This window comes from Vanessa cardui, chromosome 4 (genome assembly GCF_905220365.1).
Source record: "Vanessa cardui chromosome 4, ilVanCard2.1, whole genome shotgun sequence".
NCBI classification, from domain to species: Eukaryota; Metazoa; Arthropoda; class Insecta; order Lepidoptera; family Nymphalidae; genus Vanessa; species Vanessa cardui.
This window is the reverse complement of record NC_061126.1, coordinates 79,824-224,002: the sequence shown is the minus strand read 5'-3', so window position 1 is coordinate 224,002 and position 144,179 is coordinate 79,824.

Here is a 144,179-nt window from a genome sequence, read left to right as displayed (position 1 = left end):
TCCTTTTATTAGAACTCTGAGTATTTGAAGTATTAGTTGTCTCGGTAACATCTGACTGTATTCGTACTTCGTAGCACTAATTCCCGCGAAGCATTTGTCCGAAGAAGAGTTTGCCTACGCTCGATGTGATCATTTACCAATCCCATGCCTAATTTCTCTAGAAACTGTTTCCAGTCTGGATGGATGTCACAGTATAATAAATAAGCATAGAAACATGAAATACCAATCATTTTATGAAATATAACTATTGGCCACCTTCTAGTCATTCGTTTACAACTATGGGCCGAAACTATTTTATCTAGAAAGTCAACAGCACCTTTTTTTGTCCATGATTATTTTTGGTTTCTTCTGCTCTGAATCATGAATTTCTATTTTGTTGTGATTTGTGCTCAACAGAATTACATTTTTTTTTAGGAATGTACGAAACGAGAACCATTTTTGAATTGAGTGCAAAAATAGATTAAAACACAGGTTTAGGATAATTCTCCGTTTCAATAATTATTTCATCTTCAAAATTAGTCAAATTGTGAGCCATTTCAAACACTATACGTCCGATCCAAACAACAAATGAATCAAATAAAAATAATCGTCTCACGAAACTAATGTAATGTAACCGCATGCAAATGTAAACAAGTATTTTTTCTCAAATTACTTTTAACAATAACACAATCAGTGATGATTGAGGTTTGACTAATATTTATAAATTGTAACTATATCCTTAGAATGCAACAATGCATTACTGTTAACGAACACGGGCTTCTCTGACCCGAGGGTTTTTTTCATACTCGGGTATTATTGACCCGAGGAACCTAAGATGGAAAAAACTTATTCTTGCTAAGATAAGAGACTTTTCTATAATTTTACAGTACTGATATAGAGTGAATACATAATTAATAATTGTCCTGAAGTCGTAATAAATTATATTAATAATTACAACTTTTATTGCCAATTAAACATCAGATTCGGGTCAATATGACCCGAAGAACCGAGGAAGGTTAACTGACACAAAATTAGATTCTAACTCTTATATGCAATGGTGTTAGCCATATTATTTTTGTACATTTTCATTGAGTGCATAGTCACTCTCGTAGATGCGCATGATGCTTTAAGCTAAATTATCGGTGTGCATTAATATGAAGAGCGCTCGAGCTCTAAATGTCTCACTGTGGTTGAGATGACAAATGTAACAATAGAGTGCAAGAAAAAATCTAATTACATTGTAGTTTGTATCATTTTTTATATTGTTAAGGCGCCGCCAACGTTAGGAAGTTCAATTTCATTTCCCTTGTACGTACACTGGCTCACTCATAGTTTAAATTGGCACGCAATAAAAATAAATATGCACTGCTGTTGACGATAAAATATGATGAATGGGTGGTACCTATTGAGATGTGCTTGCACAACGCCTTATCAAACCTTATCTTACAAAGTGTATCTTATCTTATACATATATACACGAACTCATAGTGAGGCTGGATCTTACAATTAGATTTCAAACCAGTCCCGATCAACCCGTTGATTTCAATTTTTGGAAACCCATTTGTATTGAAAATAATAACAAACAAAAATAAATGTTTTACAATATTATTTTATCAATTTTAATGTCGTTTATAAAATATATTTTTTTAATAATGGTGATATCCTCGAGAATAATTTCGCCTTCAAGGGAGACTAGACAACTACGATATATTTTAGCGCACAGGATCTGATACACTCCATTGAACGTACGTGGATGTATGTCTCTTTTACAAGTTAAGCAGCGTACCTTACAAAGCCTTTTATATAAATATAAAATTTGTTCCAAGTTCCACGTGTGCTGAAATTTGCCTTCTGGAAACTAGAGATATATTTAGCATTTTGTATTAATTTATTATTGAATTATATACACATATATGAAGTAAAAAAGTAAAGTAAAGTAGGAAAGTAACAGCCTGTAAATTTCCCACTGCTGGGATAAGTCCTCCTCTGTCATTAAGGAGAGGGTTTGGAACATATTCCACCACGCTGTTCCAATGCGGGTTGGTGGAATGCAAATGTGGCAGAATTTCGATGAAATTACGCACATGCAGGTTTCCACACGATGTTTTTCTTCACCGCCGAGCACGAGATGAATTATAAACACAACTTAAGCACATATATATAGTGGTGCTTGCCTGGGTTTCAACCCGCAATCATCGGTTAAGATGCACGCGTTCTAACCACTCAGCTCTTGTAGACATATATACTGCTCATCATAATACTTAACCTTATTTACAACTTAATACTAATAAAATCAACTTACAACAACATTTTTGTGATAAATCGGTAGTCAAACGACTCTTGCGCCATTTTGTGTGTTAAACCTTAATTCGATGATGAAATTTAATTTCTGGATGATGAAAGAATGGATATAACAAACAAGGCTCTGCTAAATATTCGCATCACGTACTAATATAAAATGCGTCAGCGGTTCCCGTAAAAATATTAAACAGAATTTAACTAAATGGTTTTACATTATACAATATATTATTATTCTACAACGTAGTTTATTTATTTGCCATAACGATGGAAATGAGTGGGGCTCTTTATACGATCACTTTCTAATTTTTTAAATCCAGCCGTCATATTGATTTGAAGCCACACAAGTGTGTTGAATTCTGTGGTATTGAATGAATTGTAACACAAATATGGCTGCAGCCTTACACGAAAAATAAAACAGTCTTACATAATAATTATGAATAGATAAATCTAAGTAAAGTAAAAAAAAGTAAAGTAACTAACAACCTGTAAATTTCGCACTGCTGGGCTAAGGCCTCCTCTCCCATTAAGGAGAGGGTTTGGAAACTATTGCACCACGCTGTTCCAATGCGGGTTGATGGAATGCACATGTGGCACAACTTCGATGAAATAAAACACATGCAGATTTACTCACGATGTTTTCCTGTACCGCCGAGCACGAGATGAATTATAAATACGAATTAAGCAGATATATATAGTAGTGCTTGCCTGGGTTTGAACTCAAAATCATTGGTTAAATTGCACGCCTTCTAACCACTGGGCCATCCCAACTCATAGGTAAATCTATTGCATTTTATTGATTAAAGGAATTATTATTATAAATATATTATAACATTTGAAATATGACCATACAAATATTGCATATGAGTATTAAGACTATTATTGGATAAATATATACAAGCTAACAGATATTCGGTTTGGTCATAATATTTACCCAAATGATGATAATTACAAAACGACAATGTAAATGAACTGATAGCAAACGGGAACAAAACGTAACGCTGAGGATATCCTAACAGATTGAATTAAACTAAACCTATAACAAAGGTTTTATATTGTTGAAACATTTTATTGCCCGTAAATAAGTTTCGCCATAACGCCAGGTACACGTTGATTTAAAAACACCATCAAGAAGTAAAGCAATTCGTAGCGAAGTATCCAAGTTCGCAAAAGGCACACGGGCACTCTATTCCCTCACTTCCTAATTTCAAGAATACTGTTTTTACTCCACTTGAATACTATTTTTAGGTGTAGTAGTGTAATCACTGTTATCTTCCAAACTCTGGACAGTCGCTGAAACCTTTTTAAACAGACAATATAATGATGTTATGTATGGCCTGACAAAAGATTTTATCTGAGGACTTCAAGATATTATGTAGTTTATAATTTCACCACTGGACCAATTAATAGTTGAAGCAACCAATTTTAGCAAATTACTCATGGAATATATTTTATACATGTGCACAAAATGAGTTAATAATTTACAAAAACAAACAACATAAATTACAAAAACAAACAACAACAGCCTGTAAATTTACCTCTGCTGGGCTAAATCCTCCTCTCCCTTTGTGGAAAAGGTTTTAGAACATATTCCCCTACGCTGTTCCAATGCAGGTTGGTAGAATGCATGTATGGCAGAATTTCTATGAAATTAGACAAATGCAGGTTTCCTACGATGTTTTTTTTCTCCGCCGAGCACGAGAGGAATTATGAACACAAATAAAGCACATGAATATTCAGTGGTGCTTGCCTGGGTTTGAACCCGCAATTATCGGTTAAGATGCACACGTTCTAACCATTGAGTCATCTCGGCTCAATAAATTAAATAGGAAATGAATCTAAATTTTATAGTAATTTTCTTAGCCAGCGTCTACCAATTACGTCCGAGTGAACAATATTTTCAGTCGCCTTTCGTTTATTAACGAGCAAAGGAGGATATCGGAGTCCATTTACTAGGCTGCTATTCAACTTTGCCTTTAATGGACCTCTCAATTCAAATGAAACTGCGATTAATGATAATAAGCCGCCCCTACTTCTCTTGTCTGCTTAAGAATTGAAGAATAACCGTTATATCCCAAAATGTTTTATTCAAATTTTATGTAAAGCTAGCTGTACCTTCATATTTTAAATTTCCACATTTTATTAGGACTGTTACAACTAATGCTGAATCTTAAGTACACACACAATGCAAATAATATAAATAACTTTATATAATATTATATACTTTTATACTTATGAAATGTATACATGTCTCTAATGAATGGGCAATGATAAAATAGTACAATATCTTTTCTCATCTGATTGTCCGAGGTCTTTACGAGCAGTTTCTTATAAAAAAAATACGTTACAAACATGCAATATCTAATGAATATATATTAGGTTAATGTATTATTGGAAATTAAAGTATTCTGGCTTTGATTGTGAACTGTGAATGAACTGAAAAAGAAGCCCACCGCTGATGTTTGCGATTGAAAGCGACTGAGGGTGCAATAACTATCCCGAACTAAACACAAATCGTCCTTCAGTCAAGTAATCAATCAATTACGTCGGCCGTCGGGATTGGCAGATTAACGCGGTTCAGCCATTACTGCATGTCCATTAATTGTTAAGCTATCATTAATTCTAGACATCAATGCCGTTATATTACGCAGTACTTTCGAAGAACTCGCTCATCGCCACGTCAGTAGTTTGTATTGATTACGGTTGTATGAGTAAGTGTAACTACATACTTAGGAGATATGATGAGGATGACACTTTCCCCCATAATTTTCCATAACGGCCATTCAGCAACCTTCAATGAGCAATTGCGCTAAACTAAAACTAACTAAAACCTGCTTACTACTAACTAACTAAAATCTAATGGTATAAATGGCGAAAATCTGACAAAATCACACACACACACCACACTTAGGTGCTATCTGAGGCACGAGAATTTTATACCACTTTCTTTTCTCATGAGAAATGAATGTTGAAAATTTTATCCCATCAAAAACATAAATGTAAAATGAGAGCCAAGTTCAATATTATGAAATACACCTTGGTTGTTGACTTCAACGACAAAAGAAGTGAGATCTAAATGGGTGCCAAGTTCCATTATCCTTCCTAAAATGAATTATAACTTAGAATAATATATTTTAGACTAAGGTCTGACTTGGCTAGTTCTTGGCCTGACCATGATATAAGAAGCCCTTTAGACTAGCTGCTAGACCAATAAGGCAGTTAAAGTCTCATGACTCATAATATATTATTCCGGTCTATTAATCTCTAACCGAGCATTGAAATCAAATACGTTTCAAAATACGTCTAATATACAGTAAGTACGCTTCAACTCGGTACTAACTTCACGCTCTGAAATTTCACGTAATTCGAGTGTCCACAAATATAAGACACAACCGCGTCCTCGAGACGACAGTGATTTATGTTTTCACCTCGTGATTACACTCGAGTGAGATTCGCAAAATGAGCTTTTTAAAGCGACTGATAATATTTAGCGAGTGAACTAAACACACAAACGTCATACAGAATGTAACGAATTTGACCAACTGAATCCATCCTAATATATGGAATATAATATACATTTAATTTAGAAACTATATTCGTATAGTATAGGCTGACGCTCTAGCATTCCAAAAAGAAATCCTCTCTGGTCTATTACAGTTAACAAGGCTGTAAGTATTGTATCTCTTGTTCGAATTTTCGGTCAGAAAATAAAATGGTGTAGTTTTCTTCTTCTTGAGTAGAAGTCTTCAATACAGAGTGTATTTGTGTTTGCACATACTAAGATCAGTTGGCAATTGTATGTTACATATTTTAAAATTATAGTTTGTACTTTTTCGCAGAAGCGTATTTGCAATACAAATTGTAATGAAATAGTGGCGTCGCGTTTGCGTTTGAATTATACGAATGTACATTCTCGATTATTTTATTACACATGAGGCGCGGACGAGGTCTATTTGCTGTTCAGATTAATAGTGTTCTAGTTCACTGCAGATGGATATTGCTGTGCTCGAAGCAAATACTGTGTATTTTCTATACATTTAGACTCAATACACAAAGTAATTTATACTCCATAACGACAACTACATATTTCTTATAATTTTTGTAAAAATTTCAACAATTTTGTTATCTATATTAATATTATATGTTGCTCCTTTACAACCAAACCGCTGAACCGAATTTGATGAAATTTGGTAGGAAGCTTGAACCCAAGAAAGGGCATAGGGCTACTTTTTTTACCTGACACATGACAACCAACACCCTAAAATTCAAGCGAAGCCACGGGCGACTACTAGTTTTATTGCATAAATTTCAATAAAAAAAAAGTAAAAGTAACAGCCTATAAATTTCCCACTGCTGGGCTAATGGCCTCCTCTCCCATTAAGGGGAGGGTTTGGAACATATTCCACCACGCTGTTCCAATGCGGGTTGGTAGAATGCACATGTGACAGAATTTCGATGAAATTAGACACATGCAGGTTTCCTCACGATGTTTTCCTTCACCGCCGAGCACGGGATGAATTATAAACACAAATTAAGCACATACATATAGTGGTGCTTACCTGGGTTTGAACTCGAAATCATCGGTTAAGATGCACGTGTTCTAACACTGAGCCATCTCGACTCCACGGTTTCAAATTTCAATACCTACATTTGTTTTAAAAGACGCTTATATGAAAAATGAAAGATGGGTTAACATTTTCCACTTTATACAAGATAACACACTGCGAGAAAAAAAATATCTCTTTCAGGCCGATCTAAAGAAAAAATATGTTACTCCTTCGACTGCAAAAGAATTTTATTAATAAGAAAAAAGTAATCTCTTTCAGTATCTTTCACTAGAATTCAAAGGATTAAAAAGTATACCGTGCAAATAAGTACAGAGTAACAGTAAAAGTACAAGAAGCAAGTGTAGTTTGTATGTATATTGAATTCATGGCTAATTTTGACTGTAACTTCGGTGACTATTGAAAACTATATATTCATATTCTTTTATAAAACAATCTGCTGGGCCAGCTGATTTGTTTACATACGAAACCCTTTTTACGATATTTAGAATAAAAATATTGATTTTATATGTAAATGTCAAAACAAGGCAGGATCCACGATATTACGAGTATGTAGAGTTTTATAAAAAGTAATCTGTTGTTCTAATGTTTCATTAAAGCTCCACGATGCAACATAAACGAAACCGAGAAGTCTATGCCATAAAATTATATGATCATAATTATAGTACAATATTTATTAAATAATTCTGCATCTTGTATCATTTTTTTTTATGTCTTAAATTATTTATAAATGATAAGTTACTTTTATAATATCTAACATCTAAGCCTGTATCACATGTATCCGTATGACATCGACTCACTCACACATCAAGCGATACAAACACATCCATAAAAGTATACTATATCCATGAAAGTAGCGAGAACATTCGGAAAATTCAAATAAAGAATCATGCATAAATAATTAGCTCCAATTGAATAAGCCTTGTTGTCCAATTGTTAAGAGGGTTCTCGTACGTTTGAGATTCAATTCGTTGAAATTCTTGGATAAATAAAGTACTGGAAGCTAAGCACGCTTCCGATTGATGCGAATGATTATACATATATATTAAGAGAAAAGGATTTGGGTCGTATTATTGGTAATTTAATCGTTTCATGAGTACCGAAATTACAGCTAACTCAAATATGATACTTGCTTCAAGTGTCAGGTTTACCGTTAGAGGTTTTTACTTATTATAAAAAGACTATATACTTTTTAATATAATATAAAATGAATTAGATACATACATTACTCTGATCCCAATGTAAGTAGCTAAAGCACTTGCGTTATGAACAATCAGAAGTAACGAGGGTACCACAGACACCCAGACCCAAGATAACATAGAAAACTAATGATCTTTTTCTACAGCGACTTAGCCGGCATCGAACCCGCGACCTCTATCTATCTATATCGTATATCTCTTCGACTTGTTTGTAAAGGTATCATAGACTTAATATAATTATTCTTCCGCCAAATTCAGATATAAAATGTTGCTAGATTTTAATTTTAAGGGTGAATGCAATTAAAGGATTTTAGATGCCGGGGTTAGCAACGCAATGAAGACGTGCTATGCAAAAGCATATAATATATGTATACAATGAAAGTAGTGTGGGCGAAGGTTATGATAACTTGTCCATTGTCTGGTCTATCTTTCTAAAAAATGTAATAAAAATATTGTGAGGTATACGTTAATAATTTTAGGATCTAATTTGCGTATAATTACATATTGCCTACCTATAAATTCAAAACAGTCGAACCCCTTTTTAGGGGTGACTTAGGCCAACGTTATATTAAGAACTTATGTGTAAAATATCATCCTGCTAATCCCACAGGCTTAGGTTGTAACTTCACAGTCAGCTGTCAGTCACTGTCAGTCTTATTGAGTTGATATAATGTTATAACTATAAAGTCATGCTTATTTCGAGGTATATAATACATAAATTTAATTTAAATAGATATAAGATATATCAAAATATAAGATTCATCATTTTTACAGCTACTGTCTCTTCGAATGCAAAATTTTTATCAACTGGCTTCTAACTGCTTGATCTCTTAAAAATGGATGCAAAAGCTTTTTTATTATTATTTTTATTGATGCCTAGTGACGCCATTGTAATCGGAAATGTAATTTCTATGAAGTTGCGTTACTAATATGACAATGCTGGGTCGCATATACATTTGTGAATTCAATTTATCCACATTACAATAATTCAAATTAGGGGATCCGTTATTGAATCGCTATCACAACGCGTCGTTAGTACCGCAGTAACAAGTCTTTATCGCGATAGCATTAGTTTGAAACATAGCTACGTTTCAATTGAAACAACATTACGACCGCGAGCCGCTGTATCCTGTTACGTTTAGCTAATTAATTGACGTTCGTATGTTTAATATCATTATTAATAATGCGATTACTGTGCCTACAAATATTGATGAAATTATATTTAGTTTAAAGTTTAAGCCGTAACTGTGATTGTTAACGATATGATTATACCTTATTTATATGAATTTGTTATGAGTTATTTAGTACGTAATACGTTGTACGGGTGTTCTCCACTTTTTTTTCTACCGATGACGTCTACAAAACAACAACAATAACAATAAGACCTTGTAAATTTCCCAGTGCTGGGCTAAGGCCTCCTCTACCTTTGAGGGATGGTTTGGAACATATTTCATCACGCTGTTCCAATGCGGTTTGGTGGAATAAACATTTGGCAGAATTTCTATGAAATTAGGCCCAGGTTTCCTCACGACTTTTTCCTTCGCCACCGAGTTCGAGACAAATTAAAAACACAAATTAAGCACATATATATAGTGGTGCTTGCCTGGGTTTGAACCCGAAATCATTGGTTAAGATGCACGCGTTCTAACCACTGGGCCATTTCGGCTCAATTCAATATAATCTTGTAAAATTACGAGGCCTTGTCGGTGTTTTACTGTATTTTTAGTTAAATGCCTATATATTTTAGGCAAATGTTAAATGGCCAATTATAGTAATGTCACATAAAAGCAATCCTCGGAAGGTTGTTTGAATTCATAACGTTCGCTCTTGTCTCGACTGGAGTCTGCTCCGGACAGATGTGAAGCTTTGTAATATCTCCGAAAACGAAATCCCGTGTAACGCATATTATTAAATTCGTGTGTTAAATCCCTATGAGGTTATAAGGAGTGATTATATGTTAAAAATTTGTATAGACAGACACATAAGAATTATTAAATCAGATGTCATTATTTATTAACTTTAATTGCTAGTATTGAGCTTTTTGCAAAATCACCTGAGTAAAAACTGCAGCAAAACTTCGTTCCGCTTTTTGGGAGATGCAAATCCACCCAAGAGTTCAAAGTTCAAACACTCCAGGAGTGTTTCGGGGAACATGCTTGTTTTTTTTTATTTATACTCTACGCAGGTGGATATGCGATCTAGCAAAAAAGACGTAATCTTTTCAATTATATAGGTTTTTTATCCACTGACCTACCTAGGATCGGTAATGATTTTATTATTTTATGATTTTTTGTACAGATATTCAGAAGGAACTGTACATATTGAAGAACTTTGGATAAATAAAATTAAATATATTTTTTCAACTTTACAATAAAAAATTTTTGAATTGTTAATATTTGACCTGACTTGACAATTTAGGAAAATATACAGACGTTTTATTTGTTCCAACAGTAAATTATATTATTAATTTAGTATTCATAATATTTTTAAATATCTTAAATGGCAAGATTGTATTTTCCGGTATCTTATTATATACACACACACACACACACTCTACAACTATAAAAAATCTTTCATTATTCATAATATTTGAAAACATATTCTATAAAATATATTCTAGTCTTCTATTATAACCTACAGTTCATTTTGTTACCAGACAACTCAACTACATTTGATCAGAAATAAATCAATTTAGACTAAATCACTGCCGGGTTTCGCTAGTTTAATATAATTATGTATTTAATGAACTGTAAGTCGACGTGGTTCCATTATTTCGCTCGAACGCACATGTCTTCGGATTTGGAGAGATTATTGTGTAAGAAATTCGATATCGGTCGGCGAATCTGTAATCCTTACTTCTAAAACGGACTCAGATTGAGACGCTACCTAAATACTTGTTTCCTTTCATTATCATAAATATCGTATTCAAGAATATATCGTCTCCACTAAGAAGTCACAGTTCGGTATTGTATTTTGTATTTGTTTAGCTCAGTTAGAGATATAAGATAAATCCGTATTTAAAAAGAAATCTTTGTGTACAGGGCTTATAGGCAATATTTTGCGTTATTGGTCAGATGTGTAGGTTACCTTACCTTTCCTCCAATGGAGTGTAAAACTTGAATGAAAAGGGTCGGACAAAAGCCCAAGGGATCGAATCCGTGAATTTCACATCGCTAAGCAACCCGTGTACCGTTGAACTTTTGAGGCTTCCAAGTTGAAAAAAGTATAAGTTTTTGTATTATAATAAATAATGTATTTTATTTCATTCAGAAGTATCGTGTTATTTCAAGCTTAATACACGCGTAATTAACTTTATATAAAGAACATAATGTAATGAGATATTAATCGCGCAGTTGTGAAGATGAAGCTGAGTGCAATTAGCACGTTCTCGTGTGTAAAGTATGGGCGGAAGTGAGGTGAGTGAAGTGAGGTGCGAGTCTTATCTCTGCGAGTGATCGTTTATGTAACACTATACTTATGCTGAATACTAGGAGCTAATTCATACACACCAAAACATATAACGCAAATGTGTTTTTATTTGAAATGTTACATATTATACTTTTAATATTGTCAGTCGGTAAAACGTTTTTTTTAATTAAACAAAGAATTATTGATATCGGTTATTGGGCATCTACAATTGACTACAAATTGACGACATCCGTGGTCGTGTGGTGTGTACGGTTTTCATGGGTACGCCACTCCGATGTCCCGGGTTCGATTATCGACCGATTCGATGTAGATTATCATTAGTTTTTAACCGACTCAATTCGTCGGGGCCTTTTTTTATTTTTTATGTATGTTTCCGAATTACTCGAAGATGGCTGGGCCGATTTTGACAATTCTTTTTTTGTTTGTAAGCGCATGTTTTACAGGTGGTCCCATTGTCAGAAGATCAGGATCTGATGATGGGATCCTGGAGAAATTGAGGGAACTCCTCAAATTTTATAGGCACACCTATAGTGATTTCGGTTTTATTCAAAGTGCCTTGGTCATATGCTCACGAAAAGTGACGTTTGATGAAGTGGAACTGATGATGAAGACCACAACTGATAATCAGAACCAATTAGTAAGTAACTATTTTACGGGTTTAGTTCTATTTCTTTAAGATAGTCGTCAAGCAATTGATGTTAGTACACATGCCTATGATGAAGTCTAGCTGATGGTGGACTACCAAGAGAACTCCTCAATGATTAACGGCATTGCATCGGGAAAAATGGTGGTATTGTCTAATAGGCGATGAGCAGTTAACATTAGGCTATTGTAACTTAGGTAACTATTAATTTGAGTTGCAGTACACATCCTATTGAAACGGCGTTGAGTTATGTTTAGAATCGAAAGCCGAAATATACTGAATATAATAAAGTGAATGACAAACACTACCAATTGTAATTATAAATAACAAAACAACACTGAAAAGCAGTAAATAAATTTTTTGAAGTCGGTGCCAACAAAGTAAATAAATTCCTATATTGAAATCATTTAATTTGTATCGATAGTAAGGTTTGTCTAATGGTGTCATCTATACAATAAATAGATTTAGTTTTTGTATGTATGTATTATGTATATATATTAGCAATGTTGGCACTTGGCACCGACTTTGAGAGGTGATTAAAAAATCGTAAATTGGATATGGATGTAACTGATTATTTTTTTCTTTTTAGTTCATTTTTGAAGGCGGTTTTTTTTTATTTATAAAAATTTATTTACTGCTTTTCAGGGTTGTTTTCTATATTATCTTGGGTCTGGGTGTTTGTGGTACCGTCGTTACTGCTAATTTCAATAACACAAGTGCTTTAGCTACTTATATTGGGATCAGAGTAATATATGTGATGTTGTTTCATATTTAATATTTATTACAACGAAACGCTTTTGACATAGAAGAACCGTCGACAGTAACTCAGCAGGCATTCGTTCATAAGGCGAATACACTTTTAATAAACCTGCCGTATGTAATTAATTGTTACAATATTCAATCTATTGCCTAAACTAACCGAAAGCCTACAGTAATTGAAAATGAAATTCAAAAGCTTTGTACGACTCTGCGTTCGTACGCACTACCCTTTCAATAAATTGAGGACCCGTGTGGCCTCTCGTGGCCGCCACTCGTTTCAATGCAAACAACTGCTGATAAAAAATTCAACGATATTTTAGCCAAGTATTTTAGAATATATATTTGTTATTCATGACTGTAGTCATGACTATCCCGAACTTGTTTTGAGTGCACTTTAGATTTGTATGCATCTGTTACACGTGATGACCGGACTAGTCAATTCAGTCAAAAATAAACAATTCTCAGCTGAGCATTGGAGTTTGAAACTGGGCATGATAATAATAAAATTTAAAGCCGGTTATTTGATATTACAAAAAATACTGCTTGATTTATATTATTTGTTTTACGAGTGTCTTCCAGTAACTTAGTCTAAGATCAAGTTTCAGTTTGATTCGCGTGATTCGATCGTAGAAAGACAAACAAGGCTATTAGTTCCATCTAATAATATCGTGCTTAGGAACAGTCTGTTTGCAGCTGTCACTTTTGTGAAATCGAATTAAATATAATAAACAGTTACTTCTGGTTTTGAAATATAGATTACATTTAGATACGACAGCAGTATACCTACGGTGTTTTGTTTAAATTAGCCACTTATATATGACGGGGGCGTTAAGATAATTTTACTTTATTAAAGTTTGCTGTCGACGGTCAAGCATGAAGACAATGACAAATCCAACACTATCGGAAAAGCAGCTAAAGGGTCAAATCGGAAGAACGAATATAATCTATACCAATACTTACAGTCGGCTTCGCTCGCGTTTTAGGGGATTGATTTTCATGTGTTAGTATTAGCATTAGCTACTTTGCAAGCGAAGTGAAGTAAAGTGAAGCCCTTTCTTGCAGTTCAGGTTTGCTTCATACCAAATTTCATGAAATTCGTTTCAGAGGTTTGATAGCGAAAAAGTAACTCGCAGACAAACAGAGTTACTTTCAAATTTATAATATTAGTAAAGATTATAACTACGAAAGTGATTCTGTCTGTTTGTTACTCTTTCACATCAAAACCTCTAAACTGAATTTGATGAAATTATGTACGGAGTAAGCTTTATGCCCAGCATCTGTCGACCAACTCCAAAAATGTAGACGAACGGATCCGCGGACGGCAACTAGTAGGTATTATATAAAATGGATGAAGAGTACGTAAATAAAGATTCAAGCAGAGCTATCTAAATAGATGTTCGGCGCGATTGTTCGCTCGGCAGCAGACGTAACAATACGGCGACGGCGCGTCGAGCGCTCTCGCGGGAGCAGGGATGCTGGAGCGACGCAGCACTCGATCTTATTGGATGTCTCTGTACGAAGAATTGAAAATATTCTGCTACTTAACACAATTTATATGTGCCATTCAATCAATCCACTAACCCAAAATGGATCGGAAGGAATGGAATTCGGATGAAATAGGCTCTAAAACTTCTTGATGTGAAGAGAATGGAAGTAGTTGCCCAAAAGTTTGAGAGTACTGTGATGCTTGAGTATACACTAGTCTTTTAACTGGGATTATGAGTTATTACTATTCACAGTGAGTTTTAAAAGATCATCTTCAAGCCTACTTCTTCTGATATCACTACTACCTCAGTACTAAGACTGATAATCTATATCATGAGGATTTACAGAGATTTTAATTAATTTCAATATTTCACGAAAGGATTAATAAGATATTGTAAAATATTATTCCCCGACCGAAGTCGTGGTAGCAGCAGCTTACTGTGGAATATGTGGCTGATACGCACGTCAGATTATTAAATATATATTTGCATTTTATGTATTACATTTGGGTGAAACCGCGATGGCGCTCTGTCCATTTATTGTCCGATGTGTCGACGGAGTTGCACCTGTAGCAGTTGTTTGAGTTACACGCACCCAAATGAGATTATTTAATACATCTAAATTATATGCAAATATTTGTTTTGAAATAAAATTCAAGATTTTTAAAAAGTATACATATGTGGGATTGTAGTAAATGAACGTTTAAAATAGTCATTTTATTACTTCAGAAATAATCAAATTAGCACGTTTTACATTCGGGTCTGTTCTATGTAAACTGTCTCGTATAAACTACTTATAAAAAATAAATCGTCTATTAAGGAGGTGAACATATAAAAATTAAGTATCTAAATATACCACAAACATGTGATCAAAGTTACGTTTTATCTAAAACTCGAGCGTAGAACTTATTTTAATTCATCTCAAATTTTCTTTATTCGTATTTTATCAAAATATTACTTGGGATAAAAACCTATTAGTGTTAATACTATCAATATAGTTTAATGAAATCATAATATAGAATAATTACGAACGAAATCGGATTACAGAAATAAATAATGAGTGTAATTCAATTAAATAGTATCCAATCGTTAGTTCAATTAATCTGCAAACGACGTAAGCCCAACAGCAAGTTTATTTGGAACCATTAAATAGTGACGCGCGCTAATACGGTCGTTTTATTCACGATAGAATGGTTTACCACAAATGAAACTCATAAATGCTTCGTTAGTGGCGAATTTTGAGGTGCAGTTTAATTGCATCGATTAGTGATGGAGATTACTATAATAGCAGTCGATAGCTGTAACAGGGTCGTTCCGATGTTACACGATACGGTAATAGGTTGATTAGACTCGGTACACCAGATATACCGATTGTATTATTGTAACTGCAGCTGTTACTGCCCATTAATGTCCCGATGCCTAGCAAGGACCTACGAACTGGACTTCAAGGATGTTTTTAAACATAAATACGCCGAGTTCAAAACACAATCCTCGCTTCGTTCTTACCCTTAAGTCTTACCCACACAATAGTGGGTAGATTACCCGATGGTTATCGTTTTACATGTGTGTAACGTATGAATTGCTAGTTTTAAACTGAAAGGCTGAACAATATTGAAGACCGTTCTTTAATTAGTTTCCCTTTCGAACGACCTTTTTGTATTTACTTGTATTATACTCAAACCATTGTAACTTCGTGTGTCTAGATTTTGGCCTAAAGGGGCTCGTCAGGCCCATAGCTATTAGAATGAGTGAGTCCTACTGTCCAAGTAGGACTCTATAAGACGAGTATGCCAATCGCTAGCACAATTGTTATAATTAGTACCTTAAATTTAATTGTTAATGAGTCATTGTTTTTCTATTGTTTTAAGAAAAAGTTCTTAAACAATAATTATCAAAAATTTTACACTTCATACGAGGTATTTGGTAGTAGGGCTTTGTGCAAGCCCGTCTGGTTAGGTACCACCCACTCATCAGATATTTTATCGTCAAACAACAGTACTTTGTGTATCTGTGTTCCGGTTTGAAGGGCGAGTGAGCCAGTGTAACTACAGGCATAAAGGACATAACATCTTAGTTCACAAGGTTGGTGGCGCATTGGCGATGTAAGGAATGTTTAATATTTCTAGCAGTGCTAATATCTATTGGCGGTGGTGACTTAACATCAGCTGGCCCGTCATCAGTCACCTATAGCATAAAAAGGTATGAGTAAACGTGACCACTTTCCATTAGGTAGTCCAGCGGTAGTTTGTCATAAAAAGCAACATTTTAATTAGAATACTTTTTGTAATTGTAGTATTTGTATGTAAATTCAACGCCTTAAATATAATTGCAAGTCAACATGCCACATCGGTCATGAATTGAATGCAAAAAAGTCTAGCGAGCTCCAAGGGAGAATTCAAAATGACATTATAACTTTAGAACGGATCTCCTCGTCGCTATGGAATTGTTACTGCAAAATAAATTAAAAGACATTTCCAATCGTAATAGTCGACATCAATCAGAGTAAAGACGCCGGAACAAAAGATTCTTTATTTAAAAGTTGTCTTTGTTTTAGTTATGCAAGAACTTATAATTGAATTGATAAGGAACTTTAAAAGCAAGATAACGAGAACAAGATAAATGAAATTTCAATACATAAGATATTTATATATTTCGAGTTATACGTTCAGTCGTAGCCGGAAAGTTCTCTCTCAAACTCGACGCGGTGTTTCAACTTATATTCCACATGATAACTTTGTGTTTTGATAACACCGAAACATGTATAGCATTCAATGAAGAAGTTTTTATGTATTTTAATCAATGATTTGAATATATTTTTAGAACCAGAAGTAGGAAGTAGGTTAACCTCCAATACAATTATCTTTAATTTAAAATAACAATCAGTCTACCACAAAAGAAAAACATTTAGTCTACAACACAAATAACCATCAATAATTTAACACATACATAACACATTACACCGTAATAATTATAATTGCAATTCTCAATCTGTCAACTACGAATCTCCCGCCTTTTTTTTAAGGGAAGTTGTGTAACTTGACGCTTATGTTTCTTGTTTTTTCCAACAATATATATTTCAAAATTAAAACACATAATTTAAATTTACGTTATGTGTCGTTACGTTACGTTTGCTTTCGGTATTTATGATGCATCATATAACAGACACAATAATGATATGAAAACGACAAGAAATATAACTATTATTAAAATTACCGTTTAAGAAAAAATAAGTTTAAATAATGTTTAAATATTTAACCTTATAATATTAGAAAGAGGCGATTACTGTCAGCGGGTGACGATCACTGCCAGTTCACCCTAATGTGAGCCGCGTAAAAAGGACTTCGTTCCGAAAAAGTTATTTCAAACTCCATTTTTCGCAACATTGTAACATTATATTGTAATAAGATATTGCCACTTAAACTTTTTTTATTTGCCAAAAAGATATTTGTTAAGCCATGAGAATAAATCAGACAAGTGGATGATGAATTGATAACAATTAGGCTGTGTGGACACGGGCAAAGATATCACTTGGCCGTTGTTTGTTGAGACGAATTTGTTATATTTCGATAAAATAAATGAGGAACTCTTTTAATTCACACGTAGGATAATCAAAATATCCAGACTCGTATCAAATTAAATTAAATCATTTTAATATTCAAGATTAATTTTAAAACTAACAACAATTCAGAATATATTTTTGCCTCAAATAACTTATATGATCTTTTTGAAGTAAAATCTATGCATATAATAAAATCTGAGTGTCTGTTTGTAATATTAAAAAAATAACATTTTTTACAATTTTTGGCGGTCTGTCTGTCTGTCTGTTAGTTCCGGCTAATCTCTGGAACGGCGATACCACGCATCTGACTAAAATCGTTACGTCGCAATAACCATTTTTGTATATTTTAATAGAAATACCGTCAAAATTAGACTATGGTATTCAAATTACTGTTCAAATACTTATCCAAAATAAATCATACTTTTTGAATTGTTCAAATCACCTATTCCTCTATATTCTATATTATTGTGATAGTAATGGAATAAAAAATCACTCTCCCTTAAGATTATATACGTTACTTAAATATAAAAAAAAATAACAAATTCGAATCGTCAGTTTAAGTAGATAATGTGGTACTGCGTTTAAAAAGTATAAAAATAAAACAACAAAAAGTATATAAAATATGTGCAACCATGCGAAGCCAGGGCGGGCTCCTAGTTTTATAATATTATAAGACCTTGTTTGGAAATTCATAAACACATTACAACAAAGTTATATTATAATATCCACGAATTTTTCTTATACAAACAAATATTTTATTCCGGGAAGGATATATTGACTTTGTGGAGTCTGAAACTTCGCTTATCTTTAATTCTCAGAGCAGTAATGCTCACTAAATCAATCAAATTGATCCGTATTATTGTAACAATACATTTTACGTACATATGGGCCACCTGATGGTAAGTGGTCACCGCCGCCCATTAGTTTAAAAAATATTAACCATTCCTTCCATCGTCAATGCGCCACCTACATTGGGAACTAAGATGTTATGTCATTACCGTTATCATTTAAACTTAATCCAATGTCAATAAGACCGAACAGTTGGCTATCGTAGAATGAACAAGTTCAATGCATTTTATATGGCCATACTCAGGGTGGATATTAATACGAAATAATATGGAAAAAAACGAAGCTTTACTAACAGAACAGTATCAGCAATAAGCAAGTTGTGTAACTTTTCAAATCGTGTTTGAAGCCGCGTTGAGTCTTACTGTTAGTGACGATGTACAAGGACTTTACTAAAGTTTGCAGTCTTAAGCGACGAAAACCCTAAAGTAATCATATAATCTACTGATTTCATATTTTTATTATTTCATGATCAGTTTATGTCAAATGACATCCAGACATCACGTGTTGATTTATCCCTTGTTAATGCAAAAATATAAATCTCTTAACATTGTTAATAGTACGTACATATGTATATGTATGTACCGAAGCTAACGAGAAGGCGATTTAAAATATTTTTTCAAACATTTTGCACAAAAACTGAAGTATGCCCTACAATTACTGGGATCTTTTTTGTTTCCAGCTTTAAAAATATCAAGTATTAATATCACTCGCGCCGAATGCGAGCGAGTCGTTAGTATAGAATAAACAAATAATTTAAAATAACAAAATGTCGAGTAGAAGCAACGTCAAGAACCCGTCCAATGAATGTCTTGCGTATTTTGAGACTTACCTTATACTTCGATTTGTCAGCTTGATTATATACTGCAAAAATAAAAGGATATTGTGTCTATATGATAAAATAAGTAATACAGTCAGCATCAAATAATAGTTCTCAAGCTATATTGCTAAGACATGAAGGCTCTTGAAATAAAATTCTTAAGCGATTATATTTTCTGCTAATACTTCAAAGTGTCCTGAGTCATGTCATATATTTGTATTAGACTTTGGCTCTGTGACAAAATAAACAACATCTAACAGCGCCCACTACCGTTTATAATCAAAGAAGTTAATTTGTCATTTAAACCAGAATAGACTATAACTGGTAGTTTGTTGCTACCCACTCATATAGGTCTGCGCAATGCCCCTTGCCAGCATCCTCTTACTCTCCTGGATAAATGGATATTTAGGTCAATATATTCGTTCATACAAGCAAAAATCTTCATAATTTGCTCTGCGATTTTTTAAAAGTATTTGATCACAAAAAAACTCTAATAATATGCTGTAAAAGTTAGAGATCATGATCCAATGCTTCACGTTTAAGTTAATATAAAAACTTTGTTGGACATAACGGTTTAAAGTCTTCAGGATCTGTGCTAGAAATGGGTGTTCCACAGGGCTCAATGTAAGATCTGTTTCTTTTCCTTGTATTTATAAATGATCTTCCTTCCTACTTAAAGGTATTAATCATATTATACTGTTTGCTAATGATAACTTACTGATTTTTAAGGTTGTTAATAAAAAAGTAACCATGACTATATAAACAATGCATTACAATACATTATTATATAAAGTATAAAATTAAATACGAGATTGTAAAGATTTAATATGTTTTGACTTACAAACACTATTTTAAATCATAGAAAAGAGTACCTACCGAGATTATTTCCAGTTTTTCTCCGTTAAATATATAATCCAAGCCGGTGGTAGCCTTATTGACATAGTTTTATACAAAGAAGATTCAAAGGCTAACTGGAATCAAAGATATTTTGATATTTAATAATGAAAAATTTGTGAAACATTCAGTAACAATATGAAACAAGAACCCAAACTCGATGTTATAATGCCTTTTCGCTCCGAGTATTCTCTAGAGGAAACGCATTTGCCTGAGCACACTAAAGTAAATCGCTCAAGTCGTACTCTAGCCGTAAGAAAAACTTCACATGTAAGTATGAACTGTTCATATTTTAATTCCCCAACAAATATGTTTCGCGTTAGTTGAATATTATTTCCCTGCATTATTCAGTGTTAAATAATTTGTAGCTTGTACTTTGTACAAATATTTATGCAAACGTTTATTTAAATAGGTCACGAGGTACAAGCACGAATTTTGAAAACCGCGCTCCGTGGAATGTGCGGATTTTATTCGCATTCCTATTTACATTAGTATCCAACACGTTCAGTATTTATTGAATATTCGATCAATTCTAAATTGTGTACGATATCAGATACAGTTCATTAATATTTCACTGGCAGGTCAACCTCTTCTCTTTATGAAACCAATTCAAGGCTTAAAGTTTATAACACGTTGTCTAGAAGACTTTCGAACGACGAAATAATGAGAGAAAACCAGTGAAAGTGAGTGACAAGAGATTTACTGATTTATCTTCCCTCTAGCAATTTAATCAAAAGTCAACGGCGGGATGGAAATAGAGATAGCAGTAACATACAACAACAAAAACAACAACAGCCTGTAAATTCCCACTGCTGGGCTAAAGGCCTCCTCTCCCTTTGAGGAGAAGGTTTGGAACTTATTCCACCACGCTGTTCCAATGCGGGTTGGTGGAGTACACATGTGGCAGAATTTCTATGAAATTTCTCACGTGCAGGTTTCCTCACGATGTTTTCCTTCACCGCTGAGCACGAGATGAATTATAAAGACAAATTAAGCACATGAATCAGAGGTGCCTGCCTGGGTTTGAACCCGCAATCATCGGTTAAGATGCACGCGTTCTAACCACTGGGCCATCTCGACTCTTCACAGTAACATAATATAATATTTTACAATGACTTTGGTGTATAATTTTATGTAATTGTGCGTTTATATACTTATGTTACTTTTTATCGAATACAGCACGGCTTAAATAGCACGAACTGCAATTCGACTAATTTTAAATTCAATTTTGCATTTGCAAAACACATACTCCTACAGCATAAGCTTTCGACAACATATAGGGACAAGAACTTAACACACTTGTATCATACATACACATATAACATATTGTAGGTAATATCATTATGCCGTCAGTCTCAATCAGTTGAAAGCAGTTCATTCTCGGAAGGCGATAAAACTACGTAATAAATAAAATAAAAACAAAATTTAATTCTCGATAAACATGGCAACTTCATAAAAGCACACACTGGATTATTTTCCTTTCATGTTTACATAACATTATTAAGAGGTTATACTTAATAGAACGAATTTATTGGTATGCGATAATTAACAAAGTTATGTTCCCAATTTTAAAATGCACGTAACGTGGTGGCATAAAGTCAATGAATGCAGTTTATTATTATGATTATGCTTGTATTTTTATTAATTGTGCCTGCCCTACTCTGACAGATTCATTGTACTAACCAAAGCGTTTAATTCTATTAACATTATACTGCTATTTGAAAAACCATTAAATATATATTAAGCTCGAACACAATAGGTATATGTTGCGAGGTGTTCAAGTGACGTCATTGGTCAATTTATTGTGTATAATATTGTTATCTTTGTAAGCGAATATCGAGCAGTAAACAAGTCATGATCAGTCACCGTTCATAACGAATCGATCATCGTTCAGAGCAAACGTGTCTCTAACTCCAACACAGCGGTATCCTCGCATGAGACGAGCCTGATTGAGTTGTGAGCTTAGTTTGTGCTTAGTTCGGGCGAGGATGCTGAATGTACTCTGATCTGGATGCGTGGCAGAAGTTTGAAACTTGTTAGTTTTGACCGAACAAGTTTCTCCTTATTTATTCAATCGTGTTATACGAGTTTGTTTGGTTTCGTAAAAGTGATTACGTTAACAGTATACATAGTTGTGGTGATTATTTATTAGCAATATTTTGTCTGATGGATTGCGTTTTAAATACCCGCGCTTGAAGTCAATCTATATTTATATTATAAGTGTGAAAGTAACTCTGTCTATCTGTATGTCTGTCTTTCGTTCTTTCACGACCAAACCGCTGAACCGTATTTGATAGAATTTGGTACGAAGCAAACTTGAACTGCAAGAGAGGACATAGGCTACTTTTTGTGCCTAACACATGACAACCAACACCCCAATACGCGAGCGAAGCCGCGGGCTACTACTAGTTAAGTAATAAAACTAGAATAATCTGTAAACTTTTGTTGTTCTGTGAGGCATAATAACCTTGAGAAAAATAAATATATCAAATGTACGCCCATTTTAAATTCTCTCTCCCAGTCTTCTTATCGTCATCAAAAAAGTTTTTAATTTATTTCCGACAGATACGAACGAATATTAATGTTCGGACCCGACTATAAATCGTACATAATTGAAACAAGGCTTGCACGTTCCTCACACTACAAAGACAAAAGCTTGAAATTGGATTTCCGATAATCTTTGTGACCTGTGTCGTATAGACTTGAAACTTAACAGGTATGTCCCACATGGTCTGCAGACATTTGTACACGTGCTACTTGATCAAATACAATTTCTAATTTTCAACCGCAAGGCCTAGTTGGCCCAGTTGTTGATTGCGTTGGATGTTGGATGACTGCGGGTTCGAACCCAGGCAACCACGAATATTCATGTGATTAATTTGTGTTTATAAATCATCTCGGACTCGGCGGCGAAGGACAACATCGTGAGGAAACCTGCATGTGTCTAATTCCATAGAAATTCTGCCACACGTGTATTCCACCAATTTGCATTGGAACAGCGTGGTGGAATATGTTCCAAACCTTCTCCTCAAAGGGAGAGGAGTCCTTAGCCTAGCAGGGGTAAGTTTAGGTAATTTGAAAATGACAAGAATTAATTTAATTTCCCCTAAAAATTATGCCAGCTTTGCTATGACAATTTTCAAACCACTTTGATATTATTTAACTAAGTGGAAAGAAAGTTAGTTTTATTCACAAAATAAATTCTAGTGTCACTAACAATAGTATGACATAATAAATAAAATGTGATATTATAGATATAGATGATAGTGTAAAAAGAGCATACATATCCAATTTTCCAGTTAATATAGTACTTTAAAGTGGTGATGATGGAGATGGATTCCAACACGGTCGGACTGCTTCGTAATGCTTCTGGGAATTTATTGAAAATATTTTTACTGGTACCTGCACTTGACTTATTTTCCACTGAGTTTGAGGAAGTAATTTAATTTATTCTTATGCAAAAAAAACTTAAGTTAAATAACTAGTTGGGATTATTTCCGATAAAACAAAAACATCAATTAACTTTTCCAGAAATTTAAATAGAACAGATAAACTATTCGGGAAGTAGTACAAGAATCTCACTCATCCAGCACCTGACAAAGTTTGCGAGAAGTAAGACGGAGCCGCCGAGCTCAGCGCCGGCCGGCGAGGGTAAAGGATTTAAATTTAAACTATCCGTGAAGTTGAAGAATGTTACTTTGCGTATTTTTGCAGCGGATGTTTAGGGTAGCCGAGTCAGTTATTCGGCGTGTCTTTGAGATAAGAGTTCAGGGGATAAAAACAAAATGTTTTGAAGTGCTTACGTTTATGTATAAAATGACTTGAGTATTCATGGCAATAAAATACAGTTTGACTGGACAGTATTTTTTACGTATTACTTTATTTATGAACCAAATATGATGATTATATTAACTTGGTGGTAGGGCTTTGTGCAAGCCCGTCTGGGTAGGTACCACCCGCTCATCAGTTATTCTACCGCTAAATAACAGTACTCAGTATTGTTGTGTTCCGATTTGAAGGGAGAGTGAGCCAGTGTAACAACAGGCACAAGGGACATAACGTCTTAGTTCCCAAGGTTGGTGGCACATTGACGATGTAACGAAGAGTTAATATTTCTTACAGCTTTACTGCTATGGGTGATGGTGACCACTTACCATCAGGTGGCCCATATGCTCGTCCGCCAACATATAAAAAAAAAGATTATTTTTGTTTGTTAGAGCTTCCGCACTTAAACACATTACGGCGTCGTGACGTGTCCTGTTGCACGGTGCGACGACTTTAACTGCGTCAATTCACGCGGAATACCATAAATGACGTTGTGACGTGGATTTTTCATAACGCGTGACGTTGATTTTCACGTCACGACTTCGTATTTCCGTTTCACTAGTAAACGTTCAAAAATGTTACATAACATGTTTGTTTTTAATATAATAGCTACAAATAATATACTATATAAAATTTGGTAACACACGAGAATAATTCTTTTTTTTAGAATCATCATTATAGAGTTCTCTCGCGGAAGAACAGGGGATGTTGTCTCAGATGGTTTCCCTAAATTTGACTTTGGCGCTGATACTAGCAGCTCCCGTAACAATTTCATTGAGTGTAAAGTTTTCATTGTTATGTTAATTTATTTATATGTAATTAGATAAAAGGAAACAAAAAAATATATTAACCTATATCGGCTAATAATACTTTATTCGTGATCGTTCATTATTTGAATATTTTATAAAGTTTTTTAAACTGAATTAAATGAAGTAGTAAATTAACTCTACAAAAACATCGTACTCGCATTAACAATTTTCAGAGCTCTCGGCGGTAATACGGCGAGCGTATTCAATCGCTCCGGCGGGTAACGGCGCACTCTTCATTAGGCCCCCATCAGCCGCTCGTCGCTCGCGGTCGCACTCGCTCACTTTTTAATTACGTCGTAATGAGATGAACGTAATCCGCCCGGACTGCCGACGCGCCTCGCGCTGCGCTCATTGGGACGATTTACACAAGATATCTCGTTGAGTTTTTAATAACGAACTGGTGGGCGGCCTTTTAAATACATTTGTAAAGTATTTCATTTAACGGCTATACTTTATTTGACGTAAATTGGTAACAAATAATAAGGTAGCTGTGAAATGTATAGCTTTTGCTAATTACTTGTTGCAAAGGTATACGATGGTAGTTTAATTTTATTTATTCAATTAGCCTCGTTCTAGTCCCTAGGGACTAGTTTAGCTGCAACTTCCTTGGGAATGAAATTTGTTTAGAAAAGGAAAGATGGTTTCGGCACCGAATTCTTATTCCTCGGAAATCGTTATATGTTCTGCATCAGCATCAGCATACTTAATTGGTCAGAAATATTTCTTTCATTGCCTCGATTCCTTAGTGATGTTCGTCGTTTGCCTACGAGCCATACTTATTAGTATTCTAAGGCTTTTACAGCCTTCTTTCCTTTCGATAAGGCTAGGATCTTATTCCAGTGTTCTGTCAATGCAGCATAATTTATTTATAGTATAATTATACCAGAATCATGCAAATGTTCCCGAACATGGCATGGATTTTAAACACAAATTTATTATAATTATTTCGCTTGGTTATGTGGAATTGAACCAACAATCTTTGATAAGATTTACGCTATGATAAGAGTTACGTGTTCTACACGCTGGAATAGTAAATTTTGAAACTACTTTATAAATTGTAATTATTAATACCAAAATGTACGTATATTGACGTCACGCCCAACGTATTTATTTATTAAGACGATGTCAAAACATACTCGTATAATTTCATAGCAACATTGTTTCCACACCACATTTGAAAGTTTTATTGCGATCGATTTACAATTAATTACTATTTAAACTCTATACGAAGGGTAACATTTTGAAATCATTTTTCATTTTAAATATAATAGTATACCCAAATAATATTAGGTACAAATTCGAAAGTTCATTTTTATGCATTTAATTATTCAGCTGATCAATGCAAAGTTTTGCATACACCTATTTAGTAGTACACGTGACATTATACACTTAACTATCGATCCGCCCCGGCTTCGCACGGGTGCAACGCTTATACTAAATATACCTCAGAATTTGTTTATTTAAGACATCACATTAAAAATTCTAAAATTATCAGTGTTTCTTTACTATATTTTAAATGTATTATTATAAACAAAACCTTCTTCTCAAATCACTCTATCTAATAAAATATCCGCATCATAATCCGTTGAGTAATTTTAAATTATAGTATTTTAAGTATTTATAGATGAAAAATGTTATAACTTTAGACAAGTTTAATGCGTTTGACAAGAACATCATTTTCAATTATATTTATCTCTGTGAAACGTTTTTTCAACACAATGTACCAGATGGCGATGTAGCAAATATGAGTGTTGTTAATCGTCTTTTCCGATTGTGAAGTAAAAAAAATAAATAAAAATGACTTCGTTGTAATGTTTACTGTTGCAATGAAGACATCTATCGAATATTATATTAATCAATAATAATGTTTCTTGTAATGTTTGTGGTAAGTATTTTTTTTTTGTGTAACATCTTTCAATCAAATCAATCAATAAATTTGTGGAAGTGTTTTCGTAAAAAGGAAGGAAATGTGAAGCGGAAATCGAGGAAGCGGCCGCTATTTGATTTGACCAATGAGCGCGCTGCTCCGTACTAGGCTCCACTGTCGGAATATACCAGCTAGTTTTTAATTATACCATTATAAATACTGCCAATGCCGATGATTTTCACTTTTAATGACAAATTAATATGAAAAAGATTATCTATCGATATATATATTTTACGGTTTTTTGATATCTTGATTACGTTTGGAAATCATTTTATGGTCTTATCATCCATAAGTTACATAGATTTACATTTATAACGAGTTTTTACTCATAGCTCATAATTGAATTGAGTTAGATAACGATTAACGGCATAATGTTACAAATCTTATGCGACTAGTATGCTCGTTTCATTTTTGTATCTGCAATTAGAAGTTTTATGATGTAATAAATCAAAAGATAAACAAAAGGTCTATAGGCCTATAATCTGTATTAGTTGTATTAACCTAATATGGGGTAATGTAAGCAGGGTACTGTAAGCTGCACGACAGCGGTGCGTTGATCTGCCGCCGACAGACGAGCGCTGCTGATAATGACGCGCCGGCGTCGTTACGGTCCATTAGAGAGGCGATACGTCATCCGGAGTTAAGGGATCAAGTGTATTGATTACAGGATAACCTCAGGTGTCTCCGAATAACGAGCGATTTCATGAAGCACGCTTGGAATGTTCGCATTAAAGCTGTAATATACGCATAAAAATTATGTACATGTGGTTATATTAGAATAACAAATCGTACCCCTCTTCCTCTCCACCGCTACTATAAGCAGTATTATTTTTATTTTATTAACTATTAACTATATATTAAATATTTAGTGGCTTTCATTTTTTTAAATTCCGATCATAATATCGATGTTTCACGACTTCAGAGCGTCGCGAAACGGACGCATTATTTTAATGCTGCTCCGGATGAATGATGATATAAAGGTCGACTGTTTGCAAGCCCAACACAAGCACGGCACAAGCACTTCATGTCTCATCATTAGCCGCGCATTTAAGGATTGGTTTACATTTTATCATAGTGCCAGTATTCGTGCGAAGATGACAACATCCATTTTTCATCTATCTTCCTACATTATATTAAAAGAAATAATCAATTTCATTGTGTATTGTATTGTGTCTATCAATATATCCTCAAGATAAAAGTGAGCAGACATGTTCTAGAGGTAGGCAAACGTGTCTACTTACCGTCATGTAGGATTGTGGTCGAGCGTACAAATATATCATATACAATACTAATTAAAAGGATAATTTATTTTCCCACAAAAGTTGTTACAATAATGTTATTAGGTCTCAGTCGCGGCTCGTATCGGCGACCTGCGAGTTACGCGCTTAATCAGCTCTCAGCGGCTTTGAATGAGGCCGCGCTGGCTAATTGCCAGCTTACTCCGACTCCGACGCTCGTATTTGATACTTTTATTGGATGAAAGTCTTGTTCAATAAGTATTTCATTTTAATGTAAAAACACTAATAGAATTTAGTCGAGAATATTTTCAAGACTTCATTGTTAAATTGTGATTATTTTAAAGTTCGAAATTATACCTAAAATAAATAAATAATCTTATGTTGAGTTAAATATATAACTCAGAAATAACTTCGTAACGAGTGTGTAACATGGTTATTTCAAAGAGTTATTAAAGTAATAAGTCCACCGTACAATAATTACCGGCACACGCGCTGTGATCATAATTATTTAATAGTACCTACTCTATTATGACAGTATGAAATTACGTGAATAAAATAAGGATGATTATACATTAATTAACGTGATGCGCTCGTATGTGTTCAAAGTTTAATATTAGAACAATTATTATGATTAAACATACAGTATCACAACTATGAGAAACAGCTGAAATGTCAAATTATATTAATAAAATAATAAATTCTTGCTAATTTCTTAAAATCAAAAAACTACTTTTTTGATTAAATGATATAAAATGTAAAAATACTTTTAATAACTTCTTATTATTAGTATATTTTTCTAACTGTAGGAAATAATAAATGTCTGATCGCTGACACTTATCCAACTTGGAAGCCACAGCCTTGAACTGGACGAACCTTTAACGAAGGGTAAGTATGCGTGGGGTAGGCGTATAAAATGTTTTTTATTTGGATAGAATTATCTCCGAGGAGAAAGCCCTTAAAATATAACGTTTATAACAAGCCCCACAACGTCACTTCCGTAAAAAAATACAATTTAACTGAACTCTTTCATTTTATAAAAATAAAATTTGACTATGTAAGTTAAAAATAGAAATTAATTTAAATACCAAAATATATATGTATTATGTCGTTTTAATTGAATTTATCTCGCCTCACTTTGGCTTCAGTGTTTACATATTCCACATTTCGGAATAATCGGTTTTTTAAATGTAAACAGGATCACTTCAGCGGGAACGCATTCCTCAAAAAAGAATCATTAAAGCTAACTTTAGCATTCAAATTCCGCGAAGATAGCGAGATACATACAAAAAGTCTTGAGCTATTTTCAACCGACTTCCAAAAGGAGGAGGTTATCAATTCGTCTGTATTTTTTTTTTTTTTTTTTTTTTTTTTTTTTTTTTTTATGTTTGTTACCTCATAACTTTTCACTGGGTGGACCGATTTTGATAATTTTTTTTTTGTTTGAAAGGTAGTGCTTCCCGTGGGGTCCCATTTTTTTAATTTTTTTTTCCGATGATGGTATCCATGTGAAAACGACATAAGTCTTAAATTTGCATTATGTATATGCGCGACAAATAGGTGAATAACTGAAAATCACGTTAACCAATTTTGATAATTCTTTTTTTATTATAAAATATATACTTCAAGGGTAATTTGGTGAAAGTTTGGTAAGGTTCTGAGCACAGGATCCATGACAAAGTAACGGAACGGAACAATTCTGAGGAGCACGTTAGCGATACTCGGTCGAATCTTTTATTTATAGGTTATTTGGATATTTGAATCACCTTCTGTAATGTGGTTATGTTTATGTAATTATCATAGTCGAATATTATAATCAACTAGCTACCCACCCCGGCTTCGCACGGGTGCAATACTGATACTAAATATACTACAGAATTTGTTTATATACGACATCACATCGCAAACTTCTAAAATTATCAGTGTTTATTTACTATATTGTTCATGTATTATATACACAAACCTTCCCCTTGAATCACAAATTCTTTTAAAAAAAACCGCATCAAAATCCGTTGCGTAGATTTAAAGATATAGGGACAGAGAAAGCGACTTTGTTTTATACTATGTAGTGATGGAACTCCTATACGGCTCGCAGTTAGGGTGCGATATGGGGCAGAATTTCTTACTATCTTTAATCAAATTTTGTGTATGTGATGTGATGTCATATGATGTACGAAATATAGTTGGTCTTTTTCAAAGTTTTTTTGCTGAGTTCGATTACAGCTCTTTCGAGGGATCCTTGTAGTTTACGCCGCGTGACGTATTAAATCCGCATTTTCGAAAGTCTCTTTTTGCTTATTCGCAAGTTTCCTTTGAAATTGTCCTCGAAGTAGTTTCTGACTCATATAAACGGAACGCTTAATCTATCCATATTAAAAAAATTAGTTAGTCTACATCAGCTTCACTTAAAATCAAAAAATAAATAAAAATTTTAACAAAAAGAAAAACCGACTTCAAACAAAACACTATTTTAAAACAAATGAATATGCACGAAAAAGTAATAAAAATAATTGCGTATTCAACATATTTTTTAGAGTCTTCCTAAGTTAAATGAAATGAAAAATATTAGACTACTTAAAAGTCGATTAACGATTATATCATGTAGTTATAATTATTGTTATATTTGGAGTCGGTGTCAGCCAATAAAACCCTACAGTATATCTATCAAAAAACAATACGAGAATACTTTAACAAATATGTTTTTTACAAATTACCTTTTACACAATAATATACTGGATCAATCAAGGGGCTCGTATCGCTTCTTTCTTTTGATTGTTGGGGCAAGGGCACCGTGGCTGACACCGGCTCCAAATATACCAATAACTATAACTACATGATATAATCGTTAATCGACTTTTAAGTAGTCTAATATTTTTCATTTCATTTAACTTAGGAAGACTCTAAAAAATATGTTGAATACGCAATTATTTTTATTACTTTTTCGTGCATATTCATTTGTTTTAAAATAGTGTTTTGTTTGAAGTCGGTTTTTCTTTTTGTTAAAATTTTTATTAATGAGACGCCTGATAAATACGAAATTATTAAAAGAATATTTGAAGCGTTTATCCGTTTTGTTTCCGTATCGAATCTCCGCGATTTAATCCTCCATCACATGGCTTCGTCGAATCAGATTATGTAATACAGTTACCCCGTATCGTTTGTACAAACTCCGGCAAACTTTGGCGCGTGATAATGGAGCGGGCGAGTAAATACAAGGCTTTCTATACACTTTATTACTGACTTCGTTGTAAATGCAATTGTTATTGAAGAACATTCCGAATGCTAACTGGGTTAATAGAATACCTCGTGTGCACGTTCAATTGTTCCAGCGTTGTATACGGCCTCAACTTATTCTGGCTTTCGGTTGATATTGTTCTTATTTATAATGTTAAGTGCATGTTTAATATAAAATTATTGCAAATGGTTTTGAACTTTTAAAATGAAATATTTTTATGGCAAAAATGCTGTAGTTTTTTTTTTCTTTTTTTAATTTAATACGTGCTTTCAATTAACCGTAACTTTAAGTGCGAAGCACTGCCGCTAATATAATCATATCATAAAATTTCGAAACGCACTTTAAGTTCCGGTATGAGTTTTTTATACGTACAAATAATATACAAACAACAACAATAACAACAATAGCCTGAAAATGTAGTCCTCGTCTTCCTTTGAGAAGAAGGTTTGGAACATATTCCACCACGTTGTTCTAATGCGGGTTGGTGGAATGTACATGTGGCAGAATTTCGATGAAATTAGACACATGCAGGTTTCCTCGCGATGTTTTTCTTCACCGCTGAGCACGAGATGAATTATAAACACAAATTAAGCACATGAATCAGTGGTGCTTTCCTGGGTTTGAACCCGCAATGATCGATTAAGATACACGAATTCTACGTAACATTAGGGATAACGTGTTTAAACGTCTTCTCATATATTAGTAAGATAGTCATTAAATCACGCTGTGTACCTACATAAAAATAAAGGAAGCTCCAATGAATAGTAATATACTAAACGGTATGGAAGCTACACATTTTTTACATCAACTTTCCAGCAGCAAAGTCAGAAAGTATTGTAGCTTCCATTAGACGATTACGAGAAGGGTTAATCGCAGTCTGCGAACCGTTCTACAAGTTCCGATTTCGTTCTTTGCAAAGGGCAAAGCAAAGTTAATTAACAAGAAATATTACGATTTTTTAGATTGTAGGAAAGATATATTATTTAATTTTATTTTTGGTCTTTTATGTATTAAACGCGTAAAATATTATTTTGTCTAAGTATTGCCATTCCATAATCAGCGATCTTGTGATTAAATTTTTGTTAATACACAATTACTGTTTGAAACGTTAGTTAAAAGCAGCTACCACATGATACCTGCTAAATTGAGAATTTCAAGCATTAGCTTCAATGAAAATAAATGTCTGGATCAGACCTTCGATTTCGATTGGTTTTGAATTTGTCGTCTTTCAAGAATTGCTTTACATTTGTTCAGTTCCAAAAAAAATTTTTGTTCATAATTATTTGCATGTCTCGACGTGCGACTATGATAATATATAGTTATCAATCTGCAACGTGTCATGTTCATAAAATTATTTTTCACGGTGCACTTATTTAAAGACAGCTTAAGCGGATCGGTTGGACGACGGCTTGAATGATAATAATTTAACTTTGAAATCAAATATCGTTTACAGAGATATACATACATAAATAGTTAAAAGCTTACATTTGATTTCTAATTTCCAATGGAATTCATATACAAATTCAATATACCAATGAGTCTTACTTTCAATTAATTCATAATTGATACGTAGGATGACCTTTTATGAAATATCTTCTCAAGGTGCTGAATGGAATCGTAAGTGCTTTCAGCCAACCGCAGCTTGATATACGACGATTATCCAGGTCTCAGGTGAGCTGGGCCATCTGGAAACGAGGGACTAATTACCTATAATTGACTCCGCTCAATTAGCTGAAAGCAGCCTGTCTCCACCCAACACTTAATTGCTTTAAATTGAAATCTAATTGTTTGAGACGCAGACAAGATACAGTGTCCCATTGCTAGTTCTGAATCAATTTAAACTTTCGTTAATTTACAGCGAGTTACAATGTAAACTATTTAATTAAGTACATTAGAGAATCATCTTGTATTTAAAGATCAATGAATAATGAAACTTTACAGCAAACAATGAATTAAAACAGCACAAGAAACCTGTGGCACGGCGGTTAATAATCGGCGATCGGATAGTCGTACCGATTCGATTACCTCCGAAATGAACTGTCTGTTATTTAAATATTAATGGCAACAGAATGCAAATTCAAAGCTATGAACTCTGTTAATAGATCCATATTGGTAAATTCTGTATGCAAATTATTTACCTTAAAAGCAAACTAATATAGTATATGTTATAATTTTGCTATATGGGTTTCTGCTGTCGTCTGTTTATTATCTGCTACGTACGTATATACATGTATATATACTACTACCTATCTAATTGATGCACAAATCAGGTCATTGATTGTCTCGAACTGTATATCCATTTCTTTGTCTTGTAAGCAAGTAATATAGTAGCTGTTAAATAATTATGTCAACTGCTTCGATGTGAAATATTAATTTAAAATGCAAATTGAGTGTCAAGATTCCGTTTCAACTCGAGCTACACGAAGTTCGTCCAATAAATTAACTTCGCAGAATGGTAACTGAACTAACGACTACTTCGCTTGAGTGACCAAATTATAAGAAGATATTAAAAAAAAAAAGTAAAGTAACAGCCTGTAAATTCCCACTGCTGGGCTAAAGGCCTCCTCTCCCTTTGAGGAGAAGGTTTGGAACATATTCCACCACGCTGTTCCAATGCGGGTTGGTGGAATACACATGTGGCAGAATTTCTATGAAATTTGTCACATGCAGGTTTCCTCACGATGTTTTCCTTCACCGCTGAGCACGAGATGAATTATAAAGACAAATTAAGCACATGAATCAGCGGTGCTTGCCTGGGTTTGAACCCGCAATCATCGGTTAAGATGCACGCGTTCGAACCACTGGGCCATCTCGACTCCCACTGGGCCATCTCGACTCAAGAAGATATTGGATGATCAATTTCATACCATACCCTCGACGAATTATAAACACAAATATTTTATTGCACCCTTCCCAAATTTATTTTACAACCAGATCTCTGCCCAAAGGTTGCCTGCAAGATTATCGCTGTTTAGCGATAAGGCCGCTTGTTGCATTAATTTAACTTTAAATGTTAATCCTTAGGTTTAATATAAAATTCATTGTCGGTGCAATAAAGAATAAATAAATATTATACGTAATATGAACTTAGTAGTGTTAGGCCCGAGCGGATTGGAACTCGCAATCTTCGTTGAAATTCACGTGTTATAACGACTGGGCAATCTCGGATCATGCATGAAATAAGTGACATATTTCGTGCTCGTTTGGCACAAAACCAGTAAATCTAAGCGATAGGTGACAAGGATATGTTAGTCCGGCCGCGCCGGAAGCGGCAGGTGCGCGGTGTGCGGGGTGAGCGGGGAGCGGGGGAGGGGGCGTCGCGTGCTCGCTGCGATTGATGACATCTGTGAGGATGATATATTTTTGAAACGAATTTTTCGCTGAATTGATGACTGTGTCGTTTGAAATTTGAATTGATGTATCGATGTTAAGGACAACGCAAACAAAGTCGCTATGAAGATATTTCAGACTAAAGTTTATATGGCTTCAATGTTTTCGTTCATTTTTTTAAAGATTTAGTGATGTTTTTATATTTCTTTATCTGTTTTTAGATGAATCATGTGGACGCGTAGCTATAATTAAACTCGAGACGCAGAAAGTTATCTTTAAAATGAAACAGTGGTCAGTTATATGGACCAGCAATCATAGCTAATAAGATATCATATAATTATGTCCTTCAGTCGGAATTTCATTAATGACAGTACATCTGGGCAGAATACGTAGAATGGTAAGGTTTAATACAAAGGCGCTCCATTCACTCTCAAGTAAATATAAAAGAAGACAGATATCTAACACGAGCTACGATATATAATGGACTATATAAGTCTTTCATTTTTGTCCAAAGCATGGGAGAATAAACACTCTATAATTATCTCTGGGCGCACCAGTAGATTATAAACCGCGAAAATACCGCGAATCTACGAGTATACTTGTATATGTACAAGAGTAACGACAAAGAGTTGTTGATACAAATAGCGTACATGTATTAGTGGTACACAATACAATTAAAAAAAAACTTTTGTTTTTAAATTGAGGTCTCCATATTTTTTTTATGGTATAGGTTGGCGGTCGAGCATATGGGCCACTTGATGGTAAGTGGTCACCATCGCCCATAGACAATGACGCTGGAAGAAATATTAACTATTCCTTACATCGTCAATGTGCCACCAACCTTGGGAACTAAGATGTTATGTCCCTTGTGCCTGTATTTACACTGGCTCACTCACCCTTCAGACCGGAACACAACAATACTGAGAACTGTTATTTGGCGGTAGAATAACTGATGAGTGGGTGGTACCTACCCAGACGGGCTTGCACAAAGCCCTACCACCAAGTTCCAGATAATATAGGTATATAGGTTCCAGATAGGTTCGGTAATATGATATTTGAATATCAATATCACAATGATTATTTTAAACATCAAAAAGCAAAAGTAACCTTACATCGTATAAAAATTAAAAATTAATTGTATTCTTCAAACAAGTTAGTACCGTCGAGGGTATAAATGAAACCTGTAACTGTAGTATTTAAATTAATGAAAATTAAAATGTAAAAAGTAATAAAAGTCTGACCTTAACTTTTATCTTTTATCAAATTTAAATTATGTTTTTCATGTCTACTATAAGCTTTTAAAGCGTTTTGGTACACTTTACGATTACAATATTAAGGCTCTTAAATTAAAAAAAAAACATGAGGGTAATGCTTTCGTGATATCTTGGATACTGATATAGTATTATTAAATTAACACTGTTTGAAACGTCTTAGAATATCATTGTATAAGGTTAGGTTAGAAATATTGTATTCCACGAAACGTAAATTTTACCGAGTAGATCAGATAAGAAAGTGAATAATTATTGTTTTTATTAATTCATGGACTATATTTTTCTCAAAAGAAGTAAATATACCCCAAATATTTTTAAAAAATTTCATCATACTTTAACTTATGATAAAATATTTTCAACATATTTTATAAATATATCTTTAATGTCTATTCAATATACTTTAAAACTATTTACCGTAGCAAATTACACACGGATATCTACATGCCTAAATGTTCTCATATATTTTGTCATGGTAATCGATTGAACAATATAGAAGTAATCGTGACACAGCACATCTTTTTCATGAAAATCTTTTACAATAGGCTATTTGACAATGCGAAAAATAAATTGTGAATTATTGTAATCAGTGTATATTATTTGTTTAAAAATGGTTATTTACTAACAAAAGTTGAAAATAATACTTAATTTATTCAAAAATCCATAAATAAAAATGCATTTTTTCAAACGTTTGTCACGTGACAGAAAACGCTCCTGATTGGCCGGGCTTATGATGAAGTCTTTTTCTTGTAAACTTTGCTTTTCTACTATATGTACCACCGATGAAAATACAGGAAAGTGACGTCACCGACCCCATTGCAGCGCCATATTATCCAAGTAGCGTTTTTGCGCGCTATTTAAATATGGAATTTTTAATATGATATTTTTCGGCAAATATGTACTAGAAATAAAAAACACAACTTTTACTGGGTTCCTGAACTTCTACTTTATAATATAAAATGGGTTTTAAAAACCAGTCAAATAGCCTATTTCGGTGATATACCCATCCACGTCGGAGTTATATTATCAAAAACAAAAATTTAAATCAAAATATACTTTATTCGAGTAGGCTTACAAGCTCTTTTGGATCGTTATTTAACAAGTATTTTAAGTGAAGTACCACCCATTCGGAATGTAGATTCTACCAAGAAGAAGCGGCAAGAAACGCATTAGTTACTCTTTTTCGACATTTAAAAATATAGTCATTTTACTTAATTACAATTATATATGTATGTAATTTATCCTGCCTGGAAATCTACAAGTATTATTATATCTACGTCACTCAATATGAACATTACCTTGTAATTCTGCAGCGGTATTATGAATATAAAGTTATTCGAGACTAGTATGGTTTATGGCCACGGCAGTGCCTTCGGCACGGCGCATGTGACTCGAGAACGCGCTCGTTTATGCTTTCAATACTGCATACATTTGCGATGAGGGAAATATTCAACGGAGATTTTCCATTTCTGAAATATATTGTACATTCAGACTTGCAAAATAAGAATCTATCGCTCCTCTCCTCCTCCTCAGAAAATAAGCTTTATCTGTTGTTGTGTTTGTTCTGATTATAAGGACTGTTATTGCTACGTATTCTTGATGATAGTTAACTTTAGAAGTGAGCCTAAAATAGTGTGTTTTGATTTAAAATGAAAAAAAAACCATGTTTATGTCAGTAATTGTCTCCCTTTGAAAAAAGTTTCGAGTAAGCTGTGTAGACACATGGCACAATTTAATTCGATGTTTTAATCTGTTTACTGTTTAAATATATAATATTTGAATAGTGCAGTTACTGGCGTATACATAAATAAGGGCTAACATTTTTCTATCAAAATTCCCGTTCGTGAAAAAAAACTGCCTTCGTCTCAACTTATAATAACCGCATGATAACAAAACAAAAAATCTATCTACCAGTGACGATGTACTAGATTTTAACTCAATTCCTTACTTTATTATTATGAGAGTATCATCAGCAATAATCAGTAACTTCGCCTACAAACTGTTGAGGTTTCAGTATGAGTGAGTCGACGTAATTACAAACACCAGGGACGTCATAGTTCTCGCGCGGTTCCCATTGCGGCGCACTTACGGCGAATAGTTAGCTTTCGGCTGGAGCCACTTAACATCAGGTGGCACATTACCTTGTGTGCCGCTCCATTTATAAATTAAAACAAAGTTAAAAAACATTTTTGTCGTACATAAATTCGACTGCAATTCTTTTAAAAAGTGTTATTTTTATCATGAAACATGTATCATTTAACACGTCGTAATGAACTGATATATTTCTCAAACTCGACTCGAATATTTGCAGAGATATGAGTTCGTGTTTTCACGACACGTTATGCTGTTGTATGTAATGAGCTCAATTGAAGTATATACGAGTATGTGTCGGCGAGCTCGTGTCGGCCGATTCTGGCTCCTTGCCAGCGTCGTGACCGACATCACCGACACTCAGTGCAACGTCCTGATAATATCAGACGATAGTGACAAAAGTTGCTGTGTTTGTAAATATATGTCTCGGACACATTTACTAATCTATAGACTTACGTGTCTCTATTGCGAACTAGCTGTTACTCGCAGCTTTGTTGGCGAAGAAAATATATGATATTTACAAGTTAATTTATAATATTACATTGGTGTAAGACCTCTTTATGCTTTCTCAGGCTCTAGATTATTTGTGTACCAAATTTAATTTAAATTGTTCCAGTAGTTTTGGCGTGAAAGCGAGACAGATAGACAGAGTATAATATTAGTATGGATTATTCGACAATTTTATCATTTTTTTATGTTACGTTTATCATTTTCAAATAAAAGTCAGAAAGAAATAAATAATTGCAAAGCCTCTTAACATTTCCAATTAATTATTATCTAATAAATAAAACCATCTGAGAGATATTTCAATAAAAAATATTTTTTATAATAAAATAGGACACCGTGAAATAAAAATGTTTTTTATTTCTCGAGCACAATGAAGAGGCTCACGGCGGGTCGTTATTTGATTGCAGCCTCACTCCGCTCCACGGTCATCCCCTACTTGATTGTACCTATTTATTTCAGTTCCCTTTAAGTGCAATTTTTATATTAAACTTCATTATAATATTTTGCACCAGCATTTTTTATTTACATTTCAGTGTTGAACGTTCACAGCGAGATAAATGCGCTTGTTTATTCGTGTAACACCCGTACTAGCTAACCAATAGCGTTGCTGTACATATATTTTAACTTCACATTTTAATGACCTCATATGTGAGAGGAGTTTGAAAGAGCATATGTCAACATTTGGACATAAAATTTAAAACTTTCAAATCAAATCAAATCAAATCAAAATAAACTTTATTCAAGTAGGCTTTTATAAGCACTTTTGAATCGTCATTATACAATTAAGTGAAGCTACCAAGCTTGCTCAAGGAGTATGTGCGCTTAATCTTTCGATTGCTACAGCTTAGTTTTAAGATGGTATTTTACAATACGCAATCTCCGAGGTCTTTAATTTAGGGCCCTAATTGTTAAAAAGGTTATTAGGTTAGAAAATTATATTGTAGAAAAATAAACATATGACAAAATCTTGAACATTACTAAAATTATATAAGATTCTAATTTAACATGGTTATTTTTATTACGAATAATATATATGAATGCCTCGTTCGTATGTTTGTTTTGTCTCGTGAACAAGACATTCGTAGATAATGTCGAAATATCGAGCTTCACCGAACAAAAATAAAAACATGGTAAATATCCCGAAATTAATAACTTTAATAATTACTAAAATTTTGACTATTTGCTTCAATTCTTATTTCGATTTTTAGAAAGGATAATAAATATTTGGTAATTAGCATACTGGGTTGGTCCCACCCACTCGTCAGATATTCTACCGGCAAACAGTAATACTTTGTATTGTTGTGTTCCGGTTTGAAGGGAAAGTGAGGTAGTGTAATTACAGGCAAAAGCAACATAACTTCTTAGCCCCTAAGCTTGATGAAGCACTGGCCACGTAAGGAAAGGTTACTATTACTTGCAATGGGCGGTGCCAACTGGCCCACCAAGTTCCGCTGGATAATATATTGGGTTAGATTTAATTTCAAGTAATTAATAGTTTCGTGGCATTTACTTCATTGAAGTTTTAGTTTTCTTTTTATTGAATTATTGGAGACAAATAACAAATGTGTTTATTTCTGTTTCTATTTTTTACAAACTAAAATACGTCATATTAAACATGGCAAGAATTCTTAGGATTTCTACGTTTAATCGTAATTCCAATTCTCTGGACGAAAAATAAACCAAGTGTTGTGACGAGTAGAGGCAATAAGACGAAGCGTTTAATCTTTTACTGTATTTGTTTTGTTTTGCACTATTACTCCAAGATTCAAGTATTTTAACTCGAGACTGCACGGAGAATTAATTGGCATTAGAGGCGAGTAATTGCGACACTTGTCCGCTTTTGTAGTTCTGGCGGGCTTCCGCTTCGAGCCGGGTCTACAGTGGTTCCCGTTTCTAACTAGCCATCATTAGGGCTAATTTGAAAGGGCTAAACCCTTCATGAGCAGGAAGTCGATCACAGTAAGAGCTCTTTCCATTGTATTATTAAGTAATACTGCAATATTGTAATATTTTTTTCAAATAAATAAGTAGAAAGGAAATACGTGGTGGTTAACTCTGCTCCTCGCCAATGATGATGTCATAAATATAATTTAGTCTCAAAGTGGTGTTGAGATTTATTGGCTGACTCAACATGTGAATTTGGGCACAATTTTGATAATCCCAAAATAATTTGTACAAACTTTTACCAACAAGTAAAATATGTCTTAAAGAAAGTACTCCTACAATATCTTTTGTTGACTGCAGCGTTGTTGTAATAGCTGGCTTATAACACCGTAGACCCTTGAGCCTCTGGTTTAAGACAAAAGGTAGGAAGACTCGGGTTTTAGTGCACTTGTGTTGTAGGAATTTATTCCGTCTCGTGTTTTTAATATTTGATATGATTATATTTTAAAAAATGCCCACCATTTTTCAAATACAATAATATCCTAAAACGACTTACGTCATTACGCAATGAAATTCGAATCGAATTAGTCGTACGTACGTAAGGACGGCCCGGTTAAATATTTAATATTTAATTCCAAGTTCATACGACGCACGCATTTTTGCTGGAGGTCGGTACTATTTGTTAGGGACAAAAAACGCTCGGCCGTCACTAATAGCAGCTGCCACTGAACTGTAATTAAAAGGGTGAATTTTGTTTAGGGCACGCGCTGATGGACGTTACGTTTTATTAAAACCCACATACTAACATTGTTTCCGCTCATTAACTCGGTGCAAATACCGAGCGAAAGAAACATTTGTTCACTAAAAGTTCACGATGGTCTATTTTGTTATTGTTGGCTATTGCCACCTGATGCTAAGTGGTCACCACTGCACTCTGGCGCTATAAAAACACATTAACCATTTCTTCCTATGCTTGCAATTTAGTTAGAATTCGTTGTCGCATTTGAATAATTATTGAAGTTAATATTTAGTTAAAGTGTTTGCAAAATCAAAAGTACCGCAATTTAATTGTACAATTTAAAATTGATATTTTTTATATGCATATTATTTTATTTGTAAAATCTCATCAAAAAGAACTCGAAAGACTTAATATATTACTAGTATAGAGTATTGATTGCATCGGACAGCTTCAAAATATACATACTTATGTAGGTACCTATATCTATCTATCTAATATAATATACGACACCGATAACAAAACATTTTGTGATACACAATATAATATATTTTAATAAAAATACCCAATACGATTTTATTTTCAAGTAATGTTGCTCAAAGTAATTATGAATGTTAAAGTGAAGTGTATTACTATGGAATGTATCAGATTTTATTTAACGTAGCAGAAACGTTCAGTCGTACAGTGAACATAAAGTAGAAAGGGTACTTCCCATCCCCCGACGCTTGATAAGAGCTTCGTGAGATTCATTTGGCTGTATTAAACAGAGTCGATTCGCAAAGGATTGACTGGATCCCGAGCTATTTACGGATCATTGGCAGATTGATCTACAGCCACCGCTACCACCCGACGGCTGCCCGTACCGACCCGCACGAAATTCGCTCCAGATAGAATTGGAAATAAATTAGATTATATTTGGGTAATCGAATCGACTTCCATATAAAATGTATATTTTTATTGATATCGACTTTTATGAATAAAATGTGCTCGCTCAGTACTTGTAACATTATAGTAATATAATAAAGGAGAAATTGTTTGTTTATTTGTCCTCCTGGAACGAACTGATGGACCGGTCGGTTGCCGTGATTTTTTCTCTATAAAAATTGCTTAGTCTGAATTGACACACTAGCCAATTTGTCATTGGAACTTACTCTAGTCGAGAACGAGGTCGAATTGATCTTGAAATATATTTCGCGAGTATCTTTCTGAGAAAAATTGTGAGACTTAATTAGAATGATTAGAAATAAGCAAAGGGTCAGTTATCTAAATTAAAAAAACTCAAATGTCCTTCTGACATACAATGCATGACCCAACAATGATAACACTCGGCCTTAATAATATATTGTTTGGGATTTCTTTACGTAAAGAATGTGTGCTAGAAGAAGAAGAAATTAATTAGTTATTTTTCGAAATTCATGTCAAAGGCCTTCCTTAGATACGATTTTTTTTTGAGGTAAGAAGAATGGTCTTTTCTTCAGTTTCAAATACGGAATTATGTATATAAGTTATTCTGCTTATAAATGAAAGATAGCTGTAAAGCAAGTTTTGAAAAATCCTTATCTATAAGGTTAGGAAAATTTAATGAACTTTTATACAAATGTTCGCCCTTTTCAATGATAAAAATATAGGTATACGGATTTCTGTATTTAGGCTTGTAATAATAACAGTTACAGTCTTTAAAGAAAATCATTAAAAATAAAATTTGAGAGGAAGAAACAACTACGTGTATTAGGTATTATAAATGTAATTAAGAAAATTCATCGTATTTGTGAATAATATTTCCGGTGTGATTTCCCATCGACTATATACTTATATATACTTATTTCATATATCAATAAGAGAGTATTATTTATAATATCCTACAGCAACAGAGACTTAAAGATTAAAACGTATGACTAATATCAACGTTATATTCAAAACAAAATGTATAGACAATAGTTAGCGTAGAAAGTGGTAAGGTCTAGTATGCTATTAACCAGTAGCAAATGGAAAAGCGGCGCTAAGTTACAGTGAAGCGACCCGAATAGCAAGTTTCAGACGGGGGAATGTTGTTGCGGGAACCCGTTTAAGTGCTAATACATTTACGTAGTCACAAACAAGTCCGCGGGAAGCGATTGCGAGCGACTGACATAGTTTCAAATTACCTAACAGTTGCGGAAATTGGGACTCCGAGCTTCTCGGAAAGCGTCGCCATTTCGCCACAAGCGATCACGCGAGTGGAACGATCCCGCATCAATTAGTCATTAGCCCAAAAAATCACTGTCATTCATCTGAGGAGCTTTCTTTTGTATATTATTCATTAAAAGAGTACTTTTTAGAAAGAAACGCCTGGAGATAGGCTCGGGTTCCATCATAGGACACTAATTACTGTAAATTGCACATTTACAACAGCATTGTAAATCTGTTTATTTAAAAAGAGCAACAATGCGAGTTTCTTGTCGTTTCTTCTCGCTAGAAGCTGCTTTCCGAAACGGTGGTAGTATTTAATTGTTGACAATTCAAAAACGCTTCTTTGTGAAGTTTACTTGAATAAATTGATTTGATTTGTAAGATTACCCAATTTATATTCATGTATTGTTCTTTTAAATGACATCTGCCCGATATCAAACGCTCACAAAATTGTATAGTGCAGAAATGCATGCACTATAATCTTGTCTGTGTGTGCGTCTATGATGACTCAATTTCAACTTGATTTTTTTTATATATTATTCTTACAATACGCTTATATGAATTTTGAATTTCCAAGAAACAGAATTTCAATTACTAAATTCTACTTGTATAAACGATAAATTAAACTTAATTTATTAGTTAGTATTGAATCCAATAATTCGTTAAATAGGCGCTTCAATTAACAATAATTCACATAGAGATGAAATGTGGTATTGATTTAGGTAGTCTATTACAAATAAAATATCAAAAGTTTCCACCGATCCTAGGTCTGTTAAAAAATATTCAGGGTTAAACGTCGAAAGTGAGTGAGGTCGGCGAGTAGGAGGTGCAATGAGTGATGGTTTATGATTTTGTTTCTCTACAATCTTCGAAAATGTTCGACATCATTATCCATTACTATATTACATACCTGAGGATTTTATTTGTTTGTTTGAAATATCTTTATGTTAGATGGACAATTTGTTAAGTATGGTTTGGAGCAATAAGCGATGTCTAACGCCTTTTATATAATTGTACAGGGCAAGGTATATTCCTTTCGGCAGTCTTTTCAGAGTTTGAGAAGCAAATCGATATGTAACTTCACCTGCTTCACAAAGTTTCCCAGTAAAGCCATAAATAGTCAAGTTAATAAAGTGTTTTAATCTTGAGCCGATTTATATTCACAATAATCTTTGATAAATGATAAAAATACTCGTTATTATATCACAATGTCATAAAACCTGGATAATGAAATTCGTACACCGCGGGAGCTGAAACAAATCTGTTCAATTATCTCCGCGGGGAGTGCAATCAATTATAATGATTCAGCGGCCGTAAAGCCTATCCATTGTCGGGGAAGAATACAGAATAATTGTACCGTTTGCCGCTCTGTACTAATGTACGGGAATTATTTCATTCGCATTAGTTTAGACCATATATAAAGTAACAGCCTTTCCCACTGCTGGGCTAAGGCCTCTCCAAGGTTCCAAACTCTCTCATTAAGGAGAGCGTTTGGAACATATTCCAAAACGTTGTTCCAATGCGGGTTGGTGGAATGCACATGTAGCAGAATTTCAATGAAATTATACATATGCAGGTTTCCTCACGATGTTTTCCTTTACCACCGAGCACGAAATGCATTACAAACACGAATTAAGCACAAATATATAGTGGTGCTGGTCTAATTTTGAACCCGAAATTATATATATACTATAATATTGACCATTTTCGGCCACAGTGCCCCTTCAACAAGTGATCAACGCGAGACATACATATATATATGACACGAACACACGTGCATTGCTTATTTGCAGTTCAAGCTCAAAACGGCTTAACTTATTTTTATTCCTTACCACAGTATACACAGCATATTTAAGGTTGAGTCTCTCTGGTGAGCATAATACATACTCGTGTCAGAGAGACCCACTCTAGGGACATTAAGAAATATTACCCATTCCTTACATTATCATTGCGCCACCAACCTTGGGAATTAAGATGATTTAACTTGTGCCTATAGTTACACTGGCTCACTTACCCTTTTCAACTGGAATACAACAATCCTAGATACTGCTGTTTAGCGGTAGAATATCTGACGAGTTTTTGGTACATACCCAGATGGACTAACAATCTAACTACCCACTAAATATTCTACTAAAAATTCATAGAATCATTGCAACGCAGGTCGAGATTTACGAGTTATTTATAGATGCGTTTACATTTATAGGAATAAATAAAAGTTAGCGCTTGTATTTTTCACTGATTTCAAATGTTATCTGTAATAACAAAGTGTTTATAGAGCAGAGAATCGTTTGTATTGCATTATATACATATATATTATTGCGATTAACATTTGTTTTATCATTGTTATAGTTAAAAAAGATAACTGCGTAGAGAGATGGCTCTGTAGGCAAAACACGTAGCTCTTTTTCGAAGATCCCGATTTCAATTCCAAACATACCCTCGTTTTATGGGCTGAATCATTAGTCATAATTCGTCTCAAGCGAGGTGATGGATCCAACTTTTTTCCCCAGCTTTTGGATTTTGACAGGCTGTCATTAGACCACATGACAAAATAGACAAACACTCACCGCGTGACTTAACTGTACGAGTAATAGTAACAACAGTCACTGCTAAGGGTAAACATTTTTGACGTAAAGGAGAAGTAGCAGCAGAAGCAATTGTGGATAATAATATTTCAATCAGTGTCGGCCGTGTCGGTCACAACGTTGGAGAGTCGCCAGCGTCGGCCGGAGCGAGCTCGCCGACACTTATACACTACACTTGAAGGCTATTACACGTAATGTTACGTGGCGTGTGTTGCCTTAAAATATATATATCTCGAATTATAAATTCGATTCTACCGATGCATGAAACGGAAACTCAATAAAAATATTACATATATGTCGCCGCGAAACCACGAATTTAAGAAAAACAAACGTGTCCAGAAATGATTATTTTAATAATTTAAAACTGTTTGATTGTTAAATTAATATTTTTTAGTGAATTGTGAAATGTTAAATTAGTCTGAAATATTTTAGTGTTTGTATACAGGTTTTATGTTGAGTGAATAAGTCTACCCATCTATTTTTGTTATAAAAGACCAAGCGCCCGCCGGTATCGAGAGGCTTGGTCGAGCCGTCGGAGCGATCGGACCGCCTCATATTGGAATAAATCAGAGAAGATTATTTCCTGAGTTTAATTTCATACCACCGTAACGTCAGCAATGCTGACGTCATGATTTTTTAAAAACGGGCTCGGTCATTCTTCTTCATTATATATAATTTTAATTAACTACTAAGTTTCTTGCCGGTTCTTTTCGATACAATCTACTTTCCGAAACGGTGGTAGCTTCGATTAAAATAGTTGGTAAATGACGATTCAAAAGTGCTTATAAAAGCCTACTTGAATTAAGTATATTTTGATTTGATTTGAATAATAACATCTAAATATTCTTTGTGAAAAACTCAATACTTTTTCATTTTCCATTATTGAAACTATGTCAGGAATAAAAGTAGCAAAAAAAATTTCTTAAAATTAGGTAACGTAAAAACTTCTAATAAATATTTACATTAAAGATTATTCAAAACAAAATTCTGTCGCAGTAAATTCAGGATTCGACAAAGTATAAAACAAAATACATCCTGATTCAGCGAACAATGCCCCGGTCTGGATAAAGTAGGTATATTTTCCGCGTCGTTTGCTAAACTACTATCATTTCTTCTCAGCCGCGACTCTGAATGGGCGGTTTACGTCGAAATAAAAATATCTCGGAATATTTTCTCCGTTGCAAATATGTATGACTTCGACAGCGCCGTCCTCCAGTCAAATGCAATGCGTCTCCGATAGCGAGCGCTCTGGAAGAGTTTTCATATTCCACATTATGTTTAAAGTGCTCGGTCTCACTTCCCACATGCGGCCTAAGCTACGGTTCTTCGATAAAATTAGTTTATTATTGCAATATTTTTTATAATTTTTATATGTTATTAGTTTTGATTTTTTTAAACATAAATGTGTCCTGTTTCGTCGAGGATTGCAGACGACTGACACTTCAAATGCAACACATTATACGACTCCTTTAAAGCAATGCTTTAAAATTATTATTTGTTTATGGTTATAAATTTGATTTTATAAAGAATCCCATTATTTTTTGCAACACATTGAAACTGATAAAAGATTTTTTAATGGGAAAGCTTTTCATACAATCAGGGTAGATGCAACTCACCACTACCTCTATCGTGAAACATATTAGTTTTCGGATATTATTGTGGTCTAACAAATTGGCCATATGATGATTTATGTCATGATGAAAAAAAATGATGAAATAGTAACTATTCCTGACCTTGCCAATGCACCGCCACTGGCTCACTCAGTCTTAAACTATTACTTCATGCTGTGCTGTGTGCTGATAAAAATCGTGATTATTCAGTGGTACCTAATCAGGGGAGCTTATGCAAAGGTCTTGCTGTCCCGTCCTGCGGTTCTGATCGAATAATTGTCTAATTGTGAGTGATCCAGTATATACATCAAAGGATTACATAACATCTGAATGTTTCAAGAGACTACGTGGTTTTACAGAAACTGACTACAGCCGAAAGTTGCAAAGTTTAATAATCTCATTCCACGTAAACCTCGACGGAGCGGGGTCCACGAACATACCACAAAAAAGCATCGTTCATGTGAAAACATATAAATAAAATAATAATAAAATTATTTTATTAACAATTAATTAATAACATTAAATGCTTAAATATTTACAATTTAATAAAACTAATACAAAAGACAGATATAATTTACATTGTCTATTATTATGAAAATTTAAAGTAAACGGCGTAGCGTATATAGTAAAGGAATGGTATAGGTTGGCGGAAGAGGATATGGGCCACCTGATCTTAAATGGTCACCATCATCCATAGAAAATGACGCTGTAAGAAATATTAACTAATCCTTACATTGTCAATGCGCCACCAACCTTGAACTAAGATGTTATTTCCCTTGTGCCTTTAGTTACACTGGCTCACTCACCCTTAAACCCGGAACACAACAATACAGTACAGTAATACAGTACTATTGTTTGGCAGTAAAATAACCGATGAGTGGGTGGCACCTACTACTAAGTAAACACAACGAATATAAATCATCAAAAGAGTGTGTGTATACGAATAATTAGTATGAAAACGTGCATTTACACGCACGAGAGCAATGAAAAGAATAGAGCGAATAAAAGAAAGAATTCCAATTTTAAATCGACGTTCCCAATATTCGCAATACATTTTTATTTAGATCTACTTCACAGAGCCAATTGACCGGCTGAGTGATAAAGGTAAGCCTGTCCGCCATCGCTACAAATAAAACGGTTATATTTTTGCTCTTAGAGATACACGAGGTACGCGAATTCACAAAAGAGCATTTCAATTACTTTGATTGATTTTATTACTATTATCCTAATGGTCACGAACGTACGAATACGAATTTTTCGCCCGGAAAGTTCCAACCGATTGTGGTCTAAATATATTAGATGATTGAAAACAAATGAACATTTTTTTTGTCCTTATCCCAGATCATATAAGACAACATCACATAGATTACTCTGATTCCATTGTAAGTAGCTAAAACAATTGTAAAATGGAAAATCAGAAGTAACGTTGGTACCACAAACACCCAGACCCAAGACAAAATCGAAACTAATGAACTTTTCTACATCGACTCGGCCGGGAATCGATTCTAAGACCTCGGACCCATGAAAATCGGTGTACTCACTACTCGACCACGGAGGTCGTCAAATATGATAAATGAATTATATATGTCGAAGCATCAAAATGTTTAATTAGGATATTTTTTATCGTACATGCCGGCGACGTCAGTATGACACAGGACACATGACAGCGAAAAGCGAAAAATGTGGTATTTCAAGGAATATCGAAGGAAAGAGATTACGAACGTGAACGACTAGACTTATATTTTGAATATGATTATGTCTGGTAACTGGTTGATGCCTGCCTCCTTTTTATATATATGTATGTTGTACTACAATACTACCTTGCAAAAGTTAGCTGTATAAATTGAGCCAGAATTGAAAATTAATGATATAAAAGTGACTTAAAATTTCCGGGTAACCCAATACACTGACTCCGTTCAAATAACTAATTGAGCTTATTTGTATGAATGTATTACGCCGTTTAAACTCTAAACATCAACAGCGTAATCGACTAATTACATCAATAGATAATAAATATCACACGCGTTTGATATAACGTAATAGCAATGAAAATGTGAAGTAACCGCTTCATTAATTTGCTTCCTATCTGACGATAATGATAACCGATAATTAGTACTAAGTGGATAAAAATAAGGTAATTTTACCTGATGGTAAGTGATCATCGCTTGTAATCGTTGCTGCTATAGGACATATCAGTCTGTTCATACCTTGCCAACGCACTGGCTTACTCACGATGCAAATCCGACGACAGACGATAGCTATACAAATGATTACTGTTTGGCAGGGAATGGTTCCTTCACAGAAGAAAGGAAGGCTCTCTCGCGACCTATCTAACGCGAAACCAATAAAAATATCCTATATTACATAATAGACATATATTTTTAAAAGCACTTTTAAATCTACCAGCTACTCGGAATGTAGATTTTACTAAGAAAGCCGGCAAGGAACAATGCTGTTACTATTTTCCATCGACTTAAATTCATACGTATTAAATATGAGGGTTACTATTTATCCTGTAGTATTTGAGTTCATCCATATCTACCAACATACATATATCATGCATTAATTTGAACAATATTCAAAAGTATGTTTTCTGAAAGATTTAGTTTTCTTATTCATTTTGATTTGGGTAACAACAACAGCCCTTAAACTCCCCACTGCTGGGTTAAGGCCTCCTCTCCCTGTGAGAAGAAGATTTGGAACACACTTACTTTGGGTAACAGCTCATAGTAATTATTAACTTGTATTATTGGTTTGAGTTATATTTTATTTACACAATCAACATTGAAAAAGTTATTATTATAAATATAGTCGAAATATATCCGTTCATTTAAATATTTCATTTACGATGAATACATAATGATCGGACGAAATTAGTTGACCCAGAACTACAGCACACGTAACATGTAGATCCCGCCGGAGGTCGCGAGCTACAATCTGTGCACCCTCGGGATTTCAAAGTGTTTAATTTGAATATATTGTTCTTTTTAATCTGTGCGGAAAACCCAAGATCCTAAATTTAACCTTTTATTTCACCTACTGGTGGAATAGGAGGTTTTTTAAAACAGATCAGGTTTTGGGCAGCATTGAAATATTTGTCGGAGATGTCAATAATACGGATGGTGATTTGATGAATCGCAAGCGTTGTCAGCATTGCATAACGCTTCGACGGAGTCTAGATGGGTCGGTGCGAGTCGGCGACACACCACTTCAGTGCTAGCCACCGTACAGACAACTCGTCTAGAAACTGTCTTACGACTCGTCGTTATCATTGTGATTTAAAAAGTGTATATAAGTAAATCGTTTGAGTGATTACGGAACTTTTATTAACCGCACCCGCATAACGCCCACACATAATGTCGGATTGTGAGAACAACCACTCAAATCAACCACCTCTGCCGTTATCAGAAGTGGGATTCGAGCGGGCAAGCGGACACCCTGGTACTGCATCGCATTCCGGAGAAAATGGCGCGAGTGAGACACAATGGCGGACGTTGTTTGAAATGCAAAATTCGACGATGAAGGCATTAATTGAAGCACTTAATAAACCACAACGATCTACCCACACCGTGAATCTACCGGAGTTTGATCCTGATAAAAACGACGCAGATGCACGTTCGTGGTGTTCAACTTCAGACCTAGTTTTCGCTGAAAACCCTATGGAAGGAGGCCAGTTGATCATCACCAGTAGCAAGGCTCTGAAAGGATCAGCATCGACTTGGTTGTCCCAAATATCATATGCTGGCATGACATGGAAGGATTTTAAGGAGTTATTCACTGCGCGATTCGTGAGCACGGAAACCACCGCTGCTACCCTCATAAATTTGCATACCGACAAGCCAAAAGAAGGTGAAAGTTTAGCTGCGTACGGGAGCCGTGTTATGTCACTATTGTCTAATAGCTGGAGAAATCTGACCGTTAAACAGATTATAGTGGCAATAACGGTTGCACATATTTCTCAGTTTAATACAAAATTGCAGAGATTCGCATTTACTTCAGAAATTACCAGTCGTCAGCAACTACAACAGCCTTTACTCACCTCAAGCGTAAGATAACTGTACCAGAGCCACCAACATTAGGAAACAAACGGATGAAGACTCAAAACTCTGCTATAAAATGTTTCCACTGTGGAAAGATTGGACACAGACGAGCAGATTGCTTACACAGGCTTAAGGATGTAAATGGAAAACCTGCAAACTTAAACCCGAAACCTCAGCCATCAACTACCATCAGCTCTGTTGTTTGCTACAACTGTGGCAAGCAGGGGCATATCTCCACCCGTTGCCCAAGTGGTGGGCGCACAGAGGCATCTAGCAACGAGCGACGTGTCGACTTTTGCGTTGTCGACCCTCCCGAAGGAATTTTAAAACATAAAGGTCTTTCACATTCCATTTTGATTCAGGTGCTGAGTGTTCTCTTATTAAAGAAAGTGTTTCCAGTAAATTTTGTGGTAAACGTGAACAAAATATAGTTACATTAAGAGGTATAAAACAGTCAAGTGTACTCAGCACCGTTCAAATCATTTGTATTGTTGAAATCGATAGTATTGTAATCGAAATTTTATTGCATGTTTTGCCTGATGTCTTTCTACTTAGTGATATCATGATAGGGCGCGAAATATTGTCCCAAGGATTTTGTGTTAATATGACCGCGAAACAATTTAAAATTTCTAAAGTTCATGAAATAAACAACTTTTATTCACATGTACCCTCAACTAATTTAGAAAATAATGTTTTGACTCGTAGTTCTAAAGACCGGTTGTTGATAAATAATAATTTTACCGATATTGATACCGACGTATCTCTTGTTCATAAAGCGGAAATTGTTGCTTTGTTGATTCGTTACTCGAAATATTTTATTACGGGTATGCCGCAAACTCGCGTGACAACGGGTGAACTTGTGATTCGGTTAATTGATCCTAGTAAAACAGTACAAAGGCGTCCCTATAGACTTAGTGCGGAAGAGAGAAAAATAATGCGTGAACGTGTTGATGAGTTAATGCGTGCTAATATAATACGACCAAGTAGTTCACCGTTTGCAAGCCCAGCTCTTTTAGTTAAGAAACGTGACGGGTCGGATAGGATGTGCATTGACTATCGCGAACTTAATAGTAACACAGTACCTGATCGATACCCATTGCCACTTATCTCAGACCAAATATCCCGATTACATGGAGCGCGGTATTTCACCAAGTTAGATTGTGCCTCAGGTTTTCATTTAATTCCTGTCAAAGCCGATGATCAATCAATAGAACGAACTGCGTTCATAACACCTGATGGCCAATACGAGTATTTGACCATGCCATTCGGGCTCCGCAATGCAATATCGGTTTTTCAACGCGCAATAGTTAAAGCTCTCGGTAATTTAGCTAATACTTGCGTCATTGTTTATGTTGATGATATTTTAATTATTTCTGAAACTGTCGAAGAAGGCATAGAGAGACTTGATATAGTTTTACAAGCATTAACTAAGTCTGGTTTTTCATTAAATTTAAAAAAGTGTTCATTTTTAAAGACGCAACTTGAGTTTTTAGGTTTTGAAGTAAGATCGGGAGAAATAAGGCCTAATCGTAGAAAGGTGGAGGCATTGTCCACTCTACCTCCACCATCCACGGTAACTCTGTTAAGGCAGTTCATAGGCTTAGCAACTTATTTTAGGCAATTTGTACCTAAATTTTCTCGTTTGATGGGTCCCCTCTATAAATTGACACGTGATAAAGTTCCTTTTAACTGGCAAAACCGACACGAAGACATTCGAAAAGAAATAATTTCCATTCTCACTAAAGAACATGTTTTAATAATTTTTGACCCGCGATACACAATCGAATTACATACGGATGCTAGCTCTGATGGTTACGGTGCTATTTTATTTCAAGTCGTGGAAGGCAAACGTAGAGTATTCGCGTATTTTAGTAAGAGGACTACATCGGCGGAATCACGGTACCATAGTTATGAATTAGAGACTTTGGCTGTTGTTAACGCAATAAAACATTTTCGGCAATATTTACACGGTAGAAAATTTACAGTAGTAACTGATTGTAATTCTTTAAAGTTATCCCGTAAAAAGATCGACTTGACACCGCGAGTTCACAGATGGTGGGCTTACTTACAATGTTTTGATTTCGATATAGTTTATAATAAAGGCAAAGATTTGGCACACGCAGATTTTTTATCGCGTAATCACCCAACATCTGTTTATTCTAAATCGAATGTGAAATCTAAAATAAATTCCACGTTAGGTCAAAACAAAATTGTTAATTTTACTGAACTTTCTGGTAATTGGCTTCTAGCTGAACAAAAACGCGACTCTGAAATATCCAAGCTAGTTTCTAATCTAAATAACGGACGGCTAACCGAAGATATCGCGAAAACATATGAAATTCGTAAAGGTATTCTCAATCGTAAAATCCAGCGTAACGGCCGAACTAAATGTTTACCCATACTACCCAAAGCATTAAGGTGGTCAGGTAAGTTGTCAATAACGTTCATGAATCTCTAATTCACCTCGGGCACGATAAAACCTTAGAGAAACTTTATGATGTTTATTGGTTCGAGGGTATGTCACGATATGTTAAAAAATTAATAGATAATTGTGTAACTTGTAAGGTGTCTAAGTCACACTCGGGTAGAATACAAGCAGAGTTACATCCTATACCGAAAGTAAACGTACCATGGCATACCATACACATAGACGCTACGGGAAAATTAAGCGGCAAGAATGATTCAAAAGAATATGTTTTTGTTCTTATCGATGCGTTCACGAAGTTCGTCTTATTGTATCACACTATTCATATTGATACTAACAGTAGTATTAAAGCTGTAAAAGATAGTGTTGCGTTATTTGGTACGCCAAAGCGTACAATCGCGGATCAAGGACGATGCTTTGCGAGTAAGGATTTTAAAGAGTTCTGTGATAACGGTAATATTAACTTACATTTGATAGCTACAGGATCGTCGCGTGCAAATGGACAGGTAGAGCGCGTAATGTCGGTATTAAAGTCTATGTTAACCGCTGTAGAGTCAAACGATCGGTCTTGGCAGGACGCTTTAGGCGAAATACAGCTTGCAATTAACTGTACAGTCAATCGTACGACAAAAGCTAGTCCTTTAGAACTTTTAATTGGCAAAATTGCACGGCCGCTTTCATTAATGGCAACTAATGATGTAGAATCCGAGGTCGATTTAGATACCGCGAGAGATAGCGCGCTGCGTAATATAGAAAATGCGGCATCCTATGAAAAACGTAGGTTCGATCAGACGAAGGCAAAACTCAATAATTTTTCGGTTGGGGACTTTGTTTAAATTATGAATGAGGAACGTAATCAAACAAAGTTGGATCCCAAATTTAAAGGTCCTTTTGAAGTCATAGAAATTCTTGAGGGTGATCGTTATAATTTAAAAGCACTGAATTCTAGGCGTACATACAAATACGCACATGATAGACTTCGAAAAATGCCAGAAACTCAAAGCACATCTGACGAAATTGATGTAGAAGCAGATAGTTGTGATGATAAGGAAACTTAAGTTTACATGATGATCGGACCGTACCAGAGGTTGTCGTGTAGCCGTAGCTCTGTAGAAATCGGTATCTACTAGTAGTAGTCCGTGAGCACGCGGTAGGCAGGCAACTCTGGCGGAGGTCGGGTTTCAGTAGAAACCGTAGAGTCAACCCATGGGGGTTGTGTAAGAAAGATAAGTAACTGGAGGTTACTGGGCTATGCGTAGCCATAGATCACATGTAGAACTTAACGTGCTTAGATGTTTCGATTAGAGATTGTGTAGAAACACAGTAAAGAAGTCAGTTCTGCTTTGAGTTGACATGTTATTATTTAAGATGTTGAATTAATAAAGATGTTTAGTTATGTATTTTCTTTTATTTCTATTTTTTTAGTTTAGTAATCAATTTTGTTTTTGATTTTAAACCGTGGTCACGAGCTATGTGATACTGTGTAATGAATATTGTTTCAGAGTAACACACGAGGGCGTGTGTGTGTCTTGTAGGATGGCCGTGGCGGAGATGTCAATAATACGGATGGTGATTTGACGAATCGCAAGCGTTGTCAGCATTGCATAACGCTTCGACGGAGTCTAGATGGGTCGGTGCGAGTCGGCGACACACCACTTCAGTGCTAGCCACCGTACAGACAACTCGTCTAGAAACTGTCTTACGACTCGTCGTTATCATTGTGTTTTAAAAATGTGTATAAGTAAATCGTTTGAGTGATTACGGAACTTTTATTAACCGCACCCGCATAACGCCCACACATAATGTCTGATTGTGAGAACAACCACTCAAATCAACCACCTCTGCCGTTATATTTATAATCTAGTTGTAGTTCTAAATTTGAAAAAGTTTAAAACGTCGTGTAAAAGTCTTCAATGTACAAATTGAACGGCTCGCAAAGTCTAATTAAGCAATTATCGTTTAACAGAGGCCAGTTAAGTGGTCAACGGAGACGGTTGCTGGTGATCTAGCTTAATCAATTACATGTAATTAGACGTTCGTTCCCAGATGTCTGGAGTGCACGTAACCGTCTCGCAAGTTAGACTGTCGGTCCGCTGGAACTGCGAACTTGTGTGATTAAAATTTATGTAAGACGTTGATTTGTAAGTAAACATACAAATACGAGTTGCTGCTCGCTGCTTCGTTTCATTTTAGGACTTTGTTTGTTGTGTGTTAGGCAAAAAATGTCCTTCCTCGAATTTCAAGTTTGCTACACACCAGATTTCATCGAATTCCGTTTTTTGGTTTGGTCGTGAAAGAGCGCCTGACAGATAGACAGAGAGCGTTACTTTCATTTTTAATATTAATATAGATGAATATGCTACATAGAGTAAATTTCCAAAGACGGAATATTCAATTCTTAATATTATAAGCACGAGATTTTGTGAGGATAGATACTCTAATACCTCGTAAAGCAAGTCGATAAAAATCAAAATAGAGTTATATTTTACTTAAAACATCATGATTACGTCAGTGAAGAAAAGGCAACGCAATGCTCTATTTGGGTGTATCTTCAGAAAGAAAAACCTTTGCCCAGCAATGGGGTAACCAGCCCAACTCCGAGACAACAAAGAGTAGGTCTAAATATTAGCGAAATACAATGATACCTCGCATAATCTTATATCGGCCTAGCGTGGAGAGCATTATCATAATCTCCCTTAAGGTTTCATTTAATCCTGGCAGTAGTTTGAGCAGCGTGCTCGATTTAATTATTAACAATCCCACTAAATACGACGATTACGGCGAATGCCTGCTTATAACGACGTATTTACGTTTAGTTTATCTTTTTTTTGGGAAGGCAGAGAACAAAGGCGCCGCCTAATTGTAAGTGGCATTTATTTATAAACACAGGATTTAATTATTACGGGTAATAAGTTTAGTTGACTTCTCATGCGTTAGTCCGCCAACCAAGGTAACCGAAATACTCTGGTGTGGTACATGTTATATACAATTATACTTACACTCTATGTTTAGAAAAATATCTGCTAACATAGGACGTGAAAAGAATTCTGAGACAGGATAGATTCATAGAAATACTTAGTTATGAAATTGTTGCGTTTAATGAGTTTGTGAGTTCGGCAAAATGTAAGAAACTGTTAAACTTTTCCTCAAATAAGAAACCTATGGTTTTTATATTTGGCAAGATTAGGGTTTTGTACAAACCCATTCATCAATTTGGGTTAACGCATTTAAGGACATGTGAGCTAGTTAGTCTAAACGCATATGTGATATTAACTTCTTAGTTCTCAAAGAATAATTCGTATAGTACCAAAGACTATGAAAGGTGACTTTTACCATCAAATGGTACATTTGTCAGTCAATTAATTATTTGAAATAACCAAATAACAATTTCAAAAATACCCACTATTGGGACAGTTAACAGTTTATACAAAAAGTTATGTTTTTGTCGAATTCGTTAACAAAATATCGATTGACTATATGTTAGTAGCAAGTGGTAGTAACATATATTTCAGTGATTAGTTAATGTTTCTACATTTATTTGTTTTGTATTATATTGTGCCGCTGTATCGTTATAAAGAATCGTCCAAAAAGTTGTAACGAGAAAAATTCCTTTCATAATTAAAGGAAAACAAGCGGATGAAGCTTGTACGTTATAAAAACATACTCCTTTTTCGTCTTAATTTTATACATGATATTATAGCTTATAAGGGCTTCAAGTGTGGGTGAGCCACGAACTCTTTGTAGGAACCTTGCCTATTAAACTTCGTAAACACATCCCTAATTTAACATACATTCACGCTCAGTAATGGGATACGTTTCATAATAAACTTCCCGAGAAAAACAATATTATCTTACGATGCTACATAATTGTACGCGTTAAGTTAAAACAAATAATGACCGTATTTATGAAATTACACTTCTCTAGTGCTATGAGAGTATTTAATGGTTGAATGTTTTGGTGCTATGACAGTCAAATTTTTAGGTTAAATGTAATTGCAACGTTAGTGTATGCAACGTGTCTGACGCGATAGGTTTCACAAGTAAGTCAGGTATAGTACGACACAACTTGGATTTGATCAGTTTTACGAATTTTGCCGATGCTACGTTGTATACTATCTAATTTATGTCATATTATACCGATTTTTATGCGCTTCATTTATATAGATTTACAAACTATGATTGCACTGAGCTTCATTTTAAATGTCAACAAGTTTTAAAACAAAATCTTCCATTTGTGATATAGACGATGAATATTGACGCGATTTATTTTTAGCATATGAAAATATTCTTACAGTCATGAATTCTGTTTTCATAATACACTATCCGGGAGATTATGTCATTCGTGTAAAAATCGAGCATTACTCGAGAAGCTGGGCTATATTCGGCGACACTTCACGTTATTAAACAAAATACGTAACACAAATAAAAGCTGCTCAAATTGGAGTGAAGCATTCCTCTCAGTTCCAGGGAATACAAACGTGTAGGATTTATAGGTACTTTGATACGAATCTTAATATGCAATTTTTTGGCTCGCTGTCGAAACATTTACCTCGTTACCTAATTACCGCTACTGGACATACAACAATAACAACAACAGCCTGTAAATTCCCACTGCTGGGCTAAAGGCCTCCTCTCCCTTTGAGGAGAAGGTTTGGAACATATTCCACCACGCTGTTCCAATGCGGATTGGTGGAATACACATGTGGCGGAATTTCTATGAAATTTGTCACATGCAGGTTTCCTCACGATGTTTTCCTTCACCGCTGAGCACGAGATGAATTATAAAGACAAATTAAGCACATGAATCAGCGGTGCTTGCCTGGGCTTGAACCCGCAACCATCGGTTAAGATGCACGCGTTCTAACCACTGGGCCATCTCGATTCTATAATACTGTACATAACAAACTAAAAACTCGCTGAACAAACATATCTTCAATCAGTAATAGCTGGCAAACAAATATTCGTCTCTTCTCTTGAGGAGGAAGTTTCGAACCGCCACGTAACTCCGGGGTAGACTCATTTGGTATTCATAATATTACTTCATTTTTAAGAGTGTATCTTATGGCCTTGCCCTGGGAGTGGCAGTGGCAGTTCTATACGGAACGTATGCGATTGTCACGTTTTGACAATACGTTGCAAGCCGAGTTCCTAGTTTCCGACAAACGAAAAGGTTTTAATTTTGAATATTAGACATAGTGAGATATAGTATAATATTGAAAAAAAAATGTATTTTTAAGGTAGTAATATATCACTAGTCACTACGTAGCATCAAACAAAGTCTTTGCCCCTTAATGCTAATAGGCTTAAATCTTTAAAACTACGCAACCGATTTTATATAGACAAAGTGATTCGAGAGAATGGTTATTGTATATAAAAAATGGACAGTATAGTAAAGAAACACTGATAATTTTAAAAGTTTGTAATGTGATGTCCTGTAAAAAACCATGTCCTGTAACCAACCATTTAGCATGAGTATTGCACCCTTCTGAAACCGCTAGTTATTTATTAAATTAACGCTTGATATTTCCTGATATCGCCTAACATTTTCCACTGTCATGGAGCGGAGGCCTCGAAGATTTGTTGCAACCTTCCTTGAACTACGTAAGTTTATGCTTAGTTGTGTTAACATATATTGGGTCGTTGATAAAATATATTACAATGTATTCAATTGTAATGACGCTTGCATGACTGGAGTTAAATATATAGAACCAAAGTTAATTGTCTGTTTATCAAGCAAATTATTTATTTATGATTATCATATTACCGTCACGCAAACGATTATTTAATTCAGTTATTGAGTTCCAATAGTTACGAGTTCAATGATTAATATGTTCATTGTGTAATATTTGTGTTAGCGATGTGGATAATCGGTCTATTTGTGTTCTTATGGTGTGCACATATCAATGACCCGAATCGAAGCTGTTGAATATAAAATACATGTTATATCGGACGGATTCCTGAAGAAACTGACTTAAAGGAAGTTGCCCGCGCCGTGTACGTCAACTGCCGGCCCGTTACCGTGGACGGAACGTTTAATAGTCGAGTCGGGATGCGCGCGAAAAGAATTATGGCGTTCGGTCTTGCGCCGATAGTAATTTGTTTTGTCCCAATTGTTTGTTAATTATATTGATGTTTTACCTACAGTAAAATGTAATTCCTTATATCGCTATAAAGTTATTTTGTTTTATTTTTTTTTTTCATTTAGAATATGTTTTATATACAGATATATGTTGAACGATGAGTTTCGTAAAAAAAAGTTAATAATATAACATATTTTTCAATCATAATTTATTACGAATAAAAATTATAACAAAAAGAAAAACCAACATCAAACAAAACACAATTTTAAAACAAATTACGTATTCGAAATATTTTTAGAGTTCTCCTAAGTTAAATGAAATGGAAAATATTAGACTAGTTAAAAGTCGATTTGCGAATATATAACGTAGTAACAATTACTGTAGACAATATTGTTTACACTGGCACACAGTCGGCCCTGATGTAGTTGTGTTACAAATGCATATTTACGGAGTTATAGTTAATGACCACACGCATACACTTCAAGGAAACGCTATACCGCTCGAGGTGCGTCTCTGCGGCGTGTGGCTTATAGTGTTTCTCGTTTGTGGTCACTTTCATGGTCAGACTGCGTCCGGTGTTCTGAGCTTAGCGCGTAACTGAATACCACCTACGTCGCAATCGATGTGATTTTAATTTATATGTAAAAGATACGAGTATATACGAACTTTTCTATTTAGCGAGTGTCAAGGTTTAATTACTTTTAGCGGAGTTTAATAAAAGTAGGGAGATTTTTTGTAGGTGTTAATTGAGAATTATTAGAGATTTTTTGTATTCAGATGGTCATCTAGAGAAATAGCAGTATATTACTATTGCTATAGAGTAAAGGAACCGACGTGTATATGTTTTTACAAAATATCGCCTTCTATTGCTAGCGGCTGGCAGTGACACTACGAGCTAGTTAGGATGTCTGTCGGTGTCTGGCTATGTGGAACCATGAGTCATCCGTGATCCTACAGTTGTACTTAAATGTAAGGTATGTGATTTTATATAATTTTAAATACAAATAAATATATATCTTATGTCCTTTAGCGTAACAATTGTGTAAATAAAAAAGTTGCTTACAGTGTTAACGTCTATAAAGAAAAGGAGATCACTTAAAAACTATTCCATTTTGTTTTTTTTATTATAAATCTAAAAACCAAACTGTAATTCAAAATAGAAAATATTCAAGTGACATTTACGACTTGACAAATCGAAACGTGTTTTATCGCAAAGCAATACAGCGAGCTTTAAGTGGCCAATATTAATACACCGTGTGTTAAGACCACTTTTCACTAATAAAAGTATAATGTACATACGTTACTGCGAACTGCTGGCACTCGGCCAACGAATCTCGCGCTGAAACATGAATTAAGCGCGTAACTCCACTCGATGGCCGATATCGAGGCTGTACTGCTTCTGTGACGTCATCATTTCCCTATTATACCTTAATTGAACCGATGCTCGATCTTCAAGATAAGATTATCGAAACCGCTATTTAATATGTTAATTGATATGATAAACAGATTACTAATTACATTCGTCGGGATTAGTTAAACGTTGTGAAATTAAGCAATCAAGAAATTGAAAACACAAACAGATCTGGATACGAACAGTTTGTACTATAGAAGTTAAGGAAATTGCCGAGACTTGGAGCGAAGTCTAACTGCGAGTTTGAGATGGGACAGGAAGGCGGGCTGCTATGAAACCCTCAGCCCTGTCTCAGGATAAATTCAGGTCGTTACATATTTTTACTCATACTGTATGTAGTTATATATCCTATACAAGTTATCTTGATCTTTTTGACAGATGTATTGATCGACAACTTTGCAATGAGGAATATATTATTTTCTTAATTTAATGATTTTAAAACATTTAAAAATACATATTAGTCACAAAAGTCCCTAAAGATTATCCATTATTCGAAAATTTTTAGACCTTTTTATTGCTTCGAAGTAAAATTTAAATAAAAACACTCTAATCTAATCGCTTATCTACCCGATATTTTATTAGTTTAGTGCAATAAAGAATTTCACACAAAATACACAAGTACAACCTCTTCACAATTACGAGTATTTTAAAAAGTTATTTTTTGACTACTAGATATTTTGCGTTTCCCATCACTAGCCCCTCTGTCTAAAAGATCAAGCTAACTTGTAACTACATGTTAGTAACTCCGTAGTATAATAACCTGAGTTCCGCAGCCGCACAGGTTGACTTCACCCGTTAATAGGTACGTGTGAATACCGTTACATCTAACAGATTGAGCGGAAAATTTGCAAATATATTCGGATAGCAGTAGTGTTATTAAATGTTATATATTTCTGACTTGAATCATATAAAAGTTTGTTTTTCAAATCATCACTTCAAATCCACTTTTTTATAATAATAGTCTGTGTTGGTCAAATAATTACTTGATTATGACGTCACAAATTCCGTGTTATCTTAAACACGGAAACAAGCCCCGAGTCGGACTCATAAAAACTCATAATGACTGAATAATATGTATAAAAGTTTTTGGTCGAGAAATTATCACCGGCAGCGCACAGGCTGGAAGTAAAAAGTGCTTACACTTCCGTGTCTCAAAAAGTACGTTAAATCATTGATCCTCGGAAATTACATTTTTCGTGCAGCGAATTATGACAATGTGGAGACAGCTCTTGCATTTAGGCACAGTTAGCAGGATGTATTCCCTTGAGGACTATCAACAATAATAACAGCAGCCTGTAAATTTCCCACTGCTGGGCTAAGGCGTCCCCTCCCTTTGAAGAAAAAGTTTGGAACATATTACACCACGCTGTTCCAGTGCGGGTCTTTGAATACACATGTAGCAGAATTTTTATAAAATTAGTCACATGCACGTTTCCAGCACATGAATCAGCGGTGCCTGCCTGGGTTTGAACCCGCAACCATCGGTTAAGATGCACGCGTTCTAACCACTGGGCCATCTCGGCGGAGGACGATCACTGTGGCCGAAATCGGCCAAGTGACGCAGTGACACATTTCTTCTCAAGACGCAAAATCTCTTTTTATATGATAATGTCATATAAATTAATTTAATCGTTTGAAAGGAAGCGCAACAGCAATACTAGATCAGCGAATGATTAGTCTATTAGCCTCTTTTATGAATACATATTTTAAGTTAAATTCAGAAGTGTAATTTTATTTTATTTACCTTCAGAGTTATTCTTAATACATACCGCAAAACACCAGATAAATACAAATAGACACATGTAAGTTCAGTGGTTGGTGGTTAGTTTGATTTAGAACGCACAATGACCGCTTAGATGCAGGCGTTCAAACCACTGAGCCACATCAGTTCTGGTTAGAACGAAGTCTGATGCTTAAACGAAGAAACTAAAGTTTATTACTAGTACTTGTTTGTAGGGCTTGTTAGCTCGTCATATTGTTTAGCTCATACTTTGTATGCGACAGGGAAAGAATAACTAATTAATATCAATAATATATCAAATAACTATTCAAATCAAAGTCATCGACTTCTCCCTTCTCACAAAGAGCTTCGTATTTTAAATCAAACGTATAAAAAGATGGAATCAAAATAGGTATTATTAATACATTCAGTAATTAAAGCAACCGTATAACTCCCGATTTCCCGATGAAAGGCACGAAAGATCACTCATAAATACACGAACAGTGTGCCGCGGTTTGCATTGCGTAATAAATAATCCCTTAAAGGCCCGTTTAATACTCGCTAGTAAAATGTTTCAGCGTAAGTATCAAAAGTAATAATTCGCGCGGTCAGCGCCACGCACCAAACAACGCATGGTCACATTCAGCTCTTTAATGAGCCATTAAATACCTAGTAATGTGTTCACGTCTGATTTTTAAATCCTCAGAAGCATCACGAAAACGAAACATATAGTATTTAATATAGTGTCATATCAATTTAAGCTCTTTTTGACACTCAGAACTTCTTTAAAGAGGATAGTATAATGTAATAACTCATAAATTTCTAAGTGCTCAGTTTAAACTCCTCCCCTTTGGCTTGGTTGGCTTTCGCGCCGTAAATGCAAATTGTTCGATACATATATAGTAGAATATCACCCGCCACATGTTTCCTCACGATATTTGCACGGCTTAGCGCGAGATTAATTATAAACACTAATTAAGCACGTTGGAGATTTGCAAATGGATCGGAATAGTATAGAAAAGTATTGTTTCCGTCATACTATTTTCCTATAGTTTAGTTGATACTAGATATTGGTAATATATGAAATATGAATATATAAGGAGCACCATAATTTTTTTTGGTAGGGACTCACGACGATTATTTAGGCTCCATATGCTGTATGTCACGCAGAACATAAGTAAATTAAACCGTAATATATCGGAGTCTGGCAATACGCACCGCACACTTACAAGTGGTTTTTCCTCCTGTTTTTCTCATCCATCACAATAAATAATACTCCGACTCCATTATTTTGTTGGATGTTCGTCCATTTCACAGTCAGTTGCTCATAATAGCGAGAGTTGCGCTATCATCCTATCTCTATTAATATGTAACATCATATTTTAACTTTGATTTATGTTTGGTTTGGTGCGGGTGAATTAATTAAAACGAAATATATATCAAATTTGGTATTTGGAGATACTTTTAAGAATTAGTAATACAAAATGCCTTTCGCAATAGTGACGTTCTCTTTGGTTCGGTGTGTATAACATCATATGTGACACGATCCAAACGAGTTCAGCCGTAGAACCAATAGTCCAAGATTTTTAGATATCCGCTCTGCATAAAATCCTTCTACGTGATTTTTTGATTGGATTATGTTGGAGTGTGCCCCCCAAGTATAAAACCGAGTTTCTGTCGCACGAAACCGCGAGCGTTTGCCGCCATTTTGGAAAACGTTTTTTTGCATATATCTCGGAAACGGTAAGTTTTACGTAAAAAACCAAAGAAGTCTTTTTTGTAGAGAACAAAATTTCCCATCTTTTTTATACCAAACTTTTCCCCCTATTGTTGATATTTTCAAATATTTAAGTAAAACAAAAATCCGATTTTTGATACTAAAATTCCTGGACTACAACGGTTTATTGACTTACAGACTGACTTACTTACATGACAGTAAATGGCAATTTTATTAATGAGCGGTGGTGATCTCTTTGCATCAGGTGTCTCATTGGCCAGTTAGCATACATTTAATAAATAAAATTTTAACAAAAAGAAAAACCGACTTCAAACAAAACACTATTTTAAAACAAATGAATATGCACGAAAAAGTAATAAAAATAATTGCGTAATCAACATATTTTTTAGAGTCTTCCTGAGTTAAATGAAATGAAAAATATTAGACTACTTAAAAGTCGATTAACGACTATATCATGTAGTTATAGTTATTGGTATATTTGGAGCCGGTGTCAGCCATGGTGCCCTTGTCCCAACAATCAAAAGAAAGAAGCGATACGAGCCCCTTGATTGATCCAGTATATTATTGTGTAAAAGGTAATTTGTAAAAAACATATTTGTTAAAGTATTCTCGTATTGTTTTTTGATAGATATACTGTAGGGTTTTATTGGCTGACACCGACTCCAAATATAACAATAATTATAACTACATGATATAATCGTTAATCGACTTTTAAGTAGTCTAATATTTTTCATTTCATTTAACTCAGGAAGACTCTAAAAAATATGTTGATTACGCAATTATTTTTATTACTTTTTCGTGCATATTCATTTGTTTTAAAATAGTGTTTTGTTTGAAGTCGGTTTTTCTTTTTGTTAAAATTTTATTTATTTTTTTGATTTTAAGTGAAGCTGATGTTGACTAACTAATTTTTTTTAATATGGATAGATTAAGCGTTTCATTTATATGAGTTAGAAACTACTTCGAGGACAATTTCAAAGGAAACTTGCGAATAAAGCAAAAATAGACTTTCGAAAATGCGGATTTAATACGTCACGCGGCGTAAACTACAAGGATCCCTCGAAAGAGCTGTAATCGAACTCAGCAAAAAAACTTTGAAAAACACCAACTATATTTCGTACATCATATGACATCACATCACATACACAAAATTTGATTAAAGATAGTAAAAAATTCTGCCCCATATCGCACCCTAACTGCGAGCCGTATAGGAGTTCCATCACTACATAGTATAAAACAAAGTCGCTTTCTCTGTCCCTATATCTTTAAATCTACGCAACGGATTTTGATGCGGTTTTTTTTAAAAGATAGTGTGATTCAAGGGGAAGGTTTGTGTATATAATACATGAACAATATAGTAAAGAAACACTGATAATTTTAGAAGTTTGCGATGTGATGTAGTATATAAACAAATTATGTAGTATATTTAGTATCAGTATTGCACCCGTGCGAAGCCGGGGTGGGTAGCTAGTTGATTATAATATTCGACTATGATAATAACATAAACATAACCACATTACGGAAGGTGACTCAAATATCCAAATAACCTATAAATAAAAGATTCGACCGAGTATCGCTAACGTGCTCCTCAGAATTGTTCCGTTCCCTTCCGTTCCATTACTTTGTCATGGATCCTGTGCTCAGAACCTTACCAAACTTTCACCAAATTACCCTTGAAGTATATATTTTATAATAAAAAAAGAATTATCAAAATTGGTTAACGTGATTTTCAGTTATTCACCTATTTGTCGCGTATATACATAATGCAAATTTAAGACTTATGTCGTTTTCACATGGATACCATCATCGGAAAAAAAAATAAAAAAAATGGGACCCCACGGGAAGCACTACCTTTCCAACAAAAAAAAAATTATCAAAATCGGTCCACCCAGTGAAAAGTTATGAGGTAACAAAAAAAAAAAAAAAAAAAAAAAAAAAAAAAAAAAATACAGACGAATTGATAACCTCCTCCTTTTGGAAGTCGGTTGAAAAGAAATCAGCCATAGCAGTATTTTACTTAGCAACATTAATCAAACCAACGTGTTAAATTTAGATTTTGATGTTTCTAACGATGCGCTTGAGAAAATCTTAGCGACCCGGCGCCCCGTAGAGAGCTATCGAACGGATGACACCGGCAGAAACCAATACTTTGTCCTAAGAAGTATTTATTGACTTTAAGTCGGAAACTTGCATTATCTAAGCTTATCCTTGCTTCTCGTGGTCACGCAATGATTATCACTGATTCTATCACCATGACAAATGCTACTGTAAATATAAATAACATTATTGTAAATATATTGTAACGCGACTGTGAGAATTCCTTCTTTGTTAAAATCATCATGAGTCTTTAGCTTCAAGATTATAAATGGAAGCTTCGTGTTAACGATATTATGATAGTCATTAATCGTTATCATTAAATAGTATAAAACAAAGTCGCTAATGCCTGTGTGTCCCAATGTATGCATATGTAGATCTTTAAAATTACGCAACGGATTTTTATGCGTTTTTTTAGTCAGATTCGAGAGGAAGTTTTTTGTATATAAGATGGAAAATATAGTAAAGAAACACAGATTTTCGAAGTTTCTGATGTTATGTCGTAATTAAACGAATTCTGTAGAATATATAATATATAGTAGATGTACCAGCGCGAAGCCGGGGCGGCCGCTAGTATTATATAAATATCCAGGTATTGTGTTCGTCGATGAGTCGCTTTCGATGGCCAATCATGGGGATGGTAGGACGTCTAGACAGGCTGTATTCCGATTTAATACAAACGTATAAATAATATTAATTATATTCATTTGAAGGGCTTCTATATCTGAGGCTTTCATAAGGTCGTCGATGTTACGAATTAACTAATGAGATTATTACTATAGGGACCTTAAGTTTTCTTTAAACGACCTCTAAAAATTATAACATATTTCTTAGAAAAACAAGAAAAACTGTCAGCAACGTGGTACCAATTCTACATTTTAATTTTGTTATTTTTGGAATTCAAATATTGAATAGAGATACATACACAGAGACATTCCAGAATAAAAAAAAACTATGGAATATCAAATTTTATTCAGATAATCATTGATTAAAGAAACACATACAGCACCTTTTAAAAATGGACCTTTAATAAGAAAATATACATATCTTATAGACTTCAAATTATGCTAAGTATGTATCTGTGCAGTGGTGGCTAAGGAATACCATTCACTGTTCTTCTCTCCCATGGGTGTCGCGTGTGGCGACTGAAGGATACCCGAGCGACCCTCTGGCCGTGAGGTGTTCATCATGCGACTGGCCTGTTACCACCGTACGTATTGTTCCACTTATAAACTGGGTTCCTTTAAACGAAGCGTGAAATGGTATGTCGCGGGCTGGTATGGCGAGGACGAGGAGTGGAGTCATAGCCCTAGCGTGTTTAAAAAAACTATTTAATTGATTAAAATTTGTCAAGCCGTTTTCGAGTAATCGATGAACTTAATGTACTATAATGTAACTTAAATTTGACCTTAAATGTGACTGCTAAGGCTTCTTTTTATAAGTGTCATAATGAAAGTTGAATAACCGTTTAATCAAAGTGAGACTTCAGCGCAGGGTGAGGTGCATCGACAGTCCGCGCGGATTACGTGCATCTCATTGCGGCTTAATTAAGAAGTGAGCGAGTGCGACCGCGAGCGACGAGCGATGGACCACGTGCAGCGTATTACTGCCAAAGGGCTTAGAAGTTCATAATGTAAGTACAATTGTATGTGGATCGAAGGCATGCGTTTTTTTAATTTGCTACAATCATTTATTAACTCCTGATCTACTTTATTTTGGACTATATTTCAATACTGATACTAAATATACTGCAGAATGTCTTACAATATTAACAGTTTTTCAGTCATTCTTTACTATATTGTCCATGTACTATATACAAAAACCTTCCTCGCGAATCACTAAAACCGCATCAAAATCCGTTACGTAATTTTAAAGATTTAATCATACATAGGGACAGACTGCGGTGAGCGATTTCATCATCGAACACAAATGAGTCCTTCCAATATAATATAAATGGGTATCGAAGACTGCAACTGTATAGTATCGTCACAGTTCCAGTTTTAAACTTTGAAAAGTTTGAAATTAAATTGTATCCGCTCTCGAACTGTCTTATACTCGATGCGGCAAATACGTAAGACGGCAGAAATATTCCCGGAACAAGGATTACCTTATACACTCCAATAAGGAACGAATTTAATTAATATAATTATGTAATATTATATCAACATATCAAATAAGCAACAGTCAAAGTTGTTCGTTAGTCACATTTGCAAGGCAACGCTAAACACATACTATATAGTAATAATAGTTTTTATAAAATACAGTAACATTTTACATACACATAGACACACATTGCTTCTGTTTTTACCAGTATAATGACAGGACAGATAGCTAGTATTGATATATAATAATATTATTAATACGAAAGTATTTCTCTTTACGACCAAACCAATGAACCGATTTGGTATACAGCAAGCTTGAACTCCAAGGATGGACATAAGATACTTTTTTACCTACCTCTCTAAATCAAAATCAAAATAAACTTTATTCAAGTAGGCTTTTACAAGCACTTTTGAATCGTCATTTAACAATTAAGTGGAGCTACCACCGGTTCGGAAAGTAGATTCAACCGAGAAGAACCGGAAACAAAGTCAGTAGTTACTCTTTTTCAACATTTAAAAAATACAGTCATATTAGTTAAAAACAATTATATATGTATGTAATGTATCCTACCTGGAAGTCAAAAGGTATTAATTCTACGCTTTTTTATCATCTATAAAATCTTGCAGTGATTAATATGCCTTTTTTACCAATGTATTTTATACGAACGAACGATTTGAATTTACGAAACGGCAAAGTTAAAAATGTCGGCGGAATTTTATTATAAAAACGGATATCTTACCCCGAGGAGGATTTATTGACTTTGCGGAGTCGAAAACTTGACCTTATAAGCTTATCCTTACTTCTTGTGAATACACAAATATAATGCACCGTTCACATCGTCATAGTCAGATTTTTTCCTGTCGACCTTAAAAAATTAGTGATTTCGTTCGTTCGTTCGTCAGCGAACAACACTATATCACAAATACCCTTAACATCGAAAGGAAGATCATTTATATATACTAGAAATAGAAAGGGACCCAAAATTAAACTTTGTGGAACACCCATTTTTGACGTAGATCCAGAAGACTTTATTCCATTAATGAAAAAATGCTGAATCCTTTGACTTAAGTATGAACAACTCTGGACAACCATCACCCAAAAAGGTGAGCGAAGCCACGGGCGACAACTAGTAATTAATATGATTGATATTATCTTTCCGAATGTGTTGTATAATCTTATTTAATTTAATAATTCAGTTCGTAACATTTACTTTTGCGAAAATATGAAGCGATGAGTCAGAAAGTTATTTAATTAATTAGTCATTTTTACGAGGACTTGGACAAACTTTTCAACAAAATGTTTTGTCGTGATTAATGGACTCGATCAAATGTTATTAATTATAAATTAGTGTTCAAACAAAACTTCCGGGTGATAGCTCAGTCTCCACCTTAAAGATCTTGAGAGCGATAAGTAGTTTTATTTTTTAAAATTAATACTAAGAATGAAAAGGTGCTGCCTCGTTCGTGTATTGGCTACACATAACGTAATCCCAGGTCGAGTCGGTAAACCTTCATTGGATTTTATCCTGTGTGCCTGCATATAAACTGTATCACTTATATTTAAAACTATAACATTAAATTACATAGTATTGTATTCGCGAAACAAATTGGTATGGTATTGATATATTACTCATTTATACAACTGTTAACATTTACTAAATACATCATATACCTGTTACGTAATAAATTGTTCTCCGGGAAAACTGAATACTATTTATTGGAGAGTTTTGCCTCAAATAATTATCGATCTATCTATTAGTATATTATTTTAAGTACCTTACTAATAACTTCTATTTTTATTCATTTAATTTTTTCTTAAACACAACATAAGACAAAGAGTTCAAAACTATACGAAGGAAACAACATTAATGTGTTAAATCAGTTGGACGTCGGCGAGAATGTCCAGTAAAGCAGAGCAAATATTGACATTTCATAGACGTCTCAACAAAACAATTGTCAATACATACCGGAGCGGCTCTCAATGCGTTATTACATTCATTAGAATCGGTTTTCAGTCGCAGAAGTTGCCGAGCGGTGACAACGCACAAAGGCGCTGTGAAGGAACCGGCGAGGTGCCGCGTTTTGTTCGCAGAGAGGTTTTGTTCTACGCGAGAAAAGGGATAGAGGCGTATTGTGTCCCGTTGACAGCAACAGTTGTTTACCGTTCGCTGTGTGTGCGGTTTGTTTGAAACACGGAATCAAATACGTTTTTGTTTATACTGCAAAATCTCTCGTATTTTTTCCATGCAAAACAGTGCGAGTTACGTGGCCACATATTTTTTCGTACTAACAACCGACGTGAATATTGAGTTACCTAGATGCGATACGGCAAAAAATATTCAATCATTATAATTTTCTCGCTCATAAAATACATTATGTCAAAATAATTTGGACTATTAAATAAATCATTATTGTTATTTGCATTACTACTTCTGTCTTGACGAATGCTGGTATTTAATTTTTTATTTTATATTTAGAGCAATGTGCATAAAAAGCTGAAATTTGAGTTCTGGTTATCGTTCTATAAAATATAATATAAACAATCGCTTGCATTATACAAATATAGTACAATTCGAAAAAAACCGAGTTACATTTACATATTTTCCACGTTCACTTTTATAACACCTGGCTTTTTATCTATGAAACTTTTATGCAACATTCAAAATATAAATTCATCGTTACCACTCACAATGGCACTAGATCCAGTATTCGCGGAATGTTATAACGAGGCTGAATGTCCATGAAATATCTAACGATTCAAAACTCAACAAAGCGAACACTCCCAACAGTATTTTATTGTGTCTTTTGTTTATATATAAAATATTATTTTTTCGAAAGTCTTTTCAGGTATCCGTAAAATTTGTTACACATTTCCAAATAGTCTACACAACGCTGTGTGTACTACAGAGTACTTACTTTTGTCGGTTTTTATTGATATATTTTAGAAAATTATAAGCAAATGATTCTCCTGGCGTTACACATAATTGTTCACTTTTGCCTATAATTTAAAGTATTATCATATATTCCTTATGAATTTTAACTAACAGAATTAATAGTAAACGTGCTAATAAATAACCTACCCAGGCTTGCACGTGGTATTGTTTATAAAACTACAATATACTAAGAGTTAATATCAAATTATCTAAGGCTTAACAAATATTCTTCAGTAAGCCCACAGCGCTTTACAGCGCTTCATAGGTAAATTGCGTTTCAGTGGCAATGTAGCCAAAGGCTTCGTGTCCTAGTTGCATTCTCTCGTAAACCAATAGACAGGCAAGCCTCGCTCAGCTACGAGTACATTCTCTCGCCATACTTGTATTAGCTGAGGATAGCTAGTTTAATTTTGAATAAGTTTCAAATATAATAATTCACATATCTTTTTAATCCTAGTGGGTTTTTCCTTAAAATATTTTTTTTTCGAATCGATATTGTTTGTCCTTTGATAAGCATTCAAACAAATAATATCGTAATTTAAAAGATAACAATAATGTTAAATTGTATTTTTTATTTAATTAAAACAACTACAAAGGGTGACAGGTTCGTTGGGTCCCCAAAAACGTGAATATATAGGCGTATTTATGTCACTTGGGGCGCAAAAAGAACGACACATTTATCGAGAGACACGAACATGATTAAACGCAGATGAATATAAAAAGGCTACAAAGCGGCCGTAAAAATTAATATTTCGTAAAATTCATTTTTACATTGTGCTTTAAATGAAAATGAAGGTTTTATATGACTCTTTGTGTAATAGATTAAGAGATATTTGTTGATCATATTACCTCTTATCTCAGATCATCTTTTATTTATGGAAGTTAGTATATTTGCATCTCCTTAATTCATAAACTGAATATTATGTAACCTAAATTCGTTTGCCCGACTGATCTATCGCCGGTCGTGTCGGACTTCCGTCTTATCGAACGATGTGTTCGGGAGTAGAGCGCGCTATGTTTGTCCACTCACTCGCCCTGTAACAACACCTGGACACATCGCTTGTCTCGACATTGGCCGCCTTCACCGAAATTGAACATTAATATCAATATAAATAATGTTTACTTTCGCATGAAGCGTAATCCAGACAATTCGTTTAAGTAGATCCACCGCTTTTGTACACAAAAGACGAAGCGAAGCAAGTAGGCTTGAGTTTTCATTGGGGATTGTGTTCCGTGATCGCATGACGCGACGGAAATTTGTACCCATTTCATACAAGCCTTATCCCGTGAGCTAAACAGGCATCGCGGAATACTTACTTCTTACTTACTCCTGCAACTTTTTCTTGTCAATTCTTAGTTAAATACGCTTAAAGTTTAGTTTTAGGGTGCAATAGTTTAAGACTTATCTAATTTATTTGGTCGTGAACATCTAAAGTCACGTGATGCGACCGTAATTTCTCGTAGCCAGCCGGCGGTGGCAGTAGGAGTAAGACGAGCACACAAAGGTGTATAACATCCGCAGCACGCTTTGTGATATGTACGCTCCCTTTGCCCACCAGGACGACCAGTCCGCACCACGTTCAAGGATCAGTGATTTAAGAAGATATTTATTTTATTATTAATTTTAAATACTTTATCTTGAACAGCCAGGAGGTTTGCTCTTCGCTTATTATAGATGAAGTCACGCCACAAATAACATGATCCCATAAATAGCTTTTTATATTTAATTCGGTTTTTAACATTTATTTTTTATTTTTATAATGACCGTAGGTAACACAAAATACCATAAGTTAAGAACAATATAATACAAAAAACGTTAAAAAATACAGATATATACAATTGTGGACAATCTCTAGGTCATAATATTTTTTATTAATCTATTTTCCCTTTTTGAAGAAGATAATGAGGTTGAATCCCCGAGGGATCATGAACACGACTTCGTTCGTACAAGAGAGATGTACGAGTATAGAAACAATATATTAACGACTTAATTTATAGATTTACACTCACGACTTGCCATGACACACGAACACAGGATGTTTAAATGTTATTTTTTCAAATTTCTAAATAAATCCTTATACACACTACGAGGACGTCTGAAAAGCTTTAGAAATATAACAGCTTCGACAGGAATCGAAACATCTGGCAATTCAACATTCCTTTCGGCTTTATCGAGTTTTATTCACAGCGCAGTAAATACATCTACGAAACGAGAAAAGTGCTCGGAAATCAGGACGGTCCATTTAAATCGGAACATCTGGTCGCTCTAGCGCTATCTCGCCCCCGGCTTGATCGAGTTTCATCGGCGCTCAGGAAGCGGCCGTGGAACGGAAAATGAACGCCACATACTCCATTAATACCCCCGAGAATGCAGATATAGGTTTTAAGGTCATAACCATAAGTGTCAAAATAGAGAAAAATGAACAGTCGATGCAGTGTATACAGAAACTTGTTCGAGGTGCATTGTAGTGGAGATATTGAATTTAAAAGCTATAGTGTCAAAGTGCGGCTCACCGCGCCCCTTGTGTCGCCCGACTTTTATATCCGCGATACTCTGTTGTTTATTTCACACTTCTTAACGATCGACTCTCGGAATAATTATATTTATACGTTTGAACTAACAATTTGGAGAAGAGTTTCAGGGACGTTCGGTTATTGAAAATCTGAGCTGAACTTGATAATATTTAAAATCACATATCACACAGCAGGAGCCATCGATAACGTAGCAACACATTACTGGCTTAGTTTCAAAGGTTCAAGGGTTATTTTTATATCTAGAAAATCGGTACACGTAAAAAAACAATCACAAATCTGTTATTACAATTATTTAATACAGGATATTTGCCATGTTTTTTATTTTTAGTTGGTTGTGTTTCACGAGAGCGTGAACAAAGCATTCGTAGATCACGGCGAAATATCGAACTTCAACAATTAATAATAAAACTTGGTAAATATCCTGTATTAAGTAAATGTAATAATAAAAATAAACATATTAATTTAAAATCACAAATCTGTTATTCTGAAACTTAAATTCATTTGAGTGGAGTGAAAACTAGAATTATTTTGATAACTTGGTATAAACAACTAATTATATTTGGGATGTAAAGCGTAGTTCCGAATAGCACTCACAACTTTTAAATCCCCCGAGTCTCGGCCCACATTGCATTACAACGACAAAGGATACCTCGAAGTGACAAGCAAGTGACTGAAGCAGTGACGCCATTGTAGTGGAATTTGTAATGAAGCGTGCTGTCAATGTGACGTCACCACACCGGAAATAGAAGAATAGGCCAAAGTCGTTCCCGAGCGGGCATTGTTTCATCTTCACCCTCGCTTCATTAACAAGCGCGTATTTATTATAATTCTTCTCCTTTTCATTTCGCATATTAATATAAGAATACAAAACGTTTTATACATCGGAGCTCATAAAGACCCTGCTAATGTTTACCCTCAAAGAATAAAACAATAGGTCGAAATGATTAATAAAGCAACTAAACGGGCGCGTGCGACGCTGCGGGATAAAGAGGCGTAATGAGCCAAATGGACCCGAAGCCTTTGTGGGCCGCTGACTCTCTGACTCATTGCGACCCTCGCGATACTTCCCGCTTTGTTTACAAGGGACCGTGAGCCTGAAAGCCGCTGCGTTTCCGAGAATCGGTTCCGAATTTTATTTTGTCAATAGAGGTATTATTTTATTATTAAGGCTTACGGTCTACATAGATAGATTCAATGTAACTATAACCTTGACAGAAAGTAACTGTGGCCATTGCTTATTAACTTCATACTAATATGTCATTATTTTTTTTCAATAATATATTCTTGACCTTAGTCAATACTTTGAAATACGTAAATTATTGATGAAGATATTGAGAAGTAAGATAAACCAATCTTAAAACCGTGGGGATGCATCTGCGTTACAGATTGAAGCATAACCTTTACTAACATTCATAAAATACGGATTTATTTTCCGCAATAACAAAAATGTTTTATTATTATTTTTTATGAAACTAGTAAGGTGGAAACGAGTTAAGTATATTTTTGTTATCCTATCTAATTATAATAAATCTGTAGAGATGTCAATTCTGTACATGAAATATTTTTCCAAAATAACTATCAGAGGTTGAAAAGGGGTCGATACTGATGGCAAAAATGCAATCAGTAAAATTTTTGTCTGTCTGTCTGTCTGTCCATATAACCGTTATAGAAACAAAAACTACTCGACGGATTTTAACGAAACTTGGTACAATTATTTTTCATACTCCTGAGCTGGTTATAGGATAGTTTTCATCACGGTACAGTCAATAGGAGCAGAGCAGTTAAGGGAAATGTCAGAAAACGTGAGAAGTTACTCCATATTTTAAGCTTCCGTCGCGTGTACAACTTTAATGGTTTAAGCTACTTAGAAATTGTATATGACGGAAATGTTCTCCTTAAAATTATGTAAAAAATATCCCATGACAGCCTTTGTCTATCTTTTATGGTTGACTCACAATAACACGTGTCACTCCCAATAGCTTAGTAGTCGAAGCTTTCTGATTATATTTGTCTGTTCCTGCGTGTATAACACTCTGAATCATCCCAAATTAAAAAGTTAACAGTATTAAATACACAATATAAAAGAATCATGGAAATCGGTGTAGAAACACCAAAGTTATACAAGAAATTCGCTAATAATAAAGCTATCGCACGTGATATACCAAATCTATACTACTATATAAATCTCTAGAATCTGTCTGTACACTTATTTTTGTCGTAATTCGTCATAAGTGTGTAATCTTTTTATGATTAAATGAAATCACATCACATTTTTACCATTTTTGAAAATTTGTCTGTCTTATGTTCTGCTCTAGCAGAGTCTTAACTCGAGAAAAGCTGCACCGATCTTTATAAAAATTGGTATGCAGGAAAAACATGTGCTTGCGCAAATCATAGGGTATCTATATATACAAAAGTGAAGGTGTTTGTATATGTGTTATCGATAAACTCAGAAACTACTGATCGATAATTATAAAAATTGATATGTATATCTATTGTTTTATGGAGAAAGTGATTATGCTATCCCATTGATGTTACTCGCCAACAGGTAGCGCTGCGATATAAAGATTTCTACGCCGTTCAACCGATTGTCATGAAAATAATAAACGTACAAGTATTTTTTCATGGAGAAAGTGATTATTTAATCAGTATCACTAAAAATAACCAACAGATGGCCCTTATGTGTATCACGATGCACTTCTATACCGATCAACCGATAACAAATAAAAAATGAAAATCTATTCAAAAATCATAACAACTAACTTAATTTCCGTCATCTATACTTATAATAAATCTGTAGAGATGTCAATTCTGTACATGAAATATTTTTAAAAAATAACTATCAGGGGGTGATCAGGGGTCGATACTGATGGCAAAAATGCAATCAGTAAAATTTTTGTCTGTCTGTCTGTCTGTCCATATAACCGTTATAGAAACAAAAACTACTCGACGGATTTTAACGAAACTTGGTGCAATTATTTTTCATACTCCTGAGCTGGTTATAGTATACTTTTCATCACGTTAAAGTCCATAGGAGCAGAGCAGTGAAGGGAAATGTCTGAAAAATGGGAGAAGTTACCCCATATTTTGAGCTTCCGTCGCGTGTTTAGCCTTAGTGGTTAAAGCTACACAGAATTCATGTTCTACGAAAAGGTTCTCCTTAAAATTATACAAAAAATATCCCATGACAGCCTATGTCTATCTTTTATGGTTGACTCACAATAACACGTGTCACTCCCAATAGCGTAGTAGTTCGAAGCTTTCTGATTATATTTGTCTATTATTACGATTATAACACTCTCAATCATCCCAAATTACAAAAGTTAACAGTATTAACTATTCCATAAAAAAAATCATAGAAATCGGTATAGAAACACCAAAGTTATACATAAAATACGCTAATAATAAAGCTATCGCACGTCAGTACTAAATCTATACTATTATATAAATCTCTAGAGTCTGTATCTTTATAAAAATTGGCATACAGGAAAAACATGTACTTGCGCAAATCATAGGCGATCTATACATACAAAAGTATATATAAGATAGCCAAAAGGATGTTTTTGTATGTGTGTCATCGATAAACTCAGAAACTATTTGATCGATCATTATGAAAATTGGTATGTTTATCTATTGTTTTATGGAGAAAGTAATTATTTCATCCGTATCATTAAAAATAACCAACAGATGGCCCTTACGTGTATCACGATTCACTTATGTTCCGATCAACCGATAATTGTAAAATATGAAATAAAAAATGAAAATCTATTCAAAAAGCATAACAACTAACTTAATTTCCGTCATATGCCAATAAACATAAAATAATCACAACAATAATAATTGTCATTTTAAAATGAGATAATTATTATAAATTACATATATGGGAAGAAGTGATTAGCTGTTCTGATTATAAGAAAGTAAACAATAATCATAATTGGTAAGTATACTCATAACTCCAATAACAATGAATCTTTAGTATAAAATTTAAACGTAAGACACATAACCAAAAAAAAACAACTTATTTATATAAATTGAAACCACCATGCCATTGAAGAAATAGAAGATCGGAATATCAGCAAAATATGCGTAGCGTCATCCAAAAGAGCTACGGAAACAACACACCAACAAGAAATACGTTTAGAAACAAATAGAATCCGAATTTCTACTTTAAGAGCTGAAAAAACAGTTAGTCAACGAAATGATCAAGTTCCAGATCTTCGAACAAGCATCTTTATCGAGAGATACTGATAAACCTGACAAGCCCAATGACTGGATGATGAACGATTAAAATAGACTAAGTCAAGAACTAGAACCAATCTCAATAAATCAGCCTTTAATTACTATATAGGTTATGATAACAAGATGAATCCCGATGTGATCATTGGTTCAATGAATATAGTATGCCCATATTGTCACGCTAAATAAACTGATGGTGTATGCTACTCCACTGGTAAAATGTATTTACCACAACTGGTTGAATCACCAGAACCTCTTCTTACCTACGTGACGGGAACTATTAAGGAGTCTAAATATTTCCTTCAGTATATTAGAAATTACAATTCATGCTTTTAAATTACATCTTTTGGAGCAACAAATATTGTACAATACAATAATTTCGCGTCTACGTTTAAAGTGTATCATATGATTGGTTCACTTCTTCCAGTATCTAAATAAAATCTCTGGACATTTATTTCACGGACAACGTAGAAAAAAATTGATCTTCGATACATGTACAGTACCACAACTAATCGAGAAATCATCGCTAAATTTAGGATTATGCCTAAAACTGCTCTAGATAGTGAAACAACAAATGATTCAAAGTAATTATCAATGCAGATAGAACGCAGAGCATAAAAGGCGTATTAAAGCTTCCATAGCTCCTGAAGCTAATCACAAGCCATCACAGCTGTAATTGTCGGTACAGAAATTACAAAACGAGGTTGTTATCACTAAGCGACACAAAAACAATCAAGGTGTCGCTGAAAAATATCAATCGTATGACAATTATTACGATTATCCAATTATGATTATGCGAGCAGAAGATGGATATCATCTCGGACTGTATCAAAATAATCTCACGACTGGCTCTGTGACATCGAAGAGTTAGATTTTATGCGTATCGTATAATTATAGATAATTAATCTAACCATATTCTGAAGAATCGTCAACTGTTTTAACAATTCATTGTTGACATGTACGCTATGGTCGAGAACGAACGATTAAATTACATTCAATGCAACCAATCAAAACTTCAAGCCAAAGGGTACATTTATTTACGTGATACATACAGGTGACACGGTTATAAATGTAATAACATCGATATTTGATAGAACCGGATAATAGAGGACGTTTTCGTGTGATACAAACTTTTCTAGACTATAGAAATTTAATTAAAATTTTCATCGTACAACTTTACATCGAGATTACACCAACAAAAACATTCTCGAAAATTATATCTGTTTCCGGATTCAAAAAAAAGAAGATATGATCTTGACAAATAAGTTTATGGGTGTTATGACCAATCTGCAGCCTATCGAGAACATCATTGACGAATATTAAATGAAATATTTTTTAAGTATTTGATTAGAGCTCGCATGTTTCTTGATTATTTGTACATTCTATCAGTAATTAATTACAAAATTAAAAAAATATTTTTCTACGACTAATGCCCAGCGAAGCGGGCGGGTATAGCTAGTCCTATCTAAATTTAATGTTTCATATTTTCACAACTTGAACCCAGCACTGGTGACGTCATATAAAGGTACACAGTTTGTGATTATAGTTTATTTTCTTTTCATTATTGAGGACACCGTTGCCGTATTCAACGCGTACGAAACAATGAGTACAGCTCAAGACATGTCCTTTCATGAGCGAGCAACGTTGTTTTATTTATCAGATTCATGCAAAAACTTCTCATCACATTAATGTAGCGACTACAAAGGCACCCCACTACCTCACTCTCTATATCCGATAAGAGTTCAGGCCAGACTAGACCAACGGCTTTTCGTACTTGCCGAAGTACCCACTGGAAAATACATTCCATTCCATTTCCAGCTTCCTAACTCCGAGCTGAAACTCAGAATTTTTCGATAGAAAATTCCAATCATTATTTGATGTAGTTGGTTTCATAGTATAATATATAATAACATTTTAGATAAAATCATGTTAATGTTGTTTTCTGTATATGACAATTTACTACTGTTTAAACTTTGGCTTTCGGAGTAAAATATTTAAATATATGACAGAAGATTTGAATCAAGACATTAAATAAAAGATTAAGGTACTGTAACATTTATCACAGTACTGGCGGAGATATAATTTATCAGAATCTTTTAAACAAAAGAAATAATCAGTTAAGTATGTTCAAATTCTTCTCGTGTTTCCTAGGAAAAGGATTGGAGCTTAACCTACTAATCTCTTTCAATGTGAATCGGCATACATATTTGTCCACAACACATAAATCCGATCCGTGCAGGTTTCCTCACGATGTTCTCCTTCAACACCGAGCTTGAAGTGAATTGTAAACACAAAAAACTAACTCTTCTAAAATTCTAATATGATAAGTACAAAGCTGAGACGAAAAGCTAGTAAATGAAAGTATTTAATAAAACAAATTACTCACAGCCACATACCGTCCGCCGAGCGAGAAGGCGAGCATTTCAAACAAACTTACACGATGTTGCGTGTTATAAGAAGGAACATAATTACTGTCAGATAACGAGTAGACTCCGTACGCCGCTACCGTTGCGTTTCATCTTCAATCGCTGAAGTGCTAATTAAAAGCAGAGGAAATACAGAATGGAATGGCTTTCTTATTGTTGGATAGTATTCTTGGACCGGAAAACTGCTAGCGTGGGGTCTCGATTGTTCCCCGTTTTATTGCCTTTTCAATACAAATTGTGTGTTATTGCACAAGAATCAGCTCGCTAATACATAAAAGGGAATATCTTTTACAATGCGAATCCTGTTTTTGCTATGTAAACTTGGTTTTTCAAACAGATTCGAAACACGAACTATGCTATAATAAGATTAATAAATAATTTGTAGATTTTGATGACGACACGTCCACACATCTACATATTTTAACTACTATATATTGTTGTAAACTGCAGGTTCCAACGCGTATAAATACCTGAAAAAACATTTAAGTGTTAACGTGATTAAATTGTATTTATAATCCATCTCGTATTACATCGTCGATAAGGATCAACAACGTGAGAAAACTTGTGCTTATGAATAATATTCCTCCAGATGGTAATACGTCAATTAACATCGAAACAGCTTAGTGTATTGAGCTCTAAATCTTCTGGACATTCCTGGAGAGAAAGCTTAAGCACAGAAATGGACATAAAAATTTCTTACGGTGCAAAAGTGCATTGGGCAGTGGTGATCACATACTATCATAGACCATTTATGAGTCTGCTTACTTCTGCTATAAACTAAAGTCAAATCAAAGGCGCTGGTCATTAACCAAGCTATTGTTGTTTGGTTTACTTTAGTCACCATCGCAATAGTTATTTTATTTTCTAGCCCGAAAAACATATTTACGAAATTGGTCGATTTATATTCTATCACTCATTAAAATACATTCGATGCAAATTCACCATCAGAGACGAGGGACTGCTGAAACGAAATGGTACTAAATTTCTCCGATCGTATCTCCTGAGACCGTCTTTCAGCTTGTCAATAGAAATTTGAATCAAAATATTTACAGTCCCAAAAGATTCTCATTTCAGTTAAGAGTTGTGAAATTTTAATAGTCAAGACCAGTTTTATTTACATTACATTAATTTAATATATATTTTTTATTTCAATGGAAACTTTGAAATATAACTTAATTTAACTACATTTAGTAATAAGAAGAAGTTGTATAAAATATACCGGGAGTAAATTATATGCCCTATTTTTCTTAGTTAGAATTGACATAAGCAATACGAAGTTGACTCTTGTCCGCCTGTTGATAAATTTTACCTACCTACCTATTTTACCTAATGTAATTTACTAGATACTTTTAAATGGAAAGTATCGAGTAAATTACATTATATGAAGAACATTAAGAGTAAAGTAACAGTTAATATTACACTGGGTTAAAGCCTCCTCTTCTTTTGAGGGGAAGATTTGCAGCTCACCACTACGCTACTCCCATGAGGGTGGGATATATGATCCCGCACTATGTTTTTCTTCACTGATGTAAGACAAACAATAAAAACAGATTACACATATGAAAAACCAGTGGTTTCAACTACGAGTATAAGCTTCCTATCTAAATCTCGTCTAGATTATCGAAATTAAATTAATTCCAAATAATTTTGTATAAGTACTTTCCATATTAATTTTAAAGTCTCCCCTGATTTCGGAAACTAGGCGAACGCTGTTTGTATCATTAAAGATTTCCTCGAACACCTCGACTCGAAGTCTTAACTCGGTTCGGCAGAAGTTCGTTTTTCTCAAATAAAATTCAACTGAAAGCGTAATTCAATTGAAACTTGACCAAAGTTGAGGACAGGATCAGAAAATGCATTCGCGACGAAATTATTCCGGTGAAAGAATTATTCGGCGGCGTCATCGGGGTGTAATTTATTCAATAAGCGCAGGTGGGCGGCGCCGCGCTGCAAGTGTCCTCTTAGCTGTTGTAACACTAAAGTGCTTCTTTTTAATGTATATTACATTTTATAAGAATTATAAAAGAAAGCGAGGGGAACTATTAAATTTTTATCTCATTTCTTCTTTGTCTTTATTTAAATATAATTTCCCCATGCCCGTGTACACGTGACAAAAAGGGAACCTATTTTCGTCAAGAATTTTATCTTTACTTGACCTGTATTTGATTTTACTCTCATTGTGCTGAAAGTTTCATTTCAAAATCAGTGGCTTATGAACTAAATTTGCTTATTAACTGATGACTACCGTCGATATATTTTTTACTCAACTACTTTTTTGTTTGCGGCTAGATTTTAAAGCTGTAGTTTCTGAGAATAATTTAAGCCAATATAAAGTTTGAGTTTTTTAGGCAAGAAATTTGGCCCTGTTTCGGAAAGTTTGTAAACCCATCAAGGGGTCGCTTAATCTCTGATTGGTTATGCCAGTTTGCCTGTGTTAGCCTACACATTTATATATCCACATGTGCATAAACTTGGGAGTAGGACTTCGAGCAAGCCCACCTGGGTAGGTACCACCCACTCATCAGTTATTCTACCGCCAAATAACAGTACTCAGTATTGTTGTATTCCGGTTTGAAGGGTGAGTGAGCCAGTGTAACTTACATTACTTAATTACATTACTTACATAACTTACTTACAAAGGACATAACATCTTAGTTCCCAAGGTTGGTGGCACATTGACGATGTAAGGAATAGTTAATATTTCTTACAGCGTCATTGTCTATGGGTGATGGTGACCACTTGCCATCAGGTGGCCCATATGCTCGTCCGCCAATTTATAGCATAAAAAAAAAACATAAATATATAGTACGTATTTAGCATAAACTATATGTTTTTGTTAAATATGTACCATAATTAATTATTAGTACAAAGCTGCATCACATTATTAACTGCTGTTCTGACTTTGTGTGAATAAAATAATGACATTATCCAACTATTTTTTAACCAATGAGATGGAGCATTCGGTAATTGATACACATGAATGTACTGTTAGTGTTTTGTTTACACGCTTATTTCAATATTTCGTAAATGTAGTATTTCTTTAGATACTAGCTCAAATATCAGTTCAGTTTTAAGGAGCAATATTTGTTTATATAAAACCTGTGAAGTTACCTTTCAAAGTTTTGTTACAGATACTGAATTACAAATAAACAAAACTACAATTGCTAGCTCTTTTTCTATACAAACTATGTGTTGTCTCTAAAAGTTTTTTTTGTTAAAATGTGGGGACCTACAAAATTTTGCCTTTCATTAATATAATATTTAGCTTCTCCTACAGTTTTGGCAACGATTACTTCAAAAAACGACTTAACCGGCAATTTTCTTTCTCACTGCGTCGGCATATACAACTAGACCTAAAATATATGACACATATGTCGAATCAAAAATTAGGAGTTGAAAGATATAGAAGTCCCATGTTGATATCCAATTGAATTAGTCATGTTTGCGTGGTATCGTAAAAACAAAAAACATGTGTAGACTGTATCTCTGAAACCTTTTATTGGAAAGAGCGTTTATCACAATATTATTATAAAAAAGGTACGACTTATAAAATAGTTTATTTTACTCGCCAAATTCGAGAAACAGATGATTGACATAACCTAATATACGTACAATAAATTCTAAGTAAAAATACTTTTTAAATCAAAGCTTTTATTGAAATGCTCAAAAAAGAGGACAATAAAATTTTCCTTTAAAATTTGAACCAGCAATTTATAACCTCATTAAACACAATTTCTTTAATCATAAAAACTTGTAGCGAGGTTTTCGTAAGTACATACATCGAAGTATTTAATTAAACTGAAATTAGAAAAAAAAAACTTAGCAAATTAAATTACTAAATTATATGGTTTAGTTAATTTACGCAAGGTTATTACGCGATTAAAGTTGTCCTGGTGGTGTCACTCGACGTGGCGAACGCTTTCAACAGTCTCGAGACGATGCCGTCCTATCTCAGTAAGCTGCTGGAAACGTACCATCCGGACAGCGAGATCCTCTGGGCGGGCGTCGACGGGAGGCTCATCCGGCGTAGGGTGGGCTGCGGCATTCCACAGGGTCGGCTCTCGACCCAACTCTGTGGAACGTCGGTTTCGACTGGCTCCTGCGGGCTCCCGTCCTTCCCGGGATGGGGGTGTTGTGGTATGCTGACGACACCCTCCTTAAGGCGACCGGGCGATACTTCCGGGAGGCCGCTCGCCTCGCCGAGGTCGGAACGGCTCTCACCGTAGACAGCATGAGAATGCTGGGCTTGATGGTCTCCATATCCAAAAAGGAAGTCCTCCTCAGTCACGGTCCATGGGAAAGACACTCACGAGGGGCGTGTATCACCGTCCAAGGGACTACATCTGGGCCCGACCCTGGACTGACGATGAAGCTTCGGGCAGCATTTTGCTCAACTCGGCCCGAGTCTCATCATCGTCGCCGGCGCTCTCGGTCGCCTCCTTCCGAATATGGGGGACCGGAGTCCGGCGTCTCTATTCTGCCGTAGTGAGGTCGCTGGTACTGTACAGTGCCCCGATCTGGGTACTCACCGCTAACAATCGGGCCCTGCTGCGAAAGCCCTAGAGGTTCATAGCGGTGGGAGTTGTATCAGGGTTCCGTACAATGTCCACGACACCCTCGAAATGTGGTGTACCCACATTTCGGCGACACTTCTAGAGTATAACTTTTACAAACTAATCCAATCGACCCGACGTACAAAAATGACTTGTTAGTAAATATTGTATAATCATGGCGTTGATTGAATATTAGCAGACTTTACTAGTAACCTAGATAAAAATATTAAATTTAAAATCTAGATTCTAGACATTCTAAATAAGAATTATTAATTAAGATCGCGAGTTAATGAATTTTATACTAAATAGATTAATGGAATTTTTTAAGGTAAATTTACAAAAAAAATATATAAAGCATATTTTTTTGTACGAATTAAAAATTAATATAATTTTAAATAAATTGATAATATAGACATCGTTTGGTTAATTTGATGAAAGTTATGTAGGTCACACCAAGGTAGGTGGCCCAAATATTAGCTACTTTAGCCATTATGACTTTATTTTATGCATTTATTTTTCTTTGGGATTAATATTTCACTATACCTACTCCCTAGATTTTCTAGAGGTCTTTATAATACAGGTGGGCGGATAAATTCCTCGTTCCTTGTCCATTTGTTACATTGCCAAGGCGTCACTAACCGTGGGAGTTGAGATGGTATGTACCTTACATCCGTAGTTACATTGACTATCCCTTCAAACCGAAACATAATAAGTATTGTTGTTGGGCGGTAAAATATATGATGAATTGGTGTCACTTACTCAGACTGATTTGGACAAAGTAGAAGTATAAAACCTTTTTTAGTAAATTAAAAAATATTTTCAGGTAACTGAATAAAATAACTTCAATAATAAGCCTTCAATATTTTATACTAAGAACTGCTACCATACTGGAAATACCTCAAAATTCCCTTTTGGGCTCACCTGGATGTAAATTAAGCTACCACTAACTGCTCAGGACACAATAATGTTACAGTCAGGGTACAAACACCAGTGCACTCACGACTGATAAATCTGTAAGCCAGTACAATCGTAAGAAAATTAACTTCTATTTATATTTTCTCAGGCACGTGTCAAATCAATCATTTCTGTATTGTTGCTAAGTAACGAAAAAGTAATAAATTAAGTTTTGAAGTTGTCTGTCTTATTCACTGACCGATAAACAACTTTGACAAGGATTTAAAAAACAAATTGTACGCAATGCCAACTTTCAAATACTTTCGTATAGGTCTGCAATCCGACCCGGGACTTAAGTCCAGAAACTCAAAATACATGTTCTTATAAACTAACGACGAGAGCGCCTCAATAAATAATAAACTATCAATGAAAACATAATATAAACTAACTGCCATTAGTGCGACGAATGAGCGCAGTAATTTGCCGTTTAAATAGAATAAATGAAAATAACAAATAATAGACCCCTGACGATAAATGCACGGCAAATAGCGACAAAATTTTATTACGTCACGAATACTGAATAGTTTTATATTTAGCGAGACAGTAAATTGGAACGGCCCGAAATAGTAGTTTTTGATAGGATTCACGCTCCAGTACTGCCGCTCACATTGTCATGCGATAGAGAATGAAATATAAAAACGTTTTACTGCGACCCACTATTAAAATATAGCATTCGAAGTCGAAGCCACAATGCGGAATGTAGACACGGAACACGGACCCCTAAGAATTCTTAACTTCATTTTTCTTTCGTAAGGCTGTTTAAAAATGGGTCACGTGATGGTTAGCGATCGCATTAACTCTGCGAATACTAAAACACTCCAGATCCTGTCACCGTCCTATAAGATCTGATATACCCTTCTGTTGTCTCATGATTCTGTAATTTAATTGGCTCAATCACCCCTCAAAGCAAACAGCGATATAAAGTACCAATTTTATGAGACAAAAAAATTATGAATTCCAAAGCTCGACAAAGTAAAAAAGTTTAACAAGGCAAGTTGTTAAGACCACGAAAAATATTTGTTCGTGTAACATTGATTTTAAAAATTGGCACGGATTACTCGGAAATCGAAGTGTCTGTTTTCCATAAGCCCGTTCGTAAAGTTTGTCTCGCGATGACCAAACAAAGAGAACTGCGAGCAAGATGTTGAGAATCGACTTAAATCGATGTTTTCTCTGTATAAGCCTCTTTGGTTATCCCGCTGGGATTTTCGGATTGACATTTGTTCCAGATAGACGAAGTAATCTTGATGCCTTATGTGGTTCCGCATCAAGCGGAAGGTTCTCGGGGTTATTTTAATATCTATTTCAATAGTAATGCCTACTTTTAATGTGTTTTTGAATTTTAATTCTAAACCAGTTTTATAAAACTTTTCAAATCTAACTAACGATTTCTCAAAAACTTAATTCACTTAACGTAATTTAGCATTGACTTACAAATTATTTATCATTTTTCTTTTAACGTTAACAGAACTTTTCCTTAAAAGTGAGAAGAGGTCGTAGCCCTCATTAATTAATTGCAATATTTCTATCAATAACATACCAATGATTTACTATCAGATATTTTAAGGTTCAAAAAGCTTCTTCCGCTTATTATATTGGGAGTAACCTCACCTCCAGCTCAGTAAATATACGAACTCTTTACTCAAATATAAATAAGGTTTTTATTATTTAAAAAAATGTTCTTTTATAAATTTGTATTGCTTCCGAAATGTAAAACGTGAATTTATTGAGAGTTGATTTGGCCGCTGTAGCTGTCAGCGGGCCGCCGACGTAATATCGAGCTGAACGATACTCTTTATTTCCTGACGTCAATCTGCGGATTGATGAGCAAACGGGCGCACGTCGGGTAGATATAGAGATTGCGCTCTGCACTTCGAGCGACGAATTTATTCTATGGAAATATTGGTGTTTAACTTGGATTCACATCGCTTTAACTCGCTGATCGATAGGATAAATATCAATGGCAACGCGTTCGAATGCAACCTCCGCATTCGTTAACCTGGAGTACTCCACTATACTTTTTCCAAATATTTTAACGTTACCACGCGGCAGTGAGGCTTGTCTGTCTGGACAAGTACTTAAAACTGGACAATTGCAGTTGGTACCTCCCTAGCCGTTAAAACACATTGAACTGTAGAGATGGCCCAGTAGTTAGAACGCGTGCATATTATCCGATGATTGCGTGTGCAAACCCAGGCAAGCACCATGAATATTCATGTATGTAATATGTGCTTATAATTCATCTCGTGCTAGGCGGTGAAAGAAAACATCGTGAGGATACCTGCATGTGTCTAATTTCATAGAAATTCGACAACATGTGAATTCCTCCATTGGAACAGCTTGGTGGAATATATTCCAATATTCCTTAAAGGGAGTGAGGCTTTGACTTGCCTGTCTGGACATGTCCATACAATTTGACATTGCAGTTGGTACCTGCCTAACCATTAAAGCACACTGTAATTTCACAGCCAAGGGATATGATCAATAATAACAATTTACTCGTAAACACATTGTATGTTTGTATAGTAGCTTATCTGTGTGAGGAGGTGAGGCACACAATCAGCTGCATGCTTACTCTGTATCTTTTCTCTATCACTTTTATAAATGCATGAATAAAATGAATATGAATATCCTCGCCTTTTCATCGTTAACAAGCGATGTTAACCGCGTAAAATGTCAGCGGTATTTCTGCGTAGACCGTAGTGTGATGTTGTATAATATTTAACCTTTCTCAATAAATGGGCTATTAATACAAACAAAAAAAATCAAAGCTGCCGGTAAACGATAGTTACAGCACGATCATAATAAACTCTTTGGTTTTATGAATAACAATATAGATAAAATAACAAAAATCGTTAATAGTGCAATAACAATGAATTTAAAAGCCTAAAATGTTATGTGATAGTCCGTATCGGGTTAAGCAGTGTCAGTATTCGTTATAATGAGCTGGCGCCTGTCAAATAACCAAGGTCATGTCTTCTGTTGCATGAAGGCAACGGATCTCATATTGATATGATACTCTGTGTTTCACTTCGATGACACGTTTTATTTCGCCAGATTTTATCTGGCGCTTTGTGAGATGTATATTGCAGATCAAATAAATCAAGAAATTCCAAACAGCTATTTCCGAACGTTTCATGATTTAACTAGAATACTTTTTAAGTATATTTTTTTTTAAATTAACTGTACTAAATTTGGTGCTGACTAATTTAGGTACTTTATTATTAACTCGTCTTAAAAATATTATTTGGTATTAGAGATACGGATTTGGTATCGCGATCTTTAGCTAAGATCCACTTGTAGTTTCTACGAGGCCGTCGCGACAGGAGCAGAGCCAAGTTATTTTTTCTAAAAAAATTACTTTGAAATGAAGTAAATAGCAATTAACTTTTTGTCTTTTCTGTCAAGAAAATGCTCTAAAGAATATCCAATCTACAGGCGCCGCCCGCCCCGCCCGCCGGTGTGGCGTACACGTCGCAAAACAAACAAAACTATACTCCATTTTCGCTTTCTTCATTTTGACTTTCGCTAACACAAATTCAATTTTTCTTATTTCAAATACTTTGACGTACATTTACTTTGTTAGTGAAGTTCGCAGTATATTTTGACGTTGTACCGTTTTGTTATTTTTAATAAGCCAATTAAATGTCTTCTAGATCATGAAATATATATTTAAGTCCCGCGTCTGAGAAATTATTGAGATAAAAATGACAAAAATATTTATTTAAAACAGAGACAAAAATGTTTTTAAAAATACTGTACTTATTTAAGTCCGTGTCCGCGGCAGCAACTTTATGAATTTAAGTGAAGTTTAAGCACATGTTAACAGTCCGGGCACATACAAATATATGAGAATAAACTACCCTTTAAACAAGAAAGATCTTTCTTGTGTTTAAAAAAGAGTTCCGTTTATTTTATTGATACTTAAGACTTGAGACCTTGTTTTATTCTTGTTATTTTTTTGAAGTTCTATTGAACTAATTGCGGTACATATACCTATATGCATACTATATGCACACAACACGTTCAACAACGCGGTTTCTCTCTGATCATCTCCTTCGAGATGGTCGTCGGTTAATAATTTCTGAGGCAATGGAGACATCTAGACTCCTTATCTTCTAGCATTAGATTTCAAGAACTACAGACCTATAAAATGTCTTCTAATCGATGATGACCTCCTGACCGATTTAGATCAATTTTAAGGGAGACTAAGCCAGTACGAGGGACATACAAGTGTGTCCTGTATGACAAACGCCGTTACTCTCATGTTAGAACTTAGCGTATGAGCCCAGGGCTTCAGGTTCTGCAGCATTATACGAACCAAACAGGACGTTTCCAAACAAGGAGAAAACTAATAAATCACACAAAAACCGTCGTGCATTTGACAAACGTGAAGTTTGTTTAAGACGTACGGGCTCCACCTATTGTGCCATCTTATTTCCCTCGAGTCGAGATTAAAGGATATTTTTATTCCGGGAAATAAAAGAGAGCCCGAGAGATGGTATTGTATCTAAATTAAATTCCCACAAGAATAAGAATCGCGGGCAAACTACTCTTAACGTCGTATTAGTTGATCTGCTTTGGGATGAAGCTCCCGTGATACAATGTTTGTTAAAATCAGAATAAATATAATTAATATAATTAAGATATACTCGTATATATAGGAATCACTCATTGGTCGAAATTCAAAAATTCAGTCAAAAACAGAAATAAAAATAAACTTTATTCAAGTAGGCTTTTATAAGCACTTTTGAATCGTCATTTAACAATTAAGTGAAGCTCCCACGGAAAGTAGATTCTACCGAGAAGAACCGTCAAGAAACTCAGTAGTTACTCTTTTTTAACATTTACAGAATACAGTCATATTATTTAAATACAATTATATATGTATGTAATGTATGCTGCCTGGAAGTCAACAGGTATTAATTCCATGCTTTTTTATTATCTACAAAATCTTGTATCGAACAATATGCCCTTTTTACCAATGTATTTTTTATAAGCGATTTGAATTTACGAAACGGCAAGGTTAAGAATGTCTGCGGACTTTTATTATAGAAACGGATACCTTGCCCCAAGAAAGATTTATGGACAGTGCTAATAAAATATTAGATTCAAAAGATATCTAGCAAAAAAAATGAGGCTTCACATCACCATATCTTGTCACTATTACAGTAAAAAAATCAAACGGAAAAAGCTCATTGATTTTCATTTTTGACATGACGTAAGTTGTCATCAGCAGTATGAACGTGAACTATGAATGTTTCAAATTTAATATTATGTAGTTTTGTAATGTTTTTTTTTATTATTATTTTAATGTATTTCTAACGCATATTTTATAAAAATATTAGTTTCCTTCTTTTTTGCCAAATTTCGCACATCTTCGACCGCGTCTTTTTTTCGTAAAAAGAGTTACCAAGGTTTGCTTCACGTATTAATATAAATAGGTACTCGTAACATGACATGACGTTGATTGTTTTGGAGTCGTTGTTATTTTACTTTTACATTATTTTTTAGCTTTTTTATCTTATTTTGTTTATTAATATACAATACCAATTTCATTCAAAATCAAAATCAAAATAAACTGTATTCAAGTGGACTTTTACAAATACTTTTGAATCGTCATTTAACAATTAAGTGAAGCTATCACCAGTTTGGAAAGCAGATTCTACCGAGAAGAACTGACAAGAAACGCAGTAGTTACTCTTTTTCAACATTTAAATAATACAAAGTCATGTTAGTTAATACAATTATTTAAATTAATATATCCTGCCTGGAAGTCAACAGGTATAAAATCTTGTACCGAATAATATGATTTTTAACAATGTATTTTTTACAAACGATTTGAATTTATGAAACGGTAAAGTTAAAAATGACTGTCTAAAATTAATAGTTACATACTTTTTATGCTATTGGTATTGTTGATATATACAACCATATGCTTGGTGTGATATACGAGTCAAATCGGCCATTTTGGATTTATTAATATACCGTCTAATAGCTTATTACACGCGGTGTGTAAGATGCAGTTAACGACACCGTTTGTCAAAATATAATAAATAGCTTTGGAGCTATTACTGGGACTACTAAAGCCAATAGCCCTCTTTTTTGTTTCAGAGTCGGTTGTGTTAGTAACTTGCGTAATCAGGTTTAATTATTCTTGCAGAAATAAAACAATCTTTATCAAGACGGTATTTAATCAATAATTATTACATGCATAATTATATCACTATGTTTTTTAAATATTGCCTGGTGTTACAGAGCTATAGAAACAAGTTTCATCACCCATAAGAGCTTGTTATTTCATAATGATTGTTTGACATAGATTAAAACTTGATTAATTAACAAAGATAAAAATATCTGCGGAATTCGATGATAAAAACGAATACCTCGCTGCAGGAAGGATTTTCTGACTTCGTAATGTCGGAATCTCGGACACAAACAAATAGTTTAACGTTACGACCGTCTGTTTTAAACTTAAGAAATAACAATATCAATGAGGACGCTATGGCAACATTCGCTACGAAAAACACCACTAATAGTCTTCAATTTTATTGAAGGATACTAAATTAAAAAATAATAATAATTCCACTTTTATTTGGAACTTCGTAACAAGCAAGTCCAACTCGATTACATAAAATCACATTAAAACTTGAACTCGATTTTGGTCGAAATAAACGCGAAATTTTCATAAAAGCTTGAAAACCTTGTGAGAATAAAGAAAAACGTTGATAACTTGTATTAAAGATATGAAAACAAGTCGGAGGGGCGAAGGCGACGTCACGCTGACACTCGTAGCGGATCAGGGAAGATGACGGCGGATCCATTTCACGTTAAACTCGTATTACAAGACGAAATTGATTTTATCAGCGAACTCGATATAAAAACACTTAATTGAACGCGACAACAAAACAATCTATTCAAATAAACACAATTGAAGTGTCTGTCTGTAATTTCAAACAAGGCTACTTTGTTCATTTTCTAATTAATCTCATTTATTTAATTACATACTGTTTTTTCGTTTAATACACTTCAATCAAAATGATAATATTCCTCATTCACGTAGGCTCGTAGAAGTACTTTGTATCGTCATGTATCGTCGCTCTTCTCAATCACAATAAGCTCTCAATTCCATTCGAAGATGGAAGAAATTCCATCTTCCTATTTTTGGATCTTTTTTTATATAATAATGTATAGCAATGATTACGAGGCTATTTGTTGATAAGTAGTGGTATCGCCGGCCTATAGAGATTGCCACGCTTAGAAAAATAAACCATCAACATCAACCTGTACAAAACCCCGACACCGGTCCGATCGTTCCTTTCAGTTTTTCCGCCACTGAAGCTATTTATAAACTTCCTCATACTGTACACTAGCTGTTTATCCCGACTTTGCTCTATAATATTCGAAACTTACTAGATCTCTTATACTGTAATCAGTATCGTTGTATATTAATATTCTGACGCTTCAAAACCTTTTAAAGTTATTCACAATCGAATTAAAAAAACATAAAATATAACTAAATTGAAATCTTGTAGGTCATACTGAAAATCGTATGAAAATATATTGTATAACTTCTAATATGCAAGGAAACGAGCAACATACGATACTTACATTACGACGTAGAAGCGATTTTGTTTTGTACTATTTACATATATGCAACTTATCTTAACGATTTTATGTTTAACGTAAAAAATGTTATTGGCACTTTCCGTTCCGACTCTCGCACAGCAATCGAATATTCCATCCCGCCTGCCCACCCTTCGCATCCCTCGCAAGCCCTTATTGCGAAACTTCGGCAATATTTTCATACGACCGCGACAATCGCATACCGAGTCGTCATTATACAGTCTGTTGCGTCAGACCCTCGCGTCTTACTCCGGAGAATATTTAAGGCCGCTGTTTATACAGCTCTAACTCGGCCGCTTTTAGAAATGTTTATGAGATAGTGTTAATAAAACGTTTTCGGAGGCAACTGAAATATCAATTCCGGACAGAATGTTGATGTATGGACTAATGTGGGATTGATATATTTAAGACTTGTTTATTTAATTTACGTTCTGTTATTTTATAGTATCGTAGTTATGTAGTATTGTTCTATTCACCAAAACAAAACATTTTATTATGTGTGCTCATTTTTTAACATAATAAACTTGTAATATATGTATTATTTCACGATTATGTAATTTAAAATGAAGTTACAAAAAAAGTAATAACCAGCACAGGGAAACATCTCCTCTCAAGGGGTCAGAGATAATTAAGATTCGCACTATTATCACCCCTTGGTTATATTGCCTACTAGTTGAAATTTTTTTTTAATTTATATAGAACATGTTTAATATAATTGCTTTTAATCGCAGGACGTTTTGAAACTAAAGCAAACAATATAGTGCCTTACATAAACATAATTGTGAACGTTACTCAATTCATCGTTTATATAATTAGTATTCCTGAAATGAATAAATATAATATCTTTTTCTACCTAATAAGTAAGTTTACTGGTTTGTAATTGTTAATAATAAGTTCTTCTACATTATAATAGGTACTTGGGATGGAATCAGTGAATTAGGCGTATTCGTCAATAAAGTATTACTTTAACTAATAAACAATATATAAATATAAGTAAAAGTTTGTCCGTAAACAATCGAGACACTTACAGGGCAGTAATTCTCAATGTGAGTATGTTGGTTGAAATGTAAAACGGAGCAACACAAACGATGTCTCTATCGTTTTATAAAGAAACAGTTATCTTATTTTTCAGCATAAAACTTTGAAATCTTAATTGAATAATTAAAACAGGCTTATTTCAAAGTCCTCTTTATAAGTGCTTTTAATATCACACAAGACTCAAGTTCTGTCGTATATCATAGTAATTGCTATCGCTGACTCGATGTGTCCGTTCTGCCGAAAAGAACCAGGAATAAGTTCAAATGTTCCTCTTTTTCACTCATTGAATTAAAGAAAGAGATGCAATTTCTTATTATGCAGAATGATTTAGTTTATCGGGTTTGAATTCCTCGACAGCTATTAACTATTTACACTGTAGCTAATCAATAATAATGCGTGATACAGGTACATTTAATTTACAAAATAAATAATGGTTGTTAAGAATGTGTGCGTTGGTCTTATTGTAAATTACAAGCGATTTCAAGTGTAGTGAAGCGAGTCTCGATATTAATAATGAATATAAATAAGTTTCCGTTCCATGTAACCCCAAAGCGTGATAGGTTGTGTGTCTACGTCAGCGTTACGCCTAATAGCCTCGTTCGGCGGCGCCAGCGAGACATCGTTGACTCATTCATTCTTTTGTTTTGGACTTACGTAATTTAATAATTTTGCAGACTCGTATTACATACAAAATATTTTCAAGGAATTTTATTTTGTTTTTGGTAAATGTTATTTACCAAACGACAATTATACAGATATTTTAGAACTTAGCCAAAAAGAACTTAGCCGAGAAGCGATTTTTTACCGGCAAGGCCTTTCCGTCAGTCCTTCTAGATCACTATCACTTATTCTATCACCAACAGCAAGACTTAGAAGTCTGGTGTTTCAGTTTGAAATGTAAGACAAAGAAAACTTTAAATACATAATGAAGGGACATCACATCCCAATTCTCAATACGCATTGACGAAGTAAGCGATGGATTTTTTCTTAAAGTACCAATGCCTATTGGCGATAGTGAATACCAACAATCGATTGGTATGTGCCAGTCTACCTACCTAACCGGTTTTATTCAGCAAAAAAATGCCTAAGAGTCAATTTCAAGGTTAATATGCAATATGCCTGAGCGATGACAGATTACGTTGTGTATAGATCCGTTTCCAAAAATCAGTTAAATATCTTCATGGGTAGGAAAAAACAAAAGAAGTCAGACAAGAAAAAACGAAACAAGGCGAGCCAACTTTTATAAGTCTTATAATATAAATATTTACTGGTAATGATGTTCGCGCACGAGCGATGGTTATATGTTTTACATCTCCAAGTTTCGTCTCGTCTTAATTCGCCGTCAGTCGCGTGACCGGACCGGCAAGCGAGTTACAAGTTCCTGTAAATGTTTGAATTCGATCAAATTAAAAATGTATATTTAACTGGAATGCACCGCCGACCCGCCGACGGGCGAGTTATGAAAGCCACGCTCGAAGACATCTCGACGCATATGACAACGTTCGCTCGCTTCGTCTGCGAGCAGACCCGACCCGAAATACCCCCGTCTAAATAAATAACCAGGATTACACGTGAGGGAACGTGTAAACAGACAGACATACCGTTTATTTCATGTTTGAACTGCACGTTAAACTTTATTTATTTATCCCCCACTAGTTCTGGTCGGTGTTGGTTTTACGATGTTACTTGATACCGCGTTAGCGAGCCGCTGTTTACGTTTGCAACTTTAAGTGTAGCTATTTTTATTGTGCGTTTTGACGATTCGCCGCGCGTTTGAGGCTAAACGCTTGTGATCTTTCTGAAATGGCAACGTTATGACAACATCGTTTGTCTCGTTACATATTGTGATCTAATTTCGCGTCGGCGCTGATTTTTGTGTTCTTGATCGAATCGCGGTTTTGTCTCTTACACAAATATGTATCAAGGCAATGAAATACAATCAGCCTAACCAGTATCCATCTACACGATTTTACACCCAGTATTCGCTTCAAACGAGATAACTCCTCAACAACCAAAAGCATATTATGTTATTATACTGTACGTATAAGCTTGTTCTTTAAAATTGTTATTATGATTAAATTATCCTCTTATTCCTTTATTCAATATATTTGTCGTTTAAGGTTGTTTTCGTGTATATAAATCGTAAGAAATCTAATGTTGCTAACAATACCATTGAATGGATAGTTAGCATTTGATTCACAAATTGAATTGCAGTGAGTTGTCATATCGCATACTGTTGAGTATGGGTAATACGAATATGTGTTCGTCACTGCGCCGACGATATCAATAGTTGTTTATACTTCTGTCAGTTAGGCCAAAGATGAGTAACAATCACGCGGCCCAGTTACTCATCTACCATATTAAGCGTTACAGAATATTACTTACCTGAACATATTATAATTTACCTTTTACATTTTTTTTAGAATAAAAGTAGTTTCTAAATCAAAATAAACTTTATTAAAATTGTGATTATAGAGAATTGTATAAATGTAGTGTAGTGTATATGAAATAAGTTGATACTTTCAACCGAATAGTTGGGCGGAGTTGTTTGAGAATAAAGTTCCACGATGCCAACACAGTTGAAGCGAAATAAAACTTGTAAATAAATAATAACGTAATTGTGATTAACGAGCGTTTCAATCTAAATTATCCATTGTCAGATCTAGTATTGCATGAAATGATGTAAAATGTTTTCGGAGTGGTCGACCTCGATCACTAAATGTGGCGAATCCTAATTTAGGTCGCAATATTAACACAAGCTGCGGATGTGCGAAACAGCCGCCCGTCAATGCGCTGTGATTTATTCCATCAACAACGCTAATATTAATACAGCCAACCACTTCATACACGTCATGGCGGGCGACTCGTAACGCTGTGTTTTCAAACTTCGCTGAAGTTGAATGCGAAAACTGTTACTATTTATAATTTACCGGAAAGCGGCCGCAGGAACTGTTTTATTGGGTATTGTGCACGTGTTGTTTTGGTTTTGCCTTCATTTCATTCATTGTATATATATTTATATATATATATATATATATATATATATATATATATATATATCTAAATGGTATTGACGGTAGGCTATGTGAAAGCACATTTTCTACCCCAAAATAGTTATATATTGTTTAGCTATTTTCAGACGGAGTTCCCAAACTTAGCGGCGCATTATAAGGGCAGATAATGATCCTTACAGCACCAATATTCAAGGGTGTTGGTAACCATTTACCATTAGGTAAGTAGGTAACCAGACTGCCTACTTATATTAAATTTATAGAAAAGTAAGAAATCTTTCGAGGAATCGTCATTAATCGCTCACAACTTATTTGGTTGAAGCGAGGCTCGTCCCTGCCGCAAAGATTACACAGATATGTGTTCTTATATTCAGCCGCTCTCTTGAATATTGCTATCCGTCTCAAAGAATGAGTAACGTTCCGCGGAAAATATGAAAACCTGCCTTACACCGATCCACGTTTATTTTATTATTCATCCGCGGTCCTGTTTAATGTAAGAGATTGTTGGCACGGAGTCCTGTTGCGAGGCACCGAGGCACGAGATGGGCGCCGGAGCCGCCGCACGCCGCGCCTCGTATTTCAGAGGCACGTGACGCGAATCGTAACTCCCACTTTAAACATGAATCTCAAAGATATCAAAGCCACCATAGATAAAAACTAGAATCATTTATTGTAATCATTTCACGAAAAATCAGAAAAACCTAATCGTATATATAATGTCTTACATGTGATATCTTGAACTGATCTTCTTCTTTAATATTAAAACCATGATATTAGATATTGAAAAAAATAATAATAAGTAATTGAATATTTTAACACATTATTACAATAGGAAATTAATAATAAGTGGAATGAACGATTTATTCCAGCCCACACGATATAAAGTACAGTATACCTACTGTGAATTTATTCATATATATTTTTTAACATCTAACAAGCAGGTACTCGATGCTGTACTATACACAGAATGTACTATACATTAATGAATTCCACAAAAGTAAAAAAAATAAGAAGAACCTTATCTTTATCTTAATCCCTATACATTACATTACAGTGTACAATTAATACAAACTAATGTTATAAATATAATATTTGATACCAGCATATAAGTACGATTACCCATACAACTGCACAATCTACCCGCTTCCTGTGGTGAAATCACCCGTTTGATTGGTTTGTCTCGAAGGAACAGCTAATTAGTCTTGTGTAGTATATAGCCCTTTGTTGTACTAATTGTTATATATCATTAGATCTTAACATTTTCGAGTACTATTTTATGAAGAGGCCATAGTTATGTATTCGTAATATAAAGATGAATATTGCTGTATAGTATGCTTGAGATCAATAGACCCTTTGATTACTGTGGTAGTTGGCATGTCTACTACGTATTTTACATGATTAAAATAATTCATTTTATTGTAACTCCCCGGCAGATTATAAGCTATTCAACTGATCGTCTTGCTGAACTAATTTATATTCGGGTCGTATCGGAAAAATTGTAAACAAACAAATTTAACAGTAGCTCTAGCTCCTTTATAGGTAATATTAAATACAAAGGATCATGTCAGAATAATATATTCAAAATATAGCAACTATTACACGAAAGCCGAATGTTCAAAATAACAATACGTTCGAAGCTGCAGCAGGATGATTGAACTAAAACTGAATTCGTACGTGCACCGCCCCCCGCGCCCCGCGCCCCCCGCCCGCCCGCCGGTGATTTGATAAAACAAGATCAACTGATGAACGTGATTGTATTAATGAACGATCGAAATACTAATAAACAATTCGCTGATTCAGTCCAAACGGGGCAACGACTCCGAGTCTATACATAGCCGTCGCATACGGCGCGCTGATCCTCGCAGACGCTAAGTACGGCTCCATTGAGAAACGAGCACCTGCTGACCAGCGGACGTTATCGATAAACGAAATTATTCCTTGGGAATTTCCAATTCAATGGATTTTGAGAGCTTTATAAAGTGATTTTACATTTTCGTTCGCTTCGCTTACAGCGTATTAATAGTGTCAAGTTGGGAGTATCTCGAGCGAAAATCGCTCATGTTATAGGTTTCGAAATTATATGTACATACATTATTTAGTACTTTGTGAACGACTTTGATACTTTTTGATTTCTGATTTCTTTAAATTGATAGACTGACTAACCAATCAAAGCAGCTTTTCAGCACTTTCATGAGTTGTTCGTTGTTTTTTCAAGTAAAATATTGAGGACGCGAAAATCGATTCGTTTCTGTTTTACGTAACCCTTCAAATGAAACGCTCCTGACACAAATAAGATGGAAAATTGATTTCAACCCTGTCACGCGTACCGCTGATACTTGTACGCACTTTAATGTTTGCACTGCATGTAAGGTAAGATATTATAATATTTATTTATTAAACAAATTAAGGTAGGATGAGAAACAGCTAAGTATGTATTTTGTAACATAGACGTACTTGTAAATCAATTGCATTGGGTATAGTAAGAATACTTTTTACTGTATATCAATAAAACTTATTTATAGTATATAGATAGTTAGGTCAGGTAGATGAAATAATTTTAACGGTAGCGATGTACTTTAATGAGTATATTATATAATTATAAAAAATGTGCCCAAGTAGATATAGATATAAACACAATAAAAACTCGTTTAAAAATACTCAAGTTATAAGTTTTAAGTGTCTTATTACATAATGTGTATACTCGTAAGTTTTGTATAAACAAAGCGTCGAGTAATTGCATGAAGGGGTCGGCGAAGGGCGAAGGCGTCTTCCAACGAGCGAGAAGCGACAGATAGTTCCAAGATGGAAGCTGGAATAAGAGACAGGCGCGAGCGAGCAGTAAGCTTGATATCATTACGGTATAATGATTTAAAAAAACAGTTAGTCAGGACATGCGATCAACAATCCACTTGGTGAAAGGGCTTTGAGCAAGCCCGTCTGAATACGAGTCATTCGTCAGATATTTTACTTCCAAACAGAAACACTTAATACTTCAAGTTTTTGGATTTCCTTAATTCATTAAGAGAATACTACATAATAAAAAGCCGTTTATCCGACTGATCTATCGCCGGTTGTGCAGGGGGAAGCCCTGTCTAATCGAAAGTCATGATTGAGGGAGTAGAGTGCGCTCGGTTTGTGCACTCCCTCGTATCCTATAACACCACCTGGATATTCCCGAGATTCGTCTCGGCTACCGAGATCCTGATATCATGAGTTCTGTTTATGCAAATGAGTTGTTAGAATTTGATATTGGATAATGTGGTGTTAAATACATAGCAACGCTCTCATCTCCTCGCTTCCGGCACACTTCAGAAGTGCAGTGAGCTGCCAAATTGGTACGATTTGCCTCTGTTGCGAATATATTTGGCCGATATTACATTTGCACTCGCTAACCTAATTTGCTGCCATAAACGTCGTGTGGTCCACTAGGCTTATTGGCTAAAACTTATAACGCAGTATTATACGAGAAATGAAACGGTTGCTTGATGGGAATACTCTATTGTGTCCGCTGCTACGATATGTACGTATACAGGTACATATTATGTCAACGTTTTATAATTTTGTTAGTACGTTATTAGAGCAGATACCAGTCATATTTCAAAATGAGCTTTCGAATTTATTAACATCAGAATAAATAACATTAAATCCTTAAACATATTCAAATATGAATTAGAAATGGTTACGGTATAAATCTTGACCGCGCGGAATGGTGGCAAGAATGCTAGCAGTATTTTCCCATTGAAACGCAATTCCGATCCTCTGGGCAAACGAACCAGCGCTCCTGTCACCAGTGGAGGCAATAAGGCGAGGTGTTAGGCTTTTGATGCAGCTTTTTGCACCACTATTTCAAGGGCTTTCGAACGAACATCACCTTTATTTAAGATTTAGTTATATATGTTTTTATTTTACCACATCACACTTTCGACCAATATTGGTCACCATTAAAAAGATTCCATCGCACAAAGTCCGAAGCAGCGGAAATATGAGACACGGAAATAACGTAACATTTAGTCATCATCAGAGTACAATGCACGTATTTTATTACAAAGACTTCCTAGATCATGTAGCTCAAACAAAAATGCAGCCGCAAACAAACGGCTTAAACATAGAAAAAGTCCTTTTATTACAAATATGCATTCGTATATTAAAACTTTTAATTAACGAAACACAAATTTTATGTTTTTTTAGAAGATTAAACTGCTATGTACATGTAATAAATTTGGAGTGTCTGTTTGTAATTTTAACATAGCCCTTCTTTCACAACGCATGTATGTATATTATATATACACGGTACATATTCCAAAATAAGACTTTTTTACTTTTTTATCTGTTTTTCTGTCTGCCTGTCGTCTGTTTGTTCCGGCTAATCTCTAGAACGGCTGGGCCGATTTTTACGGGAGATAACTGGTATGAAGAGTAACTTAGATTACAATATTATTTTTTTTGTTAAATTCAAACGCGTACAAGGTAGCGGGCATAGCTAGTATACAAGACGCACGGACAGGATGATAAGTTTGATTTGAAAACAATTAACTATATTTAAAATTTCAAGTTCAGGCACAACAGCAGGCTTTTCGTGCCGCCCGAGTTATTTTAATAAATAAAAGTAAAGTAAAAAGTAAAGTAACAGGCTGTACATTTCCCACTGCTGAGATAAGGCCTCCACTTCCAATAAGGAGAGGGTTTGGAACATATTCCACCACGCTGTTCCAATGCGGGTTGGTGGAATGCGCATGTGGCAGAATTTCGATGAAATTAGACACATGCAGGTTTCCTCACTATGTTTTCCTTCCGCCGAGCACGAGATGAATTATAAACACAAATTAAGCACATATATATAGTGATGCTTGCCTGGGTTTGAACCCGAAATCATCGGTTAAGATGCACGCGTTCTAACCACTGGGCCATCTCAGCTCTCATTTCATCATCTCAGCATTTTAATAAATAACTACAATTAAATTAATATCTAGACATTCAGACCATATTGTTGTATCCGAGAAATCCATGTATTTGAAGAATTAAAAAAAAATTCGGAATTTATGCATCTCTACAAATATTACGGTAGGTTGTAAAGTACTCTCAGTAATGAGCGCAATTTGTGCACTATTTATATTAGTTTTGTGTTGTGCTGGTTATAAACAATTAAGTATGCTTTCATAAATTTAAATTAACCAATAAGAATATCGTTGTTAATTAACTTCTTTTGATATTCTAAATCCCGTTTAATTTAAATTTAATAAATCAACCGTAGGGATTAAATTGAGTATTAGACCGAGTCAAATAACATTAGTTAAGCTTAATTACGCGATTTGAAAATTAGAAAGTTTTATTCAATGCTTTTCTGTTTTTCGCTTAAAATAACTACTCGGTTTTAATATATTATCGCATGCAATTACTTGTCGTTCATTTTTTTAACAATTATTATTATTTATATATTTTACACTTCACTTTTGTTTTGCGATTGGAAGAATTACTCTTTTACTTCTTATTGGATAAAATTGTCATTGTGGTCCAAATGGGTGAAGTGCTGAATTACTTTCGCCTGTTCTTCTCAGTTCGGGGTAGTTTTTTTCTTTATATATTTCGTTTCTTTAATATGACAATAAAAAATTAAGGTAATGCTTCTATAATGAATAAGTATTGAAAAGACAACTTAAAAAGTATTTTTACATGCATTTTTGATGACCTCCGTGGTGGAGTAGTGTGTACACCGGTTTTCATGGGTACGCCACTCCGAAGTCCCGGGTTCGATTTCCGACCGAGTCGATGTAAATAAGTTCATTGGTGTTCTATGTTGCCGTGGGTCTGTTTGTTTGTGGTACCGTCGTTACTTCTGATTTTCCATAACACAAGTGCTTCAGCTACTTACATTGGGATTAGAGTAATGTTGTCTTATATTAAAAAAAAGAAATTATTCTCTTAAAAAAGGACTCTGAGTCAAATGAATCAAGCGTCTAATTACATTCCAGTTTTATTACTCTGCGAAGCTGCACTTGTAAATTATAATATTAATCACACAAAACATAAAATACCAACTAGTTTTATGAGTAGTATAAATACAAATATATAAAACATAGTAGAGCTGTATTCGTTTCCTAATTAGCTCGAAGCAGCTCACGTATACTTTTTAGTGAAATCCATCGCATATACGCGAACTGTGTTAACAAAAAGCGCAGGCGGCCGGCGGGGTCGGCTCCAGTCGCGGCGCTGGAGTGTTATCTATTGTTGCTTATTATTATCAGAAAACTGAATCGCAGATGGAAAATACTAATCGTGAAAACATTTGTATGGAATCGGTCGTATCGTTTTGATTACGGTTTGAAATATTAGTATTGAGACGGAAGTGACATATATTGTTACCATAACAGATAATACTGCGGTGTGGCGGCTGGGGGGGGCGTCGGTCTCGCGTTACGCGCGCATTGATTTATTAAAGTTAAATTGAAGTTCGCCTTCTTAGTTGCGTGTTGGAACAACACATATTGTTTTCAACCGACTTCAAAAAGGAGGAGGTTATCAATTCGTCTGTATTTTTTTTTGTTTTTTTTTTTATGTTTGTTACTTCATAACTTTTCATTGGGTGGACCGATTTTCATATTTTTTTGTTGTTTGAAAGGTAGTGCTTCCCGTGGCACCGCCTCCAAATATCGTAGTAGTAGTATCGTAACGTTATATAATCGTAAATCGACTTTTAAGTAGTCTAATATTTTTCATTTCATTTTACCTAGGAGGACTCTAAAAAATATGTTAAATATGCAATTATTTTTATTACTTTTTATTGCATTCTTATTTGTTTTAAAATAGTGTTTTGTTTGAAGTCGGTTTTTCTTTGTGTTAAATTTTATAGATTATGTTTTTGTTTTATTTATTGAAAATTTCTCATATCAAAAATCAACCGGTACGTAACAATACGAAGTATTACTGCTTCCCTGGTATAATATAATACTAACAATCCGCTCCGGCTTCGCACGGGTGCAATGCTGACAATGATAATGATAAGTAGGTGTAACCTATCAATACGAAGTTGCAAAAAGCTGTACCACGAATCCTGTCGCAGTTATATAAAAACGTCAGGTAGCAAATAACCATGTATAAAATATTAAATACTTGAGCGCTAGTTGCCACATTAAGTATGTAATATGTATCCTCCCAGATGACTTTCCATTCAGAAACCGTTAGTATCTCTGCATCTTATTAATCCGTGAAATACAATTCTGTATAACATATAATGTTGATTATCATTTTGAATTGAGTTTATCACATTGCATGATAGTGTTCTTTAATAAGTTTAAAGGGCAAATTTTAATGTTAAGTTCACTCACACAATGCCGTAGATCGCCTACAACGAGACTTGAGATCATCATAAATAGCCAACATCTAAACTTGTGATGAAAAAAATCCATATAATGTAAACAAAATGTATGTACCTCTATTTAATATTACTGTTTAATGCCTTACAGGTATCAAACAAAAATCACTGACGTATGAAAGCCCGACACTTAGTGATATTACCGTGTCGTTCGTTTCATCGTCAAGTTAATTACATTGAAGGGCGGATAGCGTGTCATTATACAAACAATAACCCAAAAGCGAGCAATTAAACAAAGATAGGAGCATTCTAACCGCGTACATTGTTATATTAAAATCAATCGCTTCTAGCCGAGCAGGCTTTACCGAAACATATTCGATATTTAAATTTGATGTAGTAACGTGAAGCGTAATAGAGCAAAACGCCGGGATGATCAAGCAAGAGGCGAGCTTGAAAATAAACTTAGAGAATTAATAGGTTCGGAGGCTCCGGGCCGCAGCGCCGCGCGAGCACCGTCGGGCGATTAACACACTTCCAGTGAAAGGGTGCATAAAACACGAGGCCACGAAACGAGCGCGTCATCCCATGAATTAGCTGCTCTTTGCTTTTTTTTTACTAGGTTATGTTATTTTTATAAAAAAACATGCTACATCTTAACTCGTAATAATTTTAAAAAAATAAAACATGAGGAATAAAATAATCAAAATCTTGAGGCGATGAAGAGATGCTGTTGCGGCATTGTCATTATTATTGTAACTTGTAGATGTGAATTAACACATATTACAAGAAAAGTTGCACAATACACAATTATTGAGTACCTTAAAGAAATGTAAAATAGATATTAAATGGTATGCAAAGGCGGTCTTATCCTATCGCTTACAGCGATATCTCACAACCTATGGTGATAGAAGCTTAGAACAAAAACAGCTAAGTGCAGCAATAGATAGACAAATTGATGTGTATCCCTGTGTATCGTCGTTTGATTCGAACTGGTGTAACAAAACCAAAGTACGTTAACGGGAGGTCAGCGCCGCTGGTGTCGCGGCGGCGGCGCGTGCAGGTCGTTTATCGCGCTCTGTCGTGAGTGGCGGGCGTCAGGTGCGCCATCGACGCCTGATTGATTTGCACGCGACGCCTCGCCCGCGCCGTGCTTGTGACCCGGCAGCGCTACCGGCCAACTTAGCTGCACACTCACACTCGTATACCTGCACTGGCATAAACAACGTTCGACAAAAACAGGAAAACTAGAATTAAATCGATACTAGTTTCGTTCGTTCCGAGTTCCGAGTGCTCGCAGACAACTCCGGTAATTAACGTTTCGAGCGGTCGGCGAGCTCACTTTCGTGTCTTAAACCCCTCGTTTCCCGACGACTTGCCGCCCTCGTCCTAATTGAATAACACGGAGTTCACCTACTCATCGCCAAACGCGAGCGCTTTACCTATATTTGGATTTTAAAAGCACTCGAACAAATGGAGAGCCATCTTGTTTCCCGAGTTCCGTATCGAGAATGCTCCGCCGCCGTAAGACTACTTCACTAGAGTGCATCAACATCTAAATCCTTACGAGACTCTCATTCCATAAAACATTGTTACTGCTCGAGTATCGACGGATTGTTCGCATCCGCCATTGTTTGTATTGTGTGACGAGCGACGCCCCGTGTGTCGCGCGTTTCATTGTGAGTCGAATTTACTAAAACAAAAGGCCAGGTTTTTAATTGTAAGCACTCGTATTATAATATTGTGAGCAAACACAGCACTCATTGGCCGGGCCGCCAGTTGAGTGATGTAGAGGGAGCGTCTGGTTCGCCGACACGAAGGTTTCAAGAGATCGTAAACAAGAGCTCTGAAACGTGTAATTGCGGCAGATTCACGAAAACCGACGCTCGGTTCATTAACGGATCGTTTTGGAGCAATTTATTGATGCCTTTGAAGAGATGTTTACATTCTCGTGGAATGAATTGAAATAAATTATAATACTAAAAGTTATATATTCTATTGCACACTAATAGTAAAACTCTATATCTGCACTGTCATTCTCATTTTAACTAAGACACAAAATACCAATTAAGTTATAAAAAAGTGGCCAAGAGCATAACAGCAAGTAACAAGGATTTTGTTTATGGAACATAATCTTGATTTTTTTATATATGAGTTGATTCAATCAAAAGGTAAATTGCATTTTATGATTTATGACATATTAAAAAAACTAACAAGATCTCGTTAAACTTTCGATGGAAGTTTGAATAGTAGTCATAGACTTTTTTATAATATTCTTATTTTAGAAGGTAAAAGGGGGCGAGGCCATTTTACCACCTTGAAAGTTTGTAAATGGCCAGACAGACAGACAGATATCACGAATCTCTAAGGGTTCCGTATTTTGCCTTTCGGCTACGCGACCCTAAAAACTTGTGATTGCGTTCGAAATGAAAAAAAATCATTAAATAAATAAATAAATATGAGACAACATCACATACATTATACTCTGATCCCAATGTAAGTAGCTGAAGCACTTGAGTTATGGAAATCAGAAGTAACGACGGTACCACAAACACCCAGACCGAAGACAACATAGAAAAGTAATGGTTATCTACATCGACTCGGCCGGGAATCGAACCCGGGACCTCAGAGTGGCGTACCCATGAAAACCGGTGTACACACGACTCGACCATGGAGTCGTCATTAAGATCTAAGGTTGTTGTTTCGGAGGCTTAGAAACAAACAACAATAAGCAATAACAAAAAGCAAAAGTCAATTGAGGAATAGAAATGTCATTGTCAATTTTTGTTTATCATCAGCTCGTTTTTGTCCACTGCTGGACATAGGCCTCTCCAAGTGCTCGCCACTGTGGTCTTTCTCCGGCTACTCGCATCCAGCTCCTGCCTGCCGCCTTGCGTATATCGTCACTGCACCTTTTGTGTGTTTGGCGAGACGCGGTCTCCACTCTAGAACAATTTTTGTTCGAAATTACTAATTGCTAATTAATATAATGATGACGTACCGATCACGCGAGATTCCTTCAGCTATGCCATACACTCCATGAACGGCACTAATATTGTAAAAACAACAAAAAGGAAGTGTCGAAATGATCATATTTCTCAATTGAAAGTCTCATTTTAATTGAGAAACAATTTGTAAAAAAAATTAAAAAAATCAAAGAAAAAACAAAACAAATGAAGCTAAATATAATTTTTCGAATTGATTAAAATATGTCATTTTGTCTTTATTAAGCACATTCGGAAACGTATGTACTATGAACACAAGTGCAAGCACTTTACAGTTTAGTTGCTTAGTGAACGTAGCCTGCGAAGTTACCTGCTCAAAAACAGCTCAGTGTTTCAATGTTCAATGCTCAGTGACGTAACATTTTATTTTACTTATGTGAATATTTAAAAACTCAGTGGTTATGTCAAAACGCGGTCTAATTTTGCTCGATACCCACCTACGCCCACGAATACGCTAACTTTGATTAAATTCTAACTATCATACAAAATATTACAATATGTCAAAAACATTTAATAACATGCAGATTCTTTATTTAAAACACCGGCCGAGTTGTAGTCACCAAAATAATAGTTGTGTATGGGCTGGCTGGCTATACTCATAACTCGATACTATATTTTTATAAAGAACCATAGCTATGATCAAATAGTATTTTGATAGGAAAAACCAGTTCCCGAATGTTTAGACTTGTGAATTATTGTCCTCTATTTAAAAGATGGTCTTCGTTCTGACTGCAATAATTACCGCGGCATTTCATTTTTATTAGTACTCCGAAAATCCATTGACTATAGTACTCCTGACCAAGTCATCTCTGTCCGAATGTATTTTCCCGGAGACAATTTAATTTTCGAGGTACCTGTGACGCAATATACGTCTCAGTACGAAAAAAACCTACATCGTTAATTATTCCTCGGCTTTGTTAGTAGGTCGAGATGATTTTGGTTTGTGGTTCGCATAAGGGAAGCTAACACAGCGAATAAGTTCGTCGAGATTATAAAACTCCTACTCAGTGTCGATACTCCACAGCTTACCGTCGTCCTTGTTACTTTAGGATCGAACAAGGACGTATCAGCATTACGACGCAGTTTGCATTATACTTCGCTTGTGTACTCACAAAGTTGCGCCGACCATGAAGAAGTTCAAAACCATATAATGATATATGTACATTGTAGGCACATGTCATAACTTGTTCTTGAAAAAAAACTGTTTCGTTCCGTCCATAGTATTGTATATTTTAGTTTCTTATATGATTTATATAAAATACACGACTATGACAATCTCAATAGCCTTAATTAAATATAAATTGTACTACTTAGGTATCATTTCCATTAATATTCAATTGTCACTTTTATATAACCATCTAGTTGGTGTTCGGAGTGTGATACTCCGCGTCCACGTGTGTGTTGCACAACACTCATGACAGGTGAGTTATTCCGTACTGGTACTTTCCAAAGGACTCCTGCCCGTTGAGCACCTACGACAGTCTGAAGGCCCACAGCTTCTGTCACTACCCAGCGACTCAATGATAGTAATCATTTTCGCTAGGCCTCCTGCTTCAGGCCCCATTACTCCTTACATCTGCGATTTAAAGCACTGGACAAGACCCATTGTTCCTTGAACACCCAGGGCACCAGAGAAGATTACTTATGAGAAGTTCAGCTGGCATCCACTTCATAAAATAGCCTCGTATCGCTCTCACCACTGACGATCTACTCTATCATCAGTCAAGAACCGACATCCTATCGAAGTATCGGCCAGGAAAATTTATTAGAATGAAATCGAAATTGTATTAACCTTTTTACTACCACAATATTATAATAACAATCAACGTAGAAGCTACTTAGTACATTGCACACGCTCCCCGTGTCTTAGGGGCTCGTAAGTCTTCTCGGCTCATGGGGTCGCGTTCACCTCAACTCGTCTATATATTCAGGGTCCGCTTATAAATCGCGCTAACGGGCCAAGACGCGTTGTTTACGACCGGCCCTCATTACCCAGCGATTGAATCTAAACTACCACTCCGACTAATCGCGACCAAACTTCGAGTGAAATTGACATTCAATTAAGTAAATTAAACAAACGTATCGTAAGTATCTTATGGCAGTTCTTTATTTATAAAATGTCTATTAATTATATAATTTAAATAACTTTTCACAAAATCATTGATACATTATATAATCGCAATACATTCATACAACTATATTAACTTCTAAATGCTAACAATATTCGTCCTATTCAACCAATAAGAAAGCAAAACGCAAATCTAATATTAAATAATAATTATCCCACAAAAACATAGAATGTAAAAAAATGCCAAGTCTCACAATGCAGTCTTTTCATCGTAAAAAGTTTTGAGATCTCATAGAAGCCAAGTCCTCTTCAAATTATTTTTTAGTTAAAAATCAACATTTATTAATTGTATCAATAGTTTTCTTTATATTATAATTATGGTGACTTGGCTGGGGCACTGCCGTGCCCCCAGATCTAACTGTAACTGACACCACAATATTTCTAAAAACTATATTAGACTCTAAACTTCACTGGAGTCCTCATCCCTGACAGGGAACAGCACCTCTGTACACGGAGCTAGAAAAATTAAACTAACTCATTAGTATACAATGGTTCCTTTATTATATTTCCCTACTTATATTGAAACTGTTTTACATAAAAAGAGCTATCCGGGATATTTATGTCGTTAGACTCCGTTCAGACTCGGGTTCGGCTCGGGTTTTTAAAAAAATGGGGTTTAGTTATATTTAGTTTTTCAATATTTTGTATATTTACAATAATATCTTCACTCCTTAAAAACGAAACGCTAACAATCATTGTATAGACGAGGAGGAAAGGTAAACTAATAACACCTCGTTTCCGACTTCGTGAAGCTAATACATCCTGCCTGGGGCACGGTATTCCTTTCTATAGTAAGATTCTATATTTATTTTTAACTTGGCCTATTAAAATATTTAATCTCGCGTACAAAATATTGATAAATACGAATATATTACTCAATACAAGATTATATAAAAGATAAAAAGCGTGTACTTAGTATTTATTGACTTCTTGGGAGGATATTATATGGATTTAATTGTACTTTATTGACAAACTCGTTAAAAAATGGAAAAGAGTAACTACTGAATTTCTTGCTGCTTATTATGGGTGGAATCTATTTTCCGAACCGGAACTCTCTGACGTGACAATTCGAATATGTATTTACATTCCTACTTGAATAAAGACTATCTTGAATTTTTTTTTAATCAAATATTCCACATCCAATGCCCACTACAAGCATTTTTGATGATGACGGTCATTGCAATATTTAATGAAAAGAAAGATTAGCAATGGCTTAGAATGAAGAATTATTTTATACGGAGACGACATGAATTGAAATACTCTTAATGCGTGTTATGTACATTAATGTGTTTAGGGTCTTATAAAGTTGAACGGACAACCTCAGTTAAGATGTACATGTTCTAACCGCGGGGCCATCGAGACACTTTCACAAAATATCACAAGCATATCTATTCATTTCAAATTTTCTGCTAAAATATTTTTATAATTAATATTTGGATTTTCAAGCTCAATATCGTTCAGATTTTCCAAAAGGTAGACGTAAAAGGGACATTAGATACAATTGATATTTGCATCAGAAAGCGAATCAGTATTCAATTGAAGCCGCGGCCGCAGATGGCAGATTACTCGATGTTACGTAAATATTATGGAAGAATCACCTAAATATATAAACGTGCCACTACTGCCAAGTAAATTAATAAAATAGAAAACCGCTTTACAAATGTTCAAGAGTTGACGGTCCAATAAAGATTATTTGCTACGGCCTTATAAAACTTTGATCCAATATTGGAACCAAATTTTATACATAGACACAAAACACATAATTTACGTTCGTTATTTTAAGTGGTTGTCCAATTTGTATTTGCTTCGTGTGCTTCAACACTAGGCGTGAAACAAAATGTAATCAGCATTGCGCTATCACCGATCGTGAACTCATAGATCGCTGTGTATATAAATAAACATTGTATGTAGTTAGACTTTTGTTGTTATATATGAATATCAAAATGTGTATAGAATAAAAAGAAAATTAAATATGAAAAACAAAATCAGTATTTTGAGAAAAAATTAAACGATAAGAAAAGATTAAAACTTTTTAGATTTTTTCTTTTAAATTGATGTCAAAAACTATAATATTATTTATAAGGAAATATATTATTATCCTATCAAAACATCTTCGTGTAAAATGTTACTCTATCTCTACACGTCCTAGCTCTACAGAGTCAGACACTTCACAAGCTCTACAGCTCTTTTATACAATAGTTCTTGTAGCATTGAAAGGAGAGAAGGTAGGTAGTGAAGTCGCACTTTGCGTGTTTCATCTAGGGAGTAACATCACTATGCCCCAGATTACAAATTAGAAATACTATAAAATAGATTAAAGAGTCATCGTTATCCTAAAATATTTTAAAATATATGAATGAATAAATTATTCATAACAACAATAACAAGTTATTTATTTAATAAAATAGCGTCGATTTTTAAAGTAAGTCGGTTCGTTAGTGACGTGTGTTTGCACCCTTGAGTTTTCATAAAATAACGAACCTCATTTCCCATTTTAGAGTTGGTCTGCTCTTGCTGAAAATAAATATTAATTAGCATTGTTAGAGCTGTTTGCGAGGAACAAGGAGTGAAACACATATATCCTGCATAAGACCAAATTCCCAGCGAGTAATTTCCCCGGGGTTTCATTAAATTACAAATATACGTTTACATTTGCTTCTTCGACCGACTCAATCAGAAGAACAAAGTTATAACATTATTCTTTTACTTGCATTACTTAATCTAGTAAAAGCGTATCTGCATAAGTAACGTTGGCTTTTAAAACGATGCTCATTGGTTTCTCAGCAGCACTCTCAAAAATAATTCAACAATTTATCTATCGATCATAAAATTTAAATGTTAACAAACGTATGAGTAAGATTACAAAAGTTGTGACTTATTAGCGGTAACACTAATGAAAAAGTGACATCAAAGTCGGTATTCATCAAAATAAAAGTGTAAGTTGCTAGCAGAAAAAAAAATCCAATCGCGGTCTCTTTCACCGTTTAACCAAATGTCAGGTATTGCATGTGAAAGATTTTGGCTTTCACTTTTCTCTGCGTTGTATTAAAATTCATACAATCATTTTCATACTATTTGGCCAAACGCCATTACGACTCAGCTTTTTAATAATACTGAGACTTAGAAGGGAACTATTTATCAAGATACAGGTGTGGTAATGGGAAATAATACAAGTAAACAATTCACATACATCATTAATTCCTCACAGAGCCGCTTAAGACACAGTTTTTGTTCATTTATTATTTATTAGGCGAGTGAAGTTTTGCGCAAACAGTTTGCAGAGCTCGCCAGACGCCAAACGAGTAAGTTCTTGACAAATCCTCCGTATAGTCTCCGGCACCGCAGCGATGTGTCACGGGCGGGAACGAGGGCGTTGCGGAGGTCGGCTGTGATTTACAATCGGACACTTACAGGAATGTCGTCGACACTCGACTTAACATGCACTTGCATATGCGCATGTTCAATGCTTTGCGATTGCGACAACAGAGGCACGTGGTTAATCTTGTTTCTTAGCATAATTGCGTTAGCAGAGCGCGGCGTTAGCACCTCCGTGTGTGAGTGTGCGGGCTGATTCGTTCGCCGATTGTTGATTTAATGCATCTCGACAAAGATATAGTATATAGATTAGTTCATGCTTTAGTAAATATTTGGAAGTCGGGGAGGAGGCGAATATATTTCGTATATCACAATATTTTGCTTCTAATTCGAACTTTGTATAAAATTATATCAAGGTCTTTTTTGTTACGGAATAGTGAATAGGAATCAAAAATAACTTTGTTTCTCCCATTGAAAATCATATTTGGGTGCAGGGGCCAAGATGTAAATGATATTAATTATAATTATTTTGAAGTTGTGTAAATTTTATAAAAACACTATAAAACCATTACAATAATTGTATTTTGGTCTTCCTTTTTTAAACCACTTTAGGATAATTTGTGGATAATCAAGTTAGTATTACAGTTTTGTACTATATTTACTATTTTCTACAACTCAATTTTAAAATATTTGTTATGTGTAACAGAAAACATCACACACAAAAATAAAACAAAAGAGAACTAATGTATGTGTGTGCGTAGGTTAGCTTGCAAATCCAAGCTCACCCCGATGTATGTAGACAAATATCTAACATGAAAGCTAAAATATAATGTACAAGAAGAAAATTACATATCATATTTCCAGTAATGGCCATTTATGATATGATTCGAACCTCCTTAAATGGTATTCAAATGAAGATACATACAAAGAAATACGCGGAATGAGTACCTATAACATTCTTTCTCCTACACAGTCTACTCCTTTGTTGGGAGTTACAACCTTGTTATTTTCCCAGTTCATCGATACTTCTACACAGTTGTTACAGTGCAGTGACTGCATGGATATGCCAGTCATAGCAACGGACTTGCCAGACGTCTATCTTCCTTTGATATTATTTTAATTGTAAGAATTTCACCGACGTGCCGTCTGCTTCATACCCTTAAGCTGGATGCTATTGACACCGTCTAACAAGCAACGTTTGCCAACTCTTACAAAACCCACGCGCTGTGATAGAATCGGCTTCGTTGTGCATGTCTGAGAGAACGATACGAATATTTATTTATTTTTGTGATTCACGAAATAAACACGTAACGTTAGTACATGGTTAATAAAAATAAAAATTAATTGCATGGTATAAAACAAAGTCACTTACCGTTGTCTGTCTGTCTGTCTGTAAGATATATGCTTAGATATTTGAAAACACACAATAGATTTTGATGAAACACTGATAAAATTTTAGAGGTTTCTAACGTGATGTCGTAATTAAACACATTTTTTACGCCTACGTTACAAGCGATAGCTAAACATTACGAGATGGATCAAAATAATATACTCCAGTATTGTACGCCTTAAACACCTGTACAAAAATTTATATAATGATATACCTGTCTATCTCTTGGACATAAACCAAAAACAACTATTTTCTATCCTTTACGTTTACCGAGAAATAACAACTTATTTTCGAAGCTACTTTAAGCAATACTACATTAATTTTTAGCCGATAAATATATTGTCCATTTCATACAGATCAATATGGCCCTTTGCAACATGTAATTCAATTGAATATTTTCGAAGACATTATAGATTTTAAATGCAATGATAGCGGTTTGTATTGTCTAATAACAAAAACCTACGATTTTTTTATATAATTATATTCTTTAGTATATTTAGTATCAGTATTGCACCCGAGCGAAGGCAGGGTTAGTTCGCTAGTTAAAAATAAATGACATATTTATAGTGGCATATATGGGCAGTTCCTTTTACAGTGAAGAACATCAAGCCAGATTTACATTTAACGTTATAAATAAACAAATAAAATGAGGACCATTATTATTGAAAAGTATTCTTATTTAACGAAACGTTACTTTCGCTCGAAGATATCTGTGTGATCCTCAAGTCGAGTCGGAAGAAGATTTACTTAAATAAGACATAAAAGAGAATTGTTATTCGAATAGAAATTCATTACTTTCTTTCTCCAGTTCGGAGCCTCGAAATTTATTATCTCAAAACTCCAGTGGGAAGCGTATGATATTATTTTCACTTTGGGACAGGTTATGTACTGTAGGTAAGTCGGGATTGTAGCGCCAGGTCGCCGCAGCTCTTTGACATGGTAATCGAGTGCCATCGAGCGCACATCACACGCGCTGTTGCCGTCGCGCTATTAATTGCATTACTATGTGTACGTGACGTCGCCTTTATTGCCGCAGTTATGCTAATCAGAGGCGCCAAAGGCATATTTGAGCGACGCTAATTAAACGACGAACGGTTTTTCGGTTATCACTATTCCCGGTCTGTATCACTGGCTATCTTCGGGTCGCCAGTTGCGTCTAGCAGACGGTTTAAGTCATTTAAATCCGATCTGACCCTCGTCTGCTGTCACGGCGTGGTTTTGTAGGCAAAGGTAAATTTAATTTCGTGTGCCATTCCAAATGAAAACATACCGATGTGCGAGTTAAATAAATTAAAGTGATATTACCGTCATTGGGCTACGACACACGTGCGACGCGATGGTCGAGGTGTTCTGGCAAACGAGCCGCGCCCTCGCTGACCTTCGGCGGTTGCTTTGAAATTCAAGTAGTGGAATCTGGTGTATGCGGAATTGTACATTAAGATATCAACATTATCTTATCTATGTAATTAATTTAAGTACAAACATGATCGTTTAATATTAATAAAAGTCTGCTGCCAAACTAGTGTAATGGTTACGCTTAAGGACTTTTTTATTTCGTTGGAAAACACGGTATACTTTTCGCCCGGTATACCGGAATACCCACATACAACCATCGATACGCTGTCCGAATCTTTGTCGAGCGTTAAGTGTAACATATAAAAGCGATCCGCGTTAACATGCTACCCAGGTCGAGCTATTCAAAGTGATTTAGTTATTTTTCAATAAAACAAATCTTAATCGAAGCTTATTAATAACGGTTCTTGATCAACGGCAGTTGAGAAATTCCCAACTTCGTACCAAAGTATAAGTGTGAAGCGATACCTTTTCGCGAAATCACTATCAAGTGTCACAACATAATAGCGTCGAACATAATTTTCGTAGCCCTAAAGTCGTCGACGTAATTTAGTGGCGGTTATCACGGCGAGGGGACTCCTAGTGAAGTATGTGGCCTGAGAACCACGCACTCGGCTCAGTTTGTAGTTGCGCCCGCAACGCCGCCGCTACACGCCCTACACGCCCTACACGCCCTTCAGGAGCGATTGCGGATGCTTTCAATATTTATGACGCGAGACTTGAAAATTTGTGGCCTCGTAGTGTCGCTTGTGGGCACGGCGGCTGTGATACGCCGCAGATACATTTAACTGACAAATATTTAGCTAATTTGAGATGCCTTCAGAGTATTTCCATACGAGTATATAACAGTCACATATACGAATATACGTCTTATTAAATTATGAAATAAATATAGTAAATTAAATAATAAAACAAGTTTTAGATTTTAAGGATTTTATTTATATTCATGTCCCTGATTCAGCGTAAAGCTTGTGATTTGTCTTAGGACAACGATGGTCAAACGAAGAGTAACTCTCGAACCTATGACTAGTGAGTCAGTAGGTGCCCCATATATCGAGCGCGATCGAAGCTTTGACTATGTATACTTTGCTCCCAAAGTAAAAAACTTAAGCCCTGATAAGTGTTAAAGGAATTTTAGAACAGGCAGTCCGAAAACTAAGATTAAAAAAAAAAAAAATATATTCTTAACATTTCGGTCTTTATAGCCAATGTCTTCGTGGTTTCCTTACATCGGCACGAGGACCCTTCACAATTAAACCATTAATTAAACTCGAAGATTTAACTAGCATTTGAATATTTCTCTCTCTCTAGTTTTCTTTATTTATGAATTCGCATCCGTTTTTATTACCGCGCTACAACGCTGAAACCCAACTCATAACGAGTCTTAAATATATTTATACTGTGTGTAGAACCTGGAAAGAAATTGGACAAAAAACAAAAGGAAATAATGAAAGCCGTCCAGTACAAACAAGGTGAGCTTTGACGTTCACTTCGGGTTTGAGCGAGCGAGCTGTTTGTAGCGGCGTAAGAGTCGCTCCCACTAGCCCGCGCTGGAAATGTGAGACCAAAGCGCAGAACGAATAACGCGCAGTGTGCAGCGGCAGCAGCGCTGTTGTGATGCAACATTCTCTGATGCAATTAGGGCCAATCAACTCGCCGTAGCGCCGCGCCGATTTACATTCTAGTGTCACATTAGCCTCGAATCATTCACTCTGAATGCGAAATCACCTATCGTACCGGCCGTGTCGTCAGTAAAAACATCACTAGGGATTATTTCAATTCAATATCTTCATAGAAATATACAATATCCAGTTTTGAGACAAATGAATTCTATATAATATCAAAGTCTGGTTTCCTGGATTTGCAATCTCTGTTTCAGAGCTTTATCTGGAACTTATATATAAACGGTTGAATTAATTAAAAGTTACATGATTAATAGTGTAGATAAAACACCATATTTAAACTGCATTGCCAAGCTATTTAGCCTATTTGTATGTGACAAATAACGTAAAAAAAATCATATGAAATGCCAAGTGACGCTTCTAAGACAGTTTGCATTTTATAATAATCAGCGCTGATCTTTGTATAGATGTAAGTGGCTTCTAAAGTTCGGTCAAGTTGTTCTCTTCGTAGACACGTTGTGTGGCCGATTGACGAAACATTAAAACCATAGCATTATATCTGCACTCTACAACACTTTTCTGCGTTTCATAGAACCAGAAACCAGAGGAACGGACTACAATGACTTCCGAAGGTGGACTAATATCGTTACTAGTTGAAGTAAGAAATTTTAAATTAATATAGTACTTAAAAAGTACAGGTCTTGCAAAAATTTTGAAACGTATTAATTTAACTTATGCGAAGTTTGTACGAAGAGGAATAATAAATGAGAGGAATTATTCTTTCGAGTTTAAAATAATGCGGTCATCGAGATATCTCTGAGTGAGACAACTGAAACTTTGCATACTCGGAGCTTAGAGTTTAAGGCTTGAGCGGAATCTAAACGAGGTCTGAGATTTCTCAAAGGAATAAAACTTTTCTTTCGGTCACTATTGGTGGGGCCTGAAGTTACACTGGCTCGATCGACCTTCAAACCGGAACATAGCGATACTGAGTATTGCTGTCTATCGTTTTAATATACTATGGGTGGGTGGCCCGACACAGCAAGGCCAGCACAAAGCACTTCTACCAAACCATCACATCATACAATAAATAAAATTAATCAATAATGTTATATTTTCAATAAACTGAGTACCTTTTCTACTGCGTAATAAGTAGCTTCAGTATTTGGTGAAAGTAAGAATGTTTTTTCTATTTCTGTCTGTAAGGTCGTTGTGCGACTGTACGAGTAATACATTCACTTGCTCGCTGTTATTTATACATGATATATTGATTTTGTTAGTACCAGAATAGAGTTTATTCATGTAATTTAATGACTGATGAATTAAATAGTGCATTTCTCACTCGCTGTTCGCGGTAGTATCTCTATTCCGAAACGATGATAGTTTACACAGATTATATTATTATGTAATGGGTTTCCCGCGAAACTTCGGGGATATTCAAACTGTTTATTAGGAATATCGAAACCTATGAGAGGATTTATTTTGATATAATTTCATTATAAACTGTGAGCCACTTATCTACATTTAGTAGCACAATTATAAACTTTTATGTAAATATGATAAATAGAATTGATTAGTTTAGGTGAAACAGGAGTTTGTCGAAAACAATTGACTTTAATTTTGTTTCCGTTTTTTTTCTTCCATACACCCGTAGCCGCAGTAGCCCTCTAACCGGCCAGTAACATTTTTCCGCTCACTAAAATTTCTTCTTTGTTAAATTGTAACAATGAATATACATACAAGATTAACAAGTAACATAATGTGATTAAAGAAGAGAGATGGATACGAGTTTTGGAATTACTTGTTTTGAATTCATTACACGAATAGTACAATAAGTAAAATTAACTTTTTTTATTGTATAGGTTTGCGGACGATGGGCCACCTGATGTTAAATGGTCACCATCACCCATAGACAATGACGCTGTAAGAAATATTAACTATTCGTTACATCGTCAATGCGCCACCAACTTTGGGAACTAAGATGTTAGGTCCCTTGTGCCTGTAGTTACACTGGCTCACTCACTCTTCAAACCGGAACACAACAATACTGAGTACTGTTATTTAGCGGTAGAATAACTGATGAATGGGTGGTACCTACCCAGACTGGCTTGCACAAAGCCCTATCAGCAAGTAATTTAAAGTAACTTAATTGTACGCAACATATTTTGTTTATTAATATACTGTCTGAGAAAATGATTGCCAGTCTACGAATACGATACGCACAGGAGCAACGCGCTGCTGATGGATGATCCTTCCTACGTTTTAAGACTTCTTTGCGTCTGATGAATCCTCCCGTAATCCGATACTGTCACCATCGAATATTATTTACATCAACAACACGGATTGATAAATGTACTCCATACTCGTAAGTTCGTGTTACTCAAACGAAAATGGTTTCTGGATTTCATTCGCAATTAATTGATGAGAAAGCGAAAGTTTCAAAAGTAAATCAAAGACCCAAATAAAATTAGCGATCGCATTAATAGCGATCCCGTCAAATAGACGCGTTGATACGCGTGGATACATCGCCGTTTCATCGATTATTTCCAACGTGACATTTTTTATATAGTATATTGAGTGATTTGGATATATTTCCCAGAAAATAGACTCGGTTGAACCGATTTTGATGACATGAGTTGCTTTATATTATGCAATTATGATATATAATTAAATTAATTATATTCTTATTTTAGAGGTATATTTTTTTTTGCTGACTCAGTTTCCTGTAATTTTATTAGCGTATGCGCGGCGAGCTGATACTAGAGAGGACCGCGTGCGCGTTTGTGCCAACCCGCGGAGTTGTTTGTTGTATGTATGTCGGTTGTTTGACTCTGATTTGATTGATGAAATGTGTATAGTCTGGTACGGGACCCTAAGTAAACTGGTTCAGTACAAGCAGAGATGTTATTCAATTGACCGCTTTAAAATATTTACAAACTTATCAATAGTTTGATTTAAAGTTTAACCAACGAGTGCTATATTAAATAACAAAAATGCGAAGTAAAACATAATCATACATGTATGAAGTGAAGACGGATTACTGGTAATCTTTAGTTTTATAGAACACCCGTAAGTTCCCAGTGTCTAGAAACCGTCTTCAAAATTATGGTCTTATCTTAAATTTTCACCAAACTTAGACTTGGTGGTAGCACTTTGTGCAAGCCCGTCTGGGTAGTTACCACTCACTCACTAGTTATTCTACCGCCAAATAACAGTACTTAGTATTGTTGTGTCCCAGTTTGAAAGGTGAGTGAGCCAGTGTAACTACAGGCACAAGGGACATAACACCTTAGTTCCCAAGGTTGGTGGCATATTGACGATGTAAGGAATAGTTAATATTTCTTACAGCGTCATTGTCTATGGGTGATAGTGACCACTTACCATCAGGTGGCCTATATGCTCGTCCGCCAGCCTATACCATAAATAAAAAAAAAAAAAACTTTGTCTCGATATTTTCTTAACACTAGTAGGACATTAATTGTATTATATGTTTATTAGTGATCTTGTGAGGTTAATCCAGATACTTCCAGAAAACAAAATTCAGCCCGTCGTTAACTTTATAAAGAGAATATAATCTCAGAAGTCTAATAATAGATTTAAATGTATAAACAACCGAGAAGCCCGACTCACAGAAACTTTGGTCTTAAACTCGAGTCGCAAGTGTGAGCGGAGTTCCAGCTGCGAATGAATGAATGTTAAATTATAGTATTTAAATTATTAATTAGTCTGATCTATTTTATGAGTGTTTAATTGCATTCCGAAGGACAGTTCCGCGACTCTCGTCCGCACAAAGTTTGCCAATTACATTAATAACTCCTCGCCGATCCCGCTCATAAAACTAATAACTGAATTCATAAATAAGGTTTGACTCCGCAGCTGCATCCTTTATGGAGCCCGGACTGAGGCGAATCCGATTCGAACGAGAACTTCATTTAGAAAGATATCCGTTTTTAGGATACTACTTATAAAGTTGGACATTTCGAATTAAAGCATTAAAATAATTTATGTAAATTAAGTTACTAACGTAACTTATGTTTTGCCTTCACATTTTGGCGCATCATACTCCCATAATTATAGAGCATCATAAACTTTTATTATTCACAAATTAACGTTGCATAAAAAATAATTCCCATTCATCTCGTTTATATCCTCCTTGATATAGGATTTATAATTATAGATCATTCTATAAATATGTTAAGGCAAGATGGACCATTGGCTAGAACGCGTGCATTTTAACCTTTTATTGCGGGATCAGATCCAGGCAAGCGCCTTCATGTGCTTAATTTGTGTTTATATTCATCTCGTGCTCGCCCATGGAGGTAGACATCATGAAGAAACCTGCATGTGTCTCGTTTAATCGAATTTCTGCCACATGTGTATTCCAGCATTGGAACAGCGTGGTGGAATATGTTCCAAACCTTCTCAAAGGGAGAGGAGACCTTAGCTTAGCACTGGGAAATGTACAGGCTGTTGTTGTTGTTGCTTGTTGTTGCTATAATTATGCTAATGTATATTAGCGTTTGTAAATTACATTATCATCTAATGAGTTTGCTTTAAGAACATAATACGTGCGGTATATTTCCCGGTGATACTCAACAGCTCGTCAATACGAGCTCTGACAGACGATCAATGGGAGCAAACACCATTAGTGCTCGGGAAAAACACTCCTGAAAAACATTGCAAGTCATGCCATAGAAACGGTGTTACAACGAGCACGTCTTAAGTAGGTCGGCGGATTCCATTCGGGGCAGGCTATAGACTCCTCGTGACGCGTCGCGAGACTTCTACAACAGACAATTATAACGAGTCATTCGTTCGCGTGAGCTGCAGGAATGAACGAAATGTTTGCTGACTTTACGTACGTTTTATTTAAAGATGCATACAATTACGCCATCTTTATAATCTAAGAAAATAATGTCTTGATTGATTCTTGTTTCATAATAAACACACTAAGAATAGTAGTATAACACACTAAGTATAGTATAATAGAAGTAGTGTGAGTTTCGAACAGAATGATATATCGGAATTGACGGTAAAAGAGTTTCGCAGCGACAATGTAGTCTAAATAAAATCCTTTAATGAACTATATTTCTATGTCTCTATCATGTTCCATTTTCTTACATTATTTTATATATTCTCGTACAGTAAATATATTTACAGCTTATTTACGAGCCGAGATGGCCCAGTGGTTAGAACACATGCATCTTAACCGATGATTTCAGGTTCAACCCAGGCAAGCACCACTATATATATATATGTGTGTGTTTAATTAGTGTTTATAATTGATATCGTGCTCGGCGGTGAAGGAAAACATCGTGAGGAAACCTGCATGTGTCGAATTTCATTGAAATTCTGCCACATGTGCATTCCACCAACCCGCATTGGAAAAGCGTGGTGGAATATGTTCCAAGCCCTCTTCTCAATGCGAGAGAAGGCCGCAGTATCGCAGTATATAGCTCAGCAGTATGATAGGCTATTAATTTAAATATAAATAATTAAAATATTTATATTTCTTATTTTAATTGTTAGGTTTTATAATATATACATGAACATGTTTAATTATACTCGAAGTGACCCCGTCTTACTATATAATTATCTATATAAATTGTAATTAATCTAAATTAAAATGTTCGTATAATATTATGAATAGGAAATCAACGTCCCCGTATTAGGTGAGTCTTAATTGAAGCAAATTACAGTCGTAAGCTGTTCATTGGAATATCGCGTGTCATGTCATGTACCTACTTGTGCATATGAAAATGTATGTTCGTGAAATGACATTTTTAAACGACCTCCAAATATATCGTATTGGATAAAGTCAAGTATTCATAAATACCGATAAATGCATGTTTACAAAATGTTTAATATATAATGCCATTAGTCAATATATATACCTAATTACTTAAGAATTTAACCAGGATCGATTTCCGACTCCTATCTATTTTAGTTCTACATAAATAATCTTCGTTACTGTGGTAACAATGTTTGTGTAATCCTAATGTGACGACAACTCCAATAGAACAAGGTCACTTAAAAAAACTTTTTTTAATCTGCACGGATTACGCGTTAAAAACGTTAAAGTTAAGTAAAACATACTCGTACAACATCAAGGGTTAAGTTACGATTACAAGAAGCGTAAGTGGTCAGTAACTTGAAAACATGTTTTATATCGCGTCTAAATATTTTAAAATAAGCAACAAGGAATGTTACCAAAATCTAAATCAAAATAAACTTTATTCAAGTAAGCTTTTACAAGCACTTTTGAATCGTCATTTTACAACTATATTAAGTTAAGCTACCACCGTTTCAGAAAGTAGATTCTACCGAGAAGAACCGGCAAGAAAATCAGTAGTTAGTCTTTTTCAACATTTAAAAAATACAGTCAGACTATATCAGGGTATCGTAAATCGAACTAATTGAGTGCTAAAGCAATACAATATGTTAGAACGTACATACATATCCGCTAAATATAAACTTCTATTAAAAAAACAATACAAATATATCAAATATTTGCTTATTGCATTTATAAACGTATATTTGGTTAATTGGTATGCGCAGTGTATACTGACATTTCGTAGTAAAGATTACATCCATCCGTATTGAATCGTAGCGTAAAATTAGAAAAGTTATATTATGACAAACGGGAGTCGCGCGTCAGTAAAGCTGGCTTTAGATTTTGACAGCTAAATTTAGACTATTAGGTACATTACAACATCAATTAGGCAATCCGTCGCCGTTGCCGCCGCACGGCTGCGCTACATTCAGTACACTGGATCCAGCCATGTGTAAAGCTAGCTTTAAGTCTTGAACGTGAAAGTGAGCGAACCGTTTAAAATTGCATTTCGTTGTAGCGAGACCGCGCGCGTTTTCGACTCGACGAATCCTGTTTGCGAACTTTAAATTAGCTTCCAGTCGCGTTTATTTCAAGCGACTCCTTAGAGTTGCCACAACAAACGTAATATTTAAACTTTCAATCCAATCGCGGAGAAAGACAAAACTAATTTAAATGAACGCCCCGAAAACAATATCTCAAGATTTTTTGCGGAGCGCGAAAGTTTTGTGAATCGAATTTAAATTCAATTTCACTAACTAGCGGAGTTTTGCGGAGTTTTTATGGAGGTTGACGGTGATTTAACTGCTTCTGGACCGCCAAGGGGCGTCGCCACCGGCGCCCACGGTGTACTGGAGCGACCCGATTTATACACAAACATTTTACCGACTAGCTCGTTACATTTTCATTAATAATACTATTCAATATGGATATATTACAGCTTTCCTATTCCTATCCGAGAAAAATAATCACGCATTTGTATATAAAACATAATCTCAGTAAGACATAAATTAAATTCACTTTTGGTTTATTTTAGGAAGGCAGATGGTGAGGTCGCCTTCGGCCGCAGACACGGGTTCTGTTAAAAATAATACAGTTCATATAAAGTGCCGAAAACCACTAGAACGAAGACCTCGGCCGCCGGGTCTGTCGCTCCGCCAGCTGTCGCGGCATCACTCGATGCGAGCACAAATCCTTTTTTGCTTTGCATAACGACGGCGGAAACAATACTCCATAAAATAGCTACTTCAACCACGCTTACCAAGTTATGTCATTAAAGCATATTTACTTTTAGCGAGTTCGTGTAATGATTATCATTTGTAATAAGTATTCTACAAACTAAGTTAAAACAAAATTTGTTCTTTATTGAAGAAATTTCAAACTCGAGGCAATATGTTACAAGGAAATTAGGTTACGTAATGAAGGCGCTTATATTCGCTCAGCGATTATTGCGTTATAATGTTTGAATTTCAACAAAGTGTATTAACAAAAGTGTCATTATGGCTGGTTCGCTCGCGTCTGAGCGTACATCGGTATCGTCAGGCGTAACTTTGTGCTGACCATACGTCACGTGTGCCCTGGCCCCTGACTGACTGACTTTCATCTAGTACTATCTAATTACATGAGAAACATAATTCATCCATACTTTAATTATACTCCTAACTGTATTGATGAACAAATGCAATGCCCCGAGCCGAAATAGCCCAGTGGCTAAAACGGTGCATCTTAACTGATGATTGCGAGTTCAAACCCAGGCAAGCACCGCTGAATATTCATGTGCTTAATTTGTGTTTATAATTCATCTCGTGCTCGGTGGTGAATTAAAACATCGCGAGGAAACCTGCTTGTGTGCCAGCGTGGTGGAATATGTTCCGAAACTGCTCCTCAAAGGTAGAGCACCTTAGCCCTGCAGTGGGAAATTTACCCAGTAGTTAGAATAACGTCTAACCTAAAATTTGTGAATCGTATCTATTTCACTGTTTGTAATCTTAACTAATTGAGAGAGATATAATTCTATTTTTTGAGCTGGGAATCGAATTAGGATCTTTGTTAAGTGAGAGCAAAGCACCCAGAGCGCGGTTGCCAACATAAACGCGGACACATAACTTCAGAGTAAGTTAAAATACGCGAGCAGCCAATGGAGCTGCGTCATTCAATAATTCGTATGTGCTGTTACAGATAGTTTAAAGACATCAATAATTACAAGCACCTCCCAGCTATTGAACAGCACATACCGCGGAGTGAAATTAAATTCCGGTGCGGGCGGAGTCGTGGCGTCGAGTCGGTATTAAAATATTCATCGCGCGTTGTTTGCGTTCGCGCTGTCGATGTCAGAACAACACGCGTTGGCTCAGCTGGATTTTATTAAATCACGAATTTGAGTCTTAAGGATTTGCGTACGGTTGCGTACGGTTAAACAGAACAAATATACCTACGCTATCAGAGCTGTAACAATTGCACGTACAGATCTCAAGATAATAAATATAATTCTGTCAATGCTTAGGAGATTACAAGTGAATTTTATATATTGATAGCAGTCGCCCGCTGCTAACCTCGCATTTTAGGGTGTTGGTTGTCATATGTCAGGAAAAAACATTCCTTAGCCCTTTCTTAGAGTTTAAGTTTGCTTCATACCAAATTTCACCAAATTCAGTTCAGCGGTTTTGTCGTGAAAGAGCGACAGACAGATTAACAGACACAGTTACTTTCACATATATAATATTAATATAGATATTGGGTTTCTAACCTCGCTCGTTCCTCTCTTGTCACCCAGTAGATGGTTCAGTCAGTTTGTGCTCGTAGTCAGCGGTATCTGCGATGATGTGTCGCAGCGTCGCGTAAATTAAATTGATAGCAATAAAACCCGAATATGACATACAAAATGCGCAGTATGCGCCGTGAAAGTTCTTAAATGTCACGAGAAATATTACCTCAAGTTTAATTTTCAGTTTAAGAGCGTGTGCCACGTGTTGCGGCCGCGGATGGTCCTGAGGCGCACGCTCTGCTATGAAAGGTAGAATTGGTTCTAAGAATAACGCATATGGACGTTCCGTATTTGGTAAATGTTACAAAATTTGCCGAGTCATGATGAGATAATGAAGATCAGATGGCAATCAGTGCGATCTCTGGCTCAGCGCCAGCCACGTTAGCCGGTAGCATTCCGGAGGTCAACTCGAAGCCGGTCAGGGCCGGCCGCAGTAGCTTATTTATTAAACGCTTGCTTTGAGCGGCGGGTCAACAACGAAAAGTAAATTAGGTCGGTACCGGTAACTCAGCCTTAGGACGTTAAACGAATTTACTTTAGGGTACATTTTTGTCGCTTTATTTTTGTCTTATTTCACTCTTTACGATTCTCCTCAAATCATCCGTAACAGGAAAATGGCCTCCTCAATGAAAGGGGCCAACGCTGGAGGACCACGCAGATATTGTTTTAATTTGCAAAACATTATAAGCGGTCATGGCGATTTAGACTTTATGATGTTACACGTAATGATCTTATTTGAATTTGATAGGTACACATGTTTTTACAATAAGATGACCTTAGTAATGTAGTATTATTTCGAGTACGATTGGTTAAGTCAAGTTAAATACGTCCTCAGATTGGTTCCGAACGCATTCATTGGTATTTGCTCCTCTCCGCAGCGCTCTCGGCTAACTTTTTGGTTCCAAGCGAATTCAATATCAAAGTTTAAATGTTTTAAGCATTTTCATACATATTTTAACGAAAAGCAGACGCGGAGTTTTCATATGAAAACGTCAAACTGAATTAATAAATACACATAATGAAAATAATATAACTCGATTGCTAATAAACCGAAAATGGATAGCAATCGTTTCACCGATAGAATGGAACTTTGCCAGCGTGAAGTTCAAGTGCAGGCGTCGGTCGAAGATTGCGAATGTTTTAAAAAAGATAAATACGAGATTCGCATACATTATCTGGACAAATGTTCTGTTAGTATTATTAATGTAATAAATCATACGAAGTTATGACACGAGCGGTATTCGCTTGAATTGCGGTCTAATATCGCAGAGTGTGGGACAACAAGCATTCATCTAAACTATTGACCGCACTGCAGCGTCGCCACAAAGACTAAATTAAATTCCACGCATCGCCCGCTCGTGCTGATGATGGATCCGTGATGCACGACGCAATCTCCTTCCCGAATATCTTTGCCGTGTTGTGGACTTTATGAGATTGCAACTTAGCAGGAATGCAGCTCCACTCTCTGACTGAGGGGAGTAAAACTAAAAATATAGATCGTTTCATTAATGTAAACGTATCTGAGCTTAGTTTCGGTTTCTGTCGATATAAAAATAATACCCACTGCTACGTCTTCTGTCGAAACATTTGGGCATAAGTTTGAACGAATTCCGTATGAAGTAGAGCCAGTCCCCAATATTGAAATTATTATAACGAGACAGTGGCAGCGCTTGTGCGATATGTATTATGGAGGAACGGCGACTCGAGCGTCGCAAGCCGAATAAAGTGGATACGTTGAATATTTTTCTTTAAAACAAATCACAAAGTGAAACGATAGTCGAGCGTGAAGCGTGAATTTGTGCATGAATCGCTCGCCAGTATTGCATAAGTTTTGATCTAAACTTTAAAGAAAACTCTCGAGTAACGAGTCGGTCGGAAGGAAGACGGAGCCTTGTTTGAAAGAACCGACTTTGTCGTGCGACTTCACGACTTCATGTGTCATCATGAGTTCAGTACTACATATTACGTAAACAATGTTCATTTCTGCTCCACTTAAATCTTTTATAACTACGCTTACAGCTCTTAATTTCCGATAAAATTTTCGATTTCGAGATCGGGTCTTTTAATGATCCGGAAATGTGCTATATATATTATTAAAAGATGTCATGTGTTGTGTAAACCAAACTCATAATACATCAGAGTAGATTGTTACATTTTTAACTGATATTTTAGAGTTTAATTAATTTTAATTGCTTATGAATAAATCGGGATCACTAACTGAAATAAATGCACTCCACTCTATTTAGTATTTTATTACCATCAAAGATACTTTGATCATATTTTGAGAAATGAATTATTTGACAAAATGCTGTCTTAAATTTTCGCGATTATTACACATTGAAATAAAACTAGTTATAACGGATTTGAATCGCGTATACGGGTCAGTCTACCCGTGACCACGAACGCTGTAAAGTGCTCGAAAGGTCGGGATGTTAAAAATAATTAATATACGCGATTCAAATCCGTTATAACTAGTTTTATTTGACAAAGTCTGCGCATTTTTAACGCGAATATTATCGCTATCGTAACTCAATAAACGTCGCGCGTTCCTCATATCGGCCCGCAGCGTTTCCTGCAAACGAACATAACGAGTTCGGTTCAAGTTATTGTGTTCGTGTAATCTGCTTTCGGCTGCGAATCGAGTCGACGCGTACGAGGCCGGCGCGAAGGAGCACCTGTTGAGTGCCGTGATTGACGGCAGCGTCTCATCCCGCGTGACGCGACGTGAGCCTTCCTGCCTGCCTCGCAAGCTGCTTCTTCCGGCTCCTTTTGATGCTGTTCACTAAATTTGTCTACTCGGTTTTCGCATCGAGGAAACTAAATTGGCGCTTATGTTTGATTTCAGGCTTTAACTATTTATATTTTATAACTTTATAGCAAATGGCATATAAATATGTAGCGTTTTACCTTTATTTAATATTTAAACGCTATTTCGGACCACCGACCCACATACACGCTCGCCTGATAATGATATTACTTACAATATTCAGTTATAAAGCACGAGCAATAGATGTAAGAGAAATGGAATCGTTTCACTGCAATTTAAAATGTAATTGCAGGTAAGAGGTTTTAATTATGAGCTTAAGCATCTTATTCTGAAGTTAAAAACATTTAAACTTAACCGAGAAATGAATGCATTGCGAATGGTGTGTATTTGTGAACCGTTGTGATTTTAAATATTTTTTACGTAAAACTTGTTCGGGCGTGAACGGCAACGTTTGTAAGTGGAGTTTCACAGTGGAACGTTTCTGACGTCAGTCAACGTCACGCTAATATTACTGGACTTCATAATATTTTTATCTTACATTAAACATGTCTTACACTGTAACAACTGTAATAAAACAATACTTACTCACTCTCGATAAAGTTAATTTAATTATAAATCAACTATTATTTTATTTATTTTATTACATTTAACGAAACAACTACACGTTGAATTTCGTTTTCATTGCTTCTTTACTCTGCTCCGCTATTCCGATGTAAATATAGTTTTTATTTTGACCATCAATAAGTGTAATGTTTCAATGTATAATATGTATAATAATGTATCATAAATATTAAAAAACTTTTGTTTTTTTTTCTAAAAGTTTTTACATGTCAAAATGTAAGTGCTGTTGGACATTAAAGAGTTTCTTCGCCTGGAGTCAATTCTGGTAAAATAAAGCGTTGTCATCGAAAATCAAACGATATGTAATATTTCATTTCCACGTGATAAGAGGATGTCAAGATTTGACCAAAATAAACTGATAAACAAAACATTGCAATTTTAATAAAGGCGTCTTATGAAGTAATTTGAATTCACTCGAGTAACTTTTATGTTGCGGTTCTTTTTGTTTGAAAGTGCGAGGGATACATGTCCGTGATTGTCTATCTCGCAGAGACGAGGCTGCTGTTGAGACGATCTCGACTCGTGACGTGACACCTGAAGAGCCGCCGGCACGCTGCGCCGCACACAAGCACGGCGAGCTCCGCGCCTCCCGTTACAATACGGTGGCTGGCAGAACGCCAACTCACCGACATTTCCTTCAATGAACGATAAAAGGCAAATTTATCGTTTGAAAGTATTGTGTCACGAATACATAATTTTTCCCTCTACATTGTAAATCTATTTTATTCACTTCGCCGGTCCGCGAAGATAGTCTGCGCGGTATTTGGATATTGGTAATGAAAAGTAAATAAGGTTTTATTAAAAGAAATTCTAAAAATAATGAGGATTATTTTCGTATCGAAATATAATACTATATACGACCAAATAAAAGCTATCAAATAGAGCTGTTATTACCCCCTCTGGGCTTATCACGATCGTACAAATTACACGAAGTAGTAATTAATCCATTTGTAATTAAACAACTTGTAGTTTGCAGTTACAAAATTCGTAATTACCTAGATTAAGTTTCCGATGTTATCGATGGCATGCCAGCCGCCTGCAAACACTTCTCACACAATACTGTAACCGAAATGCACAAATTGAAAAAATAATTACACTTTTATTAAGTAATCTGTTCACAATGTTTGAGATCAGTAAGGGAAGGTTTTGACAAATTATTTTTTACTGTATTTAGATTTCTAAACCAAGCAGGTTTCTTAACGATATCAATGCTAATTTGATCTTAACGTCGAATCTTCAGATCTTATCTGGTTTTAAATTAATTATTAATATTTTATTCTAACACCTAATTGATTTAATTATTTTTTGCATTTATTAACAACTATTTACAGCTACGTCGAATATCATTTCAATTTATACAGATATTGACCAAAAATAATGTTAGTAGATAATACACATACGTACGTGTTTTGTTAAATCACTAATGACTCCCATTAGGGGATAATTGTATATCTGACCCAGTATCGAATGTTAGTACGAAGTTAAAAGTTTTATTCAACAGTGTTATGGAAATAAATACCCTATATATATACGCATAACAGTACTAATTAATGCAATTAATTGCTTTTTCTCCCCAGTTGGGGTGAAGTTATTCCAAACTTTCGCTTTCGAATTCGACCATTTGGTTAAATATTAAAGCACCGTAATCGAATTTCGCGAGGGCTGTTTTAAAGGAAAATATAATCAGGCGAATATTCAGCGGGCGGCGCATTCGTCAATGGGGATAACAGTACGCAAGAATAGGGTCGCGTCCCTCGCATAAAAAACTCATTTCGTGACAAATAGATGTCGGCTGGGCTGGAAGATGTGGGCAATTTGGGAACGCGAGCGAACGACCTGCCCAACCGACGCCGCGGAACGTGAGCATCCTCTCCCCTAATCAGAGTCTATCTGCTACATCTATAATTCGAATTCCTCGGAAAGTTGTCATAAAAGCGGGAAGTAGTAATACAAAAATACGCCTGTGTAAATATCCGGGTTTATCTTTTATCGCCAGTCTCTTGGCGAACCATCAAAAGTCACGTCACATAAAACGGTGTGTTGTGAGCCTTTAACGGCACGGAGCTGACGAAAAAGATTTCATTGTCGAAGGAAATAAATTACATTTAGTAATTCCCTTTTCCGAATGATCCCCTTCCTTTCCTAAGAGCTTAAAAATTGTTTCTGTTTATCACAAACACATATATCAAGCTTTAATAGTGCCCCAGGAAACATTCTCGTACATAATTGAACACAACGCGTATGGAATCTAAATGAATCCGTGCAGAGTACCCCAGAATAAGAGGCTTTTTCTTTAACATCATATAAAAGATTATACTGCTTGTAAAGTTTATAAAGGTAAGGTAAGGTCAGCATGAAATTATTATTACAAGTATGTAGAATGATTAATTTATTATAGATATTAAAAAAATCATTAAAAAGGAATAAAATTACAAATTCGCGCTAATACTCAGAACAAGCAAGTCCTATATTACTCATCGACGCAGCGATTCCAAACATCTTACGACGATGAATCCTTCCAAGAAGCAATTACACGGGCATTTAATTCACATATTAGGTATCGTGCATGAAAAATAATGACCGGCGTGAATGTAAAAGCTGAGTCACTATTAATTAAATATGTCCTAAGCATGAACTGATCGAAAAAGCTACCTGGCATTATTTACTATCTATTTTATTTTGGTAATATGACACACGCCAGTGAGATTAATAAAATAAAACTCTGTCTAATGACTCCAGTGTTAAAATGGTATAATTGGCAAATATTTTTACGCTTTATGGGAACTGCGTTGCGATTGTTTTAAAGCTAAGCTCCTAATCTATTTAAAATGAAGAGTTTTCTTTCTATAGTGCAAGTGGTATCCGCCGTGCCGTTTATTTTCTTGGATCCTCAAAAGCGCATACGTTGAGATAATGCTCTTTAAACTTGAATGTTTTGTGACCCGAAAAGCTAAAACTCTGAATACGAAGCTAACGTAGATAAAGCGGTGAGGATATTCTCAGAATCCGGGTTTACGACCTTTCCCGGGGAGAGATAATAAGACGTTTCGGATGCTTTATAAACTTGTATTCAGAAAGGATATGTATTGTGCCTCGTCTGACAATCGGATACATGATCTTTTACAGCCTTCTAAAACACTAAACCATTCTCCATATTTATTTTAAAATGTTTAATAGTTAACACAACCCTCACACAGTTAACTTTATATTTACTGCAATGTATTCGCTCATTGAGTCACTATATAAACGTACCGTGGTCCTCTTGACTGATTGCCTCGAGTCAAAATACATAATTTTTCTATTCGACGTTTACTCAATTTTATCTCAGTAATTTTATATTGTCCTGTATAACTGTTAAGAAATATGATGAGCTTAATTTAAATAATTGAGTTTAAATAATATTACATTACACATACATACATAATATCATATCACATGAAATGTATCCATGATGATGAAAATATTTTTTTACGAAACATTAAAATATGTTGAAATCGCGTATAGATAACACACTTAAGGTATGCACAGAGTGATGACTATACTATAAGTAAACAGCGACGAACATCAAACACTATGCAGAGGCCGCTTGGATGCTCATTGAAATCCGTGAAGATGTCAACAAAGCGGACGCTGATCGAGACTACTCTGTATCTTTGGCTCCCGGAACAATTACTGGCGGAACTTTGCGGTTCGACAAATTTAAATGGAGCAGAGTAGCGAAGGTAATGATGACAAATGTTATCGCTTTCATACGCTCGCTAGACATCGCATCGATTGCGTCAACGAGGCAGTCGTTTGCACGTTAGAAGTTAATTCTTTTGCCTATACGCATAAAGATTGATCGTTAACAAGTTTTATCAACAAACTTTAATTTTCTAATTTGAACGATATTTCTGTGTGCAGAATAGATGTTAGTGAAAATAATTTGCTATTGTTTTATCATACCATAGATCAACTTCTGTTACCAGAGATCAAAAATATTACAAATATATATTTAAAAAGTCCTTTATATTACATCTTTGATTTAAGTCTATGCTAAAAGGCGATGTGAGCTGAGATTTTTCCAAGTATATAATTTACACATATTATGCATTAAAACAATGGGTACACATGTATACGACTAATCAACATTAAATGTCATGTTTTATATAAATAAACTTGACCACATATAACGAAGACTGTTAAAAGTTGAGCGCTAACACATAGGCACACAATTATCGTCAGAGAGGCGTTGCATGGAGCCACTCGATAGCCCCGCTCCGGGCTGGCTGGCTGTCTGCCCCTCGTCGAGTCGGCGTTGGCAGCTGAGCGCTAATAAGGCCGATAATGGCTTTTACTTTAACGTTGTTTTCTCGCTTAGAAGTAATATGCTATGAAGCGTCCACTAATTATCTAAGTTTCGCAGCCAAATTGTCCGTTTTACCCAACTGGATATGGTACTGTCGGCTTTAGCACACTTTTATTGCACTCAAAATAGCAATTAATATTTATGTTGTTACTTGACGTTTTCTTTATCCCAAGTGGTCGGTCGGTGTCGTCGCTTCAATGAGGGTTATTCGGAGTAGTATTTTTACAGCTCTGATAGAATTTTTATCACCGGACATTGTTTCAACTCGATATTTTTGTCTCGGAGCAATCGACTGTCTAATTGGAAATTTTGTATTCATTGCAAATTCATACAGAGAAGGCCTCGCGCATCCAATTGAGATTGCTTCATTCCGTATTCATATCTAAACTTCTCGCTGGTCCCTTGTTACTTAAGGAAATGAAAAAAGTTGACAATTCCGGCGCGGCCAGCCTGCTAACTTGTCCATACGAATGTTTACGAGAGCGAGTACGTACCGGCGGCGGGCGCACCGCGGGCGCGCTCCAAAGTTTTTTAATATCCGCAGCAACTCGACTATTGTTGTATAAACATCTCACTATTTATGGACCAGTTATTACAACGGAGAACCGCTCCCGAAACGGGCTATTCAGATAAATCGTACTACAATTTTTTCTTCAAAATAGTGTTTTAAAAGGCTTTCGGGCGCATAAGTGATGGCACTATTATGTGTTGTTAAGCTATTTATGAAGCGTAATTGCGCTTAACCTTGCGCATCTGTTCCTGAGCGAGTACGTTGAAATAACAAGTGCATAATTTGAGTTTATTTATACGAAAGTCATCTTGTTTTTATCTACTTTTATTTTATGGTAACGCGAGTCATTAGAGCCGAAATATGAACTGTGCGCCGGTAAGTAGGTCAACTGGCGTGCTTGTGCAAACTACGTTTAAGAACATAAGCGCTACATTTTATATTTATACGGGAAACGTATCGAAGAGGACGGAAAATAAACTGAAAAACGTATCGTGAATCAAACGGCGTGCGCTGCGAACGGTCGTGACGTGTTCACGCATATTTTAATGGCTTAATAAAGTCGCCCTTGATTATTGTGCCGTGTTCTATTTAGTCACTATTTAATCCGTTTCCTAAGTTACAATACGCTGTCGGTGCTAAAATCAATAATGAACGATTTCGTGTTTTCTTTGTCTATTCGAGGGGATATGACGTCTGTAAGTGCCGATAGCTTTTTCCACTGTTGTCAGTTGTCATGATAAAGGAGAGTGCCGCAGGAGGGGCGAGCGAGATGGCAACACGATAACAGAGCAAGTAGTCTTAGCGAATTTACATATAACCTTAGGTGCTTAGCAATTACTACGTTACAATGTTGAACCTCCAGGTCGACAGTTTCTTATTGATTTAATATAATTATCAGTTTGTATTATTATCACCCTGATAGGAATTTGTCAATGTGGTTTCAATGGGCTCGATATAATTATCTCTAAGTTAATGATATGATATCAATAAAACTTGTGAACACATCAAAGTGGAGCGGCGCGGTCCCTCTAACCTGTTGCGGGCCGGCAGGACGACCGCCTGCATTCACATCGACACGAGTTATCAATAGTAATTGCTCTCGAGGAACTGAAATGCTGCGGAACGAATGCCGCAATACCACAATTTAAATGGTTTATGTTCGCTTCACTGAAAAAGTAAACACGCAGAAACTCGTTTGGGAAAAACGATTTCAATTCGCTTTTAATTTTCGCGCCGAGTGTACTTCGCCGAGGTTCGTTTCCGAATAATATTTCCAATGTTTATATATTTCAATGAATCGGACATTGCTATGAAACCCTGGGTAAAATGTACGGAATGACTGCTAATTTATTCTCACATGCGAGGCGAGATTGGTATTCTTCACGATCAATAGCAAATTACAAAATGTACTCAAACGTACCTCAATGTATAAATTACGCAACCGTAAGTTTTATATTACTATTTTGTGTAAATGGATACTCTCGTACAGATTTATACGTCTCGCTTATCAGAAGGCATTATAAATCAACAATTATACTTGTAGATTTTTTTCATGTAAATGTGTAGATTGAATATCGAATGTTAAATTATTGAAAACAAACGAAATTATTCCGTCGAGTTTACGAGTACGAGAGGACAGCGGACGCGCGGTACGCCCCGCGGCGCCGTCAGCTGACGCGCTTGTCACGCGGGTTTATGATAATTGCTAAAGCATTTCGCATTTTCTTTACTTCTTGAGGCAAATACAATTAAAATAATAAAAAGGTATCTATTGCATAATCGTAACGTAACATTCATGAGGTATCATCAACTAGGCTCGTAACAAAAATGTTTTACGACGCAATAAAACCGGGACACTTGAGTGCAGTGTGTCGATGTCGTAGTAAAACTAGTGAAATTGAAGCAACACTCGCAGTTACGGCGCAGAACATGCATTAGTGATGCGTCCGCAGTGACGGCGGATTAATTGAGAGGTGTCGCCATTTCTACAAGTATACACTCGTAACTCGTAATCTATTGATCCGGGAGATATATTGAGGTTCGCGAAAGAATATCATCAAACCTTTTTTGACTGCTTCAAACAGATTTTAATTACAATATTATTAGAAGAAAATTAAAATCAAAAATAGCAACACTGTGACCGGATATTTAACGACTACTGGTTGGCGATAATCGTCCATTCGCTTAGCTGTCAGAATATTTAGCGATTTGCCTGTCGTAGAATGAAAATGTCTGTTGGCCGCCATTGGAATATTTAAAAAATATCATTTCTTAATTTTATTTCTAATAATATTATAAGTATATGTCAATTCAAACTCCCGTGTAAATCTTGCTTTGAATGTTGAGAACACTATAAGCCGAGCCACAGCGACAACTTAGTTCTAAGCTCGGACGACACGTGTTTGAGCACACGGCGATAAGGAGTAGCGACTTATAGAGTTAAGGGCTAACTAGTCAGAGCTGCCCTACCTGCCGGCGCGGTGGAGACGCCTGAATTAGTAATAGCACGCTCGGGGTCGACGTGACCTTTCGACATACCGAACAAACCTCTCGATCAGGCGTATTCACTTACATGACCTCTATTCGGGTGATGTGAATTACTCCGCGCGATGGAATTAAACTTATGACGATGATGCTGATGACACCCGCGAGTCCGGCTGCGGTCACGGCGCCCGTCGACAGCAAGACCAACCAACGGCATGCGAGGTATTATTGCACGCATCACAGGTACTCTCCACTATCTCACGCTCATAACTCGACGACGACGAGGCAGTTTTGTCTCAATTCACACAATCGATTTGTGTGATAGAGTACAGCATGACTTTACTTTTACATAATGAAGGATTTCTTAGAATTAAAAGAAACGCTTAAGAGTAAACTTATTCTATAATAAAAACAAAATTGTCAGGAAGAAATACTTAAAAGTCAATCTAGATAACAGCGCCGGAGATGTTTGTTGTACAATATAATATTATCTACAACGAAGCCCTCGGAGTAAAACGATAAAACTTAAACGCTTACATCAATTGGCAGAAGTAAACAATCTCTCCGCCGGATTAAAGAACTACGAGGAAAACTGTTATAAGACTCGTCTCTATGTCATATGAGCTTTGCTAATGATACGAGTATATCGTACTTATATATAAATGTCATTTTTTTTTATTTTTTAGTGTGATTAGTCAAGTATAATTTTTTAATTTTATTTTATTATTATCGAATCGAACTACCGTTTTACCCGTAATATAATCACAGTATTGTTATACTATTGACATGTGTTAAGTTTTTCTTGGCGGTAGGGTAAAGGTACTGGTACCACCCACTCATCAGATATTTACTAAACCAACCTACTAACCAAACAGTAATAAACCAGTGGAACTACAGCCACAAGAGATAGCCTTACCTTAGCTGCCAATGTCAGTTGTGCATCGGAAATGAAAGCAATGGTGAACCATTGCTTTCATTATATGTAGCGCCAATGAGTACGAGTAATGATGAGGTCACGTGGCTCATACAGTAAATAAGGTTTATTTTGTCAAGACGTGTGTTCTTAACACAATGAAAACATGAAACGGGGCTGCTTTTTATTTATCCTGCTGTATCTACTGCGCTCATATATATGCAATACTACGTGTTTTCTTTGTATTCGTTCATTAAAACATTGAAATATGTAGATAATTAACAAAATGTTGTTTTGTCCACGGTGGTTTTTAAGCAATTCAATTCGAATAAAAATAAATGAAAAGAGTACATTGTTGAAATTCGATTTCGATTTTCTAAACTTGGCGGTTTTATATATTTCAGAACCGAGGCCTATCCCAACATAGCGAACAGACTCATATTTAGACAAGTCCTTCGAATACACAGACACACACGCCATCGGTTTCCTTATAGACGCATACGATCATAAAGTAAGTTTTATTATTATCTCGGCGGAATGCTGCGAATGAACACTTTCTTTTTATTATATTTCTGAACAAAATATAACGGAATCACGACAAAAGAGGAAACTCGGAGGCAAAAGTCCGTTATTATTCCATTAGTAACATTTCTATGTCATCAAGACATTATGCGGTGTCCCCTCGACATCCCCTCCGCTCCCCGGCCGTAACTCTACCCGCCCGCGTATATTACTTCTGCTCGGGTACAATGAAAACCCTGTCGAAATGGATACTATGTTTTTCGTGTAAGCCTCTAAGATTCTATTTGCTTTCTACCCTTTAACGCCCTCTGGGATCGACCCCGACTATATACGCTCAACGAAAACATTATTTATACCCATACCTTCGATGAGCTCTCAAACAACTGAATTTAATTAAGTTTTAATCTAAAATCAACAAAATAATGGGTTTCAACTAATCGCCGCTCCCATTACCGGCGAGCGACATGGCTCCGTCCAAAGAAGTGCATTAGAGATCAGCGGAGCACATTCTATTCGCTGCTCTCATCAAAACGAGAAAATAAAAAACATTACAGTTAGCGGAACGATATTACTAGCAGTAAAAGCGAGATACGGCGCGTACGTGGAAACAAATGGGCACACAGCAAAATATATTCGTATAGTAATCAGTATCGAGAGGCGAGTGCGCGGGCCCATCGATAACTTACTGCCTGTTAACTCAATCCTATTTATTTTATGGCGCGGAGCAGCTAAAGGGAAATTACGTGGAGTAAAAACATTACCAACGAGTTAGTTTTGCACAGCAGGCGAGCGCAGCGCGGCGGGCGCGCGGCCCGCGTGGCCGGGACTCACGCGAGCACGCGTCGGGGACTCGTTGAGGATGGTGCTGTTTGACGAGCACACAGGCCCTCGAAACGATCGACTATGTCTCCGTCGTCAAATAATCACTTTTGTATTTCCAATATTGTGTTTTGTCGATTAGGAACAAGACCCCGTTAATATTAAAAATAAATGGTATGCCATTACAACAAATGTTTTAATTTTTTAATAGATATTTGTGTTATTACTATGAATGTTAATAGACGCAACGTCTGACTTAAAAAGGGGAGAGAATTATCGTCGAACTTTTATAAACCCTTGTGTTGTATGATAACAACGCAAGGGTGTAAATAAAATAGAGTAAATAAAATTTCATCAATAATTTTAATTGAGTAAATATCGTAGGAGCCGAGATGGTGGTTAGAACATCTTAACCGATGATTATGGGTTCAAGCCCGCAAGCACCACTATGTGCTTAATTTGTGTTTATAATTCATCTCGTGCTCGGCGGTGAAGGAAAACATCGTGAGGAAACCTGCATGTGTCTATTTTCATTGAAATTCTGACACATGTGCATTTCACCAACCCGCATTGGAACAGCGTGGTGGAATATGTTCCAAGCCATCTCTTTAATGGGAGAGGAGGCTGTTACTTTACTTTACTTTTAAATATTGTAGGTATTTATTATCTTAAAGTGGTAATTACAAGTAATTTGCAAGTTATGCAATGGGTCTAATTAACGGGAGTCTAAATTTCATAATTTCATTCGTTTCCAGGTCCCGAAGTACTACTAACTGTTATTGAAATGCTTTTCGTGTGTCCGTGTATTATTTATCTATGTATATGTGTGTGAATATCTGCAGTCGACTTGCAGTATACGCGGGGCTGTTCACGTCACTTCCATTAAAGTCCAAGTACGTACTCCATACGTGTGTAATTCCGACGATAAAAAATTTAGGCAAACATTTTAAACAGCTATTCCATTTATTTTTATGACTGCTCGCTGTGTATTTAGGAGGAAATTACCCAATTCGGCAACAATCATCCGAAACGTAGCTGACAGTGGAGCCAACACTCGTACCGGAATTTCCTTTGTAAATGAACGCGAACACGAGAATAGTAAACTCGGGTCGAGCCTAAACAAAATGCGCCGCTAATCCCTTCGTTAAAGTACGTAGGTGCCAACTCGCCGGCCCTTCGATTTTGAACTTTATGGCTCTATAAAAGGGTGAAAATTAACAAATATCGTCCATCGCACGAGTTGGTATTTTGCCAAATGAGGGAACATTAACTATAACACGCGTCCCCACTATCTTGCATAATAAAACTTTATACCATATTTGGTGCCATTATTCGGCGCTCTATTCAATAGTTACTGATTGTAAACGGCTCCGGCTAATGTCGTTCTTAATTAACAAGATTCCAGTGGCGTCGGCGTAACAGAGTAACTCTTATATTTAATAAAACATTAAACGAATGCAACCTCTCAGTAGCGATCAAATTGTTTCTCCTTGGTTCCGTCTAACAGAATGCAGTGTTACATTCAAAACCGGGTTCTATAATTGGATGCGTTTCGATTGATATCTCTGAGAGGTATTTATTAAATTATGAAATATTTAGGTTGAGATTATCACATTCTATATTATATTACCTGTTATTAAATTCTTTACAATGAACGATTGCTAAATTTCATCTGAAAGACAGCCCTGGTTTTAATTACAGAAGTTGGAATCAATAAGGGGTTGGAATTTGATCTTAATACCGGATCTCGACGATCAGTTTTCAGATAATTTCACCCTGGAGCAAACTCGGAGCGCGAGGCTTTTAAAGTCTAAATAGATAAAGTTGAGCTGAGTGTGGGCTTTGTGAGCGATAAGCGGCGCTAAGTGCACAGCTAGCTGGAGGACGCCGCGCGTCGGCGCCGCAAGTCCGCGCTGCTGTTTCGGTATTATTACTCACATCTCCCTCCAGGCCATTCATTGCTCGCCTGAAAGCCTATAAACAAAATGCCTTTGTTTTTAAAACAATGCGTTTATTAAAAGTGCCGTCGCGACGTTTTTTTAACGCAATTGTATAATAAATCAATATACTTGGCCGGCATTAATTACTCAGTGTAACACGCGTATATACCAACTTATACACTATTCAGTCATTTGTTTCTAATATGTAATACGACGTGAAAAAAACGCACGTAGGAAGTTAATTCCAAGAATAACAAACGAATAACAATCGCTACTAACAGTGAACTAAATAAATGTCATGGAATCTACATATCGCCGTAATGATAAAATTGTATCGTTATTCTCTTCTGAGAAATAGATCGGCGAGCAGACGTACGGCGGGCCAGCCGTCGTCAGTGCGGCACTGCAATGTGTGCTCTAATTGCTTACAATTAAAGCGATTTTTTATAAAACTCTTGAACAATTACGTCACGATGATATAATGAGACAACATGTGCTGAGACGGCTTTTAGTTTCTGGGTCCGTAACATGTATCTTAAACAATTTAATTTCACATTTAGTACAACTAAAATCGGCATGAGGTTTCTAATTTATTACTTGCTACTAATTGAAACTGAAATTAGCTATTTCATTGATATTGATGTTGAACGTGAAATAACTTTATCCGAGGAGTGTCATTTTACACATCACGTTAATAATCATTCGGACGGTAGTAGGAGTCACAGTCCAAGCCATAAAGGCCTCCGTAACGTGTCACCAGCGCGAGTCCGTGAGTCTCTAATAAGCCGAGCGCGGTCCCCTCGCGAGTCACTTAATTGCTTTCATTCCGTTTATTGGTGTGCGACGTTGCCTTTACGAGCGGTTCCACCCTCTCGCGTGTCGCGACCCACCGAGGGCACTTAAGGACCCTCTTAGAGGTAACGCGGCGATGATACAGCTGAACGTATAAAGATCACGTTCGTGAGATTCGATCTAACTCTGGCGGAAGCGTCGATACGCAAGTTCAGTACATTCGGTTCACATACGTTAGCTGCGTTACGTTAATATAAAATATTTCAACAAATTTGTCACGAAACACAATACTGGTTGATATTTCTTATTATTATTAAGAATACATTTCTCGGCACCCAACGTAACATCGTTCCCTGTAATTGTATTCACACTGGCTCACTGATCCCAATTCCTTGTAATTACTGTAAGGGACGATAACTGACAAATTATACTAATCCATACGAAAGGGTCCACAAGTGAAGTTTAAATCGCCGTTCTATCGACGACGTACTTTATTGTATGACAACAAAGGCGAACACACTACACGCAGCTATAAGTAGTGGTAACTAGCTGTGTGATTCTATGTAGGCCAATAAAAGTTATCGTGTTTTGATGTCAAGGATGTTTCAGTAGCGGAACAATGAAGCGAGGGTTAAAGTCC